This window comes from Schistocerca cancellata, chromosome 1 (genome assembly GCF_023864275.1).
Source record: "Schistocerca cancellata isolate TAMUIC-IGC-003103 chromosome 1, iqSchCanc2.1, whole genome shotgun sequence".
In the NCBI taxonomy this organism is placed as follows: Eukaryota; Metazoa; Arthropoda; class Insecta; order Orthoptera; family Acrididae; genus Schistocerca; species Schistocerca cancellata.
Window position 1 is genome coordinate 704,246,519 of NC_064626.1, and position 144,179 is coordinate 704,390,697.

General features: G+C 42.9%; 2 protein-coding genes and 1 pseudogene across 4 annotated transcripts; all 3 read left to right on the forward strand.

Annotated features, from left to right (window-relative positions):
- The first annotated feature begins 3,630 nt into the window (after window positions 1-3,630).
- On the forward strand, window positions 3,631-90,336 carry LOC126184665 (cuticle protein 21-like). 3 transcript variants are annotated; one of them, XM_049927158.1, is made up of 5 exons: window positions 3,631-3,680; window positions 52,171-52,300; window positions 53,092-53,412; window positions 85,947-86,270; window positions 90,079-90,336. In XM_049927158.1, exons 1-5 carry the CDS (start codon window positions 3,669-3,671, stop codon window positions 90,201-90,203), a joined length of 912 nt encoding a protein of 303 aa, XP_049783115.1. In that variant the 5' UTR covers window positions 3,631-3,668; the 3' UTR covers window positions 90,204-90,336. The 3 variants fall into 3 exon arrangements, with proteins under 3 accessions (XP_049783115.1, XP_049783107.1, XP_049783123.1); XM_049927150.1 differs by lacking the exon at window positions 3,631-3,680 and adding an exon at window positions 47,695-47,744; XM_049927166.1 differs by lacking the exons at window positions 3,631-3,680; window positions 52,171-52,300; window positions 53,092-53,412 and adding exons at window positions 77,999-78,037; window positions 83,608-83,737 and having other exon boundaries at window positions 85,644-86,270.
- A 28,703-nt stretch (window positions 90,337-119,039) lies between these two features.
- LOC126095829 (cuticle protein 7-like) lies at window positions 119,040-132,005 on the forward strand. The gene is made up of 4 exons (XM_049910584.1): window positions 119,040-119,051; window positions 123,209-123,338; window positions 127,649-128,131; window positions 131,896-132,005. Exons 1-4 carry the CDS (start codon window positions 119,040-119,042, stop codon window positions 132,003-132,005), a joined length of 735 nt encoding a protein of 244 aa, XP_049766541.1.
- Window positions 132,006-134,914: 2,909 nt separating this feature from the next.
- LOC126097146 (5S ribosomal RNA) lies at window positions 134,915-135,031 on the forward strand (annotated as a pseudogene).
- The last annotated feature ends 9,148 nt before the right edge of the window (window positions 135,032-144,179 follow it).

A 144,179-nucleotide genomic window follows, 5' to 3' on the forward strand; every position in this document is an offset into this window, starting at 1 on the left:
CTGCGCAAAATCGGAGAGAAAAGAAATATGTAGAAAACACTGATAAGGAGAAGGAACAGGATGATAGGACATCTGTTAAGACATGAGGGAATGACTTCCGTGGTACTGGAGGGAAGTGTAGAGGGCAAAAATTGTAGAGAAAGGAAGAGATTGGAATACATCCAGCAAATAATTGAGGACGTAGGTTGCAAGTGCTTCTCTGAGATGAAGAGGTTGGCGCAAGAAAAGAATTCGTGGCGGGCCGCATCAAAAAAAAAAGACAAATGTAACATTCCAGATATCCATTGCTTTTTCTCTTTCTGGTAGACGATTAAACAGAGTGGATACTATCAAAAAAGTAATGTAAATATCTACTCAGTTTGGCGAACAATTCAGAAACAATACTGGTTGCATTGTTTAATATGTGAGAGATCAGAGAGAGAGCTCGAATGTAGCAAAAGATTTTGCTGCGGAACAGAGTTTTGTAACAGTTGTAAGTTTTTCATTTGTTTTCTGCCATTGTAAATAATTCACATTTACTGTATTGGCACAAAGCTGAATGAGCACAGGTAGTGAATAAGTCCTTGACGCAGTGTTTAAGTTTATCTACGGTTCTCTTGCTCACCTGTCAGTTATGCAGCGCTGGGGCATTCTTATTTGAGGCATAGTGGCGAGCAGTGGAGGTTTTAGAGAAAGAGATTTGATTTTTGTGAATCTGAGCGAAATTGTCTGGAATACTTTATTATGGAGATGAAAACTTGTTTGTACTCATATGTTATTGATTCTATTGATGGAGAAGGTTTTTTCGAGAAATTTTCCTAGGTAAAAAAAGCAAGCGCAAGAACGAAATGTTTGTTTGTCAAAACGATTAATTGAACGACAACTTCGTCTCTCAGACGACTAACAACATTCATGATTAGTGTTCATTTGAGCCTTTTCTTTCCATTACGTTACAAATAACGCAATTGGTTGGAATGTCTGTAATTTTTCTGCTGACAGAAATTCGTAGTTGTACAGAGCTTTTTGACAATAATCAGAGTTTAATTTTTCAAGAAGGCTTTTCCTCCAATATTCTTAATCACGTTTTGAATATTTTATCGTGTGTGAGTTGCACCTTACGCCAGACAAAGCACATATCCACTCATGCTCATAATTTAAGGATAATTGCAGAATTTTGTGCCACACAACGTGACACTACACAAAACTGGCGCTAATAGCATAGGCACATAGCGAACACACACGACACAGATCTGTGAGTCCACGGTATTGGTGATAACTTGAGAAAACCGCCCCGAAAAATATATGCTACAAAACGCCACTCTTTCCTGCTCATGGATCGCGACATCAACATGGGTTAAGAACACCAAACCGCACAACGGGTTGGCATACTATGGATCAGGTGGTCGAACAGCTGCTGGGGTATAGACTCTCATTCTTGCACCAGTGCCTGTCGGAGCTCCTGAAGTGTCCTAGGCGTTTGAAGATGTGCAGCGATACGTCGACGGAGAGCATCCCAGACGTGCTCGATGGGCTTTAGGTCTGCAGAACAGGCAGGCCACTCCATTCACCTGATATCTTCTGTTTCAGGGTACTCCTCCACGATGGCAGCTCGGTGGGGCCGTGCGTTATCATCCATCAGGAGGAAGGTGGAACCCACTGCACCCCTGAAAAGGCGGGTATAATGGTGCAAAATGACGTCCCGATACACCTGACCTATTACAGTTCCTCTGTCAAAGACATGCAGGGGTATACGTGCACCAAACATCATCCCACCCCACACTATCAAACCATGACCTCCATACAGGTCCCTTTCAAGGAAATTAAGGGGTTGGTAGCTGGTTCCTGGTTCACCCCAGATGATAACCCGGCCAGAATCACTGTTCACACTATACCTGGACTCGTCCGTGAACACAACCTGGGACCACTGTTCCTATGACCATGTACTGTTTTCTTCACACCAGGCTTTACGGGCTCTCCTGTGACCAGGGATCAGTGGAATTCACCTTTCATGTTTCTGGGCGAATAATTCATGCCTGTTCGGTCGTCTGTAGACTGCGTGTCTGGAGGCAACTGTTCCAGTGGCTGCGGTAACGTCCCGAGCAAGGCTACCTGCATTAATCCATGGCCGTCTGAGGGGACTGATGGTGAGATATCGGTCTTCTTATGGTGTTGTACACTGTGGACGACCGCATTGTAGTGCCTGGACACGTTTCCTGTCTGCTGGAATCGTTGCCATAATCTTGAGATCACACTTTGTGGCATACGGAGGGCCTGTGCTACGACCTGTTGTGTTTGACGAGCCTCCACTCGCCCTAGTATTCTACTCCTCATAACGTCATCAATATGTGTTCATTGAGCCATTTTCAACACACGGTCTGGAAAACGTCTGCACACTTACTCGCTGCACCGTACTGTGACATGCACCAACACACCTCTGTGTTGTGTACAGCAGTGCGACGACCCCAGGTCAAACGCACCGCATGGTCATCCCCCGAGGTGATTTGAACCAGCAAACCGGCCACCAGAGCCTTGTTTCTTCATGTGTCAGCATTATCCTCAATTTATGACCATGAGTGTCATTTTTGACAAGCACAAATAAAATTTAATAGTAAGTAGTTTATTTCTTCTTTAACTGCTGAAACCGCTGATTTCTATTTGTTCTCAAGAAATGAATCCCAGAATGACAGTGCGATGGAACTCTTTTTAGTAACACATATTCGTTTCATCTGTTTTTTCTCTTTACTGAATTTGATCCATAGAAGGACAAGGTCAATGCACAATTAAGTTTATCCAGTTATAATGTCCTCGGTGTCACTGACAAATTGATCTCTTTCTGCATATGGATAGGGTTCGATTGTGATCTGTTTTCTCTGTACAATTAATTACAATTCTCTGCAGTTCTTTGTGTTTTAATTGAGCAGTAAAATGTTCTTATTTTACAGCTTTTCAACTTGTTGTCAGATTAGCTTACTGTATTACTAATTCCCATTATGACAGGTGTAGGTGAAGCTTGTCTTGAGGCAACATTTCCCTGAGGACGGCCAGGCTAACTCTTCTAGTGAAGCGGTTGGCAGATGGAGATCTGATGTGACGAACGACCTTCGCTAAAGATAATGTGGTACGGATTTCTCTGCATTTCAGTAGGAAGTAGGAGGTCAGAAGGCGCTCTTTCTTGTTTTTCTGAGCTTATCTAGCTTACACACTTTTCTACCCATCCTCTCCATTGTCTAAAGGCTCGATGCGTGTGGGTTACAATCGTTTGGTCTTTGGAAATGTCTCTCTATATACGCACTGCAGCAGGAACAATTTCGGGTTTCGCCAAACACCATCTCCTTAGTCCCATTAGGGCTGACGTGACAGTGATGTTGGACGCTACCCATCTTACTTTCAGATACAGAGTGAAATGTCAAGGTCAATTTATTTCGAAACGCTGCAGGAAGAAGAACGAGATGAGCCGATGGACGGTGTGTGTGTGTGTGTGTGTGTGTGTGTGTGCGTGTGAGGTCGCGAGGCGTGGCAGATGCGGCGAACCAGATCCCTCTGGGCGGGTGTTGCGTCACCACCGGCTAGTCTGCCACTCAGTGACGTCCGGCCGGGGCAGGTGGGGGCTCTGCCCTGCTCTGTCACTATAAAGAGGCTTCCAGCCGGTGCTGGAGCCAGTCGTCCACCAGTCGTCTCCACAAGCCGACATGGCTATTCAGGTGAGGCAACAGCGAGATGCGAAGGACATGGTAGCAGGCAGGTACAGCAGTCAGTTGACCAAAACATGGTATATGAGAGCTATAGCAAAGAGCGGGGAATGAAACTCACCACGGCTTTTCAAATGAAGCATCAGAGCATCCACTCTAAGTGATTTAACGAAATCGCAGGAAGCATAAGTCTGGATGGTCAGATGGGGATTCGACCTAGTCGAGTTCTCACCACTGCATAAATTCTGCAGCACTGCAATGTAAGAAACTGTGGCTGTATATGGAAATAAAACTGCCACCAGATAGGAAAAGAGGAAGACGTTTTTAGACAGTAAATAAATGTTAGTAACGTTACGCATAGGTTCGGGATTAGATCTCAATAAGTCTTACCATTTTTAAATCAGTTATGGCTTCTCTTAGCTCTGCCAATATTTCGGTAACGAGAACATCCCAAGCGGCACCATAGTTCGTAGCTTACGTTTAACTTAGCGATGGTCGGGTTCTTGCTTTTGCAGCTTTTACCTCTCAAAGTCGTCTTTTGTTTGAAATACCGCGGAACTTGCCCAGCTGGCCTGTGTGACAATGAGTATAGCTAGGAGACTGAGAGAAAGACAAGCTAAGGTAATTCTAAAGAATGGATAGATGATCACTCGAAAGGAAACGAAAATGTGAAATATGAGTTGACATATGATTGAATTAATCGTAAGCTGCATGTTATGCTTGCTCGATTGTTTCAATATATTATCTATTCATAGGTTCGGGATTGGATCTCAATAAGTCTTACCATTTTTAAATCAGTTATGGCTTCTCTTAGCTCTGCCAATATTTCGGTAACGAGAACATCCCAAGCGGCACCATAGTTCGTAGCTTACGTTTAACTTAGCGATGGTCGGGTTCTTGCTTTTGCTGCTTTTACCTCTCAAAGTCGTCTTTTGTTTGAAATACCGCGGAACTTGCCCAGCTGGCCTGTGTGACAATGAGTATAGCTAGGAGACTGAGAGAAAGACAAGCTAAGGTAATTCTAAAGAATGGATAGATGACCACTCGAAAGGTATTGCTTGCGGAAGAAACATCTGGCTTCAAATCTAAATTTCTGATTTCACATATCTTGAATGTCTAACAAAATGTGTTATTGTTCTCATTTTTAGTTAACCCTGTTTGATAGTTGGAAAATGTGCTGCATAAATAAGAGAACAATTGAACAATTAAGAATAAATGGAAATAAATCTTAAGGCATTGCATCGATGATACCATATTCCGAGAAATGCATTCATCTTTAGACAAAAGCTGAAACTGTTAACTTCTTTTTTACATTTTTAATCATGCGGAAGGATGAATCTGATTTACTATGACTCAGTTAAACGTGAAATAGTATCGTTGTCCTCTTAGCTGTGAGTAGACGGATGTTGCCGTTACGGGCCAGATGCAACAGAACACTTTGTAAGAATCTTTTGTTTTCTGCTATTTTGTCGAAAGTCGACATGTTAAGAAACGTGGCTGTTGTACTTAAGGTTTATAATTTATATAAAAAACAGCTACCAGCCACATGTATGGTTTAAAAAGGTTTATTATCTTCAGACCAGAACTTTAAGCGAGCGCCTTCTTTAAAGTTATAGAACTTGACTCTAAGCTGCAGCGCGGCACGCAGCTGCGCCTCATTAAGTACAGGAAACGCGCCGAGCAGAGCGCGTTATCAACTGATAAGACAGCGGTTACGCAACCGGAACCTAATTTTTCTGTAACATGGGTCTAGTAATACTAGGGCCCGTGTTGCACCGTGACCAGTTTGAATCGCGCGCCACAGGCTGCATAGCGCTCACAGAGACTAAGTCCTAATCAAGGTCACGCGCAATCCAATGGTCTGAAGATAATAAACCTTTTTAAACCATACATGTGGCTGGTAGCTGTTTTTATGTATAAATTATAAACCTTTTGTTTTCTTTCTTACATTGAGTGCTACCGTCATAGTCCTTCATTAATGTGAACTGCAAGTTGTATTGTAAAAACATGTAAAGCAGTATAATATACTAGGCTTCGTCATCGACATACTGATGGAAAGTGTTGAATATTATGGTACACACTGATTTTTTCTCTTTCTTTCATCTCGTTTCATGACTTTGGATGGAAGGCGTCGAGTCTCTCTTTTCTTATTTTTAATTCATCAGTTTTTGGTCTCTTTAAAACCGATTAGCCATCTCTTCCTTTCTTCTGCAATTTTTTTTTTTAGTTTGGCATATAAAGTATATTCCCCAGTAAATATTTTACATATTCGAAGTCATCTTCGACAGTTTGCTCAGGTATTGCAGTTTCAGGTCACAAATTATACATTATTGTGTTTGTTCACTTCATTTTTAACATCCTTTTTCGAGCCAAGATTTAAGTCATAACAAAATATTCAAGTATGGTGTTCACTGTGCTACAACATTGTAGCACAGTTTATCATAATTCCTTCTCAATTAAACGTTCTCGCTAATTATCTCCAGTAATGATTCGTTTAATGCTTTATCTGTCAATTTTAGCATATTTGTGTACCATCACATCTTACAAACTTCGTTCCTCCTCATCCTATTTTTGTGGCTACCTTCTTTCTCCACAACACAATTGAAAGTTTCAGACGTCCGCTTTACTTCATTATACGAATGTGATGACTCCCCACAACACAAGAACATATATTTACTATCACAGACCTGGGCACATGAAAACTTGCTGCAGACCCTCTGTTTCAATTTCTCCCTTGTTATGTCCATCCCTCTCTTCCTCTCTGTCTGTCTGCCTGTCTGTCTCTCTCTCTCTCGCTCTCTCTCAATACCTACCTGAGTCGAATGTCAATACTACAGCTTCAGTTCAAAGGCCAAAGTCCCCTCCCTTATCAGACATTTGAAACAAGCTGTGACTACCTATATTCTCCATGCACTGCCATGTGTTTTCAAATTATAAATCTGAAGAACGAATGTAATCCCACCTAACTAGTACTAACTGACGTACATGTTGTACCCTGCTAACTTCTTCTCAGTACAGTACTGGCGTTCAAGGAAACTGAAATCCTCTTCTTCCACCACTGAAAGGTTTTTAGTGATGTGGATGTGAAATTCTGATGCCTAATAACACTAGATTTTACTCCTTTTATTACTCTAGAACAGGATTGCTCCATTCAAAGTTACGATAAAGTGTATTGATGTAATGTATACCATGATATCTTACTAAGTCAAACCGATAAAAAATTCAACACTTGTGACGATATCATCCGTTGACTTAAGCAGAAAAGGGATTGGCAGTTGGCAGTGGGAAGCTATAAATGTAGACATTGTTGTATTGTTCTTCACACTGGTGTTAACCACAGTATGTCATCTGCATCGCCATTGTTCCCAGTTATTTTGCTTAAAGTACTTCAGGTAATGTCCAGAAGATCCCTTTGTCAATGCTGGAGCCGACAACTATCCAACTTTTAAACATAACAAGCTCTTGCACTTCCCCTTTCAATTCACATCAGGGAAATTTCCTGAATTTCAAGCTCCAGTGACGGTTTTCTATCTGCCTCATTAGCAGGAACTTCTTCCAAACAGCACTTTAATGTTTTTTCAATGTTTATGATATTCTGAGAATAGGAGCTTCGGTAGCCATGCAGGCCCCATTAACTGTATTTCCGATCTGGCTAAAATTTACAGACGCGAGAAATTTGGCACGGACTTCAATGCCAAATGCATTTAATAGGTTCCACAACGAAACATTGTCTCGAAATTTGGTAGAAAATCCGAAGAAATTCTGGTCGTATGTAAAGTACACAAGCGGCAAGACGCAGTCAATACCTTCGCTGCGCAGTGCTGATGGTACTGTTACCGACGACTGTGCCGCTAAAGCGGAGTTATTGAACGCAGTTTTCCGAAATTCCTTCACCCGGGAAGACGAATGGTATATTCCAGTATTTGAAACACGAACAGCTGCTAGCATGAGTTTCTTAGAAGTAGATACCTTAGGGGTTGCGAAGCAACTCAAATCGCTTGATACGGGCAAGTCTTCAGGCCCAGATTGTATACCGATTAGGTTCCTTTCAGATTACGCTGATACAATAGCTCCCTACTTAGCAATCATATACAACCGCTCGCTCACCGATAGATCTGTACCTACAGATTGGAAAATTGCGCAGGTCGCACCATTGTTTAAGAAGGGATAGTAGGAGTAATCCATCGAACTACAGACCTATATCATTGACGTCTGTCTGCAGTAGGGTTTTGGAGCATATACTGTGTTCAAACATTATGAATCACCTCGAAGGGAACGATCTATTGACACGTAATCAGCATGGTTTCAGAAAACGCAGCTAGCTCTTTATTCGCACGAAGTAATGGCCGCTATCGACAGGGGACCTCAAGTTGATTCCGTATTTATAGATTTCCGGAAAGCTTTTGACACCGTTCCTCACAAGCGACTTCTAATCAAGCTGTGGGCCTATGCGGTATCGTCTCAGTTGTGCGACTGGATTCGTGATTTCCTGTCAGGAAGGTCGCAGTTCGTAGTAATAGACGGCAAATCATCGAGTAAAACTGAAGTGATATCAGGTGTTCCCCAGGGAAGCGTCCTGGGACCTCTGCTGTTCCTGATCTATATAAATGACCTGGGTGATAATCTGAACAGTTCCCTTAGGTTGTTCGCAGATGATGCTGTAATTTACCGTCTAGTAAGGTCTTCCGGAGACCAGTAACAGTTGGAAAGCGATTTAGAAAAGATTGCTGTATGGTGTGGCAGGTGGCAGTTGACGCTAAATAACGAAAAGTGTGAGGTGACCCACATGAGTTCCAAAAGAAATCCGTTGGAATTCGATTACTCGATAAATAGTACAATTCTCAAGGCTGTCAATTCAACTAAGTACCTGGGTGTAAAAATTACGAACAACTTCAGTTGGAAAGACCACATAGACAATATTGTGGGGAAGGCGAGCCAAAGGTTGCGTTTCATTGGCAGGACACTTGTAAGGTGCAACAAGTCCACTGAAGAGACAGCTTACACTACACTCGTTCGTCCTCTGTTAGAATATTGCTGCGTGGTGTGGGATCCTTACCAGGTGGGATTGACGGAGGACATCGAAAGGGTGCAAGAAAGGGCAACTCGTTTTGTATTATCACGTAATAGGGGAGAGAGTGTGGCAGATATGATACGCGAGTTGGGATGGAAGTCATTAAAGCAAAGACGTTTTTCGTCGCGGCGAGATCTATTTACGAAACTTCAGACAGCAACTTCCTCTTCCGAATGCGAAAATATTTTGTTGAGCCCAACCTACATAGGTAGGAATGTTCATCAAAATAAAATAAGAGAAATCAGAGCTCGAACAGAAAGGTTTAGGTGTTCATTTTTCCCGCGCGCTGTTCGGGAGTGAAATGGTAGAGAGATAGTATGATTGTGGTCCGATGAACCCTCTGCCAAGCACTTAAATGTGAATTGTAGCGTAATCATGTAGATGTAGATGTAGGTGTATAACATTAATTCTAGAGTAAAAGTTCAATATCAAAAATCTGGAAACATTATGAAGGTGCTTTACTGGTGTTTCATCGGATATATGTGAAAAGATGTGTATGTGATAATACGTACATTTCAGTCAAATCAGGTTAAAGGTATTGTAAATAATGTCTAGAAGCAGATTATTCTGTTTGCGCTCATAATTATGTTCACTTCATAATTTTCTGGGCAAGTCGGCCCTAGCATTCACAAACTACTTCTAATAGTGTTGCTTCTAACAACATGCTGTCTTTAGAAACAAACTTGAGCAGTGATAATGGTGATTTCTGAGGCATAAATCATAGGAAATGGAGGTCGTTGTTGGCTTGAATGAGTACTGAAGTCACCATAAATGTCTGCATGTTAACACTTGTCTTTTGACACTAAGAATAACAAGTAGGTTCTTTTATCCCGAAGTAAGAACATCTAAGTCAAACATATGTCGTGCATCTCGTTGATAGCACGTACTGTACTCTTTGGCGTAGTGGAATTTGTGTTTACAGACGGTACACGTGCCCGTCTGTGGTGTTGCAGGTACTGTTGTGCGCATGCGCGCTGCTGGGCGCGGCCAGTGCGGGCTACCTGGGCTCTCCCGCCGTCTCCTACTCGGCGGCTCCCGCCCTGCGGGGCGGCCTTCCTTACAACGCCGGACTCGGACTCACAGGTAGTTTGTACAGCAGTCTCCCAAAGGAGGGACAACGTCTGATTCACATGCCCGAATGGCTAACATGTTTTTCTTCTTGGGGTCATTCTACATGCAAAAGACTTCGGATTTCCTTTTAGATTCCACATCTTTAGTGCTACACAATAATTCGTGAAAATTCACTAATATTTCATAATTAGTTATCATCATAATTCCCTTCACAAATTACTTGAGCGGTTTTACCCATAATAAACAGTAATTGGTTTATTTTAGAATCGTCAGTGTATTACTTTAACACATACACACTTTATCCACAGTTGCAAATATTTGTCTATAATTTTATTTATACACTCCTGGAAATTGAAATAAGAACACCGTGAATTCATTGTCCCAGGAAGGGGAAACTTTATTGACACATTCCTGGGGTCAGATACATCACATGATCACACTGACAGAACCACAGGCACTTAGACACGGGCAACAGAGCATGCACAATGTCGGCACTAGTACAGTGTATATCCACCTTTCGCAGCAATGCAGGCTGCTATTCTCCCATGGAGACGATCATAGAGATGCTGGATGTAGTCCTGTGGAACGGCTTGCCATGCCATTTCCACTTGGCGCCTCAGTTGGACCAGCGTTCGTGCTGGACGTGCAGACCGCGTGAGACGATGCTTCATCCAGTCCCAAACATGCTCAATGGGGGACAGATCTGGAGATCTTGCTGGCCAGGGTAGTTGACAGTCCTGATTGTGGCGCTCACCTGCACGGCGCCAAACACGCATACGACCATCATTGGCACCAAGGCAGAAGCGACTCTCATCGCTGAAGACGACACGTCTCCATTCGTCCCTCCATTCAAGCCTGTCGCGACACCACTGGAGGCGGGCTGCACGATGTTGGGGCGTGAGCGGAAGACGGCCTAACGATGTGCGGGACCGTAGCCCAGCTTCATGGAGACGGTTGCGAATGGTCCTCGCCGATGCCCCAGGAGCAACAGTGTCCCTAATTTGCTGGGAAGTGGCGGTGCGGTCCCCTACGGCACTGCGTAGGATCCTACGGTCTTGGCGTGCATCCGTGCGTCGCTGCGGTCCGGTCCCAGGTCGACGGGCACGTGCACCTTCCGCCGACCACTGGCGACAACATCGATGTACTGTGGAGACCTCACGCTCCACGTGTTGAGCAATTGGGCGGTACGTCCACCCGGCCTCCCGCATGCCCACTATACGCCCTCGCTCAAAGTCCGTCAACTGCACGTACGGTTCACGTCCACGCTGTCGCGGCATGCTACCAGTGTTAAAGACTGCGATGGAGCTCCGTATGCCACGGCAAACTGGCTGACACTGACGGCGGCGGTGCACAAATGCTGCGCAGCTAGCGCCATTCGACGGCCAACACCGCGGTTCCTGGTGTGTCCGCTGTGCCGTGCGTGTGATCATTGCTTGTACAGCCCTCTCGCAGTGTCCGGAGCAAGTATGGTGGGTCTGACACACCGGTGTCAATGTGTTCTTTTTTCCATTTCCAGGAGTGTACTTTCTGTCCCACAGTTCAAATTTTGCTGCATGCTGTTTGTAGCAATTCTTGTAAAAGTGTTCCTCTAACTATCCTTTCCAGTTACAAGAGGTTTCGAAACATGGTTTTCGTTTTCGTAATTCTTTTCTTTCCTCTTCTTCTAATTATTCCTGTGGCGACAACACAATATAGTAAGGAAGAAGATTACGACATACTTCCCCAAAATGTAGTAAAATTAATGAACAATTACTTTTCAGTGAACGTTTGGATGGATGGCAATTTACAATTGTTCTTTAAATGAAATTAGTATATTGAATCTGTTAGACGTATTATCTGAGCTCCGTAGAGCATCGTTATTACCAATTCTGGTAACTTGTGCAATGCCTTAAACTGAAGATGGACATAGCTTTTAATACTATGTAAACCCTACTGCAAGCAACTATTTGCTAGTACCTTCGATAGGAACTGTGTGTGATATTACAGGAGACGCCACTATTAACTCATTGCTTTCCCAGGAGGCCTGGCCGGAGGTGCCGCTGCTTCCGCTGCCGCCGCCGCCGCCGCAGCCGCAGCGGCTAGGGCCAGACTGTCTGGTGCTGGCATCGGTGGCTATGCTCCGGGCTACACTGGCGCACTTGGAGGTGCGTACCCTGGTGTTGGTGGCGCCTACTCTCGCCTCGCCACTGGCTACTCAGGTGTCGCCCCTGGCTACACTGGCGCTCTAGGAGGTGCCTACCCTGGTGTTGGTATTGGTGGTGCCTACTCTCGTCTCGCTCCTGGCTACGCTGGTCTGGCCGCCGCTCGTTACGCCGGAGGTCTTGGCCGCCTGGCCGGTGGGCTGCCCGCCGAGCTGGCTGACCCGTACTACGACCCCAACCCGCAGTACAGCTTCAGCTACAGCGTCAGCGACGCCCTGACCGGCGACGCCAAGCAGCAGCAGGAGAGCCGCAGCGGCGACGTGGTGGAGGGCAGCTACAGCCTGGTCGAGCCCGACGGCAGCGTCCGCACTGTCCAGTACACGGCTGCCCCTGGTGAAGGTTTTAATGCTGTCGTCTCCAAGGATGGTGTCCCAACTGGGCCTGCCTCCCTGGGAGCCGCTGTCGTTCCTGCCGCTGCCGCTGCTCGAAACATCCTTCCAGGTTCGAAACACTATATTACCATTACCGATTGCAAATCAAGTCTACAGAGACTGTCTCAGTTTATTGAACCATTTGAAAGTAATGATAACACGTCCATATATAGTGGAAGGCTATATATGCACTTACAATCAAAGAAATTACGTGTACGACGTCAGTGATTACTAATCTGATGTTGCACCTCTTCTCCTTGGAATTAAGAGCACCTCTAATGCGTTTCGTGGTTACAAGACAACTGAAAATAGATCAGTTGTCAAACTGGAAGCCTATTTTCACTCATAAATATTGGGGACCTGACAAAATAAATTCAAGCTGAACGTGCCACTTGCTATGTTTCCTTCTCGAGCTGCCGGCCTGATTCTGGTGGTGAATGTACCTCCTGGCAACAGTTAAGTATGTGCAGCTTGAGTAATACTATGTCCATACAGTTTAAAGGGGTCAGTAATAGAATTTGGTTCCCTCCACGATACAAACTGACTACACTAAAAACTATGTAGAACGACTACATGCAGTCGGCCGTGGTGGCCGAGTGGTTCTAGGCGCTACAGGCTGGAACCGCGCGACCGCTCCGGTCGCAGGTTCGAATCCTGCCTCGGGCATGGATGTGTGTGATGTGCTTAGGTTAGTTAGGTTTAAGTAGTTCTAAGTTCTAGGGGACTGATGACCGTAGAAGTTAAGTCCCATAGTGCTCAGAGCCATTTGAACCATTTTTGAACGACTACATGCAATAGGTAACCACAGCATTTACTGTGAAGTTAATTACAATGATTGAATTATGACATTTCAAACTCTTAGCAGTTTGTAATTTATTTCGAAATATTCAAACGTTTGATCCCCATTAACAGTTTTCGATGCTCGATGGATGAGGTCAAATAAAATTAATCCAGAACTTAAGCATACTTATAATAGCATTTTAATGGTGCTATGAATTTCTCCAATCTGGAGTGACATCAAGAATAGTGTATTCCCGTTTGATTACACATCTTCCTCAGTACAGTACCTGCTACAACTGTTTCAGGAGGAATACTTCCTGGAGCTGCACGCTCTCTGCTGTCTCCAGCTGCCGCTGCTGGAGTCTACGGAGCACCTCTGAAGACGGCACATGCCTCCCTCGCCACGCCACACGCAAAGGTACACTACTAGTGCCCTCGCAAGCTGATACCTTGTAAATGTGACCACCGAATGTATTATGAAAATGGCTCTCATGTAGCAATAAATTGTACATATTTACGAATTGCTCTGTCAATCTATCATTGTAATATTTGTATAAAAATAAAATTATCTATCTTTATTTGAATGTTGTACCTATTCAGTTTGGTCTTCTTCCCTAATATTACGTACAAAAATTGTTGTGTGTCACAAGTTACATTAAGTTACGGAAATTTCTATGCTTTACCATTTGTTCTGAGTCTCAAAGGAAAAAGGAAATCTAAATACCGAAAACAAAGTATAAGATATGAGAATCAATTGGTGCTCATATTTTTAGAACATTTAATTTTCAACTACAATCAATAACACATAGTAGGCACCTGTTCCATTTAACTTGGCGCTGTTTGATAGTAAGCTAGCCCACTGGACCTGCAATCGAAAGGACGAGTTTTCAAACCCGTATCCAACAAGTCTGATTTACGTTTTTTTGTGATTTCCCGAAAACACTTAAGGCATCTGCGGCGATAGTACTTTTGAAAGGGCATGGCCGATTTCTTACCCAGTTTTACTTAATCTGTGATTGTACTGCATCTCTAATGACTTCGTTGTTAATAGTGTTTAGCCCTCATCATCCACCCTTTTTTGGTTCTGTTTGAGGAACAGATGTTATGCGAATAGTTCTGTATGATCGTAGTCAAGTATTTTCACCAATCTGTAATAGAAGTATTATCTTCTCGCCTCTGAGTTTCATAATGTAATGATCTTGCTCGTAGAGGACAACATGTTTCCACTGCAGCCGACCGTGAGAAGCATGAGTGCAAATCAAGAAGAGATATAGATTGAAGAACTACTTTCTTGTTCAGAGCCGATAGTCAACAACCGGTCTCACCTCGCCCTGTGGCTTAGGCAACACAAATACAAGAGGGGAGCTCGGGGATTTAGATGGCCTAATAACTCCATCACAAAACTTCTTTCAGCTATACTCACCATTAACTCCCTCATTCTATGTGGTGAAAATCTATTTGGAAGAGACCTTATGGGAATATTGCACTTTAATTCAGCATTATGCTCCTTTCACTTCTCCTAATCTATCAGTAAGCACATCCCTAAATTATTCACCTAAATTGACAATCAGTTTCCATTGTTCAGCTGGTAAATCCCACTGCCATAAATCGGATAATCAGTATCGACTGAACTGGTGACTGGTTTTGACACTGTTCTTACATTCACCACGTGCTTACAAAACTCAATTTTTTTCTGAGGTGCAAACTCAAAATGAAACATTCTTTGACTCCACTGAGGAACTAATACAACGTTACGGATGAAGTCAGAGCCTGTAATGGCCGACACTACAAATTACGTGCTACCTTAACTGGGAATTTTCACTTAAAATTACCAATTCGGATATTAACTTTAATAGTTCCCCAAATCCGCATCGCTGCTTAATCCTTCTGAATCTGCTTTCTGTATTCATCTCTTGGTCCCCCTCTATGATTTTTATATCCTACAATTCCCCCTAGTACAAAATTGGCGATCCCTTGATCCCTCAAAATGCCTCCTATCGATCGATCTCTTCTTCTATTTAGGATGTACCGTAAATTTCTCTTCAATTTTATTCAGTACCTCCTCATTTGTTATGTGATCTACCCATCTAATCTTCAGCATTCTTCTGTAGCCCTACATTTCCAAATTTCTATTATTTTCTTGTCTAAACTGTTTATCGTCCGTATTTCACTTCCCAACATGGCTACACTCAATACAGATACTTTCAGAAGAACTTCCTAAATGGTTCAAATGGCTCTGAGCACAATGGGACTTAACATCTGAGGTCATCAGTCCCCTAGAACGTAGAACTACTTAAACCTAACTAACCTAAGGACATCACACACATCCATGCCCGCGGCAGGATTCGAACCTGCGACCGTAGCGGTCGCGCGGTTCCTGACTGAAGCGCCTAGAACCGCTCGGCCACAACGGCCGGCAAGAACTTCCTAACATTTAACTCTATACTGGATGTTAACGCGTTTCTCTTCTTCAGAAATGCTTTTCTTCCCATTGCCAGTGTACATTTTATATCATCCGTACTTCAAGGATCATCAGCAATTTTGCTTTGTAAATAAAAAAACTCATTTACTACTTTAAGTGCCTAATTTCCTAATCTAATTCCCTCAGGATCACATGATTTAATTCGACTAAATTCAATTATTCTCGTTTTGCTTTTGTTGAAGTTCATCTTATACCCTCCGTTCAAGATACTATTATTCCGTTCAACTGCCCTTCCAAGCCCTTTGCTGTCTCTGACAGAATTAAAATCTCACCGACAAACCTTAAAGTTTTTATTTCTTCTCCCTGGACTTTAATTCCTATTCCAAACTTTTCTTTTATTGCCTTTACTTCTTGCTCAATATACAGATTGGCTAATGTAGGGGATAGGCTACAACCCTGTTTACCAGTTTCCCTTTCATGACCTTCGACCCTTATAATTGCCACCCGGTTTCGGTGCAAATTTTAAATAGCCTTTAGCTCCATGTATCTTATCCCTGCCACATTTAAAATTTGAAAGAGGGTATTCCAGTCAACATTGTCAAAAGCTTTCTCTAAGTCCACAAATGCTATAAACGTAGATTTGTTTTTTATTGACCTATCTCCTATGAGATTTCTTAGGGTCAGTACTGTCTCAAGTGTTCCTTCATTTCTCCGGAATCCAAATTGATCCTCCCCAAATTCGGCCTCTACCAGTTTTTCCATTCTTCTGTAAAGTATTCGTGGTAGTATTTTGGTACCGTGACTAATAAAAATGATAGTTCGGTAATTGTCACACCTTTCAGCACCTGCTTTCTTTGGAACTGTGATTATTATGTTATTCTTGAAGTCTTGGGGTATTTCGCATGTCTCATACATCTTGCTCACCAGCTGGAAGAGTTTTGTCATGGCTGACTCTCCTAAGGCTATCAGTAGTTCTAATGCAATGTTGTCTACTCCCGCGGCCAAGTTTGACTTAGGTCTTTCAGAGCTCTGTCAAATTCTTCACGCAGTTTCATATTTCTCATTTCTTCTTCATCTACGACCTCTTTCATTTGATTATATTGCCCTTAAGTACATCGCCCTTGTATGGACCCTCTATATACTCCTACCACCTTTCTGTTGTATCTCCTTAGCTTAGGACTGGTTTTCCATATGAGCTCGTGATATTCATGCAGGTGGTTCTGTTTCCTCCAAATTAGCTTCCGGAATTCAATAAAAGGCAGTTTCCGCCGCATTGCCTCAACGAATGCCTCCCCAACGGCTACTGACCATTGGACTCAACACTGATATAACCGAAATAAGTCCCCTCGATCCTCAAATTAAAAAAAATGCAATGGCCTCAGTACCTCCTCAGTTGAATTCACAGACGACACATGACCACCACTGCTTTGGTAACTTGACAAACAGATATGCCCAGCTACAGCAGGGGACCCAGAAGGAATTTGCTCTGCGATCTGTTAAGCATGTACTTGATTCACTTTGCTCTATTTCCCTCCGAGGTAACATATCCTGGGATCGTTCCCAGCTGTTCTCTTAATAATTTGCACATGGAGTTGGAGGGTCTGCTGCTACACAAACTCCGTGCCCTATTAACATAGTGAACAAGCGGGCTCTAATTCTGCTAACCTGCGAGCGAGATGGTTAGCTAATTCGAAAAAGGGAGTCTTAACTAAATCGGTTAACGCAAGCGTAATTCTGGTGGTGGCGTCACTGACCTCTGCTTCCTGCATGCCCGGCAGGACCGCGGGACGAAGAACACCTCGTAGGCGGCGCGCTAACATGGGTGCACTCCCCGAAATGTTAGCGCCGCCAATCTTTAACTTGTTAATGAACTCTTCTATCCTCAATGCAGTGACCGCAGGCACCTCCTGGAAGCCATTCAGGAACAGAACGGCAACAAGTAATATCCGCTAAAGAGAACACAAGATAAGATATAGCAATCAGCAAAATGAGGACAATTTTCTCCCAGTTAAAGAAAATAAAGATTTTAAAAAAGTCAGACACATCCCACCATAACGTAACAACGCTCTTTGCTACCACAGTGAGACAGATTAATTGAGCGGTGGGGCTATGCCGTGGTAGGTGTGATACATTTCTCTCAAATTGCATTTCAGTTTCATTATATCACAGACTCACATGAAAAACACAAGAATATTCACAACGGAAACTAAAATCCAATCACAAGGATATCACAGAATGAGACCGCATATAATTTAACTAATTAAATGGACGCACTTCCACAGCAACTACAAGAACGCAACCTACAATTATATTAGAGAAAAACAATATTTATAAAACTTAATTTGTTATCCACCATTATCCATGCATGGAAGATACTGCCGTGACATGAATTGCATTAAAACTTTATCAAACAAATTTATACATAAACAAAACTACAATCAACATTTGTCAACACAGTTAATGAAAGTTATGTAATATGGCTAAAGAACTCTCGTATAACTGTGTTCCGATTAAATACAGCAGCCGGCCGAAGTGGCCGTGCGGTTCTAAGCGCTGCAGTCTGGAACCGCGAAACCGCTACGGTCGCAGGTTCGAATCCTGCCTCGGGCATGGATGTGTGTGATGTCCTTAGGTTAGTTAAGTTTAAGTAGTTCTAAGTTCTAGGGGACTAATGACCTGAGAAGTTGAGTCCCATAGTGCTCAGAGCCATTTGACCCATTTTTTAAATACAGCAAATCAACAAGAACTGAGGCAACGAGATCATAAGCTCTTGAGATAATCAAATTACCATAGGCCAACGACATCAGCAGTTTCCTGACTCACGACTAGAGCCTTTCTGGATAGTAACAAAGGCCACTCAGAGACTCGGCTCTTCCGGCGTGGTAAACCTGGATTCACAATCCGTCATGCAGCCATAACACACTGGATCATTTGATGGCGGGCGCCGTAGTTGACGATAGGCAGCTAGTACACAAGCACGTCCATGGCGCGGATACGGTCTACTCCGGCCGGTAGGCCCCGTCGATGATCATTTCAGGTTGAAATCTGAAATCTGAAACCGAGCGAGGTGGCGCAGTGGTTAGCACACTGGACTCGCATTCGGGAGGACGACGGTTCAATCCCGCGTCCGGCCATCCTGATATAGGTTTTCCGTGATTTCCCTAAATCGCTCCAGGCAAATGCCGGGATGGTTCCTTTCAAAGAGCACGGCCGACTTCCTTCCCCATCCGCCCCTAATCCGATGAGACCGATGACCTCGCTGTCTGGTCTCCTCCCCCAAAAACCAACGAACCAACCTGGAATCTGAAGAACTCTGCTGTTTTGCCCAACAGCAGGCACCTTCGATTAGGAGGTGCCACAGTCGCACTGGCCACAGTGCCTTGCGCAGGAATTCGAATGCATCGCCACAGTAACGGTTTCTAAATCAACACAAAAACGATTACACTAATGTCACCACGAATAATGATGCTCTCCTGGACATTACAAAATGTGTGAATGGTTCCTAAAGGGGTTTTGACCAACACGGACGGCGAACAACGTTCTGCAACGCACTCCCATGCTGGCCACGAGGTTGGCAGGACGTGCCACTCCTGCGGTTGACAAAAGCCGGATGGTCGTTGGTGATTCTCGAGGTTCCGCAATACATCTCCCCAACGCAGCAATACGCACTCGAGAGTATTTAAAGTGGAGAAACCGGCAGTCCGGTGCTTTCGCTGACTGTCCACTCATTGCAAGAACTCCTCCAGTAGCGCAGTAGGATGCTATCACGCGCTGTCATCCGCAAAAATTCAAGGCAGAGCCGAATGGAAACGTGAATAGACGCACACGGGGAAGGAGCACAGTGACCAGTGAGTGTACCACGTAATAACTAAGATTTCGTTATACAATGGTCAGACCTTTGTTATACGGACGTGCCTGGTGCAGGTGATTGCGTCCATTAAATAATTCAGTTTTATGGAAGAAATAATAAAGAGCAACTCAGTTGCAAAACAGAAGGTTTACATATGCCCCTTGACATGGTTTCAATGTTTATGAAAACGTCTTATTCAGAAAGAATAGTTAAAGTTTACATAATCGTTGACACTGTGGTCAAACGGTTTAAAGAAAACTTCATTGTTGTAACTAATAGGCGTTTCTTACATCTTCAAGAGGATTTCATCCTATGATTGCTGCTCGATTCATGTACAATTGTTTTAAATACATTGATTCTACGAGACGCAATACCTGTATATTAACGGAAGAATCTATAATGTTGTTAATTCAGTGACCAACTGTTTATTTTACAGAGTGAACTGATGTGAAAGTATGTTATTGTTTTGGCAGTAAATTGGCGGTGTGTAGTATTTAAATCGCTGCTAGAACGTAAGACAATATTTACTTCTTGGATTAATTTTTTCAGTTGGTCAGTTAGCGGCACCGAAGCGGTGGAACATTTTAATGCTACTGTAGGACCCCCGATTATGAATTTTACACTGTTTAAATGTACCAAGGAATTTTCATATATAGTAAAAACAATACCAATCGCCGTTGTATAGGTGTATTTCTAGGCAACCAGTTTCGACGTTACACTACGTCATCTTCAGGCCTAAACTGCTCCAGTCCAGTAACCTTCGTGTTACAAATATAGCAGTGCCTTTACGTGGTCTCGTAATAGCTATGCCTCTCTTGGAGCGCCTGCCACAGGGGTTGACTGAGCATCGGTGTGACGCTTTCGCGCTTACTAGACGTATCTGTAATAAAACGCTCTGTCCTTCTTTGGATCTTCTCTGTTTCCTCTGTCAGTCCTGTCTGGTATGGATCCCACGTTGACGAGCAATATTCAAGTGTTAAAAGATGGTTTAGTAAGCTACCTCCTTATTGTAGTGGATAATTCAGAAACCTGACATGCAAAGTGGATAGTAAGTATGTTTGTTCGAAGATAGTGATAACTATCTTTTGTAAAGCTGTCCAGTTCTTTTTCAAGAATTTTGGGTGGAGAGCAAATAGTTACATTGGTCTGCAAAATTAAGGACGAAATCATCTTTCGGAACATGCAAACAGAACACAGCATGTTGTTATCAATGGAGAGACGTCTACAGACGTTAAAGTAACCTCTGGCGTGCCACAGGGGAGTGTTATGGGACCATTGCTTTTCACAATATATATAAATGATCTAGTAGATAGTGTCTGAAGTTCCAAGCGGCTTTTCGCGGATGATGCTGTAGTATACAGAGAAGTTGCAGCACTAGAAAATTGTAGCGAAATGCAGGAAGATCTGCAGCGGATAGGCACTTGGTGCAGGGAGTGGCAACTGACCCTTAACATAGACAAATGTAATGTATTGCGAATACATAGAAAGAAGGATCCTTTATTGTATGATTATATGATAGCAGAACAAACACTGGTAGCAGTTACTTCTGTAAAATATCTGGGAGTATGCGTGCGGAACGATTTGAAGTGGAATGATCATATAAAATTAATTGTTGGTAAGGCGAGTACCAGGTTGAGATTCATTGGGAGAGTCCTTAGAAAATGTAGTCCATCAACAAAGGAGGTGGCTTACAAAACACTCGTTCGACCTATACTTGAGTATTGCGCATCAGTGTGGGATCCGTACCAGATCGGGTTGACGGAGGAGATAGAGAAGATCCAAAGAAGAGCGGCGCGTTTCATCACAGGGTTATTTGGTAACCGTGATAGCGTTACGGAGATGTTTAACAAACTCAAGTGGCTGACTCTGCAAGAGAGGCGCACTGCATCGCGGTGTAGCTTGCTCGCCAGGTTTCGAGAGGGTGCGTTTCTGGATGAGGTATCGAATATATTGCTTCCCCCTACTTATACCTCCCGAGGAGATCACGAATGTAATATTAGAGAGATTAGAGCTCGCACGGAGGCTTTCAGACAGTCGTTCTTCCCGCGAACCATACGCGACTGGAACAGGAAAGGGAGGTTATGACAGTGGCACGTGAAGTGCCCTCCGCCACACACCGTTGAGTGTCTTGCGGAGTATAAATGTAGATGTAGATGTAGATGATATGTCAGTGTCAGGTAACATATCTAGATGCAACTTGGCCCATACATTGAAAGAAGTTTTGGAGTATAGTATAGAAGGGAACTGAAAAAAAAATGAAATGAGACGACCAGAAATGGCACTTCCATTCTGCTTCTTAATATGCAGTGTGATAACAACGGACGGCAGTAAGCGCTCTGCAAAGGGTTCCCATGGTGGGCACGAGGTTAGTAAGGAGTTCTTATCGTAGGGGGTTCCATTCCTTCATCAGCGCGGATCACAACTGCTGGATGGCCGTTGGTGGGTGTGGACGTGCCGCAATACGTCTCCTCACAGGAGTACAGTGTCACAATCACATTGACAGGTGAGCGTGCCGTGTTCAAAAATTTGGAAGTCAGTACTTCCATGCAACATTATACCTCCTCACACCGTAACACCTGCAACACCAAAACGACCATGTTCGATAATATACCTGCACGCACTAAGTGTTCCCACCTGTATGAGGGTACGTCCAGAATCACGACTCACACTGAATCTGCTCTCATGCGAGAAGATCACAGGGTCTCATTCATCTTTGGCCCAGTCCTCATGCACGTGGCACCGTCACAAACGGTGACACCGATGTGCCGGTCTCAAGGGAACGCGAGATACTAGTCGGCGGAGAAAGGATCCACCCTAACGCATTTGCCGTGCCGCTGTGGAGCGTGAGATTGCATGCCTCACAGTCCTGTTAAATGTGGCTGCAATTGCAGTCTGAACGCTCTGTTTGACTTCCTGCCTGCTGCTCAATGCACCACCCGACGCCTCTGCCGCAGGCCGTCGTAGACCACCTCTTCTGTTTCGGGCAGCAGAGCCTGTGGCTCGGAACCCTCCCCACGCACGTGAAACAATATTGTGAACACAAGCCACAATTTCCAAAACTATTTTCTGAAGCATGGTACTGAACTGCAACTCACTCTAATGCTAGATCTGGGCTTAACGTGACTGGAGTTCTTCCATACAACCCAAATGTTTCTCCAGAAACGTTATTTGCACCTATTTCTGTGTCTGAGAGACGGATTGCAAGAGACTCCTGAGAAATAACCAGTTTAACAACTAATGGCAACTCCAAATATAGGAAGGAAAGCTACCAACAGAAGGTCACTTAATGCCAAAACAACAGTTTTCGACAGGGAGTTGTTTAACACTGATTCATCAGCAGCATCAACATTGGGTCTTGCAAATCTTGGCAAGGGAACCCCAACCAAAACACGTTTGAAGTCCTGTAATAAGGAGCTGTACTGAGTTGACTGTGGGGGCTACTTCTACGAGAGCAAGAAGGAATGAATTCAGTGTTCACAATGTAAAATATGGTATCATGAAACATATGAGAACGGATACTTTAAAAAATCAGGGATGAGTACATTGTGCGAATATGACTGTACTGAACTTAAAAGTGAGTGAATTAGAAGTTCATTGTTTGCTTAAATTTGCCATCGTTTCCGTAATTGCATAACGTAGGTTATGATTAAGTATTTTTTTCATTTTTGGGTAATGTGTGGTACGTTTAGTATCACAGAAGTTGGGCCGGAAGTTGTCAAGTTGTCACAGAAATTTTAAGGTGTCGTTATTATCTTCACTATTCCTTATAAATACTAGTTTTCCCATTCCTGCATAAAAATTATATTTAAAAAAATACTGAATTTACGCCAAGTTTAAATGTTGTAGATTTCATTAAAAGCGTATCCTGTAATGTTAACTGCTTGAAAACTCTCATAGTAGTAAACGTAGAGAAAATACTGTTACATAGGACAGACCGCAGAGAAGGTTTCATGAAGATTTATATAGTCTGTCATCATCGTTGTAATCAATCGATGTCTTCTGTGTATAGTGGCCTTCTCTAGCCTTTCCAGTGTATTAGAGTCTCCAGCTACACAACGGTGTTGCTCTGGATGTTTATAATGTCATCTGCAAACTTCCATTAACCTGTTCTCTCGATCTCTTATTATGGCTTGAAACCAGTAAAGATCTTCCTCAGCTTGTCATCTATTCGCATGGCTTCAAGTCCCGCCCATCTGCATTTAATTTTCATTACAGACGTACTTTCATGTCTGATCAAAAGTATCCGGACACCACTGTATAATGATGCATTGACACGCCTGAGCTAGACTCGCCACATTTAGTTTTTCTTCCAGTTGATTCTTCCACGTGTGCAGCCGTCAAAATTTTGTCTACGGTGCATGTTAACGAAGAACGAAACTACAGTGGACCCTAACCGTTCGCTGATTAACGAACACTGCCTTCTTCTGTCTCTACAAGTGCGTCGTGTTACAGGGCCAGCTTCAGTTGACGTAATAGTAGCGCCGACCTCACGCTATGTGACGTCAAATTTTCTGTCCACGACTGGGAGACCCACATTTTCATTCATTTTAACCGAGTGCTTAAAATGTCATATAACTTTTAGTGGTGGCTCATGAATGTACATTCTAAGTGTTCACAAATATTTAGATTCAGATAAAGAACGTGAAATTAATAGCATCTGCTGTATAACACTTATGCTTATCAGCATGTTTATACAACTACAGGCACTGCCAGTAATAATAACAACAGTAATAATAATAATAATAATAATAATAATAATACGCATAACTTGTTCTTGTGGCTTTTTGTTGGTTTGTACATAAATAAGTACAGTTTAGTGCGGTAACGAAATAATATATAAGATTTCGCAGCTTCCTGTTTACATTTTTATATAAATGAAGTTTTCGTGCTTTTCCATTTTTTCAGACACATGTACAAGATCCCTAACAGATAAATCAGTTCACGAATTTACTTCCGGAATGAAATCAGATATTCTTGCGCTGCACCCATAGAACAACTTGTGCTAACTGTGCACTTCCTTAAAAAATGTTCGCTTGTACTCACGCTTATTTGATTTCGTCACTCAATCAAAGGATCTGTTCTCGAAGGCCATAATTCCTTTGGGGCAAACTTTTCCTGGTAATTTTTCTTCTGTTCCCAGAATGGGATATTCAATCTGCAGCGGATATGCGCTGATATGAAACTTCCGGCAGATTGAAGATGTGTGCCGGAACGAGACTCGAACTCGGGACCTTTGGCTTTCACCAAAGCACCACTCATGACCTGTCCTCACAGCTTTACTTTTCTGTTGGCATTTAAAATAGATTCAAAATCGTTCATGTTTACTTTGCACAAGATGGCAGATTACCGCACAATAAACAACAAATTCCAAACAGATTGTGGAAATGATTTAACTCCGGTAGTTGTGTCTGCCAACATGGTCACTTGACTAGAATACAAATGAGGTACAGAGATCACAAAGGACCTAAATCACACGGCCGTCGATTCCAAATTTAACTGAATTTCAGATAAACCAGTGATATAGCTTTCGTGAATTTCCATATACAAAATGTGGGCCTACAGCACATAAAACCTGACCCACCATAAGATCAACATATTTCAGAAGCATGAATAAATGATACAGTGATGTGCTCTGGGCCCTTATGATTGTCAGGGCGTCAAATGAATTACTGTATGACAAAAGTCATAACTTAATATACTATAACACATTCAGAAACCCAATGACATCCTCTCTAATGTTACTACATAGTGAGTGAATTAGCATATCTGTAGGGTGTGCTATCATCTAGCAGGATTTATGCCGAACGGCCGGCTACTGGGGCCGAGCGGTTCTAGGCGCTTCAGTCCGGAACCGAGCGACTGCTACGGTCGCAGGTTTCAACCCAGCCTCGGGCATGGATGTATGTGATGTCTTTAGGTTAGTTAGGTTTAAGCAGCTCTAAGTTCTAGGGGACTGATGACCTCCGATGTTAAGCCCCATAGTGATCAGAGCCATTTGAACCATTTGAACTATTTTATGCCGAGCGAAAGGGGATAAAAATCTGCCGCAGTGTGCTATCACCTGGTGGTGCTGACGTAAACTTCTAGTTGAGCAGCAAGGGCTATTTGTGCACAGCGAGATCCGTGCACGTTGTTTATCAAATCAGTATGTATTTGGCCCCTAAGGCAATTATGTCAAGCGATGCACAAAATCTCCTTAAAATGTGCACAATTGAAGGTGTGCTCAAGACCCTGTTGCCAAGTTTCACGGAGTCTAGAAGAGCAGTGGCGCCGTAGATTTAAGTACTGTATCTTTCTGACTGCAGCATCTATGTTAAATTTAACAGCATTCGAAGAAAAGTAACAAATAAATCCGCATGGCGTCTAAAGTTAGGGTGTTCACCTTCCCCTCCCCTCTTACAAAGCAGCTGCCATTGGTTACTTTATCTGTCTCGTCCTTAAGTTTTGTAGATCAGTGTATGTAACTTTTTCATATACTTTAAAGTCTCTAAAGTATCTGCCTTTTCATTTCAAATGTGTGATATTCACAAAGAGGATTTTTCTTCCACTTCATCTCTTGTGTTCATCACAATTATTCTTATCCCTCTTACAATCGTCTACCATAAAGCTTCCCTCTTGCTAACGAAGTTACTCTTTCCGCTCCATATGGTAGTGGAATCCTGCTTAGACGTTGACGCCTTTCCTAATACGTTTCCTGTAATTTATTTCATGTGCCTGCATGTCATATCAGAAAGTTCCACACATTCCTTTCTGTTAATGTCCGTCGATCTTCTTTTCTCATTTCAAATGATGAAAACCACAACAGCTGGGTCACAATGACTTGTTAATCACGACTAGTTTCATGACATTTTATACATATCACCTGGCAGCAATCTTTTAACCTTCCAATGCATAATGTCCTTAAAATATCCATACAGATAATAATGGAAATTCCCTATCTTGTTGCTCAAAATTGCAGTCATAAAGTACGCAACCGTCATGAATAATGTACCTAGTGGGACTAGAGAAAGACCTAACCCGAATATCGATGTTATGTCTTCGCAGGTGCAGCCACCAGCTCTCTGAGCAGTTAGAAAAACCTCGGGACGTCAGAGTTCAAAAATGGCTCTGAGCACTATGGGACTTAACTGCTGTGGTCATCAGTCCCCTAGAACTTAGAACTACTTAAACCTAACTAACCTAAGGACATCACACACATTCATGCCCCAGGGAGGATTCGAACCTGCGACCGTAGCAGCAGCGCGGCTCCGGACTGAGCGCCTAGAACCGCTAGACCACCGCGGCCGGCGGACGTCAGGGTCATCTGCAGCTATGACATCATAAAGTTTGCGTATTGTGGATAGCTTAGATTTTTTTTTCTTTTTACGAGCTTCTCTAAAGTCGTAAGAGATGACTAGTTTTGAGCGCTATTTAATGTCCTCAGCTTATTTACTCATTTTCGTCTACTGAAATTTGGGAAAGTGTCCAAGTCATTTCTATTTACAAAAATGGTAAAACAATGGATGTGCAGGATTACCCACAAGTGATCAGAAATGTCTGTCTCTTGCAGGATCCTAGAGCGTGTCTTAAGCTATTATAGCGTTTCTGTTAGAAAAGAAGCTTCTCTCAAAGAATCACCATCGAGTTCACAAAAAAAAAAAACACTTACGCGAAATACAGATCACTTCATTCACACACATTATGCCTTGCAAATAAATGCATCCCTTCCTAAATTTCTAATGGCCGTCCAATACTGATCAACGCAGTTCACTTGTAACCAAAATACGACCACACTCAGTTTCATCAAGCAACAGATTCGCCCAAAAAATGCCAGAGTCGCACCTTACACTTAAAAAAATAAACAAAATAAAAATCCAGACCAGTCATTAAGCATTTAACATTTTCACATAACAACATGACGGTGAGAAATTCGGGAAGGTTGTGCACAGATTTTCCGCTTCATGTATCGCATCATAGCCATATTTAATGGTGGACGAATGGAAGACAGTTTCCATAAAAAACTGCCAGAACCCATTAGGAGAAGATTACAAGATTAGTCGTAAATTTCTGAAGCCAATCACTTCACTTAAAAACTTAGGACTACAAATAAGATGTAATCTGAAATGAGACGAACACGTAAAATCAATTGTAGGGAAGGCGGGCAGAAGACAGAATTCTTTGGAATTGTGTGAATTAGCAGCGCGTCAATAAAGAAAATAAAAGACGAGAAATGTGAGAAGCTCTGTCCTCCAGCGATTAAAGTCCTAATTAAGTAGACCGACAGCAGAGATCGAAAGAATTGAGAGACGCATTTCTAGGACTGTAATATTGGTCGGTAAAGCCCACACCAAAGCAAAAGTGTTAGTCGTTGATAGAAAGACGATGTAGACCTCGTGAAATGCTGCTGTATACATTTACGGAACAGGTATCGAAGGAACGCTTTGTCGCTATTCTGAAGAGCCTGTCGTATATCTTGAGTAGGTATCATGAGAATAACAGAGATTAGGCACGCATATATTTTTCCCTTGCTCTATTCACAAACTAATCGGGTAGCTTCTGTTTCTTGATCCTTACAGAATGTGTTTCATTTTATACACTAACCCATCGTGAGAAGATTCCGTAGAACAAGTAAACAGTGAAAAATCTATACAATGTAGAGTCTAAAGAGATTGTTGAAGGCTCTCCCCATTCCAAAAGCTCTTATCTTGAAATGAGCTATTTAACTACAAACTGGATACAGCTTGCAATAAAACAATGCCGATGTTCACAAAGTATGTTTTCACATATCCAGGCGTTATGAGTGACAAACCCAAATCATGTCATGAACTGGTGTTTCACATCCTGAAATTATTAGAACCTTTGTTATCCAGGACTTCAGGTAAACTTACATTGCCAACGAAGAGCTAGAATTCAAAAAGAACTTACAGTTTGAAGGTGGTCTCCGTAGTAAGAACTGACGCTTGGTATTTACGAAGAAATCACATTTTTAGGCGCAAGCCGAACAGGTGAGTAACTGAGAAGCAGGTAAAACATTCTGCTTCAAGTTACTGCAGTTCTACTCTCGGCGTTGGGACCTGCGGCAAAGAGTAAGGGCTCAAGTTGCAACAATAGCACATTCTTTAAAATAAAAATAAAAATAGAAATAAAATAAAAATAAAATTCTATAAAATATTCAGCTGCAGAACGAACATGCAATTCGAAAATTTGTATTTAAAAAAGTTATGCCTGTTCTGTGACCGTAATTTATTTCTCAAAACATGAATGGTAAGAATGTATCAATGCAATTTGAAAGGTAACATGCATGAAATTCTCACAAAATCACCCATCTTCTAATACATAAGTGGAGGCCAGCAGGGAGGTTTGACATCATGAAGCTATAACGATCAGACTGTATCACTTTGCCTATAGTTGGTGTGCTCACAGATTAATGAAACAATTAATAACATAAACATGTTCTTTTATTATAGACAATAGCCTGTATTTTTTGTGTATAAATGGAAGAAACGACTAGGTCGGTGATTGGAACGTTGCAATTCACTGAATCAGTCATACGTTAAATCGTACTGCTTACGTAGCTTCGATTTTGATTAGCGAACAAAACGGAACAAGAAATTATGTGGAAAAATAAATCAAGTCACTTTCATGTTTAAGAGATATTTATCGTTCTTGGTATTTGGAAGATTACGGAATTCGGTTCGTGTTCCATTGCAGTTAGATTACCAGAAAAGCTCATCTGTGAAATAACAGCAGTCACTTTCCACACAGTCAGCTCGTATTCTGCTGTCTGCTAACGGCAGAAAATGAGACTTTTTGTTAAACAGCGTAAGCCCGTTATTACTATTACACAAGCAAGGCAGATTTGCCCAGTTATAGCAGTGACTGGCCTAATAAAAACGTTGCACCTCGAAAGGCTGTCTTCAGAGCAAGGCTATTAATACACATGAAACGTTGTGGTAAGCGGCCAAAAATAACGACCACAACGAGCTATTACCAAAACGGGTGGATGAGCAAAGGTAGTGAGCGAATCGCTGTATTCTAACAGAAAGTTCGTAGACTCAGCAGCCTGCCCTGTGTCGTCCTTTTTCACGCCTCTTTCCTACAATTTCAGTTTTAGTGGAACGAACTGTTCACTATTACTCTTCTACCAACTCTCCGACTGCATCCTTAATGTCGGTAACCGAGATTATTATATGAAGCAAATAACTTGTTGTTCTGAATATGTTGCTGGTAATAGGATAGATTCTGGTAAATTTGGAAACGACTGGCCGTAAACCTGAATGTCGTTTGAAAGGTTTTGGCACAGATAGGCTCCGAATTTGATGAATAGAGTTGCCGTAAGCGTCACTTCTGATTGTGTAGTGCACAAAAACAAGTGTTATCTAAACGACAGAAAAGTGGACACGTTATTGCGTTTTACATTTTCTTACACCTTCATTGTCGGGCAATGTGAGTACATTGTACATATTTTATTTCTTCATTTTCTGAGCCGAAATGATGCACCGATCTTTGGTCCCCGATCACAGTACTCCTTTAAGCAGATTGTCTCATTTTGAAACATGTAATGAGAAGTGTCAACATCCGAGGTATTCATCGCTTTTTCTATTTCTAGCGGACAACAAAACATAGAGGATCCTATAAATTGATACACAAGCAACGTCAGAATGTTTCCCAGCTGTAATATTGATTTTACGCGGAGGGTTTTTACTCTCCTAGGTAGACATTTTCATTCATTTGTCACCCTTAGCCTAACAAGCATAGCCACAGCAACGGTCCCTAATCAGACAGCAGCCCCCGGGCAAGACAGAGCATCAACAAGAAAGCAATCCGATTTTGTGACATTTTACGAGTTTGTAACAAGGAGCGAATTATGTAATGGTATCCGTGCGCTTTGGTAGTTTAGTTTTTGAATTTATGCTTGTTAATTTAACATTTAATAGACACAGATCTCGCGTTTTCGTTTCTTTCGCAATGTAGCCGTTTTTGTGACATTTTACGAGTTCCTAACGAGGAGCGAATTATATAGTCTCACCTTTGTTCTTTAGTAGTTAAGTTTTTAAATCCCTGTGATTTAATTTACTTTATTAGGCACAATTCTTGAGTTTTCGTCAGTGTTTACAGTAGAATTTCGTTGATAGTCGTTTGTTTGTCTTTGTCGTGTAGTGTTCCACCACATTTAGTATGGATAGGACTTTGATAGCCGTATACAGATTCGAGCTGAGTTGGTAACACTTTTCTCTCAGCTCCAGGGTGTGTTGGCTTCGGTTACACAGCTTGAGGCTGCAGTGGATGGGGCATCACTGTTGTGGACCAGCCGTGGTGATCCAACGAACGTCCAGCACGACCCACGAGTCCGCCGTTCGTTCCGCACCAGTGGTCACATTGAGGTAAACCATTCACCCGTAGTCGAGTGGCAGATAGCGTCAGGGCGTGGCAGGCTGCGAAAGACTACCAAGGGGGCTGAATGTAAAGCCTCAGGTACTATCTGCAGCTGACAATGTCCTTCAACCAGGTGCAGTCGCTTATCCTGCTTCAGAGGAAACCTCTCAGACTGCAAGATCCAGGCAGTCACAGAGGGTGGGATTTCGGTAGCTGGGAGTTCCAATGGTAGGCGCATTATGGGGCTCCTTAGACAGGAATAAAATCAGTGTTCACTCCGCATGCATACTATGTGGAGTAATTCCAGATGTGGAGCGGGTCCTTCCGGAAGCCATGAAGAGAACAGGGTGCAGCCAGCTGTGGCTAGTGGCTCGTGTCAGTACCAATCACATGTGTCGTTTTGTGTCGGGAGAGATTCCTTCTGCTTTCGAGCGGTTATTAGAAGTAGTACAGGTTGCTAGTCTTGCTAGCGAGATGAAAGCAGAGAGCTCACTTCTGCAGCGCAGCCGACAGGATCGATTTCGGAACTCAAGTACAGACCCTAGTGGAGGGTCTTATTTAGAGGCTCAGATGGTACTGCGGCCATGTAGGTTGCAAATTCCTTAACTTGCACCATAGTGTGGTCGGGTTTCGGGATCTACTAAATAGATCAGGAGTCCATTACACGCAGAAGGCCGCCACATGGGTAGTGGGGACTGTCTGGTGGGGATTGGGCGGTCTTTTTTAGGTTAGAGGGCATCGGGAAAACACAGAAAGGGCTTCAGTCTCAATGGGTGTAGGTCGAATACAGGACGAATGTACAGGGTGTTTCAAAAATGACCGGTATATTTGAAATGGCAATAAAAACTAAACGAGCAGCGATAGAAATACACCGTTTGTTGCAATATGCTTGGGACAACAGTACATTTTCAGGCGGACAAACTTTCGAAATTACAGTAGTTACAATTTTCAACAACAGATGGCGCTGCAAGTGATGTGAAAGATATAGAAGACAACGCAGTCTGTGGGTGCGCCATTCTGTACGTCGTCTTTCTGCTGTAAGCGTGTGCTGTTCACAACGTGCAAGTGTGCTGTGGACAACATGGTTTATTCCTTAGAACAGAGGATTTTTCTGGTGTTGGAATTCCACCGCCTAGAACACAGTGTTGATGCAACAAGACGATGTTTTCAACGGAGGTTTAATGTAACCAAAGGACCGAAAAGCGATACAATAAAGGATCTGTTTGAAAAATTTCAACGGACTGGGAACGTGACGGATGAACGTGCTGGAAAGGTAGGGCGACCGCGTACGGCAACCACAGAGGGCAACACGCAGCTAGTGCAGCAGGTGATCCAACAGCGGCCTCGGGTTTCTGTTCGCCGTGTTGCAGCTGCGGTCCAAATGACGCCAACGTCCACGTATCGTCTCATGCGCCAGAGTTTACACCTCTATCCATACAAAATTCAAACGCGGCAACCCCTCAGCGCCGCTACCATTGCTGCATGAGAGACATTCGCTAACGATATAGTGCACAGGATTGATGACGGCGATATGCATGTGGGCATTTGGTTTACTGACGAAGCTTATTTTTACCTGGACGGCTTCGTCAATAAACAGAACTGGCGCATATGGGGAACCGAAAAGCCCCATGTTGCAGTCCCATCGTCCCTGATCCTCAAAAAGTACTGGTCTGGGCCACCATTTCTTCCAAAGGAATCATTGGCCCATTTTTCAGATCCGAAACGATTACTGCATCTCGCTATCTGGACATTCTTCGTGAATTTGTGGCGGTACAAACTGCCTTAGACGACACTGCGAACACCTCGTGGTTTATGCAAGATGGTGCCCGGCCACATCGCACGGCCGACGTCTTTAATTTCCTGAATGAATATTTCGATGATCGTGTGGTTGCTTTGGGCTATCCGAAACATACAGGAGGCGGCGTGGATTGGCCTCCCTATTCGCCAGACATGAACCCCTGTGACTTCTTTCTGTGGGGACACGTGAAAGACCAGGTGTACCGCCAGAATCCAGAAACAATTGAACAGCTGAAGCAGTACATCTCATCTGCATGTGAAGCCATTCCGCCAGACACGTTGTCAAAGGTTTCGGGTAATTTCATTCAGAGACTACGCCATATTATTGCTACGCATGGTGGATATATGGAAAATATCGTACTATAGAGTTTCCCAGACCGCAGCGCCATCTGTTGTTGACAATTGTAACTAATGTAATTTCGAAAGTTTGTCTGCCTGAAAATGTACTGTTGTCCCAAGCATATTGCAACAAACGGTGTATTTCTATCGCTGCTCGTTTAGTTTGTATTTCCGTTTCAAATATACCGGTCATTTTTGAAACACCCTGTAGATCCAGGAACTATTGGTGTAATAGTTTTAAATTGTCGTAGCTTTGTTGGGAAAGTAACAGAGCTCTAACGGCTAATAGAAAGCACTAATTTCAAATCGTTATAGGCACTGAAAATTGGCTAAATCCTGAGATAAGTTCAGCCGTTCAGCCTAACAGTGTTTAGAAAGTATAGGCTAAATATAGTTGGTGGTGGCGTGCTTGTAGCTGTTAGAAATAGTTTATCTTGTCGGGAAATTGAAGTAGATAGTTCCTATGAACTAGTATGGGAAGAGGTCATTTTTGGCAATCGGGATGAAATAATATTTGGATTCTTTTATCGATCTCCCAACTTAGATGATACAATTGCAGAAAGGTTCAAAGAAAATTTGAATCTAATTTCAAACAAGTAACCGACTCATAAAATTGTAGTTGGTAGTGATTTCAATTTATCCTCGATATTTTGGCAGAAATACGTGTTTAAATCCGTAGGCACGAACAAAACATCAACCGAAATTGTGCTAAATGCAGTCTCTGAAAATTATTTCGAGCAATAAGTTCGTGAGCCCAATCGAATAGTAAACTTGTAAAAACGTACTTGACCTCCTAGCAAAAAATAATCCTGAGCTAAAAACGAGCATCAAAACGGATACAGGGATTAGTGAACACAGGGTTGTCGTAGCGAGACTGAATACCGTAAATCCCAAACCCACCAAAAACAAATGAAAAATATATAGATTCAAAAAATCAGATAAAAATTCGCTTGACGATTCATACCAAATAAATTAACAAATGAAGGAGCTGATCCCCCTGATCCCCTCTGATGCACAAAACACGTCAGAACACTGTTTCAGAAACAACGAAAATAGCATGAAAAATTTAAATGAATGTAAAAACCCCAAGATTGGTGATCTTTTGAAGAAGCTCAAAATTTAGTGCGGACTTCAATTCGAGATGCTTATAACAGTTTCCACAACGAAATTTTGTCTCGAAAGAAAATCCAAAGAGGTTCAGGTCGTATGTAAAGTATGCTAGCGGCAAGACACAATCAATGCCTTCTATGCGCGATAGCAACGGAAATACTATAGATGACAGTGTTGCTAAAGCAGTGCTACTAAACACACCGTCCCGAAATTCTTAATCCAAAGAAGTGAAGTAAATACACCAGAATTACAATCAAGAACAACTGCCAACATGAGTAACATAGAAGAAGATATTCTCGGAGTAGTGAAGCAACTTAAATTAGTTAATAAAAGCAAATCTTTCAGTTCAGATTGTACATGAAATAGGTTCCTTTCAGAGTATGCTGATGCAGTAGCCCCATACCTAACAGTCATATACAACCGCTCGATAGATGAAAAATTCGTACCCAACGATTGGATAGTTGCACAGGTCAGACCAATATTCAAGACAGGCAGTAGGAGTAACCCACTAAATTATAGGGCCATATCAAAAATGGTCAAATGTGTGTGAATTCCTAAGGGACCAAACTGCTGAGGTCATCAGTTCCAGGACTTACACAATGCTTAAACTAACTTACGCTAAGAACAACACACACTCATGCCCGAGGAAGGACTCGAACCTCTGGCGGGAGACGCCAGGCAATCCGTGACATGGTGCCTCAAACAGCGCGGCCACTCTGCGCGGAGGGCCCATATCACTAACGTCCATATACAGCAGGATTTGGGAAAATACACTCCTGGAAATGGAAAAAAGAGCACATTGACACCGGTGTGTCAGACCCACCATACTTGCTCCGGACACTGCGAGAGGGCTGTACAAGCAATGATCACACGCACGGCACAGCGGACACACCAGGAACCGCGGTGTTGGCCGTCGAATGGCGCTAGCTGCGCAGCATTTGTGCACCGCCGCCGTCAGTGTCAGCCAGTTTGCCGTGGCATACGGAGCTCCATCGCAGTCTTTAACACTGGTAGCATGCCGCGACAGCGTGGACGTGAACCGTATGTGCAGTTGACGGACTTTGAGCGAGGGCGTATAGTGGGCATGCGGGAGGCCGGGTGGACGTACCTCCGAATTGCTCAACACGTGGGGCGTGAGGTCTCCACAGTACATCGATGTTGTCGCCAGTGGTCAGCGGAACGTGCGCGTGCCCGTCGACCTGGGACCGGACCGCAGCGACGCACGGATGCACGCCAAGACCGTAGGATCCTACGCAGTGCCGTAGGGGACCGCACCGCCACTTCCCAGCAAATTAGGGACACTGTTGCTCCTGGGGTATCGGCGAGGACCATTCGCAACCGTCTCCATGAAGCTGGGCTACGGTCCCGCACACCGTTAGGCCGTCTCCCACTCACGCCCCAACATCGTGCAGCCCGCCTCCAGTGGTGTCGCGACAGGCGTGAATGGAGGGACGAATGGAGACGTGTCGTCTTCAGCGATGAGAGTCGCTTCCGCCTTGGTGCCAATGATGGTCGTATGCGTGTTTGGCGCCGTGCAGGTGAGCGCCACAATCAGGACTGCATACGACCGAGGCACACAGGGCCAACACCCGGCATCATGGTGTGGGGAGCGATCTCCTACACTCGCCGTACACCACTGGTGATCGTCGAGGGGACACTGAATAGTGCACGGTACATCCAAACCGTCATCGAACCCAACGTTCTACCATTCCTAGACCGGCAAGGGAACTTGCTGTTCCAACAGGACAATGCACGTCCGCATGTATCCCGTGCCACCCAACGTGCTCTAGAAGGTGTAAGTCAACTACCCTGGCCAGCAAGATCTCCGGATCTGTCCCCCATTGAGCATGTTTGGGACTGGATGAAGCGTCGTCTCACGCGGTCTGCACGTCCAGCACGAACGCTGGTCCAACTGAGGCGCCAGGTGGAAATGGCATGGCAAGCCGTTCCACAGGACTACATCCAGCATCTCTACGATCGTCTCCATGGGAGAATAGCAGCCTGCATTGCTGCGAAAGGTGGATATACACTGTACTAGTGCCGACATTGTGCATGCTCTGTTGCCTGTGTCTATGTGCCTGTGGTTCTGTCAGTGTGATCATGTGATGTATCTGACCCCAGGAATGTGTCAATAAAGTTTCCCCTTCCTGGGACAATGAATTCACGGTGTTCTTATTTCAATTTCCAGGAGTGTATATTGTTTTCGAACGTTATGAATTACCTCGAATAGAACGGTCTATTGACACACAGTCAACACGGAATACAAAATATCGTTCTTGTGAAACACAACTAGCTCTTTACTCACACGAAGTACTGAGTGCTATCGGCAACAGATTTGAAATTGATTCTGTATTTCTAGATTGCTTCTGAACCTGTACTTCACAAGCAACTTGTAATCAAATTGTGTGATTATGGAATATCATCTCAGCAATGTGAATGAATTCGTGATTTTCTATCAGAGATCACAGTTCTTAGTAATTGACGGAAGGCCATCGAGTAAAAGAGAAGTGATTTCTGACGTTCCCCTAAGTAGTGTTATAGACCCTCTCTTGCTCCTTATCTGTATGAACTATTTAGGGGACAATCTGAACTGCCGTCTTCGGTAGTTTGCAGATGATGTTGTCGTTTATCACCTAGTACAGTCATCAGAAGATCAAAACCAATTGCAAAACGGTTTAGATAACATGTGCTAAACTTGGCAACTGACTCTAAATAACGAAAAATGTGAAGTCATCCACATAAGTGCTAAAAGGAATCCATTAAACTTCGGCTACACGATAAATCAGTCTAATCTAAAGGCCGTAAATCCAACTAAATACCTAGGACTTACAATTGCGAACAATTTAAATTGGAAAGAACACAAAGAAAATGTTGTGGGGAAGGCAAACAACAGACTGCGTTTTATTGGCAAAACACTTAGAGAACGTAACAGATTTACTAAAGAGACTGCCTACACAACGTTTGCCCATGCTCTTTTGGAGTACTGCTGCGCCGTGTGGGATCCGTACTTGACAGGATTAATGGAGTACATCGAGAAAGTTCTAAGAAGAGCAGCCCGTTTTGTATTATCAAGGAACAGGGGAGAGAGTGTCACTAAAATGATACATGACTTGGGGTGGACGTCATTAAAACAGTGGTGTTTCTCGTTGTGGCAGGATATTACCCGAAATTTCAATCAACAACTTTCTCCTTCGCATGCGAAAATATTTTGTTGACGCCGACCTACATAGGGAAAAACGAACATCATAATTAAATTAAGGGAAATCAGAGCTCCCACGGAAAAATATAGTGTTCGTTTTCTCCGCGCTCTTTTCGACAGTGGAGTAACAGAGAATTATTGTGAAGGTGATTCGATGAACCCTCCGCCAGGCATTTAAGCTCAGCCACGTAGATGTAGATGTAGATGCAGACGAGCGGTTATCATTCGCGTCTGTTTTCGTTCTTGTTTCGCTCGTTAAGTTTCGCAAGTAGGTCCACTCCGTGACTGTGTATGTGTTTTCTTCATACTAAAAACTCATGGTAATCGAAAATATTTAGTCACTTCGTGATAGAAATCAAACAGTTTATTTGAGTTAGTAAAGTGTTTTATGTGGAATGTTGTCGTTTATGTTACCGAAACATGGACATTGCGGCGGAGAGTGAAGAAACGCTTAGATGCTGTTGAGATGTGACTGTGGAGAAATGTGGAAGGTGTGAAATGGACACCTAAAATGAGGAATGAAGTTGTGTTTCACAGGGCGAATGAGACTACACAAATAATGGAAACAAGAGGAGGAGAGGAAATTGTCTAGAATGCTGGATGAAAAGGAACCGCATAATAAGCGATGCGCTGGAAGGTATGATGAGCGGGAAGATCACCAGAAGAAGAAGAAGAAGAAGAAGAAGAAGAGAAGGATAAGGAGATATCCACCAGTTAATGACATCAGAAGAACTACATTAATCGCAGCTGTTAGAATATTGGCGGCAAACTGAGAAGACCAGAGAACAGTGAACTTGCAGCGAAGGACCTGCCTAATGCGCGGAACACATTATCATTTGGTTTACTGCAAGGTGGAGATGTGGCGTTGCTTAAACAAAAGAAAAATCTAAGAAAGTGCCAGACGGATTAAGCCGTGTGTCTGGGAAGATGTCGAATCTGCACGCAAGCCTTTCGCAGGTGGCGCTCCTAGCAAATGAGTCACCCGGCAATGGCTCAGTTGATTAGTACTTCTCATATGGTTATGCGACAGCTACTAATTATGCTTTCAGTCACTGATCTACTACCATATTTTTTTTTTTACTGAAGCATTCATTCATTAGTGATTTCAGTGTTAGGAAGTGCGTCGTGTTGAAGAGAACTAGAGTGAAATTGAATTCAGCTATCTGTTCTTTCTTCTTACTTTTTGGTCTTCCAACCAATTTGACGCTGTGCTCTGACTTTTCCTGTCTTGTGCTAAGCTTTCGGTCGCTACATGACTATTAAACTAACATTCTCTCAATTTCTCTCTTTTTCCCTACAGCTCCTTTCACTGTCAAATTACGTGTTCCCGGTTGCTGTAGCAGACGCCCCGCTAGCCTGTTCGCTCTTCTGGTATGTGTCTTCCGTAATCTTCTGCCCTCGCCTATATTTGTCAGTAATTTATTTCGTACTTTATCCGTGTTCTTAATTTTGACATTCCTCCCAAAGCACCGACACCAAATTCCAAATTCTATAAGTTTCTGTTTCTCCAGATTTCCGGTGTTCCTGGTAGTACTTCCTTCTCTTTCGTAACTGTTTGTAACAAAAGAACAAGCCCTTCAAAAGCCTCCACCATCGCCATAAAAGATTTATAGTTAATAAATGGTTTAATGGCGACACAGTATTCTAAAATATCCATTGGAACACTGTGAGTACGTCTACTTTAAATCTGCATATGAACAAAACCGTTTTGAAGATCAAGCTCGTGTTCGACTTACGCTATTGTGCAGCATGGAGCAAAACAAATCTTCGTTGGTATCAGTGCCATCTCTCTGCCAAGATGACGAATTTTCCATTAACCCTAATACATTCATAGGCGTACAACTTACAGAAATAGTATGTCTTTTACACCGACGGAAAGAAAAGTCGCAATGCCAAAAAATAATTAACGTACAGTAACAAAATTTCGAGAAATTATTTGTCTAGGTAACATATTTAAGTAATTAAGATTTCAAGATCGTAGTTTAATGTATGGACGAGATAAGCCATTGCAAAATTGAAACGCTGGTACATTAATAAGTAACCGCCAGAACGTAGAATACAATACGACGTGATTCCTTTCCCCCATCTGACTGCTACGGTCACAGGTTCGAATCCTGCCTTGGGCATGGATGTGTGTGATGTCCTTAGGTTAGTTAGGTTTAAGTAGTTCTAAGTTCTAGGGGACTGATGACCACAGCTGTTAAGTCCCATAGTGCTCAGAGCCATTTGAACCATTTGAACCTTTCCCCCATCTGCTCCTTTTCCTCAAACATATCCGCTTCCTCTACATCTCCCGCCGCCTTGATCCTCCTCATCCCTTGGTTGCTCCTCTCCTCTCCAACCCCCGCCCTCTGTCGCGTCTTCACCGTTGTGTCCCCCCTACCCTTCACCTCTACACCCTTCATCTCCTCTCCCAAGGTGGCTTCCGTCGACTCCCCCTCCTGGATTATGCCCTCTCTCCCTCCATTTATCCCTCCTACCAACTCTGATCCTCATCTCCCCCTCCCTTCCTCTGTTCTTTTCCTGGGATCCCTCTCCCCCCCCTTCCACCCTGTTTTTTTCCCTGCCTACCCTCTCTCTGCCTTCCTACTCTCCCCCTGAGTCATTTTTGCTCACCCCTACACTGCCTTTCCCACTCCTTCCCGCCTCCTCCCAGCCCACCCTCTTTTCTATGTCCCCTCCCTCCATTGGCTCCCCCTTTTTTTCCTCTCCTCATCGGTCCGGGTCAACCCCCCCCCCCCCCGGCTCTCTCTGCCACTGTTACCTATATAGTGCTGTTTTAAGTGAGTGTTCAGTGCTGCGCATTCCCTGTCAGTGTTGTGAACAGCCACAATACTGTCGCGAGTTGTGTTTTTCATCTCGTGCGAACAGATGTAGCCTTGTTTTTTGTAATTGTGCCTGTCTACTTATTGTGTATCTTCATCCGCATCACCGTAGTGTTTTTATATTTTAAATTCCACAACCTTCCGCCATTTTACAGTTTTTTATAATGTCACCGTTTTATCGCCTTTTTTCTTATTTGTTTACATTCTCATTATGTTTTTTAACTTTTCTGTAGGCTGTAGAGCAGCATATTATGCTGCTGCCAGTCCGCCCGCCCCCCTCTTGGGGGAGGGGGGGAGAATCGAAATGAAATAAGGAAACAAAAAAAATAGAATACCAGCATGCAAAACTGCATGTATTGTGTTGTACAGGTGCCGGATGTCAGTTTGTGGTATGGAGTTCCATGCTTGATGCACTTGGTTGGTCAATACAAGGTCTGTCAATGCTGGTTGTGGATGACACTGGAGTTGTCATCCGATGATGTTGTGCTGCAACAGCAGTAGGTGTGCGAGAGTTATCCTTTGGCTAACACCCCCAGAATGCTGTTCATGAATAGCAGCATAACAGTTCGACTCAGCTACCAATCTGCAGTTAGTGTGTGCGGGATAGCAACAAGGGCACTCCTGCTGCCATACGAAATCGCACCCCAGACCATAACTCCATATGGAGGTCCGGTGTGTATAGTATGCAGACAGGTTAGCTGTACACACTCAACTGGCCTCCTTCGGACCAACACACGGCCATCACTGGCACAGACGCAGAACGAGGTTTTATCACAAAAGATGACAGATCTGCACCTTGTCCTCGAGTGAGCTCTTGCTTGACACCACTGAAGTCACAAATGGCGGTAGTTTGGGGTCAGTGGAATGCACGTTACAGAGCGTCCGGCTTGGAGGTGTACTTGAAGCAACCGATTTCACTGTGGTGCCAACTGCTGCTCAAATTGCTGCTGCAGATACAGTACGATGCGCCACGACTATACGCCGAACATGATGGTCTTGCCTCTCGGCAGTGCGACGTGGCCACCTGGAGCCCAGTCTAGTTGCAACCGTATATACTCGTGATCACCACTACCAGCAGTCATGTACAGTGGCTACATTCCTGCCAAGTCTTTCTGCAGTATCGCAGAAGGAACGACAAGTTTCTCGTAGCCCTATTGCACGACCACGTTCAATCTCAGTGAGGCCTTAATAATGGCGTCTTTGTCACCTTAAATGCATTCTTAAGTAATATCAACTCACCACGTCCAGGCGAAAAGCTAATTAACGCACACGACCGTTACATCGCGTATTTAAAACAAATCTGATCGGCGTCCTTATGGTTGTACTGCTAACGCTACACTTATGCGACTGGCGCGAAATTTGAATAATCACCATTCAGATATGGAAACACGCCTACCAATTTCCGTTTATGTCGCACAACTCCTCCTTGGTTTTGCTGTTTCCTTCCCCGTCAGTGTGATAATAGGATCATCATAACATGCCCGCAAAACGTTACTAGAATCCAGAAGAGCCTGGGCGGATGACTGGAAATTTTTTCATAGGAGTCAGTAACACGTGCTTCAGCATAGATTCTCCCCGCTGTTTGTCATACACTGATGCGTCAAATCACATGTGCTTGATAGCACACTTGTTCAGCCTTAGAGCGCAGTAGAGTAGCGTTTCTGCGTGGGATGGACTCGACGAATCTCTTGGAGCTTTTCTGAGGAATGTGGTACTATATGTCCATGCACATCTCACGAAATAAATTACGGGCCAGTGTTTTGTGGCCGCGGAACCTACGCCAGATAACATCGGAGAAGTTCTCCATCGAGTTCAGATCAGGCGGATTTCATGGCCAAGACATTTTGTGAAATTACTATCATACTACTCGAAAAACTGTTGTACGATTTCGTCCTTGTGACGCATACAGTTATTTTTCCGTCTGGGAAAACATCAAGTTGAAGGGTTGCTTTTAGTCCAGAATACTGTCCACGTAGTTTAACCGTCCTGATGCTTTCGATTACTAACACAGGTCCCCTGGAGCCCAAATGAGTGCCCCTCTCAACATAATACAGCACCTATCGGTCTGGTTCCGTAGTTACAAGCAGCTGTTTGCATGGATGACGGTGTATTCGGGCACGACCATCCACGTGGTGAAACAAGAAACGTGATTCATCAGACCAGATGACACGTTCCCATTGACCAGGGGTCCAATGTCGATATCCCCATGACCACTACAATCCCAACTGACAATGTCGCTGGGCCAACATTGGAACACGGAGGAGCCATCTCCTGCAGGATACTAAGTTCAGCAATATGGACTGAACGATGTGCTTTCAGTGCTTTGTACCTTAATTATATAATTATGGTAATTTATAAGAATAATTTCGTATGTAGTTTAAATTATCTAAAGTGTAGAAAAGTAGCATAAGGCTCCAGCAAACCATCCTAAAACTTGCACCCCAGACCATAACTCCATATGGTGTCCAGTGTGTATAGCATGCAGACAGGTTGGTTGTACGCCCTCAATTGCCTCCCTCTGACCAACACACGGCCGTCACTGGCACAGATGACACGTTCCCATTGACCCTGGGTCAAATGTCGATGTCCCCATGCCCACTACAATCCCAACTGACAATGTCGCTGGGCCAACATTGGAACACGGGGGAGCCATCTGCTGCAGGACACTATGTTCAGCAGTGTGGACTGAACGATGTGCTTTCAGTCATAGGTACCTTAATTATATCATCATGGTAATTTATAAGAATAACTTCTTATGTAGTTTAAATTACCTAAAGTGTAGACAAGTAGCATAAGGCACCAGCAAACCATCCCAAGACTTGCTGACATTGGAGCTGCGGTTTACAGCATCATTTTTCCATTTCTCTCGGGGCGGAATGTTGCCCACTGGAAGAACTGAACACATCAGATTACTCTAAGCTTTGTAAGTACCATTTACAGAAAAACATTACAATATTATTACTCATCACATTCCAGACATAAGACAAACTCCCCAGCACTTCTGTTTGATTGAAGGGACACGAGTAGATTCACGTATGACGAATTTTCCATTGCATATTTCTGCAGAAGTTTAAAGTTTAAAGCCCCGTCGATAGCATTGCCCCTAGAGACGCAGAACCAGATCAGTTCAGCAGGAATGGGACAGGAAATAGGCCGGGGCCTTACTGAAAAGTCATTCCACTATTTTGCTACAGCGACTTAGGAAAACCACTGAAAACTTAAATCGATATGGCTGAACTTCATACTAACAGTAAGCGTTTTTTGAGGATCAGCGTAGCATTAGCTACGCATAAAAAACTTAAATATTAACTATACTCCTCTGCGCGTTTGCATAGTGAGTAATCTACAGAGTGATTCAAAAAGAAAGAACAGATTCCAGTTGTTTATTACAGATAAAGTATAAAACATAGAAACACATTGCGCATGTCACTGAGTAGACGACTGTTCAAAGTTGTTTGTTTGTAACTACGTGGTGACTACACCAGAAGAGCAATCACTCTGTCTGCTGGAATTTGTGTGAAGTCAATCCATTGTTTCACTGCAATGTGCATTCCACCGTCGTTTCAGCAAGAAGCCGCTTCTGCACAAGTTCACACATCAAAAAATGTTTTGAAACGCCTCGGTTCCGAGAATTCCGGAACCTGTACAGAAAATTGGAATAGAGATCAACATAAATATTAATTCCGCCCCCCTTTTTTCTCAAGAAAACCACACATGACATGTTGTACCACCACACACCGAGAACTTCAGAGGTGGTGGTCCAGATCGCTGTACATACCGGCACCTCTTGCATTGATGCATGCCTGAATTCGTTGTGGCATACTATCCACAAGCTCATCAAGGCACTATTGGTCCAGATTGTCCCACTCCTCAACGGCGATTCGGCGTAAATCCCTCAGAGTGGTTGGTGGGTCACGTCTTCCATAAACAGACCTTTTCAATCTATTCCAGTGATGTTCGATAGGGTTCATGTCTGGATAACATGCTGGCCACTCTAGTCGAGCAATGTCGTTATCCTGAAGGAGGTCATTCACAAGATGTGCACGATGGGGGAGCGAGTTGTCGTCCATGAAGACGAATGCCTCGCCAATGTGCTGCCGGTATGGTTGGACTATCGGTCGGAGGATGGCATTCACGTACGTATCGTACAGCCGTTACGGCGTCTTCCATGACCACCAGAGGCGTTCGTCGGCCCCACATAACGCCAACCCAAAACAGCAGGGAATCTCCATCTTGCTGCACTCGCTAGGCAATGTGTCTAAGGCGTTCAGCCTGACCGGGTTGCCTCCAAACACGTCTCCGACGATTGTCTGGTTGAAGGCACGTGCGCCACTCATAGGTGAAGAGATCGTGATGCCAATCCTGAGCGGTCCATTCGGCATATCCTTGGGCCAATCTATACCACGCTGCTTGGTATCGCGGTTGCAAAGATGGACCTCACAATGGACGTCGGGAGTGAAGCTGAGCATCATGCAGCCTATTGCGCACATTTTGAGACGTAACATGACGTCCTGTGGCTGCACGAAAATCATTATACAACATGGTGGCGTTTCTGTCAGCGTTCCTCCGAGCCACAGTCCGTAGGTAGCGGTCATCCACTTCAGTAGTAGCCCTTGGGCGGCCTGAGCTAGGCATGTCATCGACAGTTCCTGTCTATCTGTATCTCCTCCATGTCCGAACAACATCGCTTTTGTTCACTCCGAGACGCCTGGACACTTCCCTTATTGAGTGCTCTTCTTGGCACAAAGTAACAATGCGGACGCGATCGAACCGCGGTATCGACCGTCTAGGTATGGTTGAACTACAGACAACACGAGCCGTGTACCTCCTGCCTGGTGGAATAACTGGACTGATCGGATGTCAGACCCCCCCCCCCCCCCCCGTCTAATTGTTGCTGCTCATGCATGGCTATTTACATCTTCGGATGGGTTTAGTGACTGAATAGTCAGAGGGACTGTGTCTGTGATACAATATCCACAGTCAACGTCTATCTTCTGGAGGTGTGGGAACGGGGGTGATGCAAAACTTTTTTTGATGTGTGTAGATTTATGACTGGCATACAAAATTACTGGAAGTTGGTTGCATATGCAAATGGAAGAGCCCTGGTTGGCCACGCAGGTCTAAAGAAAATATCGAGCTTATCCGCAATGCGTTGTCCTGGAGCCGTCGGAAGTCAAGAGGACGGGCAGGCCAGAAACTTCAACTTCCTCAAACAACGGTGTGGAGTCTTCTGAAACGACGCCTTCATGTGAAGCCTTACAAGTTACAGTTACTGCAGCAATTGCGTTCCGTTGATCATAATAGAAGGTACGAATTTTTCTGTTCTCCTGGACGTGGCAGAGGACACTTTTTCCGAACGACTGATCTTTTCGGACGAATCGACGTTTCACCTATCGGGGTCACAAAATATTGGCGTCGTCGTCGAACACGAAAGAAATTCACCGAAACGAAATATTTTGTGCCGTTTCTGTTCACAAAGTTTCCTTTTGCGGAGGAAACTGTGGCAGGAATCTCATACTTGGACATGCTGGAAAATTGGTTGTTTTTTCGACTTCACGGAGACTCCGGTGATTTCATTTTTATACATGACAGCGCACCAGCTCACTTTCACTTGATGTGCGGCGATATCTTAACAACAGCATCCCACAACGCTGGATTGAAAGACGTGCACAGCAAGATCTTGTTCATTGCTTTAGTCATCCCATATCACCAACAATCAAACCTTGTGATTTTTTTCTGTGGCAATAAAAGACAGTCTTTGTTCCACCAATGGTAGCCACTCTTCAAGAGATGAGAAATCGAATTGTTTCTGCCGATTAAATAAACAGGGACTTATTGATTCGTGCGTGGAATGAAATGTCCTACCGTTTCGATGTTTCTCGAACAACATATGGTCCTCACGTTGAGTGTACGGTGTAGTGTCTCTTCGAACATAAAACTTTGAATCTTCCTCTATTCATTGACATGCGCAATATGTTTCTTTCATAGTTTGTCTGTAATAAACAACTGAAATCTGTCCTTTCTTTTTGAATGACCCTGTAAACATTTATAATTAAGTTCGATGAACAAGCTAAAATCAATATCTGCTGCATCGTTGAAGATGAGAATGGGAGCTACTATCGGAACCAGACAGAGTTTGAGTATATAGGCTAATGATTGCGTTGCGGCACAGAAATTTGTTGCAGTAATAAAAGCGTGTTAAAAGAGAAAGTCAAACGCGTCTTAAAACTATATATGGAAAATTATGGTAGTATTTAAAGTTAAAAATGAATGTATATGTCCTATACCTTCCGCTACATTTCAATAGTTATTATCATAAAAAAATAACACGCTGCTGCTGAAAGAGGGAGGCGCCTTACATAGTCCAGACTCTTAACCACCACACGATCTCTGTCAGCTTCGTTATAGGGAAATAAATTCCTGAGGGACAGCACCATGAAGCTCCTTTTTGTAACACATATTCCTTCACATGTATTTCAACGGTTTATTCTATTTACTGAATTTGATTCGTAGAAGATCAAGGGCAACGTGTTCCACCACACTGATAAAATGATCCAATGCTAGTGTTGTCGACGTCAATGAAAAATTAACTCTCTTCCCGAGTGCAAATAGGGTTGTTTCGTTATCTGTTTTCTCTGTACAACTGATTACAGTTCTCTGCAGTTCTCCTTGCTTTAATTTAGCAGCAAGATGTTATTAGTTTGCAGCTCTGCAGCTTGTTGTCAGATCAGCTTACAGGACATATCGATTCCCATGATGACGTCTGTAGATAGATGAAGCTAGAAGAGTTCTCTTACGGGATCATATCTCTGACAAGGGCCAGGCTGCCTCTTCTAGTTTTACGGTTGCTGGTTGGAGATCTGATGTGATGAAAGATATGATATTGCTGTCTTCGCATTTCAGTAGGAACCCAAAAGAGGCCAGAAAGCGCTCTTTCCTGTTTCTGAAGCTGGTCTAGCTTCTTCACTTTGCTACACATCTCATCCCTTGTATAGATACTCGATGTGTGTGACTTACATTGGCTGGGTCAAATGGCTCTGAGCACTATGGGACTTAACATCTATGGTCATCAGTCCCCTAGAACCGAACTACTTAAACCTAACTAACTTAAGGACAGCACACAACACCCAGCCATCACGAGGCAGAGATAATCCCTGACCCCAGCCGGGAATCGAACCCGGGAACCCGAGCGTGGGAAGCGAGAACGGTACCGCACGACCACGAGATGCGGGCTGACTTACATTCACCTGGTGTATACCTGCTTGACGTGTATTGTGAAATGACTTGCTGTATACACACTAAAGCAGGAACAATTTCATGTTTTGCCACTGACCGTTTCCGGTGTCCCATTAGGTCCGACATGACAGTGATGTTGGACGCTACCCATCTTACTTTCAGACACAGAGTGAAATGTCAAGGTCACCTTCCTTTCGAAACGCCGCAGGCAGAAGAACGAGATCAGCCGATGGGAGGTGTGTGTGTGTGAGGTCGCGAGGCGTGGCAGATGCGGCGAACCAGATCCCTCTGGGCGGGTGTTGCGTCACCACCGGCTAGTCTGCCACTCAGTGACGTCCGGCCGGGGCAGGTGGGGGCTCTGCCCTGCTCTGTCACTATAAAGAGGCTTCCAGCCGGTGCTGGAGCCAGTCGTCCACCAGTCGTCTCCTCAAGCCGACATGGCTCTTCAGGTGAGGCAGCAGCGAGGTGCGAAGGACATAGTAGTAGGCAGGTACAGCAGGCTGTTGACCAAAAGTTGGTACCTAAGAGCTATAGGAAAGGGCGGGAAACGAAACTCACCACGGCTTTTCAAAAGAACCGTCAGAGCATCCAACCTAAGTGATTTAACGAAATCCCAGGAAGCGTAAGTCTGGATGGTCAGATGGGGATCTGAACCTAGTCCAGTTCTCACCACTTCATCAACTCTACAGTTCTGCAGTGTGAGAAACTGTGGCTGTATATGGTTGAATTAATCGTAAGCTGCTTGTTATGTTGGCTCGATTGTTTCAATATATTACATATTCATACGTTCGGGATTTGATCTCTATAGTTCTTACCATGTTTATGTCAGTTATCGCTTCTCTTAGCTCTGCCCATTGTTTGTTAACGAGAAAACCCCAAGCGGCACCATAGTTTGTAGCTCACTTTAAACTTAGAGCAGGCAGGGTTCTTGCTTTTGCAGCTTTTACCTTTCAACGTCATCTTTTGTTTGAAATACCCCGGAACGCGTCCAGATGGCCTGTGTGACAATGAGTATAGCTGGGAGACTGAGAGAAAGACAAGAAAGGTGATTCTAAAGAATGGACAGATGACCTCTCGAAGGATATTGCTTGTGGAAGAAACATCAGGCCTCAAATCCATATTTCTAGTTTCACATATCTTGAATGTCTAACAAAGTGTGTTATTGTTCTCATTTTTAGTTAACCCTGTTTGAAATTTGGCAAATCAGCTTCATAAATAAGAAAAAATTGAACAATTTAGAATACATGGAAATCAAACATAAGGCATTGCATCGATGATACCATATGCCAAGAAATGCATACATCTTTAATCAAAAACCGAAACTGTTAACTTCTTTTTTAAATCTTTGCTCATGCAGAAGGATGACTCTGATTTTCTATGACTCAGATACAGCACTTTGTAGACCAAAACAGATCTAACAGAATCCCAATAAGCGTAAGTCTGGATGGTTAACTGGGTATTTGGACCGAGTCCAGTTCTTACCACTGCAATAACTCTACCGCTTCTCAGTGTAAGAAACTGTGGCTGTATATGGAACCTAACATCCGCATAAAAGAAAGGGAAAAACATGGTTCAGAGTGTCAGTGAATGTTAGCAACGTTACGCATGGTTTCTCAAAAGTGAACCTCACTTGAAAATATGAATTATGTGTTGACATGTGATTGGGATAACCGTATGCTGCATGTTATGCTGGCTCCATTGGTTCAGAAGATCTCTCATTCGCAGGTCTGGAAGTTGATCTCAGTAGGTCGTACGATGCATTTATTGCTTCTCTCGGCTCTGCCAATAGTTTGTTAACGGGAAAATGACAAGTGGCACCATAGTTTAGAGCTCACATTAAACTGCTTAGCACTAGCAGTGTTCTTAAACCACATTTCCAGTTTTAATCTATTAACGTCATCTTTTGTTTGAAATACTCCAGAACACGTACTGGTGACCTGTGAGACAACGAGTATAGCGAGGAGATAGAAAGGCAAGCTAAGGCGATTCTAAAGAATGGATAGATCACAGCTCTAAGGGTATCATCTGTGAAAGGCAAGACCTGGTTTCAAATCCAAATTTCTGGTTTCCATGTATTGTGAATGTCTAACAAAATATGCTATCGTCCTCATTCCTAGTTAATGGTGTTTGAAATTTGTTGGCTCGGGTATATAAATAAGAGAACAATGAAGATTATATGGGAAACAAACTTGCGACGTGCCATCGATGATAACATATTCCCAGAAATGCATGTATCTTCAAGTAAAAGCTGAAACTCTTAACTCCTTTCCTTCGTTTCCACTCTTGTGGAAGAGTAACTCTGATACATTGTGTTTCAGTTATCTGTGAAATACTCGTATCACTGCCTGCTCAGCTTGAGTAGACGGATGTTTTAGTCCATATGTGACAGACCACATGGTAAGAACTTTTTTGTTTTGTTTCTGACACAGGATGATACCGAAATAACGTATCATTTATGTGAATAGAAGGATGTATAGTAAAAACACCATGCAAAACAATTAACGTAATACGCTTTGTCATCCATGCACGAATGGAAAGTGTTGAATATCATAGTCAACACTGATTTTTTCATTTTCTTTCATGCCTGTGGCTGGAATGTTTTGAATCCTTTTTTTTAATATTCTTCAGTTTTTGGTTTGGTTTTAAGCGATTAGCCGTCTGTTCCTTTTTCCTGCAATTTTTTCAGTTCGGCAAATGAACTATATGACTCAGTAAGTTTTTTGCATATTCAAATTCATCGTCGGCAATAGAGTGCTCTGGCGTTTCATTTTCCAGGCACCAAATAATTACTTTTCTTACGTTTTATCAATAATATCACTAGCATGATCATTCACCTGGTGAAGATTTTACATAGATTTCTTTCACGGACTTTTTTTGTAATACCTCTTCATATTTTACCATATTTGTTCCCTCAGTTTTAACATCCTTTTACGTGCCAAGTTTTAAGACATAACAGAACATTTTCGTATGGTGTTCACTGCGTTTCAAAACTGTGATCCTGAAGTTCACCAAATTTCTTTCTCAATTATGTGTCCTCGCTTTTATTTCCAGTAACATTTCATTTAGTACTATATCTGTCAATTTTTTGCATCTGTGTGTACCACGACATCTCAAATAATTCGGCCCTTCTCCTCCTATTATCCCAGCAACCGTCTTCCTCTACCACAGAACGGAAATTTTCAGAAATCCACCCGTCATAACATCCTCCGCAGCTCCCTGTATGTATTTGAGACCAGTTGACCTCTTTTGCGGAAAAGTCTCATCACCTATGCCCCTGCGGTTGATGTTTTCACTTCATAGTTCAAGTAAGATGGTTCTCCACACTAGAAGAGTGTATGTTTACCGTCATTGAGGGGGGCACATAAAAAACTTGCTGCAAACTCCCTCTTAAGGTTTCTCCTTTGCCTCCCCCCCCCCCCTCTCTCTCTCTCTCTCTCTCTCTCTATATATATATATATATATATATACTTCTGTAGGAAGACCATAGTCGCGTCCAACGTACTCAGATGCATAAAATGGGCTGTGGTTTCCTATATTCTCCATGTCTTGCTGTGTGTTTTCAGGTTATGAATATGAAGCATTATTGCAGCCTTATGCAACCAGCAAAAACTGATATTCATCTTGTACACTGCTGACGAATAGGTAGAATGGGAATGGCGTTCAAGGAAATTAAAGTTCTCTTCCAGCATTAGGATGCTTTTGGTTTTGTAAATGCGGACTTCTGATACTTGATTACATCAGATTTTAAGTCCTCTTATAACGCTAGAACACGATTCTTGGATTCGAAGCCACAACAAAACCTACTAACATAATGCATACCATAAGCTATTGTTGAGTCAAACCAATAAATGATTCTGCACTTGTGATGATATCCTCCGTTCTCTTACTCAAAAGAAAGATTGGCTGTTGATAACGGAAATGGATGAAAGTGAAGCTTGTTGTACTGGTTCTTCACACTGGTGTCAACGACAATATGTCATCCGCATCAATATTGTTCCCAGTTAATATCGTTCCCTGTTATTTTGTCTAAAGTACTACAGATAATGTCCAGAAGACCCCTCGTCAACCCTGCAGCCGATACATGTCCAACTATTGCCCATAACAAGCTCTTGTTCTTTCGCTTTCAATTCACATCAGCGTAGTTTCGAGAATTTCAAGCCCCTTTTTTTATCTACTTCATTAAAGTTCTTCCGAACAGCACTTCATATTTTTTTTTCTAACACTTACGATATTCTCAGAACGTGAGACTGAATAGTAGCTTCGGTAGTCATGCAGGCACCGTTAACTGTATTTCCGAATTGTTTAACATTAATTTTCTAGAGTGAAAGTTGAGTGCTAAAAGTCTGGAAACATTATGAAGGAGCTTTCCCAGTACGTCATAAGATGTACGGGAAGAGATGTGCATGTGATTATGTTTACATTTCCGTCAAGTGAACTTAAAGGTATTGTGAACAATACCAAGCAAGTAAATAATTCTTTTTGTATCCAAAATCATATTCACTTCATAATGTTTTGGGCAAGTCGGCCGTAGCAGTCACAAATTTCTTTTAATAGTATCGCTTCTAACAAAATGCTCAATCTGTAGAAATAAACTTCAGCGGTGAGAACGGGCATTTTTGAGACCCATAACTTTGTGAAAAGCAGATCATTGTTCATTTGCATATCGAACACAGCATAAATGACTACGTGTTAACATTGCTTTTTTTTCTACTCTAAGAATTACTGGTACGCTCTTTTATCCCTGAATATAGCAAAGAAAGAACCTCTAGGTTGAACACATGTCGTGCAGCTCTTTCCTAGCACGTACTGTACTCTTCGGCATAGTGGCATTTGTGATTACAGACGGTACACGGTGCCCTGTCTGTGGTGTTGCAGGTACTGTTGTGCGCATGCGCGCTGCTGGGCGCGGCCAGTGCGGGCTACCTGGGCTCTCCCGCCGTCTCCTACTCGGCGGCTCCCGCCCTGCGAGGCGGCCTTCCTTACAACGCCGGACTCGGACTCACAGGTAGTTTGTACAGCAGTCTCCCAAAGGAGGGACGACGTCTGATTCACATGCCCAAATGGCTAACATGTCTTTGTTCTTGGGGTCCTACTACGCGCAAAAGACATCGGATTTTCCTTTAGATTCCACATCTTTAGTGCTACACAAAAATTTGTGAAAATTCACTACAATATTTCATAATTAGTTATCGTCATAGTTCCCATCCACAAATTACTTGAGCGGTTTTACCCATAATAAACAGTAATTGGTTTATTTTAGAATTGTCAGTGTATTACTTTAAGACATTCACACTTTATCCACAATTGCAAATATTTGTCTATAATTTTATTTATACTTTCTGTCCCACAGTTCAAATTTTGCTGCATGCTGTTTGTAGCAATTCTTGTAAAAGTGTTCCTCTTACTATCCTTTCCAGTTACAAGAGGTTTCGAAACATGGTTTTCGTTTTCGTGTGGTGAAAACACAATACAGTAAAGAAGCAGATCATGAAATACTTACCCAAAATGTGGTAAACGTAATGAACAATTGCGTTTCAGTGAACCTTTAGATGGATGGCAACTTACAATTGTTCTTTAAATGAAATTAGTGTATTGAATCTGTTAGACGTATTATCTGTGCTCCGTAAGGCATCGTTATTGCCAATTCTGGTAACTTGTGCAATGCCTTAAACTGAAGATGGACATAGCTTTTAATACTGTATAAACCCTACTGCAAGCAACTGTTTGCTAGTACCTTCGATAGGAACTGTGTGAGAGAATACAGTAGACCCCCTTATTAACTCATTGCTTTCCCAGGAGGCCTGGCCGGAGGTGCCGCTGCTTCCGCTGCCGCCGCCGCCGCCGCTGCTGCAGCAGCTAGGGCCAGACTGTCTGGTGCTGGCATCGGCGGCTATGCTCCTGGCTACACTGGCGCACTTGGAGGTGCCTACCCTGGTGTTGGTGGCGCCTACTCTCGCCTCGCCGCTGGCTACTCAGGTGTCGCCCCTGGCTACACTGGCGCTCTAGGAGGTGCCTACCCTGGTGTCGGTGTTGGTGGTGCCTACTCTCGTCTCGCTCCTGGCTACGCTGGCGCCGCCCCTGGCTACGCTGGTCTTGCCGCTGCACGTTACGCTGGAGGTCTGGGCCGCCTGGCCGGTGGGCTGCCCGCCGAGCTGGCTGACCCGTACTACGACCCCAACCCGCAGTACAGCTTCAGCTACAGCGTCAGCGACGCCCTGACCGGCGACGCCAAGCAGCAGCAGGAGAGCCGCAGCGGCGACGTGGTGGAGGGCAGCTACAGCCTAGTAGAGCCAGATGGCAGCGTCCGCACTGTCCAGTACACGGCTGCCCCTGGTGCCGGTTTTAATGCTGTCGTCTCCAAGGATGGGGTCCCAATGGGGCCTGCCCCTCTGGGAGCTGCTGTCGCTCCTGCCTCTGTTGGTGCCCGTAACATCCTCCCAGGTCTGTAATACTAATCTGACTTTGAAGTTTTCAGTGTACTAATAGCACCGTAATGGTGCTATCACGTCCCCAGATACGAATAAGTACCAAAGATACTATCTTCCCGTTTGACTAGACATCTACATCAGTGCGTGATGTGATTGTTTCAGGAGGCATAGTTCCTGGAGCTGCACGCTCTCTGCTGTCTCCAGCTGCCGCTGCTGGAGTCTACGGAGCACCTCTCAAAACCGCACATGCCTCCCTCGCCACACCACATGCTAAGGTACACTATTAAAGCCGTCACAAGCTGACACCCTGTAAATACGGCCACCTATATATATATATATATATATATATATATATATATATATATATATATATATATATATATATATATATATTATGAATGTGACTCACATGTAGCAACAAAAATGTACATATTTATGGATTACTCTCTCAATGTATCACTGCAATATTTGTATAAAAATAAAATTATCAGTGGTAATTTAAATGTTGTACCTATTTAATCTGCACTTTCCCATAAAATTATGTGCAAAAATTGTTGTGTAGCAATTAAAATTGAGCTACGAGAAATCCCCTACATTGGCATTTGTTCTTCTGTCTGAGAAGAGAAACTAGGAAATCAGGAGACTGAAACCAATGTATAAGATGTGGAAGTCAAGTTGTACTTGTTTTGTTAGAATATGCAGTTTTCAATTGCAGTCTACTTCATGCAAGTGGAGCCCTATTCTACTTAATGTGGTGCTATCTCACAGTAGTTAGCACACTGGACGAGTTTTCAAATCCATGTTCGACCATCTAGATTTAGTTCCTTCTGTGGTTTCCCGAAATTGCTTATGGTAAATGGCGGAATTGTTCCTTTGAAAAGGCGCAGCCGACTTCCATCCCGACAATTCCTTAAGACAATATTGTGCTCCATCTGTACTGACTTATTCTCAACAGGACGTTAAACCCTAATCTTTCTTCCTTTCTAGATGTTGTTTGGGGAAGGATCATAGTGAAATATCTTCATTAAAATACAACACAATCTGCAACAGAACCTTTATCGCCTCATCCTCTGAGTTCCATTATGTAATGATCTTGTGGATAGTGAACAAAGTGTTTTCACTCTTGCTAAGTTCCAGGATGAACTTTTTAATGCAATCAGTTGATCAAATATTTCCATACTGGCAGAACATTCTGTTCGATGGGTGTAAGGATGCTCAAGAAAGATGGCCAAGAACAAATCTGAACACAAATAGAATTAATGGATTAGTAGTTTTACACACGTTGTGTTCTAACTGCGACAATAGTATATATGTACTTCATATGTGACAAGATACTTATGGCTTCAACTATGGAACAAAGGCAATATATGGTAAACTCAAGGCTTTGAAGAATTCTGAGAAATAATTGTGAAGCCAAAATGATAAAACAACTAATTGTAGAACCTGTAGAACTTCAACTAATATCTGAAATCAGTTAATCAGTTAGGAAGTGATGAATTTCGAAAGTCAAGAAGCTATAAACAGTAAAAATCATTCTTCATTATGGCCACGACACTGGAGGGAGGAGAGTGCTACACGTTGGTACACTTTTCATACTACCGCCTCTAGCCAACCATGTAAAAGAAGTTTAATATATTCGCATTTTGTTTGTTCTATAAGGTGCAGTCTTTTTCTAAAATTACAAAAATTGTTCTGGAAAATTAAGGTTTTCCCAAACGTAAAAGCATGTTTCAAGGTGCGACATGTTCATGCACCTTGGAATAGATATTCGATTGAAATTTAAAAATGTTTCAATTGAGAAAATCTTGTCAATTCTGTATTTAACAGTCTATATTTTACATTATTCCTCTACTAAATGCTAGCAATCAGTAAGTTAAATGAAATTAAGGAGAAATATTATCTAAAACCAGTTACATGTTAAGTCCATTTTGAAATACAGTAGAAGCTACTGGGAACTAACACGAAATTTCCACTATCAATGCAGGTAAAGTTGTTAAGACATTTGAAAGTGTCATATATTCAGTTGTAAAACACGTTCTTATCATTGAAGATACAAGACCATGCACGACCGACGAAGTAAAGCTCAACAGTCTGCAAATTATACAAATATTTCTACAAGTATGTAGCATTTTGCTCACCATATTTAATGTATTATACAACACCTAAACGTATAGAACGCGAAATATTTATAAATACAGTGCAAAATACAACCTCATGTCTAACAATAACGAAAACTGTAGAAAATTGTGGAAACTGCTTATGGAGGTCTACAGCGCTCATTCCTAAATGTGATTGTAAAATTTGTCGCAAATGTAGCCGTAGCCACTGTGCTGAAAGTGGTGGTCATGAGAATGTGCAGTGGCAAGAAAATGGTTCAAATGGCTCTGAGCACTATGGGACTTAACAGCTATGGTCATCAGTCCCCTAGAACTTAGAACTACTTAAACCTAACTAACCTAAGGACAGCACACAACACCCAGCCATCACGAGGCAGAGAAAATCCCTGACCCCGCCGGGAATTGAACCCGGGAACCCGGGCGTGGGAAGCGAGAACGCTACCGCACGACCACGAGATGCGGGCCCAGTCGCAAGAAGACCGGGCTCATGATAATCACGTGGTACTATCCAGAAGGAAAACCATCGTGTTCAGCGTATGACTCTGGCACATCTAGTGCCTCTTTAGCAGCAATTTGAGCAGCAGTTGGCAACACGGTGACGCGATTGACTGTTACAAATCAGTTACTTCAAGGACAGCTCCGAGCCAGGAGCCCTGTAGCGTGCATTCCACCGATACAAACCATAGCCTTTTGCGACGTCAGTGGTGTCAAGCGAGAACTCATTGGATGATAGGGTAGAGGTCTGTTGTGTTTTCTGATGAAAGCTGGTTCTGCTTCGGTGCCAGTGATGGCCTTATGATGGTTAGGAGGAGGCCAGATGAGGTTCAAATGGTTCAAATGGCTCTGAGCACTATGGGACTTAACTACTGTGGTCATCAGTCCCCTAGAACTTAGAACTACTTAAACCTAACTACCTAAGGACATCACACACATCCATGCCCGAGGCAGGATTCGAACCTGCGACCGTAGCGGTCACGCGGTTCCAGACTCTAGCGCCTATAATCGCACGGCCACTCCGGCCGGCTACTGACCAAAAATCATCGCGTGTTGCTAGATGCATTATACTCTAGGTACAACATGCTTCACTACATCAGCTCTGGGATGGACTGAGCTGTACTAAATTATACACAACACAGTCCACAGGGAGCTGTAGAAGGCAAAAACTGTAGAGGAAAACAGAAAATAGCAAATGATTGAGGGCGTAGGTTGCAAGTGCTACTCTGAGATGAAGAGGTTGGCACGGAAAAGGAATTTTTGGCAGGCCGCATCAAGCAGGAGAGAAGATTAATCACTCAAAAAAAAAAAGAAAGTCACATTAATGCCACCACGGACTATGTTCGGCGTCAGTGTACAGTAGCCACTTACAGACAGCAGGTGGCAGCACTCACAATGAAGGGTATGTAAAACATGTCAGAGGGGGGGGGGGGGGGGCGGAGAACACGGGAAACACTACAGTAGTTCTCGAAGTACGAAAATGGAGCGATTTATCTTATTTCCATAAGGACCGTGCAAGGTGGCGCAGTGGTTAGCACACTGGACTCACTTTATGGAGGGCGACGGTTCAAACCCACATCCAGCCATCCTGATTTAGGTTTTCTGTGATTTCCCTAAATCGCTTCAGGCAAATTCTGGGATGGTTCCTTTGGAAAGGGCATGGCTGACATCCTTCCCCCTCTTTCCCTAATCCTAAGGGACCGATGACCTCGCTGTTTGGTCACCTCTCTCAGGCCAGCTAAACATCCGAAAGGGCATGATCATTGGCTTTTGGATCATTTCCGAAAGGGCTAAGTCTGTAAACTGTTCGCTTGCCGCTGTGGTTAAAGCATACCATACATGTAGAAATGGTGCTACCCATAATTGGTGGCGAGGCAAGTGTGGCACCCCATGAGCCGTAGATGACAGTGGAGAATGACGACTGCGGAGATGTGTGCGGGCGAATAGGTGTACAACTGTTGAGCAACTGACCGCCCAGATGAACCAAGGAGCTACCAACAGTGTCTCCTCAAAGACTGTTCAGCGACCATTGCTTTGTTGTACAGACTGCTGAAGCACGTGTATGGTTGATGTACCCATGTTGACTGTTGTCCATTGGCGACAAATGCTGGAATTTGAAAGCCAAAACAGCAACTGCACCATTATGGAGTGCCGACAGGTGGCTTTTTCAATTGAGTTTCGTTTTATGTTACATAGGACAGATGGCCGTTGGCGTGTAATGCGTGGAATATCTGTAACCAAACATGTTGCAGTAATCGTCGGAAGGATCCATGCTGGAGGAGGGAGTGTTATGATCTTGGGATTACTTTCATGGCATTCCCTGGGTGGTCTTGTCATTCTGAAAGGCACAATGGGTCATCACAAGCATGCATCTTCTTTGGTGACCAGTCCACCGCTATAAGCAGTTTAGATTTTCCTGGCATGATGGCATCTACCAGCAGGACAACATGTTACACAGCCTGCAGGTCACCAGGATGAGTTTTCCGTGCTCCTCTGGCCACCAAACTCCGCAGATTTAGACCCAATCGACAGTCTGTGGGACAACATCTACCGGACTGTCACGCTGTTTATCGTCAGCCGAGAAACCTAGTGCAGCTGGCCACTGCACTGGAGTCGGAAATGCTCCTCATCCCTGTTGGTACCTTCCAGAACCTCACTGACTCTCTTACCTCACGTCCATGCTGCAAAAAGTGATTATTCAGGCTTTTGACAGGTAGTGACACTAAAGTGACTTGACTGTGTAGTTATGCCAAATTCTATACATCCCAGTTTGGCAAGGCAATATCCATCCACTTGAAGGAATGCCACAGAAGTTGGAGACTTAGAAATGGGGTCTCTAGCTTCGCAAACTATCTGCTTGATGAAGGCCACAGTTACAAGGTGCAACATGGAGACTTTCAAAGGGATGAAGATGAACCATCTTGGAAAAAGCGAAATTAATAAACGTATAGTTATTTGGCCAGAATTGTTGCTGAACGATCAGATACAGTTCCCTTACTCATCCCTTCTAATTGCAGATACTACAAGTAAACGCATCTGGAGTATTTTGTGAATTACTAATCCCCGTATAAGCAACATATTTTACTGTATTTCAGTTACTGTGGTTTCACTTTGTATATTTGTAGTTATTTCAGTTACTAGTTTAGTCTCTTCATGTATCTTACTTGTTGTATTATAACTGTTTGAGACAAAATTATCCTGTTCAGTCGTGCCCTTGAAATATGTCACCAAAGTTTAATGTATTCTGCTCAGTTTATACTTTCCTTGTGCGAACAGTTGTAATTTGTGATGTCGTTCATTACTTTAATGTGTCCTAAGTCGTTGCTCCCACAAAAGACACAGAAAAATAATTTTATCTTTGTGTCTGACCTTGATATTACATCCGAATTCGATTATTTACATAATAGATATTAAAGAATATTACAAACATGTATGGTGTTATCATTCAAAATTTTGGGACTGTATAGTGTTTTCGACAGATCTGACGATGGGGATATCCTGAAGCGTGTGACGATGAGATGTTAGTAAAGATTATACTGCTGACGAAGACTAGTGTATTTCCGTTGTTACTGCTGCAGGTCTGCTAAGAGACTTCATGTCAAAAGTGATTAAATATTTTTTATGAGAAAACACAGGAAGGTTGAGGCATTCAGATTTTTGGCATTTAACAGCTTTATAGAACTTGATGACAGACAGTTATTATTTTTCGCACCAATGTAATTAATGTATCGTTAATCTTCTTTACTGTTATATGCCAAACGAATACATACTGACATCCACAATATTAGTCTCACACTGCAACAGTAAATACTCTTTGCAGTTTCTAGATGATACCAGTAGCTACAAAAATGAAAAACAATGCCTTTCCTCGTACTAGACAGTTAGACCTATCTCTGAAGAAGTAAAGTAAATAACGATCCAAACAACGCTGTGTGGCTTCAAGTCTTCGGGTACACACAGCTAGTCTTCGAAAGGACGATATTTCTTTAACTAAGAGCGTGAAGGATCGCCTTTTCTGCTGAAAGAAGAAAATGTATCACATTCTCTTGAAGGTTGGTAAGTAGTCATTGACGGATCTCGGAAAACTGCTCTGCCTCCTTATATCAGTAAAAATAAATTCTTTTTCGACTGAAGCTTTCACTGTCTGCTTTAATAGGAGCTCTCGGCAGGATTCTGGGAGACGATTCGTCGATTAAGGTGACCTTGCAGATCAATGATATATTGAACATTACTAATGCCTGGTAAGAACACTTAGAAATTTTGGTCCAAACTTTGCAAGTCGTTAGAAAAATTGGCTTCAGTTATGAGTCTGAAGGGTCAGGAATCGCAAGAAAGCAAACGAAGTTACTGAAATGTTCCCTGCATCTGCTTGCCGGACAATGGAAACCATTTATTGGCTTCTGTAAATTGAGTGATAAATTGTTCAGCAACCACTGTATAAGCAATTTGAATTTACTGATATCATTAAAAAAGGATGTCCAATTGACATGGGACTGAGGGAAAAAGGGGATGTGCTCTAGATAATGAAGTATAAATTATGCAGTGTACGAACTCTCCACCACAATAGCTTGCTAAAATTTTTGCGAAAGACAGTCAGCAGCGATAATAGCTGTTGTAGACAAATGAAGTAGTTTAAAAATATGATGGCACGATAAACACAGAAAGGTCGATATTGTCAGCTGATACCTGGCAGCGTGGGAAAAATGCTGTGAAGAAAAGGAAATATGTGGTGATAATTTAGAGTTTCAAAAATTTTTATTATTATATCTTGGCAGAACATACTACTGTAAGGACCTTTTCTGACGAAACACAAATTAACACAAGATCGATTAATGTGGTGATCTCTAACGCCGCAAAAATTCTGGTTTGAAAAACAATATTTTATGTTTTATTACAACTACAACAGAAAATTTCCGTGTTAACTATGTTGTTAACTAGGTGAAGATAAGATTCATTAAAGGTAAACATACTAAATAATGTCAGTTCAGAACAAGATACTGGTCCAGCGCTAAAAATGTTGAAGGAGGAATGCGAAGACGGAGCTGAGGAAAATATTGAGACACTATTGACTGAAGGACCACGATATACCGTACAGGGAAGTGAATTTATATTTAGATAGAACTTGCAATCACGTATCTAAAGCAGTTTATAAGCCGAAAAGAAGATAGAAAAATTACAAGAGTACTGCGTATTCCATAATAATCCACAAACGATCGTATATCATACGATAAATATCGGAAGGTAGTAAAATATGAATGCTTCATGCATACAGTGATTGCTGAAAAGTTGGAGAGATATCTACAACTGATATTTTAGTTTCTTTGCCTAAGATCAGTGGTCCTGGAATAGGTTCCCACAATATATAAAATTATATCCATCGAGAAAATCAAGTAGCACAATCACCATGAAGAAGTGAAAAGAAGAATGTTCTGTTAATGTAATAAAATTATATTGCATGCTTGCTGAGAATGGATCCTACCTCCGGTCAAGAAGGAAACTAAACAGGAAATAACATCAAACAACTCTGTATTTTACATGCTCATACAGCCACAAATACAGTGGAGTGTGTAAAACATTTGACAAAATTATCACAAATCTATGTCCATCTTTTTAGAGATGGCTGCGGGACTCGGCTGTTCGACACGGGACCTTTCAGCCGTCTAGTTTCCAATGTTGTATTATTTGGCTATCAATTTCAGCGCTTTACTACGCCATCTTCATTCCATGACCTACGAGGAGGAAGACTCTAACTCGGTTCTGATTAAAACAGGGTCAGCAATACTGGTATTAGTTGATTTTTGCTATAGCGATCACTTCACCCATCCTCTGCCGAAAACCCCTGTTTTGACCAGAACCAATGTAGAACCTTCCTATACGTCGGTCAGGGACCTAAAGGTGGCGTAGTAAAACGCTGAAATTGATAGCCAAATAAAACAAGTTTGGAGACTAGACTTCTGAAAGGTGTTTAATTTGACATCCATTATCACAAACTGTGACCGACAGATTACCATATTTTGAAAGAGTCGTGAATAGTTGAAAACTAAGAGAGCACTGATAACACTAATGCAAAAATAGGAAGGAGATCTGACTTCATCTTGGAAGAGCATTTACACTTTCCACCACAAACTACGGTGAGCAAAACACAACCTCTACATCTACATCTGCAGTTACATCGATACTCTGCAGATCACACTTAAGTGCTTGGCAGAGGGTTCATCGAACCACCGTCACAATAATTCTTTGTAATTCCAGTCACGAACAGCACTCGGAAAAAAGGAACACCTTTATTTTTCCGCGCGTGCTCTGATTGTCCTTATTTTATAATGATGATCGTTTCTCCCCGTGCAGGTCGGCGTTAGCAAAATATTTTCGCATTTGAAGGAGAGAGATGGTGATTTAAATTTCGTGAGATGATTCCGTAGCAACGAAAAACGCGTTTGTTTTAATGATGTCCATCCCAAATCCTGTATCATGTCAGTGACAATCTTTCCACGATTTCGCGATATGTACTGCTCTTCTTGGAACTTTCTTGATATATTCCGCCGATCTTATCTGGTAAGGATGTCAGACCGCAAAGCAGTACTCCAAAAGAGGGCGGACAAGCAAAGTGTAGGCAGTCTCTTCAGTAGATCTGTTACATTTCTTAAGTGTTCTGCACAATAAAAAGCAGACTTTGGTTTGCCCTCTACCCAACATTTTCTATGGTTTTTTCGGTTTATGTTATTCGTAATTGTAATTCCTAGTTATTTAGTTGAATTTACGACCTTTAGATTTGATTATCGTGTAAACGAAGTTTAACGGATTCCTTTTAGCACTCGTGTGGATGACCTCACACTTTTCATTATTTAGGTTCAATTGCCAATTTTCGCACCATACAGATTTCTTTTCTAAAGCATTCTGCGATTTTTTTTAATCTTGTGATGACTTCACTTGACGATAAACAACAGCAGCATCTGCAAACAGCCTACGACTGCTGCTCGGATTGACTCCTAAATAGATAAAGAACAGCATAGGGCCTATAACACTACCCTGTGGAAACTCAGAAATCACTTCTGTTTTACTAGATGACTTTCCATCAATTAGTACGATTTGTGACCTCTCTGACAGGAAATCACGAATCCAGTCACATAACTGAGACGATATTCTATAAGCACGCAATTTCACTACGAACCGCTTATGTGGTTCAGTGTCAAAAGCCTTCTGGAAATCTATTATAAATAATCTGGTTACAGAAACCAGGCACATGAAAAAGTTGTTAACCAGTAGTATACCTTGAAATCACATGCAAAATCGTGAAATTTAATTGAAGAGATAAAAACACACCACAAGCCTTTGTTATCTCTTTTGAAACATAAACAACTGTGCCACCAGATGGAGCAAAACTTGGATAAGTAGGGTGGTACGTCCCCAGCCTCGTAGATCCTACACACTAATTTGAGTAGTAGTTTGCTTCTTACTTCCCCAATGATTTAAATAATAACTGCAGAAGTATTATCTATCCATTTTGCTTTAACTCTAGTACTGGATGCTCTACGCTTTATCTTATTTGATCACATCATCCGTCAGCTACTCCCGTTTGTCGAGGACCTCAGTTCACTCTTTCTACCTGTCCTCTCTCTTCTCTTCCTTCAACAGTGAAATTCCTTATGCATTCTTAACGTTAATGTACTTACTGGGTGGTCAAAAGTCAGTATAAATTTGAAAACTGAGTAAATCACGGAATAATGTAGATAGAGAGGTAAAAATTGACCACATGCTTGGAATGACGTGGGGTTTCATTAGAAGCAAAAAAATACAAACTTTCAAAAAATATCCGACAGATGGCGCTTCTGATCAGAATAGCAATAATTAGCATAACAAAGCAAGACAAAGCAAAGATGATGTTCTTTACAGGAAATGCTCAATATGTCCACCATCATTCCTCAACAATAGCTGTAGTCGAGGAATAATGTTGTGAACAGCACTGTAAAGCATGTCCGAAGTTATGGTGAGGCATTGGCGTCGGATATTGTCTTTCAGCATCCCTAGAGATGTCGGTCGATCACGATACACTTGCGACTTCAGGTAACCCCAAAGCCAATAATCGCACGGACTGAGGTCTGGGGACCTGGTAGGCCAAGCATGACGAAAGTGGCGGCTGAGCACACGATCACCACCAAACGACACGCGCAAGAGGTCTTTCACGCGTCTAGCAATATGGGGTGGAGCGCCATCCTGCATAAACATCGTACGCTCCAGCAGGTGTTTATCAGCCAGGCTGGGGATGATGCGATTCTGTAGCATAGCAGAGTACGTCTCACCCGTCACGGTAGCAGTTACCGGTACAAAATCATAATTACGCATTTCCTCGAAGAAAAAAGGCCCGATAACGGTAGATGTGGTAAATCCAACCCATACCGTGACTTTCTCGTCGTGCAATGGAGTTTCCACGACAGTTCTAGGATTTTCGGTAGCCTAAATTCTGCAGTTGTGGGCGTTGACAGACCCTCGGAGCGTGAAATGAGCTTCGTCGGTCCACAACACGTTACTCAACCAATCGTCATCTTCCGCCATCTTTTGAAACGCCCACACCACAAATGCCCTCCGCTTCACTAAATCGCTAGGTAACAGTTCAGGATGCCGATGGATTTTGTACCGATAGCATCGGAGGGTACGCCTCGGTGCCAACCGAACAGTAGTGTATGGAATGTCGGTGCGACGTGCGACTGCACGAGCGCTGAATTCCCCGTGCATACACGAACCCGCTACAGTCTCCATTTCTTCCTGAACTGTCTCAGCAGCATTACGCCTTGTGCTCGGTCGGCCACTACGGGGTCTATCGTCCAAAAAACCCGTGGCTTCGAACTTTGAAATCATTCTCGCCACAGCTACATTTGTCAACGGACCTTTACCCGTTCGAATCCCCTTCCTACGGCGATAGGATTGTAACGCTGAACTAGCACTTTCCCCATTCTGATAATACAGCTTCACTAAAAGCGCCTTTTCAGGTAACGTCAACATGCTGTGACTGCTGGCGCATCTGATTCTCTCTCTCATTACAGCTCCTTTTATACACGATTATCATGCGCAGTCACTGACGTTATGCTGTCCAGCGCCATATGTCTGACATTTTGTGAACTTTGCTTTTCTTGGTTCTAATAAAACCCCATGTCATTCCAAGCATATGTGTCAATTTCTACCTCTTTATCTAAATTATTCGGTGGTTTATTAAGTTTTCAAATTTATACTGACTTTTTGATCACCTGGTATTTTAAATTTCACCAAGAGTCATGACTTTTCTGTATGCTAAATGTTTCCTTCCGATGTCTATTCCCTTCCGATTTCCTCACAGTTTCCCTGTGGCCGTTTCCCTTTGGGTTGCCTGCAATTCCTATTGATTTCATTCCTAAGTAACATTACTGTATAGCTTACTTCTCCTAAATTTGTTTGTATTTTCTTTTATCGTCAGTCACTTTTAACTGTTTCTTCTGCTATTAAAGATTCCTTCACAGCTGCCTTCCTTGTACGTAAATTTGTCTGTCAACATTCTGTAACTGTCCTTTTTAGGGATGCCCATTCGTCTTCTACCGAAGTTTTCAAATTTATACTGACTTTTTGATCACCTGGTATTTTAAATTTCACCAAGAGTCATGACTTTTCTGTATGCTAAATGTTTCCTTCCGATGTCTATTCCCTTCCGATTTCCTCACAGTTTCCCTGTGGCCGTTTCCCTTTGGGTTGCCTGCAATTCCTATTGATTTCATTCCTAAGTAACATTACTGTATAGCTTACTTCTCCTAAATTTGTTTGTATTTTCTTTTATCGTCAGTCACTTTTAACTGTTTCTTCTGCTATTAAAGATTCCTTCACAGCTGCCTTCCTTGTAAGTAAATTTGTCTGTCAACATTCTGTAACTGTCCTTTTTAGGGATGCCCATTCGTCTTCTACCGAAGAGCCTATTTTGCTGTTCGTTATCGAACTTCATCGCCATTCCTCAATACTTCACTATCCCACTTGTCTATACAATGATTGTTCCTGATGATTATCTTAATCTGTCTCGTGATGTCTTTGATAACTATTTGGTGCTGAATTGGTTAATGGTTGAGATGACGCTTATTATTAACAGGCATTAAGTATCATTTATCATTCTGATAATTTATGCGAATGATAACTACTGCTAATCACTGTTCAGTTCGTTCGCCTGTTGTGTGTGTTCATTGCACTTTACAAAGAGAGAAGTAATGAGAGTCCTTTTTGCAAAATTATAATTACATTCTTTGAACTTAATGTTCCCAAATTATTAGTCCAATTAGTCCAGCGACCGTTTTTTATTTCATTCACGAAGTCTTTCACTACTTTTATTATTTCCTAAATTAAAGTCTTTCAGCTTTCTATTAATTGCCATAGTAACGAAATTTATGTTTGATACCCTCTGTCCATTAGGGGAACACATGGTCAAACAATTCAAAGTTCCTCCCAGAGGGTAACGCTTATTGTATGTAAAAGCCATATTTGGCACAACGTACGCATAGGTGTTATACTTGGCGCCGCATGGCAGGACATTTATTTCCAGTTGTAATTGCAATTTATTTTCTTTATTGTTATTTTCAAACCTTTACAATAAAGGTAGGCCGGCAGCGGCCTATGTATGCCGCTCTTCGGGCACAGTGAACATATACAGGAAACAGAAAGACAGAAAATCAAACAAATACGGTGGACAAAATCGGGAGACAGACATAGTAAAACAAATAAAGCCGTTCACAGGCGCACTGTTTGAATAAAAAACGTTCATCACTAAACACAACGGGGAAGAACGAATTTACACACGTGAACGGAGGAGCACAAATGGAGAAACACTGAAGCACTGACTCGAAGAGACACACGAGCACTGGCGACGATCTCGGGTGCACGAAGTTGCACTGTTCATGCAACAAAGCTGGGGACCTGCCAAAGGGAAGAGGTGAGGGTAGGAGGGAGAGAGGGGGGGTGTTGATGCCCGTGGGAGAGGAGAAGGGAAGGGGAGGGGAGAGGGTTGTGGTAGCCCGGGGGGGGGGGGGAGGAAGGGAGGAAGAGAGAAGAGAGAAAAGAGAGAGAGGGTGCCCTGGTGAAAAAACACAGGGGGAGGAAGGGGAGGGTCAAACTTGGTAGGAGGGGTAGATGGAGGGGAGGAGGGCATCATCAGGGAGGGGTAGCTGGCGAAGCCACCTTGGGCAGGGATACGGAGTGTGGAGAGATGGAGAGCAGGTGGGATGTGGGACTGCAGGCATGGCAGCAGATGGAGGAGGGACAGGATGGAAGAGACAAGTGGGTGATGGGGATCAAGTTTGTGGGAGGTGTTAAGGATCCGTATCCGTTCGCGGAAAAGGAGGAGGTGTGAGAACGGAATTAAGTCATACAGTATCCGTGTGGGGAAGGGGAGGCGGATGTGATAGGCGAGGCGGAGCGCATGGCGTTCCAGGATTTGAAGGGATTTGTAGAAATTAGGAGGGGCGGCGATCCAGGCGGTATGGGCACAGCAGAGGATAGGGCGGATGAGGGATTTATAAGTGTGGACGACAGTGGAGGGGTCCAGACCCCATGTGCGGCCAGAAAGAAGCTTGAGGAGGCAATTAATTGCAATAATAGTTCAGAACGTAAATATTGGGCGAAAAACAATAGGAAGACGTGTGCTGAATGTCCAGCGGCACGGACTTGTAATATATCAGGCGAATTAGATAGTAGAAAGTTTATCAGATCTGAAAGTTAAAGATAAAAATAGTAACAAAGTAAATATGGATACAAAAACGAAAGTAGACCAGGACGAAAAGGACGGGAAAGTACAGAGTGCATTAGGCAGCAGTAGTTTGCTAGATGCAAATACAGATGATGCTACTAGACGTGGAGTATCATACACGCGCAAACGATCAGATTCAAATAATGAACTTGTCGCAGATGAAGAAAGGCAGGAAAGATGACACGATAGAAGACAGTGGTTATGTCAACGAATCGATGGATATGTTTAATTCATTGAAGGTCAAAAGTGAAACGAGTGAGTCGCGAGGAGCAGAATTTGAATGGTTCAAAATGGTTCAAATGGCTCTGAGCACTATGGGACTTAACTTCTAAGGTCATCAGTCCCCTAGAACTTAGAACTACTTAAACCTAACTAACCTAAGGACATCACACACATCCATGCCCCAGGCAGGATTCGAACCTGCGACCGTAGCGGTCGCGCGGTTCCAGACTGTAGCGCCTAGAACCGCTCGGCCACCCCGGCCGGCAGAATTTGAATGTGTGGACACATCAGAACAGGAATTCGAAAAGCCATTAGATATGACTGAATTGCTAAAAATGTTGGCTGCTCAGATTTCAGCATTAACAAACAAATTACAACACAGGGTCATCAAATGAAAGCATTGAGTAGTGACATTAACAACAAAATTAAAACACTTGAGAAAACACAAAGTAAACAAATTCAAATGCAAGGGGTTAGTAAGCAAATTCAAATACAAGGGGTTAAATGGTTCAAATGGCTCTGAGCACTATGAGACTTAGCTTCTGAGGTCATCAGTCCCCTAGAACGTAGAACTACTTAAGCCTAACTAACCTAAGGACATCTCACAAATCCATGCCCGAGGCAGGATTCGAACCTGCGACCGTAACGATCGCGTGGTTCCAGACTGTAGCGCTTAGAACCTCTAGGCCACAAGGGGTCAAGATCAGTAAACAAACTGATGAAGTAGATTCAAGAGTAGTTGTAGTGAGAAATGCAATTAGAGATTTAAAAAGTTAAATGGATATTATTAATAGTAATGATGCCACTATGCAAGAACAAACTGATGAAATTAACGATAGATTTGACACCCAAAAAATGAAAATTCAAGATAAATTAGAAGGATGAGACTGAAAAATACGCACCATGGTGCGAGGGACCTCAGATGGCAACAGAATCAGCCTCATTCACCTGCATGACCTGGATGTGGAGGATGTGGGTTGCTTGATAACACCTGTGATTAGTAAACACAGTGAAGCGCCAAAAAAATTGGTAGACCTGCCTATTATCATGTAGGGCCCCCGCGGGAAGGCAAACGTGCCTCAACACGACGTGGCATGCATTCGACTAATGTCTGAAGTAGTGCTGGAGGGAGCTGACACCATGGATCCAGCAGGGCTGTCCATAAATCCGTAACAGTACGAGGAGGTGGAGATCTCTTCCAAACAGCACGTTGCAAGGCATCCCAGAGACGCTCAATAATGATCACGTCTGGGGAGTTCAGTGGCTAGCGGAAGTGTTTAAACTCAGAAGAGTGTTCCTCGAGCCACTTTGCAGCAATTCAGGATTTTTGGGTGTCACGTCGTCCTGCTGGAATTGCCCAATTCCTTTGGAATGCACAATGAATGGATGCAGGTGATTAGACAGGATACTTACGTACATGTCACCTGTCAGAGTCTTATCTAGACGTATCAGGTGTCCCGAATCACTCTAACTGCACATGCCCCACACCATTACAGTGGCTCCACAAGCTTGAACAGTCTCCTGCTGACATGCTGGATACATGGATTCAAGAGTTTATCTCCGTATCCACACACGTCCATTCGCTCGATACAATTTGAAACGAGACTCTTCAGACCACGCAACATGTTTCCAGTCATCAACAGTCCAATGTCAGTGTTAACAGGCAGAGGCGAGAAGTACAGCTTTGTGTCGTGTGGTCATCAAGGGTACACGAGCCGGCCTTCGGCTCTGAAAACCCATACCCATTATGTTTCGTTGAATGGTTCGCACGCTGAAGCTTTTTGGTGGTCTAGCATTGAAATCTGCAGCAATTTTGCGGAAAGGTTGCACTTCTGTCACGTTGAATGATTCTCTTCAGTCGTCGTTGGCCCCGTTCTTCCAGGATCTTTTTTCGTCCGCAGCGATGCCGGAGATTTTATGTTTTACCGGATCCCTGATATTCACGGTATACTCGTGAAATGGTCGTACGGGAAAATCCTCACTTCATCGCTATGTCGGAGATGCCGTGTCCCATAGCTCGTGCGCCAACTATAACACCACGTACAACCTCACTTGAATCTTGATAAACTGCCATGTAGTAGCAGTAATCGATCTAACAACTGCTCCAGACACTTGTTGACTTATTTAGGCGTTGCCGACCGCTGCCCCGTATTCTGCCTGTTTACGTATCTCTGTATTTGAATACGGATACCTATACCAGTTTCTTTGGCACTTCAGTGTAGTACTTGCACAAATTACGCTTTTGTATGTAAAATCTGTGGAGTTAATAAAAGATAACTCTCAATAATAGCAAAACCGTTCTGCATATACGAATTCGCCACAGTCTTTGGTTCACATTCATATTTATTTTCCATTCCATCATATGCCCACACAGACACTCCTAATGCCACTAGGACGGCCGTAACGTGTCAGTGAAATGTAAGTAGGAGATTGTAAGAATAACTGTAAGCATTATCAGATTTAGTGGTAATAAATGATTCACGTAGATGTACCACACGAAGCATATAATATCTAATGGTAAGAAATAATCAAGCTTAGACGTTCCACGAGTATCAACATATCACTGTGGAAATTTAAGAAAAGAAGCTGATGGTTTTTCAAGGAGACCCCCAAGGATTATAGTCGGATATGGTGTACGTAACATTCTTATATCGATGGAAGGGAAGTTCGCTTCTTCAATAGAAAATTGTCTACTGGAAGGCCTCCAGTTAACAAAAATTCTTCACTCAAGGAAGAAACCAGAATACGATGAAACAGAAAGTCCAACCAATATCTCTCAATGAAATCCGATGGAGAACGTAGGAAGAATTTAGTGGTCAACGATTAATAGCGATGGAAAACTTCATAAGAATGTAATTTTATAAGCCTACTACGTTTGGGTAGAATTTTGACGAAACTCCAGTTTTATAAGAACGGCAGTTTAGAAGAATATCTCCTGTTTATGCAACATTTCTCATACAGCTGAGTTTACGAGAAGTGTAGACAAGCAGCAAATGTTTGCAGCCAAGCAGCCTAGAGCATGTTGGCGTCCAGGCTGACGTTAAACATTCTCTTCTTATTTTTCTCTAGGAGCGGAGTGCTACCTTCGAAAAGATTGTCTAGCTGCACTTTATTCTAAAATTCGTTAGTACCATTCATCGCTGCTTGCCTAAAATAAAAAACGAGAAAAATTAATCAACTCTTTTTCTAATCACATTCGTCCTAATACCACATGCCGGATTATATACAGGCAAGCACACGTTCTGGTGACGCAGAAACCTTTCTCCGTAAATTTTGAGCGTATTCGCGCTTTCATATATATCAACACCTTTTATCACTGCATGTTCTCGAAAGAGTTTCCTGTTTCACACCGTGTCGACGTGTGAGTAGTAGAATTAGGTCGCTTGAACAAGGAAGAGTTGTTTTAAAAAAAAAAATTCTGTAATTTTCGTACAGTGTTGGCGAAAAACCACCGAAAACATAAACCGTTATGGCTGGACGAAGTTATAAATCGTTCTTCTCTGCAAAACAGCTACAGTTTTGACCGCTACACACGTTGTTTCATGTGAATGTGTGTTTCGGTTTGCTTCCTACACACTATTGAAAAATAACAAATAAGTTAAAATGTGAGTTATAGCCGTGTATTGTACAACTGCTTCACGTGTATTGAGATATTTGTCCTGTACAAGCACAGGTGTAGCAATAATTTAGTCTTTAACCTCTGACCAATATCGGTATAGGGGAAGGTGGAGAAAGTGGTCGCTTTGAGGGAAACTGAATTTTCACCAATCCGTGGTTATTGGTGGAAGCTCGCCGCTTACATGCTTTGAATTACCTGCTGTAAGGTGCCACATTAAAAATTATTATGGCAAAAGGAAAATAATCAATAGGAACTATACGCAATTTCTTAAGGCTTACATAGTGACAACTTTTCCCTACCTAGATGAGTAACGTGTCCAGATGTAATACAACAAACATGTAGATTACCAATTTACTCGTATTTTTCCTTTCGATTTCGCTGTTATGGTGTGTGTTTTTCTGTGAAACAAACGTTGTAAAAATTGTATTAACATTTTTCGTGTGAAATGCTGTAATATTATACTGCTTTTCTATCGTAAAATTAAATGAATATTAAATGTAAGCTAGTTGTATGTAGGTACGCCGGCTTAGTAAGTGTTATACGTTGTTGTTGAAGAGGACTGAAAAGTTACAATCGCATTATATCGCTGGGCGTGCGAGCGCACCAGCAGAACAGTATACAGTTGTGTAGAGATGTTAACATTTGAGTAGGGTCGCGTACAGAGAACAGTGCAGAGAATACCGACGTGGTTTTTATTTTGAGACGTGGGCATAAGGCAGAGGTGCTAAAGTACGTAAAGGCTCGGCGGAAGTTTGGTGTGGCCAGGCACAGTATAAGGCATTAACCGGGTACAGTACAATCAGTGTAAGAGGATACCAATTAACGCGAAGATTACTGTGGGTCCAATTTTATTTATTGTGGATCTGCAAGAAGAAGAGCCTGTATCACACATTGTCAACGAATAGTGCCTTACATGCACCGACGACGACTCAGCACGAATTAAGATCCAACTAGTTATTTCATTAGTCTTTATACGGCTAGCCAGCATCGTAGTTAATTTTGTGACTGAATAGTCGCAAGATTTTTCAAAGTGTTGATTATCAGTTCTACCGAAGACAGTTTACCAACGTAGATTCCATCCTATCCATTTTTACTAATCCGATAAAATCCCAGTGAATAAGATACAGTAGGGTGAGGCATTTATAGTGTTGCGAACATGTTGCTCCGAAACTAAAGGGAAAATCGAAAATGTTTTCTTACAAAATATGCAGTATTCATAAAGGAACGTAAGAGAGTGACCGTAATTCGTCCTTGAAATGCCATTCTCAATGTTTTTTAGGGTCAAATTACTTTTTTAAAATAATATGGTATGTTTTCTTCCACAAATGGGAGGAGAATTCAATTTTGAATTTAAAAGTTGTAGTATATTTACCCGCTATGGGTGATAAGTCATGTGGTACTGGACAAATACGGCAGCAAATACGTCTCTCTCTCTGTTTTTATTTTGTTATTGTATTTTTATGAAGCAAATTCATTTGTTGACGTAAGCTGGTTTGTTGATCTTTTATTTCTATTCCCATAACAATACTCATTTGTTTACAGATTTGTTGACATCGCTATGAGTTCATCCATTGCCAATTTAAACCTCATAAGAAAAGTACATACTGTTCTCAGTGAGCACCACTTCGGTTTGATGAACGCTGGAGCAGCTTGCAAATTACAGGGATAACGTTGTCCTGTCAGAAGAGAGACATCTGTAAGAAGTTTCAACGACTTGCGATCACATTCTCTGAATCGGGAGGTGTCGCACCAAGAAAATATTATCGAAGAAGAACTGCTGCTGGGGAATATTCGGAAGTCACTGTATTAGCTGCAGTTACCGTTAATCCTCACGTAGGTGCCCGTTAATTTCAACATGATTCGAGAATTTCTCGAAGGAGTGTTCTTCATATACTTAAGCGTAATAAGTTCAATGCGTATAACATTTGTCTCCGGCGGCGCTACAGTCTGAAACCGCGCGCCCGCTACGGTCGCTGGTTCGAATCCTGCCTCGGACATGGATGTGTGTGATGTCCTTAGGTTAGTTAGGTTTAAGTAGTTCTAAGTTCTAGGGGACTGATGACCTTAGAAGTTAAGTCGCATAGTGCTCAGAGCCATTTTTGAACATTGGTCTCCATCAAGTCTTTCACGGGGATGATTTCGAGAATCGTGTTGAATTCTGGCAATGGGCTCCAGTACAAATTGAGAAAGGTATGTATTATTCCTCAGTGGAAAATCCAAGATGGATACGGGAAACTGAGCATCAAAGGCAGTGGAGTGTAAATGATTGGTGCTTAATTCTGGGATTAAGTATCATTGGATCAAACTTCAATGGAGGTAAACTGAATGGCCAGAAATGCTGAAAGTTTTTGACGTAGAACTTCCAGCGTTGCTTGAAGATGCGCCCCTTGAGGAACTGTGTGCCACGTGGTATCAACACGATGATTGCCGATCTCATTACTCAGCTATAGCGCGAGAAATACTAAACAGAGATTATCCTGATCGGTGGACAGGACGTAGTGGGCCTGTCAATTAGCCACTTCGCTCGCCCGAATCTCACGTCTCCAGGTTTTATCTTATGGGGATCCATTAACAGCAAAGATTACCAATAAATGCTAACCACACCCGAAAATATGTGTCAACAAATTCAGAATATCTCTGCAGGAATCAGTAAAGAAATGTTGAGGCATGTTCAACTGTCTTTTGGAACGCATTTTCGGAAATTCGTCGAAGTTAATGGTCTTCACTTTACTAAATTGAAATTGTTGTAATATAAACGTGAATTACAGTTATGCAGTGTACAAGTATGCGTATTGTAAGTAAATGGCTCCCAGTAAAATCAAAGTGTGTAAAAACCATTTGCTGCCTTATTTGTCCAATATCACAAAATATATCACCCCTAGTGGATAAATGTACTATAGTTTTTATACTCAGAACTGAATTCCCTTTCCATTTCTGTAGAAAAAACACATCATCAGAAAAAAAATTAATTTCACCCTGAAAAATACATTGAGAATGGTATTTTAAGGACAAGTAACGGCCACTATCTTATGTCCCCTTATGAATACTGCAAATTATGTGTGAAAACGTTTTCGATTTTCTGATTTTCTCCTTCGTTTCGGAACAACTTGGCCACAACACTTTAAAGCTCACCCATATATACACTGAAGAGCTAAAGAAACTGGTAACTGTATCGTGTAGGGCCTCCGCGAACACGCAAAAGTGGCGCAACACGACGTGCCACATACGCAACTAATGGCTGAAGTAGTGCTGGAGGGAACTGACACCATGAATCCTGCAAGTTTGTCTATAAATCCGTTATAGTACGAAGAGGTGGAGATCTCTTATGAACAGAACGTTGTATGGCATCCCAGATATGCTCAATAATGTTCATGTCTGGGGATTTGGTGGCCAGCGGAAGTGTTTAAACTCAGAAGAGTATTCCTGGAGCCACTCGGTAGCAATTGTGGACGTGTGAGGTGTCGCATCGTCTTGCTGGAATTTCCCAAGTCCATCGGAATACACAATGGACATGATTGGATGCAGGTGATCAGACAGGATGCTCACGTACGTGTCACTCGTCAGAGTCGTATCTAGACTACTAGGGGTCCCGTGTCAGTCCAACTGCACACACCCCACTCCATACAGAACCTCCACCAGCTTGAACGGTCCCCTGCTGACATGCAGGGTCCATGGATTCATGAGGTTGTCTCCATACCGGTACATACAATTTGAAACGAGACTCGTCCGACAAGGCAACATGTTTCCAGTCATCGACAGTCCAATGTCGGTGTTGACGGGCACAGGCAAGGCGTAAGGCTTTGTGTCAAGCAGTGATCAAAGGTACACGAGTAGGCCTTCGACTCCGAAAGAACATATCATTGAAGTTTCTTTGAATGGTTCGCATTCCGACACTTGTTGATTGCACAGCATTCAAATCTGCAGCAGTTTGTTGGAGAGTTGCACTTCTGTCACGATTCGCTTCAGTCGTCGTTGGTCACGTTCTTGCAGGACCTTTTTCCGGCATCAGCGATGTCGGAGATTTGATGTTTTACCGGATTCCTGATATTCACGGTACACTCGTGAAATGGTCGTTGGGGAAAATCCTCACTTCATAGCTATGTCGGAGCTGCTGTGTTCCGTCGCTCGTGCGCCGACTATAACGCCATGTTCAAACTCACTTAAATCTTGATAACCGATCTAACAACTGCGCCAGACACAATATAAGTCTAATAAAACAACAAATCGGGGAGTGGCTTTTTGCTATGCTGAAAGAAGTAACAGTAATTAAAGTTCCAATTGTCTGCAAGACAGTAATTAACAAATGTGTTAGTCCGCAGCTCGTGGTCGTGCGGTAGCGTTCTCGCTTCCCACGCCCGGGTTCCCGGGTTCGATTCCCGGCGGGGTCGGGGATTTTCTCTGTCTCGTGATGACTGGGTGTTGTGTGATGTCCTTAGGTTAGTGAGGTTTAAGTAGTTCTAACTTCTGATGACCATGGATGTTAAGTCCCATAGTGCTCAGAGCCATTTGAACCATTTTGAACAAATGTGTTTACGCCTGGAAATTTGAACAGTAATTTCAAAAGCAGTGCTTAACAAAGTAAAATTAAATAAAGGCATTTTTAGTATTTTTAATGGTAAATAAGTTTTCATTTTAGGCAACTGCAATCACTCAGAAGAGTTTTTAAGCCTTGAGCAAATAATGGTAACTGTACAAAGTGATTTTCAGTGGCTGTTAGTGAATAAGTTGAAGTGAAAGTTGAAGTTGTTTGAGATCAAGAAGTCAGCAAAATTATTTCTCGAATTTAGACTCATTGTGCAATTGAAACTTAGCTTTGCAGATTACGAAACTGTGAATTACATATTAGTGATTCTTGAATATGGCTCTCATCATTATGATGTTCTCCGGTTTAAATGACAGTATTTGGCAATGAATAAGTATAGATCCCTTGTGCACAAAACTAACGACAGTAAGCATTACAGAGAATGGCGTCACAATTTCAGAATTTTACGTAACCATTCACAGTTAGTGAAATTTCGTTCTTCTCTAGTCATTACTAAATTGTTTCCATGCTTCACGATTTAATTGAAATGTTTTTGACCACTGTGACATATCCATTTGAAGCTGTGCTAACGTAACGTTTAACAATTTCGTTCTATTTTCACCTGGCAACAAACCAAGTCTTCTTACACAAATTCACCAGTAACACGAATCAGTAATTACGGAAACAGTAATTTTTCTCATTTCAGCTGCTGAAAGTTAATTTTCTTTATTCAGTAACGAAACTGGTAACTTTCTTTCCATATTTTGCGAATAACAGTGATCCCATTTCATTCTTTATTTACATTTTACTTTTATCGAAGTTCATTTTCTTATCGTCACTGCTAAAAGCACTGAGCATCGGCGATTAGGTTATAGCAGCACTTACATTTCACAGATTTCAATCATTCTTCGGAGTAGATGCCTTTGGAGCACGACGTACACCGTTCATTTCAGTCGTAATTAAGCGGAAGTGAACAGGGCTTTTATTCATTGCTACTGCAAGAGAATCCCCTGTTTGTTTTCTGATTTGCGGACATGTTTCTGGGTATCTTGATGCCATAGATTCTGAAGCAATGCCATGAGGCTGCAGCAGATCGTATTTAATTGGATTTATGTTTTGGGGCAAATGTAATAGAACAGAGACGGTTTTAAAGCACAACACGTTAACTAATCCACAATCGTCACAAGGCGATAGAAAGACGGAGGTTAGCTTTGTATATAAAATAATTTAGAAGTTAGTCTGACCTGTAGCGATATGCGTGATATGTGGCAGGAAGTACCCCTTGCTGGGGTAAACACTTCGGCCGCATTTTCCGACGAGTAACGTGACCACTTTTCCCCACTAGGCGTCATCTACATTTACATCTACATCCATACTCCGCAAGCCACTTGACGGTGTGTGGCGGAGGGTACTCTGAGTACCTCTATCTGTTCTCCCTTCTACTCCAGTCTCGTATTGTTCGTGGGGGTTAGTGGCTTGCAGATAAAACAATCAAACAGAAAGAAGCAACAAGGAAGACATTTTAAACTTTGATAGTCTAAAAACGTATTACTCACTTATGTTACATCAGACAACTCAAAATCAGAAAAGTATTTACTTGAAAATGATAGAACAGATCTACAAAGGACAGTGATGGTGTGTATTAAGATTAGTTTGGCCACCTCTTGCCAGGCAGCAGCACTATTCAGGGCAAAAACTGTGCAATGGCCGCTTTTCCTGCCCTGGCCAGTTTACCTCACCTTTCCCTACCATTAGGTCCGACATGACAGTGATGCTGAACGCTCCTCATCTTCCTTTCAGTAGCAGAGTGAAAAGCCAAGGTCACCTCCCTTTCCAAACGCCGGAGGCAGAAGAACGAGATCGGCTGCCGGACGGTGCGAGAGGTCGCGAGGCGTGGCAGATGCGGCGAACCAGATTCCAGATTCCGCCTACCAGGTGTTGCGTCACCGCCGTCCGGTCTGCCACTCAAAGATCCCCGGCAGGGACAGATGGAAGCTCTGCCCACCTCTGTCACTATAAAAAGGCTGCTTGCTGCTGCAGGGGCCAGTCGCCCACCAGTCGTCTCCACAAGCCGACATGGTTCTCCAGGTGAGCCGCTGGGTGTAGATATAGCTATTTGTTGACCGAAAGGGCAGCCGAACTCCCCCGGATGGGGCCTCCTGACCAACAATACCATACGATCATTTCATTACGGTTTCTAAATGGTTCAAATGGCTCTGAACACTATGGGACTCAACATCTTAGGTCATAAGTCCTCTAGAACTTAGAACTACTTAAACCTAACTAACCTGAGGACATCACACACACCCATGCCCGAGGCAGGATTCGAACCTGCGACCGTAGCAGTCCCGCGGTTCCGGACTGCAGCGCCAGAACCGCACGGCCATCGGTTTCTATATACACGAGATTTCCAAGAGATACCCGTTTGAGCTGGTGGATGCGAATTTGTTATTCCCAGACCGTTTGTGGCATGCATCATATGAAGCTTATTGAAGTAACTATGTAGATTCTGAATGACTACACAGATACGCAGGGTAAGCGCTTCGATGAAACTGTCTTCACAAGTAGTAATAGTGCCACTCCTGTAGACTAGTTATTGGATAGTAGGGTCGTGTTGTATTCCTATGAGGCAGAATTCACTATTTATCAGTTTCATTGCTTTATGGTTGGACTCAATAACTCGATGCAAATAGGACACTGCATGTCTTTCTTAATGCAGAGAAATTTTCACATGTAAAAGCAGTGATTTGTGTAACATAATGTTACTGTTCATGGTACACGTGAATGATTTAGCGAGTAACGTCAGAAGGCTTGGTGCCGTTCTCTGATGACTGCTGTCGTACAAACCCGTCTACATGGTGTCCCAATGTCACGGACTGCGCGGCTCCTCCCGCCGGAGGTTCGAGTCCTCCCTCGGGCATGGGTGTGTGTGTGTTGCTCTTAGCGTAAGTTAGTTTAGCTTAGTTTAAGTAGTGTGTAAGTTTAGGGACCGATGACCTTAGCAGTTTGGTCCCTTAGGAATTCACGCACACAAGGTGACCCAGAAATGTTGCGACAAAAATGAAGGCGTTGTAGAGGGTGTGTTGAGGAACAAATCGAGGATACAAAACCGTGTCCGGAAACGTCTTCCGACGCAAGAAGGCCTCGAAGTTATAGTTACCGACGCCCCTGCCGATAGGCCACCCTTTCAGTAGAAAACGATTTTGCACACTGACGGACCGTAGTCGGAACGTCTTGCAATGTTGTTTGTCATTCAGTGATCGCCACTGATTGCCAATCAGTCGCCAGTGGAGAATATGCAACTATCTCCTTTGCAGAAAGACCTCGGTGGATGACGGTTTCGGGTACGAGTTTCCGTACACATTTTTTTTTTTCCTGGGACCCTCTGAAATCTCCAGCGGTTTTTTTGTACACAGCAGAAAAATAAACTGCAAATGGTAGCTCCTGTCCGAAACTGTCATTCACTAAGGCAAGAGGACATCCTTCTCATAGGAGACGACTACGCAACAGCTAGCTTTATCCTATCCACTGGCAATCGTGGATATCCCGTAGAAGTCACGTCGATAGAAAGTTGTAGCGAAATTCAGGGAGTCCTGCAGAGGGTCGGTGTTTTGGGTGAGGATTGACTGTTGACCTTCAGCATTAACAAATATAATGTACTGCACGTAAATGGTAGGAAAGTCCCCTTACTTTTAGATTTCAAAATTGTTGAACGACCAATGGAAGCAGTCACGCCCGTTAAATACCTGGGAACGATTTTACCTGCAACGGCCACGTAAAACAAGTTGTAGTCCACGCAAAAAGAGGATAGCTTATAAAAAAAACCCAATTCGGCCGATATTTGAACATTTCTTGTCAGTCTGACAGTCTTACCAGGCAGGACTGAAAAAGAAAGTTACAAGATCCAGATAAGCTCAGAAAATTACGGCACTGGTATGTGTCCAAGCGTGGTTCGCAAATGAAATTCTGAGAGCGTACGTACCTAGGAGAACAAATAAACATATTTCTTCCACCCACACACATCTCGCGAAAAGATCATGAGGTTTAAATTAGAAAGATACGGAGGTTCACCAACGGTCGCTCTTTGCGACTGGAACGGAAAACGGAGGAGAAGAGACAGTCGTACACAAAGTACCCTCCGCCACACACCGTAAGGTGGTACTCAGTGTATAGTTGTGTATCATCATAACATAATACCAAAGTCTCAGAATCTCGGGTTGGGCTGGGAAAAAAAAAATACGTTGGCCTTCCGACAGCGGTGTCCTTACTGATGAAGTCTCACCAACATTAGCTTAATTTCTCTTTTTCAATTCCCGATAATGAATACATCGTTTCAGAAAGTATAGACGTTTATAGTACCGTAACTGGAAGCAAGGCTTCTGTCTAGCTCTGACAGGGTATCTATAACTCAGTCATTAGGACTGGTGAAATGGGCTTACTCGTAGCTTTACAGCTTTCACTACGAAATTTTGGTCCGAATTCTTCTGTGTTGACTACAAACCGGTGGCACAAAGGGTATAAAGGAGAGAAAGGGAAGCTAAGTCGATTCTGAAGGACACACGAGTGACTCAGCTCAAAGAGCATCACACGCTATAGGTGTCTGGCCTGAAACGTCAAGTTGTTGTTTTAAGTTCTCGTGAATGTGTGAAACAGCTTTTTTCTTTTTTATTGGCATAAATGTATGACGTACGATGTTACGTAAGTGTTACAGAAACTTAAGATCTGAATTACAGTTAAGACATGGCATTAATCATACCTACGAGTGCCTAGAAATGCATGCATCTTCCAGAAAACGTTGACACCGTCAGCTCCCTTTTTATGGTGCCGAGCAAGTTTCACAGATACGATATCATTGCAGTGTTTGAAATATTTTTGTCATTCATCGTTGCCTTCGTAGCTGTTGGTGGGGAGATGTTGAAGTTGTGATAGTAATAAGGAGATTATGAGCAGTTTTCTTTTTTGCATTGAGTATCACCGAAATATACATATATTAAAGTGAACTGCATGCAAGTATAGTTAAAACAAGTTGTAAAGTAGATTAACAAACAAAGGATTCGTCATCTACATATTGAAGGAAAGTATTGAAAATTATGGTAACCACTGAGACTGTATTTTTACATAACCACCAGCCTTTCAGGTGGCATCGTGTCTCTTCATGGAAACGATTGGGTCTTTTTTATTTTTTAAAGGAACCTTCGGTCTTCTGGCGTTTTGATGCTATTCGTCAACTCTTCCATTCTTCTCCAAATATTTCAATCTGCATTTACCGACTTCAGTAACTTTTTTGCTCATTACAGTAAGTGACGACAATTTTTACCAACTGTAGCTCCTTCCTATCACTGTCTCTTTGTGAAATACTTGAAGAAATACAACAAACCCCCACTTTTCGTATAGCAATGTTTTATACAAGTAGGAGTTTTGGGCTTTTACCTAAATTAAACTTGCGTAATACATTTAAAACTTCATCAGCACAACGTTTTTCCTTTTTCCTGATTATATTTTTAACTTTTTTGCATGTTCTTTTCCAGTCTTTGCATTCGTAATGCAACTATTTATATGTTCGCAAATAAGTTGGTGCCGTGGATCATTCGTCATGTGGCCGGCTAATATTACGCAGTTCATATTCGCGATTAGCCAACTGCGTAATATAAGTAGCATTCATTTCAAATGCTGTTCTGCTTCCGCATATTTGTGAACATTTTAAGCCGTATTGTTGCCAGAATTTGACTTTCTTACAGTATTGCGCTGCTGTGATTAAACAAAGTTCTTCCATTAATATAAGACCTCACTTATTACGTCTACTAGTTTATCTAGCAATTTAATCTGTACTCAGACGGGATGGTCCTGCTCTAAAGCGCGTGGCTCGATAACCGGAAGGTCGCGGGATCGAATGTCGGTCGGAGCACGGAGTATTTCAATCTGTCTTTAACCTACCCTTCAGCTTTCAGTGATGTGAAGGTTCATCAGACACGACACGTGGTTCGAATTTCACGTAAACTGTAGCTCCACTTTCACCAGTAAGATTACTGGTGTACGTTAAAGACACGTAGATTTCGTAAGTGGTCTCTAATTCAAAGATTTATACCAGGGGATTTGAGTAACTCGGAACTATAAATATAATTTCAAATATAGCGCCTTTCAGTAGCACCGCATTTCACACTCTTCTAAGTTCTTCTCTTTCTCTTTATCTAGCAATTATCTTTCCTTTACGCACACTGTTTCAGACGTCGACTCAAAATAACTTCTTCATTTTCTTGTTTGCATCTGCTTTTGAAAATTCTGATAATCGGTGCCTGTTTGCTGCTTATGTTCTCTCTTCGACTATGATGACTCTCCGTCTGCGAGGCACTCAACCAGAAAGGTCACTACGATTTCTTTCTCTCTCTACAGCAATTGGCCGAAGCTTTAATCATCTCAGTCTCATTCAAGCTGTTTTTGTTGAAAAACATATTGAATTATAATGGCTGTTCACCCTCAATTTTTCTCCTTTTTGTAACAGTATAACATTATCGTACTATACTGAACTAAAATCCCCGACCAACCACGCTGAGCTAATCTATAAAAAAAGTCAATTGAAACTGGTATAAAACTCTAATCTTTCTACAAAATTCTTTATTTTCTTCGTCAGGATAGTGGCTGTCAAAGGGAGGATCTAAAACCATAGATACAAATTACGCTTTAGTTCCCTCTTACACTGAGCCCTACGATAACGTGAACTTCTGCCTACTCCGAAACAGTGATCTATCTACTTGACACCACGGTGTTTTCTTGGATTTCATATGTGGTCCCTTCAGCAGTGATACCTCAAATTCTAGACAACTGTAATATTATGAGAACAAGAGAGTGAATAGGAACTGTGCAGTGATTGTCGCACACGTGCAGCCTTAACTAATAGTTTTTCCATATTGTGTATTCATCAATTTACTTGCGGTAATCTCCACCTTGTAACTACCAGCTGCGTCATTGTGGTATAGGAAGTTTAGAGACGTGTGTCTGAGATTATGTGCATTTCGTTTGTCGCTCTGGAAATCTGTCACTCTGACTCTACGTCCAAAACCCTATCACTTATAATATGCCCAACCATTCGGCACGAAACTGGAAACCTGGTGGTCTTGGTGAACGAGTCCTTCTTTGCTAACTTTCGGACTGGTGACTAAGTTACCAGTAAGTTCAACAGAACAAATGCTGGACCACAACGTTACGGCAGTTTAGCGTCGTCATTCGCAAAACATATATGTAAATTTGATACAAGCTCAGAGACGGTCTCTTACTTCACCCATAAAGATGCGAATAATTATAAGCAAGTGGATAACACTGTTTCAGTTCAAAAATGTATTCATTCTGTAACTATTCGGGGTGAGTCAGAAGTAGTAATGACAAACTACTGATGAAATATTGCAGCTAACAAAATGCCAAGCATACAGAAGGTGTTCGTTTGAAAGAGTATCGCAACAAAATAAAAAAAGTCTACTTGCCAGTGTTGTACTTCTTTATGCTGAGAGTCACAGGTTATTATCTTCTATCTTTGAATGTAGGAATGAAACAACTTCGGAAACGAATGTGTGTACCTCTACTTATTGGTAGGCGGTGCTATGTCAATCAGAGTAGCACAACTTTTATATGAAAACCTGATAGATGTATTGGATATCCTGTTTCAGGCGTTGTTGTGCGCATGCGCGTTGTTGGGCGCAGCGAACGCAGGATACCTGGGTTCTCCTGCTGTCTCGTACTCGGCAGCCCCCGCTCTGCGTGGTGCGCTGCCCTACAACGCAGGACTCGGACTCACAGGTAACGTTGGCAAATTTCTCTCGATGAAGTGACTGTATTTGATTTAACGCTCCAGCAGTAAAGAGTTTTGGGGCCGTTCCACCGAGATTTTACAGCCATTAATCTATGGAGTGCTTTAATACGCACATGCTCGTAATTCATTCATTGTGGTGGATACTTTGTGACAATTTATGCTGTTTACTGTGCCCTTCATTGCTCCGACAGATGTTCCAGTAACCTACACCTACGTACGATAAAGGTTTACTCCACGTTTATTTGTTATCTTCTGCATTTCTCTTTGTTTTGTGCTTCAACTGAACACTCAATTTTGTATGTTCCTATACAACGTCACATTACAGTGAGGGAGAAGATAATGGTATATCTCCTTGAGACGGAGAGTGACTAGTTACAATGGCACTTCAGAAAGTACTTTACAAAGTACTATGGCAAGCCGTGTAATGTTTTTTAATGTTGCAGTACACTTCAAAGTGACATAAATGATACTATTTTCAACATAGTCACCACATAACTGTAAACAACGATGATAAACATCTACCGATCTTTCAAACCTCCTGACGAAAGGAATCTGATCCATGGTCATGGAGCCATTCGAGAACCGCTGAGTGAACGTCATTATCGCTGGAAAATGCCCTCCCCCCCCCTCCCCCAGATGTTCTTTAAGCTTGCTGAAAGGATGAAAATCGCATAGTGCAAGAACTTCCTTCCTTCTATGTCAGCATAACCTACATATGTGCAGCCTTGTTGTCACCATTTCACTATTTCTGAATGGGATATTGCATTTGATTCAAACGCCGCTGGAATTACATGGTGAAGTTGTGTGCAATTTAGACGTTCTGCCCACAAAAATCGTACTGTCTCGCAAACTTCAACTTTGGAGTTCGTTTCCAATTGCTACGCCATTTCACTCTCACACTGTGCTGCATCTTCTGTCCATAACGCATCAAATAATATCTGCAGCAAACCCAGGACGTGTACTCTCTTCTGACCATGCGCCTGTCTTCTTCTGCAGTAGTCTTATCATGGGACTGCATGTGCAACGTTTTTCCTGAAGTCAGATTGGTGACTATGTTGCAAAGGAGTTCAAAACAACACACTTAAGATCAGTTACTATCTGCTTAAATTCACTTTAATAACACTTTAAATTTCAAAAAATATATTCTATTACACAAGGCAACTTAAATAAGTAAACCTGTGGAAATTGTACACGGTGGTCAGAAACAATCTGGAAAAGATGTGCTGAGAAATAATTGCTAATAAAAAAAATCGGTACATTGCACCGTTTCTAAGTTAATTAGCATTGAAGTTAACCAATCAGATCATTACCTGCTCAAATTCAAGCACTCTGCCAGATGCAATTAGTGTCAGTTGTTCTAATATTGTAGACAATAGAGCATGCCACAGCTCCATCTCTAGCTGGGGTTCGATCCTTACTATCACTCTATGCCTTACTTTTTTATTCATTTCTTCTTCAGTTGTAGTAAACCAGACGAAGAACAATGTTTGGCGAGACCGATTATGATGGGCTATTTGAATTTGGGCATGCTACGATATGACTGCCTAACTTCAATGCTAATTAACTCGGAAATGGCGCAATGTATCGAAATTTTTCTTAACAGTTATTTCTCAGCGCGTCCTACCCTGCAACATCATTGGCAGATTTTCAGAGTGTCTCTGACTATTCTGTATACTGGCCCCATATACAATACATAGAATGTGTGAATTATCAGCTGCGATTCAATAATGTGTGCAATGCCAGTGGCTAAAGATGGACATTCCTTTAATATACCATTTATCCAAATGTACCTCACTATTGGCTACTACTCTAGACATACAGTAGTGTACAAGGAAGGAAGGTTGTCTTAGGATACAGTTAAGTGTGACACTGAACTCATTGCTTTGCAAGCAGGTCTGTCTGGGAGTGCTGCTGCTTCGTCTGCTGCTGCTGCAGCAGCAGCTAGGGCCAGACTGTCTGCTGCTGGATTACCTGCAACTGGACTTGGTGGTTATGCTCCTGGCTACTCTGGAGCTCTAGCAGGTGCCTACCCTGGTGCTGGTGTTGGTGGTGCCTACTCTCGCCTCGCGCCAGGCTACTCAGGTGCCGCCCCTGGTTACGCTGGTGTAGCTCCAGGCTACTCTGGTCTCGCCCCTGGCTACGCTGGTCTCGGTGCAGCACGTTATGCTGGTCTCGGTGCAGCACGTTACGCCGGAGGTCTGGGCCGCCTGGCCAGTGGGCTGCCCGCCGAGCTGGCTGACCCGTACTACGACCCCAACCCGCAGTACAGCTTCAGCTACAGCGTCAGCGACGCCCTGACCGGCGACGCCAAGCAGCAGCAGGAGAGCCGCAGCGGCGACGTGGTGGAGGGCAGCTACAGCCTGGTCGAGCCCGACGGCAGCGTCCGCACTGTCCAGTACACGGCTGCCCCTGGTGCAGGTTTTAATGCTGTCGTCTCCAAGGATGGTGTCCCAACTGGGCCTGCCCCTCTGGGAGCTGCTGTCGTTCCTGGCGCTGCCGCTGCTCGAAACATCCTTCCAGGTTGGTAACTGTAATGTTTGTACCGCTGTATATTCGATATTCTAAGGCCTCAGTTTCTAAAGCTGTACTGCTGCATGGTTATAAGACTGAAAGACTCGATTCTGGATTCAGTTCCACTGAATTTTCTCTTGTAAAGAAGAGAGAACAAAGCATATGTGCTTAGAAATACGTTACTTAAATGTACAAAAATAGTAGATTAATCAGATGGTGCAGGTCTTCTCAGTGGAGTAAATGACGTTTTTGTGTGGCATTTAGGGGCTGGGTTGGAACAACCGACGAAGCTTATGGCCGTTTTTACTGATAGCTCTTTGGCGCTTTTCATGTCGAAATGTCAGTATACTGAACAGAAATTATTCACATTTGTTGGTAGTTGGAATGTAATGCCTTGTCTGTGGGCCCATTGATAATGGAGAAACAGGAAATGTGAGACTCAGTGTCTATATAAGAGCAACTTCTCTGGAAAAATTACGAAAACAATGACAAGCCTGTAACTTCTGTCCAAAAAAGTAAATCACCACAGGCAATTTGTAGACCACTTATTACATCTATAAACAAAAATACAAACACAGTCACACTGGTTTGCAGCAATCATGTCCCACTTCTTCCCCTTACTGAGAGAGGGAAGATTGACAATACGCCTTTGTAAATGTCCTAATGATTCTTTGCTAACTCTCACGATTCCAACGAAAGTTACGTAGTGCCAGCAGAATGGTTACTTGTTCAAACATGGGAGCCACCAGATTTTCGTGAGAACTACGTTGTCTTTCTTCCTATGATTCCCTCAAAGATTTCTGTTACAATTTCTTAAATGCTATACCAACTTTTTACGATCCTACCAGCGCGTATCTGAATTCGTTAGATGTCTATCGTCAGGCCTCCTTCGTAAGGACTTTAAAAAATCGAACCGATTTCTAGATGTGCACCTACCTTGGAAGATGTTGATCTGTAGTTCTGTGATCCAATACTTTGCTCTTTTCGTAAATAGGAGCGGTCTGCGCTCTTTTCCAGTTACGTGGAACTACCGGTTCTGCTAGAGATAAATATGAGCTACGAAAGGAGCTAACTCCGTAGAGTATTTGACGTAAAATCTAACTGGAATTTTATCAAGCCCGAGTACCTTGTTCATTTTAAGCAGTCTTAATTATGCTTTATCATCATCATCATGTCCTTTCAAGGATTAGGTATTGTAGTCACCTGTTCCAGTCTGTCATCCATTCAATCATCTCTTAAGAGATCTATCTAGTTTTGTTTCCAGTCAGCCGATAATTCATTATCTGTTTTGACAATCTATTTTCTGTCATTCTATCAACGTGATCCTTCCATTTCATTCTACTCTCTTCTGCATTGCCATTAACAGAAAAGATTTCTAGATCTGATCCTACCATTTCATTCCTTATTTTACCCATTTTATTACAGCCCCTTACATATTTCATAAACTTCATCTCTACTGCCTGTATACGTGATTTTTCTTTTCTTGTTAGTATCTATGATTCGGAACCATATACGAGAGTAGATAAAGTCATAACTTTGCAGAATTTCATTTGTGTTTAAATGGTTCAAGTGGCTCTGTGCACTATGGGACTCAACATCTGAGGTCATCAGTCCTCTGGACTTAGAACTACTTAAACCTAAGGACATCATACACATCCATGCCCGAGGCAGGATTCGAATCTGCGACCGTCGCAGCAGTGCGGTTCCGGACTGGAACGCCTAGAACCGCTCGGCCACCGCGGCCGGCTCATTTGTGTTTCCTTTCTTGTTTTCGTTCCCAAGTTCTTCCAGTTGTTCCATATAGCTTGATATTTATTAACTTTCTTCTCAACGTCTTTGTCATAGTTAAAACTAATATCACATCCTGCATAGCAAAAGTGGGGTCCTGAAATGTTGCATTTTATTATGATTTTCGATCTGACTGGATTCTTTCCTTTGGGAACCATATGCTTTATTATATAGATTAATTGTTGTTTGATAACAAGGGGGTTAATATTAATATTCCAGATTTGTGAGTTCGTGTGGAGGTCAAACAATGGTACGGCACCATCTTTATGCGTAAATACGTCTTTAAATGTGGAATTTAATATTTTTGCTTTCAGTAATCTGTGCTTAGTTTCAGCACCAGACGGATCCACGAAAGACTCAATAGAAGGCTTGGATTCATTCACTAGTTTGCAATCCAGAAATTTCTAGGATCAACCGATAGGTTTTCCCATAGTATCTGATTGTGGAAATTATTGTTGGCTTAAGGGATGGCACATCTTACGAATGCATGAATTAGTATTAGATTTTCTCTGTCAGTTTTCCCTAATAGTTGCTTCTTCAGAGAGAGTGTAGGAGGATCTGTTTTCACAACATTCTCCAAAAGGTACCGTTAAACCAGGATGAACTTGTTTCGCCTCTTATTATATTACTACGAACATATTTATCTAGACGGCAATCTCTGGAGTCTTTCAGCATCAGACCCAAGCGCTCTGCGTTTGCCAGATATGAACTAACAGTTTTCAGTTCTCGTTTTAAGAAGCTGATAGTGATTGTCTACTAGTTCGACCAAACACAAATATTCTCTCACCTTTCTTGATGGTCGTTTTTCACTTAGTCTTCATCGTTTCTGTAGTAGCAACATGGTCGCCAGTCCCTCTCACTAGCGACCCTCACACAAAAAGATCGGCTCTGTTTGTAGCCAGGGAATCTAAAAATATTTATTTCGTTTGAAGCTTGTCACAATAGCTGTTGGATGTAGCTGTCAAACAATGTGTTCAAAACTTATTCAGAATATCGTTTGTTCTTATCCCCAGTAAAGTATTCATCACCATGTAAAGCAATGTGAAAAGATCAGGAGTTGACAAATTACAATTGTGCCAAACGTAACGCTTAATTCTGGCCTACCTCTGTTCTCTATCCTGGGCGTTTTCTGGTAATAGATGTCTCTTCATATATCTATAGCTCTAGTAATATAATCTATCCATGAGAGCATAGCATGTCAGGGAAGTTGATACTCTTACGATAGAAATAATGACATCTTTTCACCATTACAATCTATCTAATTTAAAATCAGCGTGAACATAATTTGTCAAACTGTAATACACCATCATATGTAAATAACTTTTAGTGTTCATTTCCAAACCCAAGTCCACACCAGCGTGATAAGCAAGATGTGTGAAAACAATGCCAATAGCAGCGACTACTTGCAGACGGCGTCTCAAGGAAAAAATGGAGGATATTAATGTGGTAGTTATAGCGGCTTGTACCTGAAGTTAGGCCACCCTTTCAACAGCAGAGTCGCTCTCGTTCTCTGCGGTGCTGAGAAAGGCGCGGATGAACCCGATGCCATCTAACGTTGTCCTGAATGCTAACAATTCCATTGTGTAACTGCTGCTTACGGTCCTTCGGCGCAAAAACCCGAGACAGCTGCTGAAAGGGATGCCAAGCTGCAGCGTCACTGGATAGTTGTTACTCATGACTGTCTACAAACACTCGGTGTTTGTGAGTATTGTTTTGTTATTCCCCGTTCATCACAGGGACGTAGGCTTCTACAGCAGCAAAAGCTTAGTTTTTGTCACATTAACTAACACTTGTGTGTTTTAAGGGTTTAGCCAGTTACCAACGCATTCGAGATCAGTAAACGATTTGTACCACGTTAATATTTTTTATGCTCGACAGACAATAATAAATAAAATAATCCACGATTTAAGCGCTCCGTTAGCTCAGTTCAGTGTTGGCACCGATGTACCAGTAGCGTTCTGATCCTGCTGCAGGTTGGTGTAAAACTAGTATCTTCAGATTACCGCAGCGTCTGTTGCTGTTGTTTCAGGAGGCATCGTTCCTGGAGCTGCGCGCTCCCTGCTGTCTCCAGCGTCCGCTGCTGGAGTCTACGGAGCGCCTCTGAAGACTGCACACTCCGCCATCGCTACGCCCCACGCTAATGTCCACTATTAGTGCCCACATCAGCTGGACCCCTCAAATGTGACCACCGATATCTAGTACGAAAACGGCTCGCTTGTAGCAATACAAATGTACATATTTACAAATCACTGCAATATTTATACAAAAATAAAATTATCAGACTTGACTTAAATGTTGTACTCCTTTAATCTGTGTTCTCTCTCGATGTAAGAAGGACCTTTATCTTGTGCATATTAACTCTACGTTGACAATTGCTTTTTAACTCTCAACGTAAATTAGGAAAGTAATATAATGAAACCGAGGGATAAGATGTGGGAATGGGATGACGATTGTGTTCTTACAAAGTCTTCATTATTTTCTGATGTGATCAGCATCATTTAGTAGAGTCCTTTTGCACTTAACATGATGCAGTTCGAGGAATAGACACTACGTCGTCAGGCATTTTCATTGCAGATAACAAAAAGTCTGAAATACAGTTTTACCCTTTCGTCTCTCCTTTAACTCTTACTTTATTACTGAATATTCTTTATAAAGAAATCCATTCTGACATATCAATCAGTTGAACAGGGAAATAAAGTTGATAACTTTTAAAAATGACAAGATTTAATTAATTGCAACCAGCAGCCTCACAGACTTTTTGCACTAGTTGCCGCTGTAGGCCTACCTACGTGACTGATTAGATAAGGCTTCAGTGATGGAACAAAAACATTATGTGGTAATCTACATACATAAAAGGCAATGCTCTGACTGACTGACTCATCACCGCCCAGCCCAACCCGCTACGGATAGGAACTTGAAATTTGGAAAGGGTGTTCATTTTACTCGGTAGGCAACGTTTAGGAAAAGGTTTTTCGAAATTCCCCACCTTAGGGGGTGAAATAGGGAAGTAAATGCTTTTTAAAAATATTTCCTTTTAAGACAATTTTGAAACTACATCTACGAAAATTTGTATTTGGTTTTTCAGTCAGTAATTTCAGCATTTTTGTAAATTCAACCACAAGGGGTAAGAAAAAGGGTGAAAGTATTTTTTTTAATAAATTATCATTAGAAAGCTACTAAAGCATTTTTAAAGCTACATCTTTGAAAATTGGTATTCGACTTTTCGGTTAGATATGAAGAAATGTGTGTTAGGGGATGAAGGTTTCTATGGAAATATCAGCATAAGAATACAAAAGGCACGAGTAACATAAACCTTCGACTTCATCTGCCAGACTCGCTTTAGGTCAGAAGTACATTCGGAAAAGACCATATTTTTATGGTCTTAACTAGCGTGAAAAGTTTCGAAGGTGTTGTTTGTGACCTACAAAAATTCGATCAAAGATAGTGAAAGATTCTATGCAGACCATACAGTCTACGCGAGCGAAGTGGCGAGCGGTAATCTAATAGGTTTATAAGTAACACAGTAGAGTAACTTTGAGGTCTCGGTAATAAAAATTACAATTGTAAAGTTATGTAGTCGACTACATTTGAAACCTGTTCAACTTAGTGTACAATTTTAAATCAATTCGATAATATGAAATCTTTGTATTCCGAAAACTTGTATGTCGAAAACTGTCCGTCCGTCTGTTAAGACCCAGTTTCCTCAGGAATGAGCAGACGTTTCAGATTGTTATTTATGTCACATACTAAGTCAACGGTCCCTTGGTGTTCTAAAGAATGTCAGATTCTAAGTCAATTTAATCATACGATACGCTATTTATGTCACATGTTTTGATATTCGAAAATTAACTCATCAAAACCTATAAGATACTTCCCATTAGCTAAGAACTACAAGTAAAGTAAAAAAAAAAATCCGAAAATTCTGAATTTGTAATTACATCACACAGATTTTTTTTTTTTTTTTAGTTATCTGTCTGTCTCTCTGTCCGTCCGTCTGTTAAGATGCCTTTTCTCAGAAATACGTACACTTATCAAGTTTAAATTTATATCACATACTAAGATCTACGTTACCTTGGTGGTGTAGGAATGCTGAGATTGTATGTCACTGCAATCAAAAGATATGGCCATATATGTCGCATATTTTGGTAGTCGCAAATTCATTCATTAAAGCCTATTGCGTACTTCCTGTTGACAGAGAGTCATGAAATTTGGCAAGAAGCTATGTTTCACACCCCAAGTAAAGAAAATAATTCAGAAAACTTTTAATTTTTAATTGTATGGCACGGAAAAAAATATTTATTGTTTCATCCGACTTCCAACTTAAAACAAAATCATTTACGGGATCTGTCGATAACAGGCAAAAATCGAGAGTCTCGACTTCTGATTAAGCTAGCACGGAACCCAGGGAGCGCGAGTAGTAGCCTGTACCTGACCAATTTTCTTATTCGAAAAAGTCTTGATCACATTTGGTGGATTTATGAGATTTTGATGGTTTTGGCTTTAATGAGTCACCCTAGAACTCAAAATCTAGAAAAGATAAAAATGCTAAAATGCTGTCAGATGTAAAGTTATAAAATATTGAAACGCATAAGGTAAAGAAAATAATATGGACCTAGTATTTTGTTAGGCAAGTAACAAGTCAAGCAGATGCCAACCGCTTATCGTATTGATAATAAACTGCCGTGCCTGATCACGTGCCTGACGTTAAAAATGGAACAGTTATCTGCATACAGGGTGCGTGAGAATGCCTGACTTACATATGCGAGAGGTACGAAAAATACCTATTTTTGTAATATAATCAACTACTACGAGTATTGAAAAAGACTTAGGTACACAGGGACCACTGGCCGGATAAAACGAAACAAACTCGTTTGTTGACTACTAAAAATAAAATAAAGGCTAAGGAATCCGGCATGAGTAAAATCAAAATTGTTAAAGACCGAATTTTGCCAGCTAGTGACTAAAAAATGAAAAAATAGATGCATTTGCTACTTGATATATTTCGATCAAAAAGTACTTGAGGAGCTACAATTGGGTGGAATTAATAACATTTATTTGGCCGGTTTTGTTCGCTACTATACGAATAATGAATAAATCAGACTATTCAGTCAAACTATTCATTATGTCCCACTTACACTTACGAGTTGTGTGCTATTATTGATAAGTAGATCCCGTAAAGTAAAGTAGCATGACATGAATGGCTTGGAGAGGTTCAGCAGCATAATGGGAAAGGTTTTCCATACCCGTCCCGCCCACAGGCGCCCTTCGCAAGTTCTTGTGGGTATTTTTGTTCAGACATTGCAACAACAAAAAATGCGTCAGTTTTTTCACTAGACGCGTTTCGCTTTATTGAGGTAAAGCATCGTCAGTGGGGGAGATTTTCGCTTGATTTCTGGCTTACATCGGGAAATGCCATCGGTTAGCACATGTTGCTTTTCTGCGTTAGACACTGATAATTTTGGTCTAATACTTAGTTGTTCTGCAGGACTATAAAGTGCTTAAAAGTACGAAAACAAACAGAATACAGTGGCGTGCATTAAAGTGTGTTGTGAAAAACGTGAGAAATGCATAGTGCTGCAGAACAATTAAAGATTATATCAAAATTACATTTCTAACGCGGAAAAGCAACGATGTGCTAGCAGACGGCGTTTCCCGATGTAAGCGAGAAATCAAGCGAAAATCTCCACCACTGATTATGCTTTACCTCAATAATGCAAAATGCGTCTGGTGGAAAAAACTCACGCATTTTTGTAGTTGCAATGACAGAACAAAAATACCTTCAAGAATTGTAAAGCAACTACGCACACTATGGCCACACAAATAAAGAATTCCTTCGCGAAGTATGAGAGTTATGCGCATAAGTGTTTCTGTTATGTGTGGATGGCTGTAATCGGTGTGCGCGTGTGTGGTGTAGTGTAGTGTAGTGTCATGTTAGTGTTCGAGATGATAAGAGGAGAGAGAAAGTGAAATCCGGTGCCGGCACGTAGCCTACACTTCTCGAATAGCTCCAAGGTGACCACCAAGTTTAAAGCCCCCATCCGACCAACGGATCACCATCAACAGTGTCACATACCCTCACTCCACGAGACACTGCGGAGATATTTGGAATGTAATCCAGCACATTAGCGCAAAGACTGGTGGTCAGAAACCTTACATCACCACCTCTTAGGCCCCTGTCGGCCAAATACTGGTACTGATAATTTCATCCACCACAAGGATTCGATCCATTTACCTCCAAGCGTCGAGCACAGGCGTGCATTGGCGACTTTGGCCATGGAAGCGAGTAACAGATCGTAAAACAGTTATATTAATTTACACGGTACACTACATGGACCTGTTAGTAAGAACACGCGAAATATAAGAACGTGTGATGCGATCCTATAGCGTAAATACCGAGCCATTGTTAATCAGTTGAGAATCACACAGGGTAGATCAGCATTCTAAAGGATGACTTTATAACTATACAGAGAATACCTCCTGAAAATATAGGCTCATCTTGATGTGCACTGTTTTGTGTGTGTCGGTTATGGATTGACTTTTCCCTTTTGAAACTTCGAATTTTACTGTAATGAATATACAGGTATCATGAGTTTACAAGCCTGACTGGCTCCTGTCTACCACAGGTAACTTCCATAAATTCCTTAAACGTTTCTGCTGCTCGAGCCTGCTGTCGATGCATGGGTGCCACTTTACAGCTACGAAATATTACTCGCCAATATTATATTAAAAATACTAAGTCTAAATCCAGTGAGCCTAGATAACAATTGAAGATATCAAATTGTTTGACTCTTGCAGCATTGTACGATGTTGTTCCAGTTAACAGTTGACTTCCATTTCTATGAATAATAATAGCGAAACATTATAAATTACATCGTTGATAAATCAAAACTGCCACAACATAATCAATATGTCAAAGAAAAACTGAACTGTACAGTGACCAAATGCCGATACGGTATGGTTGGAACTTAACTGGATCGGGAGAGTATCAGAGTATCAATTATCTGATTAAAACCACTCCATTAAACTGACCAGGATGAAATGTACTCTACAATTACATGTTTCATGAAGTTAGCGTTCATTACTTTATACCATTATCCTTGACCTAATTGTATTTATGTTTAGCTGTATACAAGGGGCAGTCAAATGAAAACCAAGCACCCACCAAAATTGGGTCATGCAATGGTTCAATTCAAAAGTAATCACCATACATGTTAAGACATTTATCCAACTTGGAGGTCAGACGATCAATTCCTGTTTCGTGGAACGCTCTCGGCCGCTGACTGATCGATAACCGCACACTCTTGCACTTCCTCATCCAACTGGAAATCGATGTCCAGACATGTCTTTCTTCAGGTCGCCAAAAACATATATAGCTCACAGTTGAAGATCCGGGCTGTACGGAAGATATTGAAGTGTTTCCCAACGAAATCTCTGGAACGTAGCCTTCGTCAGGTTGGCAGTGTGGGCTCGGATGTTGTCGTGTAACTGGATGATACTATCCGACACCATTTCTGTGCGTTTTGACTCCGTGGAACGTCGCAGTTTATGCAGAGTGTCTTCATAGCACTGTGCATTGATTGTAATTCCACGCTCGAGGAACTCGAAGAGCATTAGGTCCCAGAAATAGAAGAAGGTCTTCATGGCCTTATCAGAACTTGTGTGAAGTGCTCTGGATTTCTTTTCTGGCGTGTGTGAGATGTTTCCATTTTTCGCTTTGTCGTTAGCCCTCGGGGTGTCGGAATAGTGTGGCACAAAATCATTCTGTTGCATGATAATGCCCGCCCCCATACTGACAATCGCACGAAGGCAATGCTTCAGCGATTTGCTTGGAAAACAAAATCCTCTGTATTGGCCGGATCTTTGTCTGTGTGACTTCCAGATCTTTGGCGACCTGAAGAAAGACATTTGTGGACGTCAGTTTCAGTTGGATGAGGAAGCGCATGAGTGGCTGCGATTGTAGAACTGTCAGTGGCCGACGGTGTGCTACGAAACAAAAATTGGTCGTCTCGTCTCCCAGTGGGGCAAATGTCTTAATGTGTGAGGTAACTACACTACCGGCCATTAAAATTGCTACACCACGAAGATGATTTGCTACAGACGCGAGATTTAACCGACAGGAAGAAGATGCTGTGATATGCAAATGATTAGCTTTTCAGAGCATTCACACGAGGTTGGCGCCGGTGGTGACACCTAAAACGTGCTGACATGAGGAAAGTTTCCAACCGATTTCTCATACACAAACAGCAGTTGACCGGCGTTGCCTGGTGAAACGTTGTTGTGATGCCTCGTGTAAGGAGGAGAAATGCATACCATCACGTTTCCTATCGCGATTGCGGTTTATCGTATCGCGACATTTCTGCTCGCGTTGGTCGAGAGTGGATGATGATGATGTTTGGTTTGTGGGGCGCTCAACTGCGTGGTTATCAGCGCCCGTACAATTACCCAATCTTTGCGCAGTCCAATTTCGCCACTTTCCTGGATGATGATGAAATGATGAGGACAACACAAACACCCAGTCATCTCGAGGCAGGTGAAAATCCCTGACCCCGCCGGGAATCGAACCCGGGACCCCGTGCTCGGGAAGCGAGAACGCTACCGCGAGACCACGAGCGGCGGACATTGGTCGAGAGTCAATGACTGTCAGCAGAATATGGAATCGGTGGGTTCAGGAGGGTAATACGGAACGCCGTGCTGGATCCCAATGGCCTCGTATCACTAGGAGTCGAGATGACAGGCATCTTATGCGCATGGCTGTAACGGATCGTGCAGCCACGTCTCGACCCCTGAGTCAACAGATGGGGACGTTTGCAAGATAACAACCATCTGCACGAACAGTTCGACGACGTTTTCAGTAGCATGGACTATCAGCTCGGAGACCATCGCTGCGGTTACCCTTGACGCTGCATCACAGACAGGAGCGCCTGCGATGGTGTACTCAACGACGAACCTGGGTGCACGAACGGCAAAACGTCATTTTTTCGGATGAATCCGGTTCTGTTTACAGCATCATGATGGTCGCATCCGTGTTTGGCGACATCGCGGTGAACGCACAATAGGAAGCGTGTATTTTCATCGTCATACTGGCGTATCACCCGGCGTGATGGTATGGGGTGCCATTGGTTACACGTCTCTGTCACCACCTGTTCGCACGGACGGCACTTTGAACAGTGGACGTTACATTTCAGATGTGTTACGACCCGTGGCTCTACCCTTCATTCGATCCGTGCGAAACTCTACATTTCAGAAGGATAATGCACGACCGCATGTTGCAGGTCCTGTACGGACCTTTCTGGATACAGAAAATGTTCGAGGGCTGCCCTGGACAGCACATTCTCCAGATCTATCACCAATTGAAAACGTCTGGTCAATGGTGGCCGAGCAACTGGCTCGTCACAATACGCCAGTCACTACTCTTGATGAACCGTGCTATCGTGTTGAAGCTGCATGGGCATCTGTACCTGTACACGCCATCGAAGCTCTGTTTGACTCAAAGCCCAGGCGTATCAAGGTCGTTATTACGGCCAGAGGTGGTTGTTCTGGGTACTGATTTCTCAGGATCTATGCACCCAAATTGCATGAAAATGTAATCACATGTCAGTTCTAGTATAATATATTTGTGTAATGAATACGCGTTTATCATCTGCATTTCTTCTTGATGCAGCAATTTTAATGGCCAGCAGTGTACTTTTGTGGAAGCATTACAATTGTCCCGTTGTGATGAGTATTCGTTTTTCATTTGACTCTCCGTCAAAAAATGTTTCGGTACCACATAAAGCATTTGCGGTTTGATTATGACAGGTCTCCTACTAAACAATCTATAATTCGAATTTGGTGTGTACTACATAAGAACCAAGAGTATTATGTAAATGACTAGGAAATTGTGTACTGTTATTCAGTTGTGCTTACGAAGTATCGCCTCAGTTGTGCGACTGGATTCATGATTTCCTGTCAGGAAGATCACAGTTCGTAGTAATAGACGGAAAGTCATCGAGTAAAACAGAAGTAATATACAGCGTTCCCCAAGGAAGTGTTATAGGCCCTACATTGTTCGTGATCTATATTAACGACATAGGAGACAATCTGAGTAGCCGTCTTAGACTGATTGCAGATGATGCTGTCATTTATCGTCTTATAAAGTCATCAGATGCAAAATGATTTGATTAGATATCTGTATGGTGCGAAATTTGGCAATTGGCCCTGAATAAAGAAAAGTATGAAGTTATTCACATGAGTATTAAAATAAATCAGCTAAATTTCGATTACGCGATAAGTCACACAAATCTGTAGGCTGTAAATTCAACTAAATACTTAGGAATTACAATTACAAATAACCTAAGTTGGAACAATCACATAGATAATATTGTGGGTAGAGCAAATCAAAGACTGCGATTCACTGGCAGAACACTTAGAAGGTGCAACAGGTGTACGAAAGAGACTGCTTACACCACGCTTGTCCGCCCTATTCTGAAGTATTTCTGTGCGGTCTGGGATCCGTATCAGGTGGGACTGACGGATGACTGACGGATGACTGACGGATGACATCGAAAAAGTACAAAGAAGGGCAGCTCGTTTCGTATTATCGCGAAGTAGGGGAGATAGTGTCACAGACATGACACGTGAATTAGAGTGGCAATCATTAAAAAAAGGCGTTTTTCGTTGCGACGGGATCTCCTCCGTTTGCAAAAACATTCTGTTGGCACCCACCTACATAGGGAGAAATGATCATCACGATCAAATAAGAGAAATTAGGGCTCGTACGGAAAAATTTAAGTGCTTGTTTTTCCCGCTTGCCGTTTGAGAGTGGAACGGTAGAGACAGCTTGAAGGTGGTTCATTGAACCCTCTGCCAGGCACTTTATTGTGAATAGCAGAGTAATCACGTAGATGTAGATGTATTGTGAATACTGTATTTAGTCGCATTTGCTTAACATGTTTCAATAATATTTAGTATAATATGAATGGTAAGTCACTTCCTAAGGCACGAATGCGTCTTGTGTGGCGGGATGGGGGGACTGGCGCTCATTTGAATTCGTTTAGTTTTCAGAAAAAAAAGTACTTTCAATGAGAAAGTTTTAACTTAAACCGGTAAGAGGTTGTGAGCACGACTAGCGTGATGTAATTTCCTCGTTGTTTAAATAGGTGGCTCTGCTGCATCTCCTGTTCTTTTATGGTCAGTCGTTTACGCGTGGTCGGGTCTGGTGGACAGCTGGTGGTGAGTCTGGTAGCGTTCGGAAGGATTTGAACTTAGTCTATGGGAGGTAATCCAGCCGCTCCACTTCAACATTTTAAAATTTTACGGGTGACTGGATTTTGTAGCAGTCTTGCTTTCGAGCTTTGCACATCTACACGACTCGAAGACTTTAACATCGGATGAGTGATACTTCTAATTAGGGTAGAACTTTACCGGATTTAGAGGTTCCAATATGGTACATGTTGACGCACAGTCGGGACTTGGGTTTTGCTTCTACTTTCACAGTAGCTCATATGACGGGGTAATCTGCCAAATTTTATTCGCTATTCATACAAATTTAGCATTGGAGGGCAGCGTGGAGGGTAAAAATCGTAGAGGGAGACCAAGAGATCAATACACTAAGCAGATTCAGAAGGATGTAGGTTGCAGTAGGTACTGGGAGATGAAGAAGCTTGCACAGGATAGAGTAACATGGAGAGCTGCATCAAACCAGTCTCAGGACTGAAGACCACAACAAACAACAATTCATACAGTCTTTGTAAGGCTTCTGCAAGGTTTCCATTACAGGTAACCAATGAAGGTAGCTCCCGATATGCACTGAATCAAGAAACATGTCCCGATAGATACAATGTTAAGAACCATAAAGTTCTGCAATAAAGTACACCTAGTAATAGCGAATACTCTGTTGCCGGCCGCGGTGGCAGAGCGGTTCTCGGCGCTTCAGTCCGGAACTGCGCGACCGCTTCGGCCGCAGGTTCGAATCCTGCCTCGGAAATGTATGTGTGTGATGACCTTAGGTTAGTTAGGTTTCGGGGACTGATGAGCTCAGCTGTTAAGCCCCACAGTGCTCAGAGCCATTTGAACCAATACGCTGTTGAACAATCGCAACGGGAGCAGCAATACTTGGAAAATGCCCGGAGTACTGGAAGATTTCAGTTACATTACATCATGGTCAGGCAGAGATTCAGAAATCAGATATTAGATTGTTAGGCGTACCCAGGAGTTGAAATAGACTCTGATCACAATTTAGTACTGATGAAGAATAAGCTGAAGTTTTAGAGACTAGTCAGGAAAAATCAATAAGCAAGGAAGTGTAATGCGGAAGTACTAAGGAGTGAAGAGGTACGCTTGAAATTTGTGAGGCTATAGATCCTGCGATAAGAAATAGCTCAGTAGAAATTTCAGTTTTCTGAGGCTATAGATACTGCGATAACGTATAGCTCTGTAGGCATTTCAGCTGAAGAGAAGCGGTAATCTTCAAAAAGAGCAATCACTGAACCTGGAAAGCAAACCGACGGTCCAAAGAAAGTAACTGCGAAGAAACCATGGATAAGAGAAGAAGTACTTCAGTTGGTCGATAAAAGTAGAAAGTACAAAAATTCTCAAGGAAATTAAATGCATTCTCAAAGTGATAAAAACGTCTCCTGTTTCCACAAGAAGTCAAAACCTGTTTTCACCCATTAAATATCCATTAACGATCGGAGGAGGTATCTTGTGTGGATAACATTTCATTAGATGGACTGGCATAAGAAAGCGAAGCAACTAACTCTATAGCTCGACATAAAGTCTGTAGAATACGAAAAGGAGTCAACTACAACTTTAAACGTGTAATTAAAAATCAACATTTCGCTGCATTGTCCTGTAAGTTGGCAGTACTGCTACCAGTGATGTAAGGAATTCACTACTGGCGGCAGCATACTACATACAAGTGAAAAGCGCCCACAATACCAGTTCAAAATGACAGCACCGCTTGCGACATGCATCGTCTGAGGGTGACGCGGCGATCGGTCAGTACTGTTGGGCCTTCCGAGGCCTGTTTGGACATAGCTTATATATACGTGTAGCGTCTGTTCTGTCGGACGTGCCTAGCACAATAGACAACGCACATATATGTATTACACACATCAAAAAACGTTTTGCCTGACCCCGATTCCCAGAACTCCGAAGATAAACACAGTCCCTTTGACTGTTCAGCGACGTCACTAAACCCGTCCAAAGATTAAACAACCATGCATGAGCGGCGCCTATTAGACAGAGGAGGTCCGATAGCCGATCAGTTCGAGTCATTCCACCATGAAGGAGGTCCACGTCTAGTCTTGTACTTAGTCAACCGTGCCTAGACGGTAAATACCGCGGCTCGATCGCGTCCACATTGTTACTTTGTACCGAGCTCTCAACAAGGGAAGTGCCCAGGCGACTCTGAGTGAACCAAAGCAATGTTGTTCGGACATGGAGGAGATACAGAGAGACATGCCCCGCTCAGGCCGCCCAAGGGCTACTACTGCAGTGGATGATAGCTACCTACGGATTATGGCTTAGAGGAACCCTGACAGCAACGCCACCATGTTGAATAATGATTTTCGTGCAACCACAGGACGTCGTGTTACGACTCGAACTGTGCGCAATAGGCTGCAAGATGCGCAACTTCACTCCTGACGCCCAAGGCGAGGTCCAACTTTGCGAACACGACACCATGCAGCGCGGTACAGATGGGCCCAACAACATGCCGAATAGACCGCTCAGTATTGGCATCGCGTTCTCTTCACCGATGAGTGTCGCATATGCCATCAACCAGACAATCGTCGGAGACATGCTTGGAGGTAACCCGCTCAGGCTAAACGCCTTAAGCCGTCGGCACACGGACCGTGCATCCGAACGTTGAGCGTTGAGCGTGCCGAGTTTCTGACGTCATAGCGTGGTATAGCACGCTCGGGAGCCTTTCCGAACGTGCAGAGCAATATCTAGCATGTCAGATATTCAGAGCGTGCGTCTGAGCGTTGACCAATGAGATGACACAACGCCACCTACGTCACAAGCACTCCGTCTCCCTTCAGTACAGAGTTGTGAGGCGCCATATTGGCATTCATTTCAAGCCTATATGTATATATGCCGTTTCTGAGCACCAGCAAATTGAGAATCACAGGAAAACCCGTTGTTAACTGTGTAATTCGTTACAATAAAATAATGAGAAACATCATATTCGTGGCAAAAGAATTATTGTAACTTGCGTATTGTGAGAGTAGGCTATTTGAAGGCAGCGACACACTGAAGATCGACCCAAAACGTATTTTTCTTGGTACAATTTGTTATGATTAAATTTCAGTTAGTAACATATCTACGATTAAGGATTTCAGCAAGGGATAACATAACCTGATTAGTTGACAAAGGTGTGGTATTGGTTTAGCGTAATGAGTAGAGTCACTGACCAGTGAAGAGTTTTATATCGAGGCCGTGGTTCGCGTTTACACTCTCCCGAAATTTTTTTCCTAACATTCGTGTTTTTATTAGGTTCTGATACTTTATTATTAGTTTAATATAAGCATATATTATAATATTTGATGTTATGTAAATATAAGTTCACCTTTTTTTTAGGGGTGACTTTGTTAGATTGGCATAATCTACAGGACAGCTTGCGCTACTTGTATGAAGATATTTTGTTCCTTTTTCTTTTACGCCTCGTAGTTCACATGTTGCAAAGTTTCTGCTACTGCGTAGGAACACTGATCAAGTAAGACTGACCTTGGGGTTTTTACTGAAATGTGGGAATGATGAAATCTTATGCGGAGAAGTATTCCAAATTTGTAATGCACTGTTTGTAATGGAACTTCCATAAGCCTGTGTCCTTATTAATTGGACATGGTACTTTCCTTTTCGTGGACGATGGAGGAAATGTGCGTTTTAATAGAGCTAGCGTGGGAATTTTATGCGCTCTCGTTGAGTAAACAGAGTGATTACGAACTAGAAGCATCCCTCAACTGCCGCTGCAGTGCGTTGCGATCGCGTATACCACGTTGGGGCCCACGTACCGTGTGCACAAGTCGCATCGTTTCTGAGCGTTCAGCAGCACGTTGAACTTGGCACGCTCCACGTTAACGTTCAACAGCACGGTCCGTGTGACGACGGCTTTAGTCATACTGTCCAGCGAGTGCAGCAAGGTGGAGGTTCCCTGCTGGTTTAGGGTGGCATTATGGGGGAGCTGACGTACGCCGCTGGTGGTCATGGAAGGCGCCATAACGGATGTACGTTACATGAACACCATCCTCCGACCGATAATGCAACGATAACGGCAGCGTATTAGCGAGGCATTCGTCTTCATGGCCGACTATTCGCGCTCCCATCGTCCATATCTTGTGAATGGCTTCCTTCAGGATAACGACATCGCTCGACTAGAGTGGCCAGCATGTTCCCCAGAGATGAACCCTATCGAACTTGCCTAGGATAGAATGAAAAGGGCTGTTTATGGACGACGTGACCCACCAATCACTCTGAGAGATCTACGCCGAATCGCCGTTGAAGAATGGGTCAATTTGGACCAAGAGTGCCTTGATGAATTTGTGGATAGTATGCCACGACGAATACAGGCACGCATCAAAGCAAGAGCGCGTGCTACTGGGTATTAGAGGTACCGGTGTGTATGGCAGTCTGGACCACCATCTCTAAAGGTCTCGCTATATGGTGGTACAATATGCAATGTGTGGTTTTCATGAGCAATAAAAACGGCCTAAATGATGTTTATGTTGATTCTATTCCAATTTTCTGTACATGTTCCGAAACTCTCGGAACCTAGGTGATGCAAAACTTTTTTGATGTGTGTATATCTGTAGGCATGAGTTGTCTCGATAACTTCAGTGCGGATGCGCAACAGCATCCGTGCCTCTTTCGGGAATAAAGAACTCGCTGCATAAAAGTAGGTGAATGGACAGTGGATGCTACTACTGTGTATAGGTGAATGGACAGTGTACGCTTCTAGCGTGTAACAGCTTGAGAACTTGAGTCGGACGGGAAGCGTGGCTGGATGGCCGAGGCGGTTGAGGCAACCACTCGCATTATGTGAGAGAGCTATGTCTGAGTCCCGGCCAGGCACAAATTTTCAGCTCTCACTGTCGAATTTTTACGATGCCCGATGGCGACTGAAGTCGGACTCTCCTTCGAAATTTAAAAAAAAAAAAGTAAGACATAAGATTGTGAATTTTCAACATTCAATTTATTACGCAACTGGGAGAGGTTGGACAGCTGCGCTCAGTACAAAAAGGACCTTCATGTCGCTACAACATTGCTAATGAACTTTGTGATTGCAGTAACAAGACGTGTGTGTGAACTAGGATACATTTAAAACTGCCTAGACGAAAACGCTATTAATGTTCAAATTTTTGCCCAATGTCGTTTCATCATCGAAAGAATCCGTTCATAAGAGACGAGACATTATCAGAGTTATATCTGAAGTGTATGAGGTTAATTAGCCGCCCGTGGGTCCACCTGCTTAATGTCCCATTGTCGAACTTGAAGGACTACAATAAAATTCCGGAATATTTCTGAAGGGAAGTTAGAATATACACTACTGGCCATTAAAATTGCTACACCACGAAGATGATGAGCTACAGACGCGAAATTTAACCGACAGGAAGAAGTTGCTGTGATATAAATATGATTAGCTTTTCAGAGCATTCACACAAGGTTGTCGCCGGTGGCGACACCTACAACGTGCTGACATGAGGAAACTTTCCATCCGATTTCTCATAGACAAACACCAGTTGACCGGCGTTGCGTGGTGAAACGTTGTTGTGATGCCTCGAGTAAGGAGGAGAAATGCGTACCATCACGTTTCCGACTTTGATAAAGGTCGGGTTGTAGCCTATCGCGATTGCGGTTTATCGTATCGCGACATTGCTGCTCGCGTTGGTCGGGATCCAGTGACTGTTAGCAGAATATGGAATCGTTGGGTTCAGGACGGTAATACAGAACGCAGTGCTGGATCCCAACGGCCTCGTATCACTAGCAGTCGAGATGACAGGCATCTCACCCGCATGGCTGTAACGGATTGTGCAGCCACGTCTCGATCCCTGAGTCAACAGATGGGGACCTTTGCAAGTCAACAACCATCTGCACGAACAGTTCGACGACGTTTGCAGCAGCATGGACTACCACCTCGGAGACCATGGCTGCCGTTAACCTTGATCCTGCATCACAGACAGGAGCGCCTGCGATGGTGTACTCAAAGACGAACCTGGGTGCACGAATGGCAAAACGTCATTTTTTCGGATGAATCGAGGTTCTGTTTACAGAATCATGATGGTCGCATCCGTGTTTGGCGATATCGCGGTGAACGCACATTGGAAGCGTGTATTCGTCATCGCCATTCTGGCGTATTACCCGGCGTGATGGTATGGGGTGCCATTGGTTACACGTCTCTGTCACCTCTTGTTCGAATTGACGGTACATTGAACACTGGACGTTACATTTCAGATGTCTTACGACCTGTGGCTCTACCCTTCATTCGATCCCTGCGAAACCCTACATTTCAGAAGGATAATGCACGACCGCATGTTGCAGGTCCTGTACGGGCCTTTGTGGATACAGAAAATGTTCGATTGCTGCCCTGGCCAGCACATTCTCCAGATCTCTCACCAATTGAAAACGTCTGGTCAATGGTGGCCGAGCAACTCGCTCGTCACAACACGCCTGTCACTACTCTTGATGAACTGTGGTATCGTGTTGAAGCTGCATGGACAGCTGTACCTGTACACGCCATCCAAGTTCTGTTTGACTCAATGCCCAGGCGTATCAAGGCCGTTATTACGGCCAAAGTTGGTTGTTCTGTGTATTGATTTCTCCGGATCTATGCACTCAAATTGCGTGATAATGTAATCACATGTCAGTTCTAGTAAAATATATTTGTCCAATGAATACCCGTTTATCATCTGCATTTCTTCTTGGCGTAGCAATTTTAATGGACAGTAGTGTACATATAACAGGTTTCTAAAAGACAGAGTTAGCTTTCATCCATTTGCGAATGGTAAACGTAGGGACAAGTAGTTTACAACAAATCAAAACTTCAGTGTACATAGTAAATTGCATCAGCCCAAAAACCGCACTAGTAAATTACCAAGCAATAGCCTCGTACTCAGCTTCTGGAATACTTTTAATAATGATATAATACCTCACCATTTTATATAGGGTGTCCGAGAAGTCACCGTAAGCTAACTGACTTTGTACGGTTGAAGAAATAAAAATTTGTTTGCTCTGAAACTGATGAAAATCAATGTTTTCGATATGGTACTGTTTTGTTTCAGTATCGTACTGTTTAGTTAGTGAACCCATGGCTGACCTAAGCGTACACAGCTACAGTCATGATGAACGATTACTGGCGTGTATGTGGGTGCACGAACGTCTACAGACAGTGCAAAAATGACAAAGATAATGATTAGGGTAAGATATCTCTTTGGCAATACCCATCTTCATAATGTAATCGTGTTTGAATGCTTCAGGAAATGTTGAAGACAGGCCATGTGGTCGACATAAAAAAAGTTAGGAGAAACATGTCCGCCATTGCTCAGTCAACTGAGCAACCTCCAATTGTATCCATTTGCCAAAGAGCAGCTGAATTGACAATCCTATGGCCAAAAATGAATGACTGCATTAAAAAATGTCCGAAAATCAGTGGATTTGCTCCGGTTTTTTGTGAATTAAGTATACAGCATGGAGCAGTTGTGTCGCAGCCTGGCGGTTTTGTTGACCTACTTTCGAAATACCATATCTAGTTCAAGAGTGTGCGATACAGTAATAACCTCGTGTGGCTCAGTGACCAGGTGCAAGTCTATTGGACGCCACTTCGGCGATTTCTGTGTCCTTAATCTGCACCAGTTATCAACCGGAGAAAAGAGTACCTACAGTTTAACGTGTAATCAAATGGTTCAAATGGCTCTGAGCACTATGGGACTTAACATCTATGGTCATCAGTACCCTAGAACTTAGAACTACTTAAACCTAACTAACCTAAGGACAGCACACAACACCCAGTCATCACGAGGCAGAGAAAATCCCTGACCCCGCCGAGAATCGAACCCGGGAACGCGGGCGCGTAACGTATAATCTGAACCGCGTGTCGTTCCCGGCGCTTTCTGAAATTGTTGAGAGGTGAAGGCTAGATTATAGGAAGAATGAAAAATTACGTGGTCCGACCGGGATTAGATACTGCGACAGTTCTGTTTCGAGGTACACGCTTTACTACTAGACCACCAGTCCCGACAATGTGCGATATATGTCTCATTTCACACAGTAGGAATGTGGCTTTCTGATGTAAAAAAGAAAACTCCATAATGTGCAACAGATGGAAAGGAACGCACCTCATGTTGGATAAGGGTCATGATGTCATCGTGATACTTGATAGTACAAAAATTTTCCTCAGGGTATAACAATGGAAATTCTTATTTGAACACGTTGCAAATGTGGTTAATACCTCAACTCGAAGAAAAGATAAGCATCGATCACGTATGGTTGAAGCAGGTCAGAGCTCCAGCACACTTTGCTATTCAGTTACGTAAGTTCCTCCATGAATAAGTTCAAGAAAGCTGTGACAGAAGTGGTTCGACAACACTGCTTGTCTATTGAAACTGCCAGTATGAGTCTCTGGCTATACCAAGACAGACAACTCATTGTGGGCAATAATAAAATCCTACGTGGCTCAACATCGGTGCAAGAGTAATGAAGAATCGCGCGGAAGTGTTGAGGAATCCCTTCGAGGAGTAAGTTCCAAAATGCTCCACAAGATCTCAAGAAGGACACGGAAATCAAATCTGTGTGTAGGACACGATGGGGCATATACAGTTTCCATATAAGTACTCCAGTATTTGACGTAGGGGTGTAGGGACTTCTCGGACACCCTGTACAACATCAGTGAGCTCTTCTGCGAAATGGTAATTTGTTTCTCGAATGGTGAACAGCATGATTATAGCCCTGCTCAAGCAAAGACGACCTCACGAAACATCGTCGTTGATGTCAACAGTGAAAACAGGAGACATAAATTAATAATATTAGAGTATTTTAGTTTCGTTCCTATTGGCATGACATATGGTCTTCTACATAACAGTAATATTTAGGCACATAATTACTGTCCATAAAACTCTAAATTTTTCCTTTCCACATACGAGGAAGAAGTACTACGAACTTCGTTGAGTGAAAAGATGGAATTTACCGAATTATTGAACTTGAAGCTTGTTAAAAGCATCGTGTCCACCATTTTCATTCTACATGAGTGTAACTGGACAAACAAAGAACCTTTTGATAGAATAATTGCCAAACTGCATCACGACCACAATTTTCACTCTAAATGGACGTAACTACACAAAGAAAGAACATGTTGAGATAACTATTGCCAAGCAGCATCATAACCACAATTTTTGTTCTAAATGAAAGTAAGTAGACAAAGAAAGAATCTGCTGAGAGAATAGTTGTCACTTTTGAGCATTTTTGCCTTCTTCATATGCAGAAGGTAATAGTATTGCGCTCGTGTTATTATTACATACGGAGTCAAGAGTCAAAGCCACCCGCGTAATACCAGGGACTGGTTACTGCATCGGCAGCGATACCATTTTGAACGACGATAAATTTCAGTTTATTTTCTCCTCGACCAGAGAAGCCAGTTATTGCTCCCGGCACGTCTGTTAATTCATGCGAGCGTCTGCTCTTAAAACTAATGTGTTACATCTCCAAAGGCCAACAGCTACCAGTTCTGGAGCCTCTCACTTCAGTGCAAGGTCATTAATTTATTTGAAACGTAAAAAAGGGGTTGCAGATTTCGTGAGAATTCGCTCGCTGCTTTCCGAAACAGTAATAATGGGATCTTTATGCAAGTAAAATTCACCTGCTACGTGGTGTATTATATCCCAGTAGCCTATAGCAAGCTCTATCCAATTTCAGATAGAGCGTAGGTAAATAGTAGTGAAAAATTGTTCCTACTCAATCTCCTCCGCGGTTACTTCATAGTTATCCTACTACGTCGCAACAAATACCGAGAGGATTTGGCACTGAAACTTACCAGGCAAAATGTTCAATCCTATCAATAACCATCAAACTACGTTCTTTCTTCGCCTAGTTACGCTCATGTGGAATGAGAACAGAAAACATGACAGCGGCAGGACCTGTGGATCTGTAAACCTTTATGTTCAGTTAGAAATCTGGACGGGAATTTAAGCTCCACTTCTCCATTCGGATTCCCGTCCAGCTTTCTGTGATTTTTCAAGTAAAATGAACCAGAAACCAGAAAGTTCACTTGCTGATTTTCTTGCCATTTCGTGTCCAAACCAAGCTTGTGTTCCGTCTCTAATGATCTTAATGTCGACGGGACACTAAAGGAAAACATACCTGAAATCCCTGGGCTAGCAGGGCAGAGCGGATGAGGTTATATTTGTCGAAAGGGGCCAAAATAACTTACTGTCAGTTGCACTCGACATATAAACTTTATTTGTTAAAACACATAATCACACAAGCAAGAATCACAAACTCTCAATGTTTTAACGAAAGACCTCCTTTGATTTAATTTAAAATCGGCTGAAGGCCACATATCAACAAAACAATTTAACGGCTTAAGGCCTAGGAAGAAGAACTTTCAGTTTGAAAAGGCTGAAGGCCTTATCTTAAACTATTTCGTGTAAAATTCGGCTGCAGGCCTCATACTAAAGAATAACAATCTTATGACTTAAGGGCGAGACAAGGATTTTTAATTTTTAATTTAAGAGAGATTAAAACTCGGCTGAAGGAATCACCATCCAGAAAACAATTTTACTGCTTAAGGCCTAGAGGGAAGAGCTTCTAAATTTTAACTAAAATAGGCTTAAGGCTTTATCCTAAAATGCTTCACATAAAACTCGGCTGAACGCCATATACGAGACCCAAACAATCTCACGGCTTAAAATCTTGACAAAGAAATTTCCAATTTTTAATTTAAGCGGGAAAACTCCGCTGAAGGCCACATACAATCTAGAAAATATTTCTTACGGCTTAAGGCCTGACAAGATTTTTCAACTTTTGATTTGAAAAAGCTGAAAACTCGGCTGAAGGCCACATACAAATTTATGGCTTAGGGCCCAGGCACAAGCAATTTTCAATTTTAATTTTGAAAGGCTGAAACTCGGCTGAAAAAACCAAACAAGAAATATTTATCTATTTATTTATTTATTTATTTATTTAACGGCTTAAGGCCTAAGAAGAAAAGACTTGCAATTTTAATAAGCTAAAACTCGACTGAAGGCCACACAGAGTAATTTAGACTAAAAAGGAAATCACTATGTAAAGCACAAAGAGCGGCGCTCAGAAGGTTCCAAGGGTCGGCCCGGAAACGTAACACTAATGCACGTCTAGTGAGACAGGCAGCCAGACCGACAACCTCTCAAGCGGAAGGCAACACAACCGAAAGCCAGCCGACAAACCAACCAACAAGATCAGTTCTGCTCCACCCGACCAGGAAAACGACTACAAGATGTCAATAGATCAACGTTCTGGATACTGGTGCCCAATCCAGCCAAGTCAGAATAAACGCCCAAAATTACCAACAACACCTCACCTGTCAAACTACACACCGTGCTGGACAGCACCAACATGACGAGGAAAACACACTGCCGAAAACTACGTCAACGACCAGGGCATGTAACCGGAACATCAACGGCCACAAGGCACAAGATACCGCTGGTTCATAAATGAAGGAACGAATTAAATTAAGTTAAACACCACACAGGAAGACGGCTGCAATTCTACCCGACTTCAATGCACACAAGTTGTTGCTCGTGGGAATCTCCCAGAAAGCGACAACCAGAATCAAACAAAGTGATGTGATGGCAGTTGAGGCTTGATCGTAGGTTAAGTGATCACTCAACTTTAGTGTGCTGGATCGGTGGGCGACGAACTTCCTAACCCTCGCAAGAAGCGCCTCACAACTCCAAACATGCACGCACGCCGCCAGCGGCTCCAGCCTGACCACGCACCACAGAGACTTCCTCGCTGCTCTGCCCCAACCGAACGACTGCCACACACAGCACAATCGGAAAATATATCCGTCACACCAAAGATAGTACAGCAGTACTAGTATCGATAGATGCTGCTGCTGCCACTCACGGAGAGAAGACAGCAACGTTATGACAGTAACCGAAGAAGAAATAGAACACCACTTGACTGCAACCAATGATATAAAAACAAGGCATGACGCAAGACAGCCACGGCTCAATACCTTCCTTGAACTTCAATTCCTGTTGAGCAAATTACGATGCCGTCTTCTAACAACGAGCTTTCCACTACCTCAATGATAATAATAACGGAAGTTATCATATGAAGTACCTTCGTATTTACGATGAGTTGTTGGTAATCCGTTAAGTTTTAAAAGATCGAAATCAACAAAACTATGAATATAACTGACATTGTGAGGTCTTTTTGTATCGCTCAGCCCGGGAATAAATACGAATTTATGAATATGCCATCACAACACTCACCAGTGATCACGTAACCATGCTCTACAAACTGATTTTGTAGCGCAGAAAGATGTTCGTGACCTTCTCAACCGACGGAACTTTTTCATAGGCAACCAAAAAGTTTTTTTTCATTTTCGTTGATGGACTTAGCACACCGTCTATCTTACTTACTTTTTGAGCCGAACGGTTGCACGTTCTTTGGTCTCCAGTAACGTACCGACTTACGAGATACTGTGTGTGTGTGTGTGTGTGTGTGTGTGTGAGAGAGAGAGAGAGAGAGAGAGAGAGAGAGAGAGAGAGAGAGGGAGAGAGGATTTCTAGAGGATCTTAAGGTACTGTACATGCTGTCATTTTACATGTGAATAGTGTCAGGGAATGCCATTACAGAGGACTGATACTTTCTTGCATATGTGATGTACTGTTTTTCCCAGACCAGTTCATTGCCCATCAGATGTCTGTGTGAGGTGTTGTCGGATATTTCACAGAAAACAGGCTGGTGCTCCATGATGCTGGAATGGTACCTCATCTGACAGGACAGGCAAGTCATTTGATAGGAACTATAGATACCTCAAACCAGTCAACCTATTCGGTAGCATGTAAGATTATACAAGTCTATCACCAATAATTAGTGTCTGCCCATTTCAACTCCAACTTCCCATGTGGAATAAAAAAGTCCATGATGATAGTAAGTACCGCTTTAACAATCATTTAGTTTGAAACGGAAAACAAACGACGTGACACTGGATGTTATATGAAAGACGTAATTGGAAGTGTTTGTTTGGACTGACTCCACCTACACATTGCAAGAACGAAATTGCAAATATCTGCCGAAACACTAGAGAAAATGCACCTGACGACTCTTAGGATGAATGCCCGGTATATGGTGCATCAGGAATGGTGCATCAGATTTGAAGCGCTTTTAGAGGATAGGAACCCGACTCCAGAAACGTCATCGTCGAAATTATAGGCGCCAGCGCAGGCCACTTGGACACCCCTTCGGCAGCAAATGTGATTCTACACGCTGACGAGCCATAGGCGGAACGTCTCGCAAACCGGCAGTGGACAACGTGGAGCAAGCTGCTGCGTAGACAGGCCTTACCTGCTACGAATGCGATGCTCTGTTACCTTGGTGGATGACATTCTCAGTCACAGGTTTCCATCTGCAGTTTATTTTTTTCCTCTGTACCGAAAAGCGTTGGAGACTTTAGGCGGGTTAAGAAGAATAATAAAGTGATGATGCAAAGCCGTGTCCGAAACTGTCATCCACTGAGGCAACAGGGCATCGCATTCGTAGGAGACAAGCTACGCAGCAGCTATCCCCATCTTCTCCACTGGCGATCGTGGCAAACAGTCGCGATCGCTGAATAACAAACAGCATTGCGAGACGTTCCACCTGCGGTCCGTTTGCTGCCGAAGCGGTGGCCTAATAGCAGACGCCGGCGCTTATAACTTCGACGCCCCGTAGCGTCGTTGGATGTCGTTTCCGGACACGGCTTCCTGTGCTCAATTTGTAAGTCGAGACACCCTCTACGACACCTCCAACTTCACCTCAGCAACATTTCTGGAACGATGAATAAAAACATCTTGACCGCAAATAATCTTTATTTTGTGGTAATCGGTTTCGGTCAGTTTTTGACCATCTTCAGACCTCATACCAAGATAGTAGGTGGTGGCGGTGAATGGAGCAGGTGTGGTGCCAACAGCTGATGACGTTCGTGGAAGTGTAACGCCTGCTCCGTTTACCGCCACCGCCTGACCATCTTAGTGTGAGGTCTGAAGATGGTCAAAAACTGACGGAAAGCGATTATCACACAATAAAGGTGTTTTGCGGCCGAGACTGTTTTTATTCATTTGAAAGCACCGGGTTCTCCACTAGAAATGTTCTCTAAAATGCAAATAAAAGGTCGCAACATCGAGTAGGAATTGTGAGAGATAAACGAAAGTTGGAAGGGGTGTTTCTACACCTGAAAGATGATGTCTATTCAAATCTCGCGCCAGTCACATATGAATGGCCTCAGTTGCGGCACTATCAGGATGCAAATCAGGTTTGCTTTAAAACCACGCTAGTGGTAGTTACCGTTAGTTGCCTTTCAGGCTGGATGTGGTGAGTTAATAGTGAAGAATGCCTTTAAGGCGACCAAGACACCATTATCACCACCTCACTGAAATTTGAACGAGTTCGTATAATAAGGCTGAGAGAAACTGGATTTTCCATCTGCGATATCGTAGAAAGACTTGGCAGGAATGTAGCTACTGTATATGCTTACCAACAGAGGTGCTCAGAAGAACGTACGGTCGCAAGGAGAACAGGCTAGAGACGGCCACGTTGCAGTACCAAGAGGGAATACCACTGCGTTCGGCCTATGGATCTGGCGCATAGAACTTCATCTGTAGCATCAATCTGAGCACCAGTTGGCACAATAGTGACACAACGAATTGTTACAAAACGGTTACTGCAAGGACAGCTGCGAGTCAGACGCCCTGCAGCGTGTAAGCGTGTATCGTGCTTTCTACTGACACCAAACCACCGCCATTTGCGACTTCAATGATGTCAAGCGAGAACTCACGGGAGGGCAGGGTGGAGGTCTGCTGTGTTTTCTGATGAAAACTGTTTCTGCCCCGATGCCAGTAATGTCCCAGTGTTGGTTAGGAGGCCAGCTGAGGCACTACAACCAACCTGTCTGCATGTTAGACACACTAGACCTACACCTGGAGTTCTCGTCTCGGGTGCGATTTCATATGACAGCAGGAGCACTCTCGTGGTTATTTCACGCACCCTGATTGCAGATCTGAACGTCAGTCTGGTGATTTAACGCATTGTGCTACCATTCATGAACAGCATCCAAGGGGGGGGGGGGTGTTTTCCAGCAGGATAACGCTCGTCTACATACCACTGTTGCAACCCAACATTCTCTACAGGGTATCGATATGTTACCTTGGCCTACTCGATCACCTGATCTGTCTCCCATCGAGCACATGTGGAACATGACGGGACGGCAACTCCAGCGTCATACAAAACCACCATCAACCGACCCTGTGTTGACCGACCAAGTGCTAATGCCGTAACCCAATCCCGGAAACTGACACATGCACAACACAATGCATACACGTTTCCGTGTTTGTATTCAACAATCTGGAAGCTACACCGGTTATTAATATAACAGCATTTCACACTTGCAATGGCTTAACTCGTGCTTACATTAGCCTGTTATCTTGCAGTGTAAATCACTTCAAATCACTTAAATATGTTACCTAGACAAATGAATAATATATATACACCTCGCTATATTATTTTCTGGAATAATGCTTACTTTCTTTTTTGCTACTAGTTCACAGGTTACAGACGCTTTTTCAAGTATTCCTACAAAGAGAGTGAGTCTTGACATAAAAATACGAATTTTGTTGAATTACATTATAACGGTATAAATCTGATACTAATTTTTGTAATTCAAGGTAGAATGAAAAAAATATACCTTACGTGACAGTTACATACAAGTCTGCTAAGCGAATAGATATACGTTTCCACAGGAATAAAGAGGGCACGGCGTTCTTGGATGCAGCGAAACTGTCACAAAAGAATAATAATAATAATAATAAACATATAATCTAAATAAAATGTGTTATTAACATATGTTCTTCAGAGCACAAATTTGCTCATGGTCATAGTTAATGTAACTGTAAAAGTCATAGAATTCATATTGTATCCCAGTCAAACATTAACGGGATATTCTAGTTGAAAGCGGCGTAGTTAAAACGTTACTAGGTGCTACATTTAACCAAGAAATAGAGGTGATGTTAATGCGGAATAACACTACCATTGTTTGAAGTACAAGATATATCAGTGCCGCTTGGAGCGTCCGTGCGGTTTGAGATGCCATGTCACGGACTGCGCGGCCCCTCCCACCGGAGGTTGGAGTCCTCCTTGGGGCATGGGTGTGCGTGTTGTTATTAGCGTACGTTAGTTTAAGTTATTTTACGTAATGTGTAAATCTAGGGACCTATGACCTCAGTAGTTTGGTCCCTTAGGAATACACATCCATTTGAACATTTTTGAAGACATGTCGGTAGTATGTGGGTCACTGGATCATCGAGAATGAAGGGAAAAAAATAACTTGAATTTTGAGTCAGTATAAACAGGCTCTAAATGAACTTCCTCTGACACGAGTAAATGCAGTATAGCCGCCGGGCGTAGCAAAACGATCGTCAGTAATGACTACGTGAAACTTTGTGTTATGCCTTACGGCAGGTCTTGTCATGGGGGAAGCCTCGCAAGAGACGTCCACCGCATGAGCGTCTAGGCAAGTGATTCCAGTGGTGGTTTCCCGTTGCCTTCCACTGATGATGGTGAAATCATAGTGAGGACAACACAACAACCAGTCCTTGAGCGGAGAAAATCTCCGGCCCAGCCGGGATCGAACGCGGCCCCTCGACATAACATCCCGACGCGCTGACCACTCAGCTATCGGGGTGGACTGACTACGTGAGAAAACCAGTAAAAGAATCGTGGTCTATATATTGTGAAGTCGCACTAAAAGCTTAAAATTATAAATTATACTTAGTAAAGCCAAACAATTAATGAATGTGCTTTCATCCAAAATTATAAAACTCTATCAGGCATTAGTTTTTTCATTTTCTATCTCTCGTTGGAACTTCACTCAAAGTGTAACACGCTGGACTCGTTCGAGAGAAGGATTAAATTACTCTCTTGGCCATCGTGTTGTCTTCTGAAATCACTCCAGGAGGAGTCTACCCATATAGCTCCACCGTCTTTTTCGGCTTCTCTAATAACATCTGATCGACGAGGTGTTAAACTGGACCCTTTCTTCCCATAGATTTTTTAAATCTACGACGTCTTTTGAGAAAAAAGATCTGCACTATCGTGACGCGGATACCAGAACGGGTATCTGAGCTACTAGGTGAGGAGGAAAGCTTTCCCTAGAACCCTGTATGACCTTCCCATAAACTAACCGTAGATACTTCCACTATTTTTCCATTTTACGATCCAAATTAGCACAATCAGTGGAGTTAAAAGCTCCTACCTTCTGTCGAAGTCAGGGTACTTACAGACGAAGCGCTAGCTCAGAGAGACAAGAATGAAGCTGACCCACAACATGGCCTTCTCGTGAAAGAATCATGTGCTTTAAGAAATGTTTTATGGCAGGAACACATGCACGAGGGACAACTGGGCATATATTCCCAGGTTGCAATGTAGAGTTATTTTTCGATGGCACGGCTTTTTTCTAAATCCAAATGTTTCTAAAATTCTGTCACATTGATTTTTGTTTCTTCATAATGTAAATAGCCGACCTGTGTTTAAAAGAATGCGTACCTTCTACAGCTACTTTACATCTATGCAGGAAAATTGACAGAGGTTGAGCAAAAATGTGGAAACGCTACGACAAATAAACACGTGAACATAGATGCAGATGATAGTCAAGCCTGCAGCTTGTACTGTTGTCTTTGACCAAGAATGGCACATGTAACATGTCCTCAATACGTTTCAAGTGCCAGTCTTGATCAAAACAGTGTTCTTTGTAGTTATGAGGGCATTTTGTCGGAGCTAAGTGAATTCGAACGTGGAGAAAGTGTTCGTGCTAAAATGGTGGGTCCTTTCGTAACCAAGGCAGCGGAAAAGTTTGGTATTTCAAGAGGCACCTCATCAAATATTTATATCGCAAACTAGGGTTGCAGGAAAACACCATCCGCTAAGTGACGACGCAGACGAAAGTGTGTGTTCGTTACGGTCGGTCATTCAAGACGATTGTGATGAAAAACAGTAGGATGACAGTTGCAGAAGTCACCCCATAAGTAAATGTAGAACTAGGGCGTATTATGTCTGATAAGGTATTGTTGTTGATAATTCTTCCGGGTTATATGGCCGTGGTCCATGGAATACTTCTAGTCCTAACGTTTTGTCCAATACTACGTTGGACATCCTCAGAGGTATGGCTGGTCCTGTTGAGTCAGTCGGCAGGACTCGACAGGACCAGACATACCTCTGAGGATGTCCAACGTAGTATTGGACGACACGAAGGGATCACCAGAAGCAGTATACTGTGAGACGAGATACCACTAATCGGAGATACAAAAGTCTGTAACATGAAAACGTGGTACGAGAGACATAAAAGCTGGACTATGGATCAATGGAAGAATGTTGTTTTGTCGGATGAGTCTCAAAAAATGGTTCAAATGGCTCTGAGCACTATGGGACTTAACATCTGTGGTCACCAGTCCCTTAGAACGTAGAACTACTTAAACCTAACCAACCTAAGGACATCACACACATCCATGCCCGAGGGAGGATTCGAACCTGCGACCGTAGCGGTCACCCGGTTCCAGACTGAAGCGCCTAGAACCGCACGGCCACACCGGCCGGCGATGAGTCTCATTTCACACTATTTCCAACTTGTGGCCGAGTTTAGGTCGCAAGAGTGAAACATGGCGGAGGTTTGGTGATGATTTGGGCAGCCATATTTGATTACTTCGCATTACGACTATGTGACCATTCTGGCCACTCAGGCCCATCGCATCGTACGATGATGTTTGTTCCCCAATGGTGATGCTTTGTGTCAAGAGAAAAGGTATTTGTTCACAAAGATCGCATCGCCAAGGACTGGTTTTGTGAGTACGGGGATGAAGCAAGATCTTAGTGCTATTGAGCCTTAGTGATCTCCTTTGTACAGAAGCGAACGTGGTCGCTATCCACTTTCATCATCATTACTTGAACCTGCCTTTATTTTGTAGGAAGAATGGTGATGCCCATGAAAACCATACAAGACCCGTATTTATCCACTTAGAGACAACTGGAAGCTGTTTTAAACGCCAACGATGTTCCTAGGGCGTATTAGGTATGATAAGGTATTGTTGTTGATAATTCTTCCGGGTTATATGGCCGTGGTCCATGGAATACTTCTATTCCTAACGTTTCGTCCAATACTACGTTGGACATCCTCAGAGGTATGGCTGGTCCTGTTGAGTCAGTCGGTAGGACTCAACAGGACCAGCCATACCTCTGAGGATGTCCAACGTAGTATTGGACGAAACGTTAGGAATAGAAGTGTTCCATGGACCACGGCCATATAACCAGGAAGAATTATCAACAACAATACCATCCGGTAGTGAAATCCTTCATTGTAAAGTATTGTGTTTTTGGTTTTTCCACATTTCTGTCCAACCCCTGTACGTACGTCTGTATGGGGCGATACAGTATTGCATGACATGCCTGTAACTGAGTTACACCTATGACTACCGTTCTCGTAACAGCTATGAGGAACACTACTCTCCTGACTTTCAGTATCGTAGTGAACTCTCAATTTCGCCTACCTTTCCAAAGGCTGGAGACAAGAAGAACGAGACCGGCCCCTGGGCTTTGCGAGAAGTTTCGAGGCGGGGCAGATGCGACAAAACCAGATTCCATCTGCCATGTGTTGCGTCACCGCGGCCCCACCTGCCCGTCAGCGATGTCCAGCGGGGACTTGAAGAGGTGAAGGGCGCTGCGTCACTATATAACAGCTGCCGGCCTCTGCTGACACCAGTCGTCTGCCGACCTACTCAACCAGCTGACATGGCTCACCAGGTGAGGTGACGGGGTGCAAAACTTTTGACTGTACATGCAGACATAAGGTGTCACAGGGCGAAGGGAAGGACAATGAGGAAGGTTAGGGTCTAATGTCTGAAGTTCAGTCGACGAAGATGTTATCAGAAACACAACTAAAACTAGAATCTAATGTCTGAAGTTCAGTCGACGAAGATGTTATCAGAAACACAACTAAAACTAGAATTAGAGAAATCGAACAAGGTAACTTGGTGGTAAATTACTGGACTCGCATTTGGGAGGAGAGAGATTTAGATTTGGGTGTTCTGTCGTTTCCTTAAATCGATTATGGTAAATGCCACAATGGTTGCTTTACTCAGAGCACCACCTATTCCATTCCCCATGCTACTTCTCCGTCTACCTTCTAAGTGGACATTACTATGTGTGCAAATTGGTCCTGTCCCTGTCAAAGGAACTATCGCTATTCAGAGCATCCATATAAAATGGAAATTTGGGTGAATAGATGGGGCTTTGAATTCCTTTCGTCGATAATATACATATGTCCATTGCCATAAAAAAAGCACTACCTCACTCTGCACTCTCATGGAACGAAGTACAAGGTTAGCTGGCTTTGCCACTCTCCTCGGATCAAAACTATCCAGAAAGTCTCTAGGCCGATGAAACGCTTCCTGTGGAGACGTGGGAGAGGTTATACGAAATTAAAATTGAGAGGCAGTATGCTAGGTGTGCGTAGATGCCTATGGATTTTCAGCGCCTGTTTTGGATTCTAGTGAGTCTGCTGCACTTATTTGTTCATTAGGAGCTACCTATGAGTTAGTTTCCTCATCTCCCTAAAAAGCGGTTAAAATGCGATTTTAGAAAATAACCTTCGACTGGTCTAAATGAAATGGCGGAAAAAACGTCCCAGCACCAAGAAGGAATTGTGCGACATAAACGAAAGCTGGTAGGCGTGTTTCTATATTTGAAAAGTGATGTCTATTCAAATTTCGCACCAGTCTCACAAGCGTGGTACTAGTAGTGCCACTATGAGGATACAGACCAGATTTGCTTTTAATACATGCTGTAACAGCCATGGGCCTTAGTTACCTCTGAGAGCGGGCATCGTGGGTTGATATTAGTCAAAAACGCCTTTAAGGCGACCAAGAGACAATTCTCAACACCTCAATGAATTTGAAAAACGTCGGGTAATAAGCCTAAGAGAAACTGGAAGTTTCTTCTGCAATAGCGATACTGCAGAAAGACTTAGAAGGAATGTATGCACTGTGCGTGATTGCTGGCAGCGGTGATCGCGAGAATGTACAATAGCAAGAAGACCGCGCTCCGGACGACCACATTTCACCACCGGAAGGGAAGACAATCTTGTTCAGCCTTTGGCTCTTGCGCAACGTACTCCATCTGCAGAAACAATCTGAGCAGCAGTTGGCTCCACAGTGACACAACGAACTGTTACAAATCAGTTTCTTAAAGGACAGCTCCGAGCCAGACGCCCTGTAGCGTGCAATCCACTGACTCCAAAATCACCGCTATTTGCGACTTCAGCGGTGTCGAGTGAGAGCTCATTGGAGGGCAGGGTGGAGATCTGTTGTGTTGTCTGATGAAAGCTAGTTCAGCTTCGGCGTCAGTGATGGCCGTGTGTTGATAAGAAGGAGGCCAGTTAATGGCCTGCAACCAACCTGTCTGACTGCTAGACACACTGACACACTAGACCTAGACCTGGAGGTATGGTTTGTAGAGCGATTGCGTATAACGGCAGGAAGGTTCTGGTAGTTATCCCACACACCCTGAATGCATATCAGTACGTCAGTTCGTTGTTTCTGCCATTCGTGAACAGCATTCCAGTGGGTGTTTCCCAACAGGATAACGCTCGCCCACATACTGCTGTAGTAACCGAACATGCTCTACAGAGTGTCGAAATATTGCCGTGGCCTGCTCGATCACCAGATCTGTCCCTAATAGAGCACATTTGGTACAACATCGGATGACAATTGCAATGTCATCCACAACCAGCATTAACCGGCCCAGTCATGACCAAATGCAGGTGACCGGAACTCCATCCCACAAGCTGACATGTGGCACCTGTACAACATAATGGGTACACTTTTGCATGCTTCAACATTCTTGCGGTTACACCGGTTATTGATATACCAGCATTTCACACTTGCAATGGCTTACCTTGCGCTGTCCGCCCCCGGTAGCTGAATGGTCAGCGCGACAGAATGTCAATCCTAAGGGCGCGGGTTCGATTCCCGGCACGGTCGGAGATTTACTAAGCTCAGGGACTGGGTGTTGTGTTGTCTCAATCATCATCATTTCATCCCCATCGACGCGCAAGTCGCCGAAGTGGCGTCAAATCGAAAGACTTGCACCCTGCGAACGGTCTACCCAATGGGACGCTCTAGTCACACGACATTTACCTTGCGCTCACACTAACCTATGATCTTGTAATATTAAACAGTTAAATATGTTATCTAGGCAACTGTAGACCTGAAATTTCATTAATCTGCATTAATTTTTTCTTGGTGTTGCGATACATCCGAGATTACTTTACACTAAAAAATTTCTTGTTAAAGTAGCAAATAATATTCAAGATATCACTACTAAGTCTAATGTTCGATTCAGTGAAGTCACTATAGATTCTCCTAGGTAGCACCCTTCCTGGCCTCTAATAGAGTACATCTCATCTAGAAGACGTGGGAAAGCATTACTAGATTTTAAACATTATGCTATCGGATACGTACATGATATTACTGAATGTTGTAAACCTCTACATTACCGAGAATATAATGTATTTCACCCAGCTGACATGAGAGATGTCTCCAGCGCTCAAATGGCTCATGTTGCCTTATATTTCCCAGTTTTGTAACTCGCCTTCAAATCAAATATTGATGTATAATGTCAGAAATCTCGAGAGTAGTTCTCCAATTTCTTCATTCACACATGTTACTGACGATAAGAAGGAAATGGTTCTGGTTCGCTCCTAGGATATATAGTGTCTTATGTCTATCTCTTCTACGTGACTGTAACCGCTGTTTATACAGAGCAATTTCAGGTTTGTAGTATGTGATTAGGACAGAGAAGATAAAGCGAAATCTGGGGCTAGCTCATAGCCCATTCATCTTGAACAGCAGATGGGGGCCACCAAACAACACCGCTATACGATACCCACCTAACTATCAACAGCGTCACCTGAGCTCACCATATCGGACAAAGCAGAGAAGTGTGGTATTTAAACAGCACCATCTGCGCAAAGTATGGAGACCAAGAATTATAACCAACCATCTGACCTCTCCTTCTCGGCCAAATACTAGTGATGAAAAGTTTTTCTCGGCCAGGATTACCATGGGTCACCTACTATTTCGCGCGTGTGTGTTACAACTTTCAGATACTGCGACTCCTAAATTCACTCATTCTTGCAGTGATGTTTTCCACATTTGAAGATAATACTTTCTCCTCTCATTTTCAGTAGAACCTCTTCGACAGATCGAAGCTCGTCAGCACTTGCATACAAAGGACATAGTAGTATTCACGACTCTATGAACGTGGAATGAAGTTGAAATACCAGCGGTAAGGTAACACCCATTGTCTGTGCAAATTCATAAAATATCATGTAAAAATTTGGCTCTGGTCTATATTTATCAAGAACCAGCTATGACTGTCGATGCAGGATAATTCTGTCGATTTCCAATAGGATCTAGAAAGGTTAAACGGTCCACTTACACTGATAAATGAGTTAGTTTGAAGCGTAGAAATGGACGGTTTTAAGGCTCAGAATAGATTAGAAAGAAACATCTTGTACCTTTACACAGATGTGAGCATGAAAAACATTGATGTCGAGGGCTGTTTCTTCCTTGAGGGTGGCACGTAATTAAGCAAAGCATCAAATTCAAAAACTGGTAGCCAGGGAAAAATGGCTTGCTTTTAAGTGTAATTGCATGAGCAGGACTGAAAATATAATGTGTCCATTAATTTTAATATTAATGATGTATACATATCCTGTAAACTGACTCGCACCATAACTTTTCAATAAGAGAGTCGTTCGAATAGTCAACTAAATATGTAACTAATTTCCAGTGACAGGTCAAGAGCTACTTATTATCATATGGTACAAAATTCAACAGCTGACCGTGTCTGTTTTTTTTTTTTATAGCTGTTAAGATGCCCTGTCTGTGGTGTTGCAGGTACTGTTGTGCGCATGCGCGCTTCTAAGCGCGGCCAGTGCGGGCTACCTGGGCTCTCCCGCCGTCTCCTACTCGGCGGCTCCCGCCCTGCGAGGTGGCCTTCCTTACAACGCTGGACTCAGACTCACAGGTAGCGTGCTCTCAAGTTCAGGAAATTTTGCTACGAGGAAAAGAGAACGTTTGGGTGCAACAGCCGTTCAACGATGTGGTGTAGTTACAGAGCACAGGTTCAGATTGGGAATGGATAGGGGAGGAAGTCGACTATACCCTTCCAGTTCAACCACGTGACATTTGCCTCAGTCAAGTGGCTGGACAGGAATTTGAAATGCCACTCTCCTGAATACGGATCCAATGTTGAGCCATTGTGTTACTATTCTCGAACAATTTTTCTATACCTGAGTAGTAAGGCGCGTGACCTTAGGTATTATGTCGAGCTGCAAGTTTTTCTCACTTTTGTTGTCAATTTCATCAATGCTACATATGCATAATAAAAATCTATTATTATAGTCCACAGCTGGACGTTGTTTCCAATTGCTTACAACTCGAACTAGATTTTTACCTAGCGCAAACCTTGTGCTCAAAAAATGGTACAAATGGCTCTGAGCACCATGAGACTTAACATCTGAGGTCATCAGTCCCCTAGACTTAGAACTACTTCAACCTAACTAACCTAAGGACATCACACACATCCATGCCCGAGGCAGGATTCGAACCTGCGACCGTAGCAGCAGCGCGGTTACGGACTGAAGCGCCTAGAACCGCTTGGCCACCACGGCCGGCAACCGTCTGCTAATAATATCTTATTTTTGTATAGGCATCAGTCTGTCAACTCAACTCCATTACACTGCACCCTAAAGTCTTGTTGTTGTAGGCAGTCTCCTCCTCTGCTCATAATTACGACAGTAATTTCCTCTGATAATGCATGGTAAACATCCAATTTTTGCTTCCAAATAGGGTACATACCAAATCATTCACGTCAGAATTGCTGAGAAAGTGCTGCCGCTGACAGACCACAGTTGCTTTTGATAGTGCACTGCAAAAAATTCTGTTGTCAAGCATGAGGCCAAGTCAGAAAGTAAAGGCAATTTCTCGTAAAAGACTTTTTATTGGGAAAACAACATTGCGAACAACACCTACCGCAGCCTCTATGCACTTGATTCCTCTCTTAACAAGCTTCTTTGTTCTGTCTTGGATGTGTTTGGTTTGTGCCGTCATGCACTCTTTCATCATCCCTACGTCCTAGTCATCCACCGAAAACTTCGATTCGGGCAGGAGCTCCTTCATCAGCCAAAGAAGGAGTAAATCACTTAGAGCTAGGTTAGAACTGTGTGGAGAGCGCTCCAGCAGATCAAAACCAGTATCTTTCATGCAGTAGCTTTTCCATCTGTATGAGGCTGACATCAACCTAAAGCAAAATTACATCTTTTCAAAACCACCCTCTCCTCTTCGTATCGATTTCGCGTTTCAGATCTCGCAGAAGCTCACGAGAGCTGTCACTATTCACTGCTTAACATTTCTAACCTCACTGAATCAACTATGGACCACTCATATTCCAAAACACAATCATCAACAACTTTCTTGCACAAGCTGGGCTTTTGAACTTTCCGCTCTAGGTGAAAGTGAAAATTTCCACGCCATGCTCCGCCACTTACTCGGCGGTTGTTAGTGATGGAACCGTTTGTCATCAATGGTTACGATGCAACTGAGATATTCTTCTCCTTCTTCTGAAATGTATTTCCACCATTTCGAAACATGTCCGCCATGTGATATGGCACCTGACGAGATGAAACTTTGAGATAGCGAAAAACGATCGACGATTGCAAATGCTGAACAATGACTAACGTTCAACTCACATGTAATAAGATGAATTGTGGCATGACAGTCTTCAAAAATCCTTCGTTCAGCTTCCTTGACATTCCTGTCTGTATCATTCCGCACCTTTTTTATTGCTTTAAGAGTCACTCAGCTAGCTGTTTTAACAGTTTGTAAAACATAATAATGATTTCAAAATGATTTAGATAATTAAATATTTTGTTACTTACATTTATTTTGTGCTTCCGACAGTTACAAATGAAAGCTCGTTCCTCAGTTTGTGTCCAACTTTTGCAACATAACAAGAGTCTACTATAAAATTCTGCATTTATTTCGTGAAAAATGAAAATGACTTGGCAGCAGAAGATATTTGGCTTAAGGGGAGCCGGAGATAGTCAAATCCAAAAAATTACGATTTTTTTGCTACCGAAAATTAATTGGAACATTCCTCTTTAATGTAAACTTTGAATTATTGTTCTACTCGCCCTAGGAGTTATTACCATTTTCCCCCACGCCTGCAGAGGAAATGGGCGGTCTCTGAATGCATCTAACACCCTCTCGTGACTTCCTGGCGAACTGCTTGGGATTTTCTCGTCCTGTTACGCATACAGCGAGTGTGCAAGGCAGGCTACATTGTTCTCTGTGACAAATGAAGCGCTAAGAGCGCGGAACATCGTCTCTTTGCTGTTTAGCGTTTCGGCTTCGAAGGCTCAAACAAACTTTGGGTTCAAGTAAGCTCAGTGATGGAGTGACAATAGGAGGGAGAGGCAGGCTTACTGATGAGGTGACTGAACGTCTACAGAGATACTATGGGTATGCTATAAGGCCAAATACTAGTAATGTTAGTGACATGCGAAAAGCAGTGTGGGCATTGTTCCTTCACACTGCCTCTTCCAATGAATACCCTCAACACAGCCTGTGCCCAAAAAATTCCTGGTGAAAATATAATTCAAAAAAGGACTATGATCACAAACATGGTTTGCAAGCAACTGTGATAAATGCAATAAAACCAATTTTTCATGACTTAGCACAGCCAGAATTGTTACACAAATGTCTACACGGAAAGACGAAGAAACCTAATGAGAGCGTAAACAATTTGGTTTGGAAAGTGATTCCTAAAAGGGTGTTTGTAAGCATAAAAACACTGCACTTTGGCATTTATGATGCAATAGCATCCTACAACCAAGGGAACAGTGTGAAGTTCTGAAGGCATTAGGATTTACAGCTGGCGTGAACACTGTACGAGCACTAAGAAATATTGACAGAGAAAGGATAAGAGGAGCAGAAGGAAGAGAAAGGCATATGAAGTATGATGGAACAGCAGGCCAGAAAAGAAGACAGAAGAGGAATCTTTTGGAGGATGAAGAAGAAGACCCTGATAATCCATCCTATAATGCAGGAATGTATTGAGAAACTTTGATAACCATTTCCCGTAAATCAGAATTTTTCGAATATAAGGAACATTTTTTCAAAATCCACTCAAGCTAGAGAGATGAAATTTTTATACAGCACTCCTAGTGGTCAAACTTACATTGTAACACAGCCATTTGGCAATATGCTCAGTAGTTTAATTTCAGTTTAATTATAATGCAATTATTTGTAAAAAAATTTGGGTCATTAATAAAAAAAATAATTGGAAGGAAACTAAAAAAGATACTCCAAAATCCCTCTGTCATAACTGAAATACTAAACCACTCTATATGTAAAAAAATTCAGATTTTTCTGTTTGGTAGTTTATTCATAAATGTTCCTGAAACTTAGTGATTTTAACATGGCCAGCATAGGCACCTCCAGCTCCCCTTAAGTGAGCACCTGATCGATAGCAAAAGAGACGTGGAGAAAATACAATCACAAAACTTAACAGCTTGCACTACGTTTCAGCTGGCGGAAATGTGCTGCTACACTGTTTTCAAAGTGGGCGGCCTACCTGTCCAAACGGATATGCCTTGCAGACAGATACACATCTTGGATAAAATAATTTTGGGTATTGGGCCACATCATTGTAACCATTAAAACAACTAACTGACGGCGTTTCTATCGACTTGCTGCGGTCTCTTCAAGGCGGTTCATCGCTGTTTACTGATGAATGTCTTCCTTTATATACTGTCATTTTCGGGTATCTGGTGGCTACCGACGTCACATACCTGAGATGTCACTGGACAATTTGAAGAGGTTGTTATGGATGGGTAGGCTGTACGGTACGGTCGTAGAAGCTGTGGAAGCCTACGACCTTAGACCTTAGATACACATCTGCTTTTAAATGAATTTATACACTAGTAAATTTTTCGTTGATTACAACAGCAGTCTCTATACTGCAGTTGCTTTCTGTGAATAATTTTTGACAGCTTTAGTCCCTTCAGTAAAGAAAACTGATCACGCCCCTGATTCCTTCCTCGGTGCTCATAATGAAATGCTCTGAAATCATTACGAATTGAAGTATTCATTAAGCCAACACAGCTGCAGTACCAGAACAACAGTGTGGTTAGGGTACATCATTGTTGACTATGTGGAATCAACCCATGAGCCAGTAAATAAATGGCCTTTACTTATTGACTTACTATTAACACAAAGCAAATGTAACGTATGAGAATGAAGCACACATCACTGAATCCCTCGTCTGCCAAACAGGTCCAGCAGGTAGCGCCACAGCAGCAGCGAGTGCCAGACTGCCTGCTGGCGGCCTATCAGCCACTCTCCTCGGTGGGGCCCTAGGTGGCGCCTACCCTGGCGTCGGTGGTGCCTACTCTCGACAGGCCACCGGCTACTCTGGCGTCGCTCCCGGTTACGCCGGCCTGGGCCGCCTGGGTGCGTCCTCCGCCGAGGCCGTCGACGCCTACTACGACACCAACCCGCAGTACAGCTTCAGCTACAGCGTCAGCGACGCCCTGACCGGCGACGCCAAGCAGCAGCAGGAGAGCCGCAGCGGCGACGTGGTGGAGGGCAGCTACAGCCTGGTCGAGCCCGACGGCAGCGTCCGCACTGTCCAGTACATGGCTGCCCCTGGAGCCGGTTTTAATGCTGTCGTCTCCAAGGACGGAGTCCCCGCCGGGACTTCTTCTCTTGGAGCAGCTGTCGCCCCTGCCGTTGCTGTCTCTAAAGCTGCTCTTCCAGGTTTGTAATAGCGAAGCTTGCACCAGGATACGCACAGCCTTTTATAATGCACTACTGGCCATTAAAATTGCTACACCACGAAGATGACGTGCTACAGACGCGAAATTTAACCGACAGGAAGAAGATGCTGTGATATGCAAATGATTAGTTTTTCAGAGCATACACACAAGGTTGGCGCCGGTGGCGACACCTACAACGTGCTGACATGAGGAAAATTTCCATCCGATTTCTCATATACAAACAGCAGTTGACCGGCGTTGCCTGGTGAAACGTTGTTGTGATGCCTCGCGTCAGGAGGAGAAATGCGTACCATCACGTTTCCAACTTTGATAAAGGTCGGATTGTAGCCTATCGCAATTGCAGTTTATCGTATCGCGACATTGCTCCTCGCGTTGGTCGAGATCCAATGACTGTTAGCAGAATATGGAATCGGTGGGTTCAGGAGGGTAATACGGAACGCCGTGCTGGATCCCAACGGCCTCGTATCACTAGCAGTCGAGATGACAGGCGTCTTATCCGCATGGCTGTAACGGATCGTGCAGCCACGTCTCGACCCCTGAGTCAACAGATGGGGACGTTTGCAAGACAACAACCATCTCCACGAACAGTTAGATGACGTTTGCACCAGCATGGACCATCAGCTCAGAGACCATGGTTGCAGTTACCCTTGATGCTGCAGCACAGACAGGAGCGCCTGCGATGGTGTACTCAACGACGAACCTGGGTGCACGAATGGCAAAACGTCATTTTTTCGGATTAATCCAGGTTCTGTTTACAGCATCATGATGGTCACATCCGTGTTTGGCGATATCGTGGTGAACGCACATTGGAAGCGTGTATTCGTCATCGCCATACCGGCGTATCACCCGGCGTGATGGTATGGGGTGCCATTGGTTACACGTCTCGGTCACCTCGTATTCGCATTGACGACACTTGTAACAGTGGACGTTACATTTCAGATGTGTTACGACCCGTGAATCTACCCTTCATTTGATCCCTGCGAAACCCTACATTTCAGTAGGATAATGCAGGACCGCATGTTGCAGGTCCTGTACGGGCCTTTCTGGATACAGAAAATGTTGGACTGCTGCCCTGGCCAGCACATTCTCCAGATCTCTCACCAACTGAAAATGTCTGATCAATGGTGGCCGAGCAACTGGTTCATCACAATACGCCAGTTACTACTCTTGATGGACTGTAGTAACGTGTTGAAGCTGCATGGGCAGCTGTACCTGTACATGCCATCCAAGCTCTGTTTGACTCAATGCCAGGGCGTATCAAGGCCGTTCTTACGGCCAGAGGTGGTTGTTCTGGGTACTGATTTCTCAGGATCTATGCACCCAAATTGCGTGAAAATGTAATCACATGTCAGTTCTAGTATAATATATTTGTCCAATGAATACCCGTTTAGCCGGCCGGAGTGGCCGAGCGGTTAAAGGCGCTACAGTGTGGAACCGCACGACCGCTACGATCGCAGGTTCTAATCCCGCTTCGGGCATGGATGTGTGTGATGCCCTTGGGTTAGTTAGGTGTAAGTAGTTCTATGTTCTAGGGGACTTATGACCACAGCAGTTGAGTCCCATAGTGCTCAGAGCCATTTGAGCCAATACTCGTTTATCATCGGCATTCCTTCTTGGTGTAGCAATTTTAATGTCCAGTAGTGTAGAAACATGGTCAAATTTAAAATAAAAAAGTCTTTTACAGCAGTGGAGTTCAGCTATATAAGTTACTACAATGCCATATAACATTGTGAATATGGATCTTTATGAGGGAGTTTTTGCTAACACTACAAAGCGAGAGAAAGCAAGAGTCCACCTTATTGGCCAAGCTAAATAGCTTCTTGATTAAAGGAAAAATAGGTGCGTGACTCATGGGTTGTTTATAGACCTAACTCACAGTGTTCTAACTTATAAACTGTGATGACTTAGAGGAGATAGTGAGTTAGAGTTCTTCTAGTTGGACGTTCTTAAGAGATTCCATGGTTGGAAGAGAACGGCTGCCCAATCTGCTGTCGTATAACATGGCAGTCCTCACAGACATACAGTGAGGTGACATGTCACGCGATAGTTCCTAATATCGTGTCGGATCTCGTTTTCGCCGGCGTACTGGAGAATCACGACATATCGTGTAACCAATAATACTAATCATGTGTATAGATCCCGTAAACTGACTCCGTCCATATCGTTTCGATAAAAGAATCGTTTAAATGATCTGTAGAACATGTACCTAACTAAATTCCAGTAGTAGGTCAATAGCTGCTTATTTTCATACGATATTGTAAGTCTCCTGCAGAGAAGTGAGCCATACTGTCTCTACAGCCTACACGAACTGACCTCTCGATTATGTCCCATAAATGTTCGAGGGATTTATGTTGGGCGGTACCCAAATCATTCGCTCGGTTTGTCCAGAAAGTTCTTCAAACCAATCGTGAACAATTGTGGCCTGATGACATGATGCACTGTCATCCACACAAAAATCCATCGTTGTTTGGGAATGTGAAGTCCATTAATGGGTGCAAATGGTCTCCAAGTAGCCGAACATAGCCATTTCTTGTCAATTATCGGTTCAGTAGAACCAAAGGGCTGGGTCCATTCCATGTAAACACGGCCCACATTATTATGGAACCACCAACAGTTTGCACAATGCCTTGTTGACAACCTGGCCATAATCACGTCGGAAACCTTCCCACTTGAATTACTTGAGAACAAATGTCAGCTCCTCCAATGCAATGCCCTTTTATACCTTGTGTACGCGTTACTACCGCCATTTGTGTATGTGGATATCGTTATCCCTTGACTTTAGTCACCTCAGTGTATATTATCTGAGGATCTGAAGACACTGCGATAAATTTTTCTCCAGCTCTCTGTCAAAGCAACATAATACGAAGTAGAAGGTAACATTTAGCCTTTTTTACCAACAGTCTTTATCAGACAGATGGTCATCATCACACAGAAAAAGTCTACTTGCAGTACAGGCTAAACTGACATATTTTATTTTCCTCCATGCCACAGTAAAACATGAAGGAAAATTTCAGTCTGTGGACAAGCGCTGTGATTAGAGACAAAGTGATAATAAGCCTGTTGTGTCCATAGTTATGCAGGACATTGTCATGTCAGATGCTAAATTTCTTATTACAAACGACAGAAACTGTTTATTCGCATCTGTTATTATTTTTGAATGTGTAGTTCCGCTGTAGCCATACCCGATGATGTATAGATGGTGCCTTATGATGACCTAATACACCTGTCTATGTGTAACAAATACATTACCATGCCGTGTGCCTGAGGATTACGACTTTCATGCTTTCAAATCTACTAAAGATAGAGAAAAACAACAGACATAGCTGTTTCACATAAATAATAATAATAATAAATGGCAGTAAATAGTTTTTGTACTTCGTAATAGGAAAAATTATAATATTTTTTGAGTTTTGACATCTTAAAGACAGGTATTTTGAGGTAAAAAATTTAATAATTGATAGCTAGGCTGTAAGAAAAGAATCTATCCTAACAAACAACCAGAAATTTTAGTTTTTTTGTAAAAATCTTATATAAATTATCATTAGAGGTAACAATGTTTTGATCTTTGTGGTAATACTGTCCAAACCCGACAAGCTTACGAGCATTGCAAGTATTTACATTGTTCTGAAAAAGTTCAGATATTGTACAATTCAAATACGTGTGAGACACATTGGCTCACTGCTATGCTCAGTAGATGATTTCTTCAGTTCCCCATTAACATGTGTCGCTGTGCACGTATTGCAGGAGCTGCTGGCTACTCGCTGCCCCCAGCTGCCGCCGCTGGAGTCTACGGAGCGCCCCTGAAGACCGCAAACGCCACAGTCGCCACCCGTCACTCCAAGGTCCACTACTAGCCACAAAGCGATTGCTCTTCCTTTCTGAATGCAGCGCTTTTCATGTATAATGAAATTAGCATGTGTACAAAAATAAAGTAACCCGCTTCTGTTTAAATTTTATGCCTCTTTAACTGGTGTTCCCACTGAAGTAAAGCGGCTGACAATGGCAACACAGATCAATATTGCAGACGACGCTGGATGACATTTTGGTAAAGATACTAGGCGAGGTATGCGTCTCTGTGAGTTTAAAAACGTATTTTCGTAGCTATGCAGAGGAAATAGTTAAAACTTCAGCAAAAGTTGAAACACAATAAATAAATTTCAAGAACAAAAATCCTTAAGAAAGATAACCGAAGCGTTTGAAATGTAGTACAACAAAAGAGTTACTGAGTGTACTGATAAGATTTGAAATAAGGAAATTCTTAGTAGAATCTGCGAGAAACGTATGGCAAACCATGAAAGAAGGGACAGGATGATAGCCTACGTGCTAAGACATTAAGGAATATTTTTCACGATAGCAGATGGAGCCGAAGAGGACAAAAATATGCATATGAAGACAAAGATTGGAATATATGTAACATATAACTGAAGATATAGTGTACAAGTGCTACTCTGGTATGGCAGTCACGCAGTAGATGAAATCGTGACAGCCTGCATCAAACTTGTCAGAAGAATTTAAATGGAAGCTATGTTCTACAGGCAACTTCACTTTTTTAGACCACTGCTATTGAGGTAATTAATGCCTATGCATTCCACTCAAGACCAAACCGTTTGAGGACCGGAGATGGAACAATCATTCTCCAGTAACTACGTACTCTTATTCTCATTCTGATACTTTTGAATCTGGTGTTGGAGTGTTGTTTTCTGACATTCTTATTCGCCTGTAATTTGGTAATGGCGGAAACTGATATTGTAGCTGCACACTGAAGTGACAGAAGTCATTGGATAACTATATGAACATGTACAGATGGCGGTAGTATTGAGTACACAAGGCATAAAATGGCAGTACATTGGCGGAGCTGCCATTGGTACTCGGATGTTTTATGTGAAAAGGATTCCGACGTGACTATGGCCGCACGACGACATACTTTGAACGATGAACGGTACTTGGAACTTGACGCATGGGAATTTTCATTTCGGAAATCGTTAGGTAATTTAATAGTCTGACACCCACAGAGTGAAGAGTATGCAAAAATACCAAATTGCAGGCATTACCTCTCACCACGGACTACGAAGTAGCCGACGGCATTTACTTAACGGCCTACCGGAGTGGCCGAGCGCTTCTAGGCGCTACAGTCTGGAGTCGCGCGACCGCTACGGTCGCAGGTTCGAATCCTGCCTCCGGCATGGATGTGTGTGATGTCCTTAGGTTAGTTAGGTTTAAGTAGTTCTAAGTTCTAGGGGACTGATAACCTCATAAGTTAAGTCCCATAGTGCTCAGAGCCATTTGAACCATTTACTTAACGACCGAGAGCAGTGGCGTTTGCGTAAATTTGTCAGTGCTGACAGATGAGTAACGCTGCTCGAAATAACCACAGAAATCAATGTACGACTTACGACGAACCTATCCGATAGGACAGCTTGGCGAAATTTGGCGTTGATGGGCTATGGCATCAGACAAGCGACGCAAGTGCCTTTGCTAACAGCATGACATCGACTGGAGGGTCTCTCCTTGGCTCGTGACCAAATCGGTTGGATCCTAGGTAACTGCCAAACCGTCAGATGAATCTCTATTTCATTTGTTAAGAGCTGACGGTAATGGTCCAGTGCGATGCAGACCCCACGAAGTCATGGATCCACGTCGTCAACAAGGCACTGTGCAAGTTGGTGGTGGCTCCATAATGGCGAGGGTTGTGTTTACAAGGGATGGACTGGCTCCTCTGGCCCAACTTAACGGATCATCAACTGGAAACGGTTATGTTCGGCTACTTGGAGACCTTCTTGCAGCCATTCTTGGACTTCAGATTCTCATCAACGATGAAATTTTTATGGATGACGGTGAGCCATGTCACTGGGCCAAAATTGTTCGCCACTGGTTTGAAGAACAAACTGGATAATTTGAGCGAACGATTTGGCCACCCAGATTCCCCGACATAGGACATAATCGAGAGGTCAGTTGGTGCACATAATCCTGCACCGGCAACACTTTCGCAATTATGGACGCCTATAGCGGCAGCATGGCTCAATATTTCTGAAGAGGACGTCCAACAACTTGTGGAGTCTATGCCACATCAAATTGCTGCGCTATGTACTGTAAGTGAACTGCAACTTCTGGTACTCTCCCTTTATCTCCCTAAATAAATTATTCCCCTGTGGCTCCTTACAAAATTCCGAAAAGCCATCCTCCAAACTAAGCACCTCATTCCTAATCTCCCAGATCTACACTGTTGTCTTTAGTGTCCATTTTTAACTAGTGAGCCACACGTCCGGTAGTCTCGACAACATCACACCTTATTCTAGAGGCTTAACAACCTCTACTTGTCATGCCTTGCCCATAGAGACGAACAGCAACAGCCGAACCATCCTAGTTCGCCAGGAAAGTCCTTACGTATTCGACACCTGTAGAACAAAGTTACTCTATCACCCTCTCCCTCCTTCCCAGAACGCACAATCAACAAAACAACAATATCAGTAATAATAGGGACTAGTGACCATCACCCTCTGCTCCACGCGGTATTGCGTCAATTTTCCCAGGCGTCTGTTCAGTTTTTCCTGGTGCTCTACCGTCTTCGTGATTGCCTTTTGTACATTGCTCCAAACTTACCTAATTCTACTAGCAAACTTCCTCACCGACACACTCCGGTCCTAATTTAGGAATCAAAACGTCAAAGGGTGAGGTCATTTTCTGTCGTACAGCACCTCAAATTGCGACAAGTCTGTTACAATATGAACCTTCGAATTATAGGCACACTGTAGATAAGGTAAATGGCAACGGCCTTGCCGCAGTGGATACACCGGTTCCCGTGAGATCACCGAAGTTAAGCGCTGTCGGGCGTGGTCGGCACTTGGATGGGTGACCATTCAGCCACCATGCGCTGTTGCCATTTTTCGGGGTGCACTCAGCCTCGTGATGCCAATTGAGGAGCCACTCGACCGAATAGTAGCGGCTCCGGTCAAAGAAAACCATCATAACGACCGGGAGAGCGATGTGCTGACCACACGCCCCTCCTATCCGCATCCTCAACTGAGGATGACACGGCGGTCGGATGGTCCCGATGGGCCACTTGTGGCCTGAAGACGGTGTGCTTTGAGTGCTGTAGATAAGGTAAATAGGCGTCCCAATCGTCGGGCCTGGAACTTACGTAATAACTCAACATCTTTGCAATTATGCTGTGCATGCGTTCGTTTCTCCCATTGGTCTGCGGATGAAACGGACTTCTTCTAAACTTCTGCGCGAGCAACGCGCGATTGGTTGTCTCACTGAATCCGAGACAAAATTCGTACCCTGGTTCGTAATTATCCTGCTCAGCCACTCCAGACTTTAATATGCAGTTTATTACTAAAGACGGTGCTACAGCACTAGCCCGTTGATAAATGATAGGGAGAAGTTATCTATATACTGCAACTGATTTATTAAGTTGGGCCAGGACAATCAACCTTAACACAGAAAATAGAGTGAACGCCTCTGGTCACCTTAGAAACGGCATTTTCTGATGCATGATGTTGCCCCTCTGCGCGCATGGCACACAGTTCTTAAGATATTGCTCCACGACACGCTTTCTGTTCCTCCAGCAAAACTGCTTTGCTACACGTCTGTCCGTCGCACGTCGCCCACCACGACCTGACAACATACGGTCGTGGCCTTGCAACGAATACTACTCCCGAAAACCCTCTGGAACCACCAAATGACGTCCACACCTCGTAGTTCTACACAACGAACCCTCGTGCATAACGAAATGTGGCTATGATTTAAATGCCTGGCACTCCTCATCCCTTGCCTGTGACCACTGCCACTCTTCACCGCTCTTCCCTAGCGTACTTAACATCACTACGCTGCAGCTTAGCGAATCTGCATTTGCGTGTGATCTCCCTGGCTTGTGGATTACCTTGTACGAAAAATAACTAAGCTTAAATGCCCACAGAGTTAATCTTCCAGATGAATCTTTCAAACTAAGCAATCATTTGAATGAAGCATGATCTGTCACAACCTTAAACTTCCTACCATACAGATAATATCGAAAACAAGTAACACCGTATATGACCGTTGTTGGATAGTTACCCTCTCCCCTGTTTAACTGCCTTGAAGCGTAAGCTACCAGATGTTTCTGACCATCTACGATCTGTCCAAAGCACAAACGACTGCAACCAATGGTATTTAGTCCCCTTCATCAGTAGCTCGTTCAAGGGTCTGGGTATTTCTGCGAAATCTTTCCTACAGAGGCCTATGAACGACTATACATTCTTAGTTGTTTGTGGTATTGGATAATTCTAAACTGCGTCTTTAAGACGAGGATCGGCCTGTACATCGCGTTCACTAATCGCATGCTCCAGATAGTTTAACGTAATTTGCGCAAAACGGCACTTGTCCACACTTAAGTCAAAGGCGCCAATCATAGTCTACTAAAGATATCATCTAAATGTCTCACATGATCCAATAAATCCTTTCAATAGACAGTTATGTCATCGAGACAGACCTAACAAGTTTTCGGCTTTAATCCTCTCATTACCCTATGTAATAACCGCTAGAAGTTTCCGGTGTCTTCTTTAGCGCATGTGGCTTTAGTTAGTAATGAAAATGTCCTGCAGAGACGGTAAACCTTCAATTGATGGCATCCGCTCCTGAGGTCCATAGTTCTAAAGTACCAACACTGACCAAGATTATACAAAGTTTCAGTGATGTGTGTAACTGGATAAGCATCTGAAATGGTTCGCACGTTTGGATATCTGTAGTCACAGCAAAATTTCCGTGTCCTGTCCACCGATTTCTTCGGCACGACGACAATATTTGTCATACAGGGACAATCGCTCCGTTCTATGATCCCATCCCATAGTTGTTGTTCAATAAATTCTTCTATCAATGGTTGCAGCTGCTTTACTATGTGATTCGGGTATTTATAAAATAGAGCTCTATGCCATGTCACTACGTGGTGGTGCGTCAGTGGGGTTGCCGGTAACCTCCGTCCACTGCCTTTCAAATGGCCTGCATTCCCTCGTGACACTTCCGTAATGACAGTTGCCTTTTGGCTTCCCTCTATGCGCGACCTATCGAAGTCCTCATCTTGCAAGACTGCCAAAGTGGCTATTATTACACCCTTTGACAGAGTCATCCCCCTCTGCGAAACTTATCCACATTAACCAGAATCATCTGTTCCCCATTACTCTCATCGCATGGGCCAAAATCCAGCAGATAAAAAAATGCGAACTACCTAACTCTTCATTGTTTAAGAGTGAATCAACCACATATAATGTTTCCCTTAGCAAATGGGTATCCACTGAAACCCACACAACCTTTCCCGTACCTGCTGGTATTTTATCCTACTGATCGATCTTTACTGAAAAGTACGCAGTTTAATTGGTCTCAGGCCAATGACATTTGTACATGCCGTACACCGAAAACCAACACACAAAAATCTATATCTACATGCCAGTAGCTGCCATCACCCTTCAAAGACCATAGGCGTCCTTAAAACCTTAGCACATAGGGCTCACTGTATATCCGATACAGACAATTTGCCAGAAGAGCTCACATACCTCAAGAGCATCTTTAAAGCGAATGGATTTTCTCCGCACAAATTCGTTGAGCATTCAGTGTAAAACCTACAGTGCAGGCACGTGATGAGGAAGAAGATAGTAATTCCCTCAGATCAAATGCGTTTTTGCCCTATGTGGGTGCTCTTTCCTCGAAGATAGGCCGTATTCTTGAGACATACTGTGTTAAGGTGATCTTCCGGCCACCCACGAAGATTGCTGCTTTACTCGGCTCTGTAAAGGACGTTTTAGTGCTTCGTAAACCGGGTGTGTATCAGATTCCTTGTGGAAATTGTGAGAAGTCATACATAGGTCAAAGACCTCACACCGTTCATGATAGATGTGTGGGGCATCGAAGATACACACGCTTATCACAGCCAGACAAGTCAGCTCTCGCCGAACATTGTATTGATACAGGGCATTCCATGAAATACAGTGATGTGAAGATTTTAACATCCACCTCTTCCTTTTGGGATTCGGTCTTCAAGGAAGCTGTAGACATTAGATTAGCTAATAATTTAATAAACAGAGATAATGGTTTTAATTTGGACAAAGCTTGGAATCGGGCTCTTGAGGTAATTAAACTGCAGAGAGAAGTCGTCATGGTGTCACCGCCACCGAACATACATCGATAAGCGAATCGAATGTCAGTACGCCTTCGCCACAGGCGGCGCTTGTGTAAGCGTATTTCCTTGCCGATGACCAGCGTCTATGAGCCGCATGCGCAGTACCTCCGCCATGGAGCATATAAGGCCGCGCCTCGCGTCTTGTCGTCAGTCTTGTGACTCACTCTGAGGATGGCCGGACGATACGTGGCGAAATATCAGTGGATCTCGACCAACGCGAGCACCAATGTCGCGATACGATAAACCGCAATCGCTATAGGCTACAATCCGACCTTTATCAAAGTTGGAAACGTGATGGTACGCATTTCTCCTCCTAACATGAGGCATCTCAACAACGTTTCACCAGGCAACGCCCTTCAACTGCTGTTTGTGTATGAGAAATCGGTTGTAAACTTTCCTCATGTCAGCACGTTGTAGGTGTCGCCACTGGCGCCAACCTTGTGTGAATGCTTTGAAAAGCTAATCATTTGCATATCACAGCATCTTCTTCCTGTCGGTTAAATTTCGCGTCTGTAGCCCGTCATCTTTGTGGTGCAGCAATTTTAATGGCCAGTAGTTTACGGGAGCAAAGGCTTCATGTGATTGCTCTGCAATCGAGTAATCATACAGTAAAGGGTCTTTCTCTCTGGGTATTCACCATACGCTACATTTATTTGTGTTGAGGGTCAATCTGCACTCTCTGCACCAAACGTCGATCTTCCGCAAGTCTTCCTGCATTTCGCTACAATCTTCTAGCGTTGCGACTTCTCTTTATACAACAACATCATCCGCGAAAAGCCTCGTGGAACATTCGTCGCTATCTCTTACGTCATGTATATAGTTTGTGAAAAGTAAGTTTTATTTGCGCGGCTGCATACCCGAAATTTAATGGACTATCAATACTCTATATTTATCTGCAAGACTAAAACAACTTTCAACAAGAATATTTTCAAGATTTGAAAACTAACCAGCCCGTTGAGGATTAGTGCATTGGTGTGAGGGGTATTAAATATTCTAAAAGATTTTTTCATAGGATCCATGTGTTGCCATATGTATACAAGTAATTAATTTATCCTGTGGTTCAATGATTGAAATGGAACGGTTTACTTCAAGGAAAGGAATTCTTTACTTGATGTACTGTTTGAACATAAAACTATTGGATACAGTGCAAGAACAATTTTGATAAATTCTGACTTAATTCTTATAAACTGTTACTGTATTTGTATTCAGCGCACATTTGTGTGTGAACACATAAACGAAAGTTATATATAAATTAACTTAAGGTGCGGTTGGCACATTTAGGTATTAGATACAGTGCTAAAAATATTTCCTTTGTGAATCTAGCACCTATTTGTTTTAAAATGTTAATTCTGTTTGCACTCAATGCTTATTTATGCCTGTATATATTATAATGTCCATATGTAATAAAAACAAAGAAAACAAAACAGCAAATCCGCGTACAAAGACTTGCGCGTCCAGTAAAAATAATATTATGCATCTAGTGGAACAGTGACAGTGTGGTGTACTACGAATTACATCGGCGAGTCTAACCATCACTGCAGACATTTATTGTCGACAACTGAGACGTCATGCAGACGCAATCGGAGAACAACTACTAGAAAGACGCAGCGTGAGGTGATGCTACTCGATGACAGCAACGGCCCGCATTCTGCTAACATAAAACACTATACAGGAGTTGGATTTGGAAGTCATTCCTCACCCACCTTATTCACCCGACCCTGCTCCCCAAATTTTTACTTTTTCCGCTCTCTAACGCACAACCTTCAAGGAACTTCCTTTCGGAAAGAAAATGCGCTGCGAGCATGACTTGACGAGTACTTCGCCTCAAAACCAAGTGATTTCTACAGTCTCGCAATCGAAAAGTCACCCCAGCGTTCACAAAGTGTTGTAAATAGTGAAGGGGGAATAATTATTGATGACTAATATCTCTGTTATGTGTATATGTTAAGCTTACGGAAAAACACAACGAACATATGCTAGTAATGTACCTTCTTTTAATTCTATTGTAAAATCTGAAGATGGCTATTCACATAGCTGAAACCGGTAATTCTGTTCAAAAAGCTGTGCTTTTAAGATAATTGAATTAAAATTATGTGCATCATGATTTCTATCCAAATGAACATTTTATGCAAAATTTCTTTGTGGGAAAATTCTTCATTGGTCATTTCTCATTCCAAGAAATGTTTGGAACTCTTCTCCAACATCATGATTCAACAGTTAGTAGTCTGGCTACCCTCTGTCCATGTTTACAAGCCATAAAGTGTAAATCTCCAAACAAAAGTTTTTTCCTGTTTTATACTGGTGTTTAAACTAGGATTTTTCGACGTTATTAGCTTCTTCTTGTTCTTGAATGCTGTTTTAGCTCGCACAATTCTACATTTAATCTCCTGACATGATTCTCTATTATTCTAATACCCAGGTAGTTAGAGCGAGTATCTCCCGCCAAATTCTCTCCGTCCAGCCATAGGTTTGCAGCTATTTGAACTTACAAGGGTTTCGGTTTTTTTCTTTCTGAAAATGTCTAGTTCATGCCTTCCAAGGCCTTTTGGAGACTGTTTTCAGATTCGGCTAATACTGCTTGTATCATTATGTAATGGAATGGAGGACATATCTAAGAAGATAGTAAGTTTAATGTCAGGTTCTATGGTTGCACTAACAAATGAGATGAGGGAAGATGCATGAGTGGAAAATCGGTCTGCCAGGCTGGTCGAGGGTTTCAGTACAAAATAGCCCTGCCTATGTGAATGCGGAAGTGGAATGCAATCGGATGAATTTCACTTGCGGGGCGGTGCCAGGCGAAACCGTTGATTGACCTGGAGTAGGAGTCAACAGTGTAGCCGGCCTGGTGTACTTAAAAATGCTGGAAGTCCACGAATCACAGCGGTGCATTTAAATTTTGTACGTTCTTGTTAGAGATAGAAACTAATTCCTAAATTAAAGACATATTGGCAAAATGAGTCGGTATCCTATAGAGTAATCTGGAAATGTTAATTACTTTTTCAAAGCCATGGTTGCTATAAAATGACCATAAAAGCTTACGTAGTGTGGGAGGAGATACTAGTCCCTGATCGGCTGGCACGAACATTCGTTGTGCGACTCATTCTGGAGACGACAGCCATAGAATGACACATTTCGTCCTGCGCACTCGTGACAAGCCGATGCGGAAGACATCTTAATTGACACTCGTGAGCTGGCGGATAGGTTTGAGTGCACTGGTACGTAACAATGGTGAGATGTTGCTTATCTACTCCCTTGATTCAATAGCTATGGTTTGTCATACTCAACATACTCAGAAACATTTGTGGCCCATTCGTCCTAATGCAACCCACCAGTAAACACCCGATTCTTTAAAGAATCTAACTCCCAAGCAAAAAAAAAAAAAAACTTCAAACATCTCATTACTCTCATTACTTTACAAATGAGTTAAATATTTGCATTTTAGCATGTATGCGAGAAAAAGCTTAGGAAAGATTTGAAATTACAGTTAAAGTTTCTTGGAAGTAGCTACGTGCTCTCATTATGAAGCAATGAGTGAATACATAGTGGGTAAGTTACGATCTATTTTAACCAATAGCTAGTTTTCACGCATCTCAATGTTATGATGTCATATCTCTTGAACTATGTGTTGTACAATGATATAAGTTTGCAGGTGTATTGAGTGACATATGTAGATACCGTATGCAGAGTAAGTTTCAAAAAAAGTTAGCAGTAAAAAAGTAACTAATTAAAACGTGACGCCTTATACTGAATCTTGACTGCATGAACAACGAAGATGTAGTAAGGGATAAAGACTCATCCTTTCATTTTGTGAGGGGTGTCGGCAAAAAAAAAAAAAGTTGCGTAAATGTTCGAAAATACTTGTAAAGTCTCTTGGAAGTCGCTAGGTGCTCTCATTCTCAAATACTGGATGAATGAAGTACGTGTATTAGCGCGACGTCAGTTACGTTGCGTCAAGACAGCCACATGTCTCATTGTGTTAAACTTCTAATATAAGACTACACCTCTTATTGTGCAGATTATGACGGTATTTCAAATTTTTAAATTCAGTCAATAACTACGCGAAACACTGAAAGTTTCATTTTTGTTGCCAATTTGCTGCATTTGGTGTCGGGTTCCGAGTAACGGGATAACGCTTTAGTGATATAAATTATTTGTACACGATATAAAAGAGAGCTTCCGGAAAGTAAATCATAAATGTATCGTCGGTGTGGTGTAACAACTGGAATGAAAAATAGTCTTATGCTGAGTTACCTTTTTTTTGTTCTGTATTGGGAACTACAGTCTGGAACCGCGTGACCGCTACGGTCGCAGGTTCGAATCCTGTCTCAGGCATGGATGTGTGTGATGTCCTTAGGTTAGTTAGGTTTAAGTCGTTCTAAGTTCTAGGGGACTGATGACCTTAGAAGTTAAGTCCCATAGTGCTCAGAGCCATTTGAACCATTTTTTGTATTGGGAACGACGTGATGCCTTGGCACTTTTACTAATTCCTGCTGATGTTGTACATGCTGTATGCATTGTATTGGGTGTATTCGTTGGTGACAGGGCATAGAGCTGCAGGTATAGCTGGGAGGGGGGGGGGGGGTGTCAATTGTGCTTGAGTAGTGTAGAGCCGACCTCGGTGTGCTGGATTCTGCAGGTTACGGAATCAGCACGCGCAAGCACCAAACAACAACGGCTTTTAAAACACCTAATGCTACAAGCTGTTTATACATCGCAATCTGAAAAGCTAAGCATTTTTGTGTTTTCTCGATGTGTATGTATCTTTTCAGGCTCACTGTATCCTCAAGCAATACTCAGTGTATATACTGAAGAATGAAGAGGGAAAGCTGCATCCCTGACGAACAACTACATCTGCCTCTATACTTTGCGAACCACTGTGAAGTGCATGGCAGAGAGTACATCCCATTGGACCAGTTATCAGAGTTTTTCCCGTTCCATTGACGTATGCAGCCCACGAAGAATGATTGTTTAGAAGCCTCCGTGCGAGCTAATTTAATCTAATGTCGCCCGTACAGAAGCGATGTGTAGCGGTTGTAGTATACCCCTGGAGTCATCTTTTAATGCCGGTTCTTGAAACTTTGTAAGCAGGCTTTCTCGTAATAGTTTACATCTATCTTCAAAAGTCTGCCAGCTCAGCTTCTTTAGAATCTCTGTGACACTCTCCCTGGATTACATAAAACTATGACCATTCGTGCTACCCTTTTGTGAATACATTCTGTATCCCCTGTTAGTCCTACCTGGTACGAGCCCCACACATTTGAGCAATATTCTAGGAAGACTCATAAGAGTGATTTGTAAGCAGTCTGTTCTGTGGACTCTTTGCATTTCTCCAGTATTCTACCAATGAGTCGAAGTCCAGAATCTGCTTTATCCAAAACTGAGCCTGTGTGTTCAGTCTATTTCATATCCTTCCATAGTGCTAAACTGAGGTTTCTATATGAGTTAACCGATTCCAGTTGTGATTCACTGATATTATAATCATAGGATACCACTTTTTTCTGTTTGTGAAGTGCACAAGTTTACATTTCTGAATATTTAAAGCAAGCTGCCATTCTTTGCACCACTTTAAAATCTTATAAATATCTGAAAATTTATGCAGCTTCTTTCACACAGTGCTTCAGCACAAATACGTACATCATCTGCAAAAAATCTGTCACTATTAATATTATTCGCAAACTCATTAATATGCAGCATGAACGGCAACGGTCCCAACACACTTCCCTGGGGATAACCTCAAGTTATCACCGAATCTGGTGATGCCTCTCCATGCAAAATAACTTTCCGCCTTCTCCCTCCCTAGTATCCTCAATCCAATCACAAACTTAGCTTGATACACCACACGATCGCCGGCCGCTGTGGCCGAGCGGTTCTAGGCGCT

Excerpts from the sequence above, each read along its gene's own strand:
- LOC126184665 (XM_049927158.1), top strand. Across the intron at positions 53,413-85,946 it reads CGCTGCACGTTACGCTGGAG|GTCTGGGCCGCCTGGCCAGT; the intron begins GTCTGGGCCGCC and ends GTTACGCCGGAG. Across the intron at positions 86,271-90,078 it reads TGCTCGAAACATCCTTCCAG|GAGGCATCGTTCCTGGAGCT; the intron begins GTTGGTAACTGT and ends CTGTTGTTTCAG.
- LOC126095829 (XM_049910584.1), top strand. Across the intron at positions 123,339-127,648 it reads CGCTGGACTCAGACTCACAG|GTCCAGCAGGTAGCGCCACA; the intron begins GTAGCGTGCTCT and ends TCTGCCAAACAG. Across the intron at positions 128,132-131,895 it reads CTCTAAAGCTGCTCTTCCAG|GAGCTGCTGGCTACTCGCTG; the intron begins GTTTGTAATAGC and ends CACGTATTGCAG.